Source organism: Polypterus senegalus, chromosome 3 (assembly GCF_016835505.1).
Source record: "Polypterus senegalus isolate Bchr_013 chromosome 3, ASM1683550v1, whole genome shotgun sequence".
In the NCBI taxonomy this organism is placed as follows: Eukaryota; Metazoa; Chordata; class Cladistia; order Polypteriformes; family Polypteridae; genus Polypterus; species Polypterus senegalus.
The window spans coordinates 89,974,391-90,118,569 of record NC_053156.1 but is presented as its reverse complement, the minus strand read 5'-3'; the positions used below and the strand labels follow the sequence as shown (position 1 = coordinate 90,118,569).

Below are 144,179 nucleotides of genomic sequence, written 5' to 3'. Positions count from 1 at the left end.
TTGCCAAGTAAATTGCCATGAACCCACACCACAGAGCACCTCAGTTTGAAGATTTCCGCTGTGGTGAACTCCCAGTGGTCAGTCACAAGCCCACAAGATCTAGCTTTCTTTGTAATGTGAGCTAAAGGAATAACTTCATTAGTCCATTGCATAGAGACTGTATCTGAACATTCCAAGAAGAGAACTTCTTGGGGGAGTCAGTTGATATCTCTCGGTGTCAGCACTCCACTAATTCTGCGCAGCACTGCCACTGCATAAGCATACTCTGCAAAAGGCCGGCACCTAATCCAGGTTTGAGTTCTGAGATGATAAGCTAGCAAATTTACTTAAGTGGTTTAAGTGAATAAATGAAGCAAAAGGAGACACAACAGTGTGAAAGTATGGGACACCACCCTGGTGAATCTGTATAATTAGAAGCAAAAATAAACAAAGAAAAAATGCAATAAATACAGAGCACTCTTTTCAGATTGGAGTTCAGAATAAAACTAACTCCAAGATGGAGGAACTGCCAGTCATATGACTTCCAGAGAGGAAGGGGCAGGTCCAGGAGGGCGAACAACTGAAATGATATCAGGGGTGGAATGGCCGTCATTATTCTGCTCTGCAGTGGGAGGAAGAGAGAAGGCATTAACAAAAGAACACCAACCCCTGGTTCGGCGGGTAACTACCATCACCAGAGTCCTTCAGCTGTCTCCCAAGCAAACGTGCGTGACAACGGATTACTAGATACAATGTGAAAATGTTTAGAAAGAGTTTGGTTTCTCTAATATTGAGTTTAAATATTAAGTCAAAATAGAAAAACTTGTTTATTTTTGCTGTTTGCCACTTCAAGACGCATAATAATCCAACTGATCGCTTGGAAGCTCTGTGTCCCAGCTGATCTACAGTATACTATATAAGTTCAAAAAAAGCAAATGGCATGCAATCAGATGACCAAAGAGGCAAACAGCACACACCTTACCAGAGACTAAATGAATGAAAGAGAAGTGCAAAGAGAGGGAAAAAAGCTGAGAAAACTGAGTAAAGAAAAATCAATGAGTATGGACCCTGGAACGCTGTTGATGATATTTCCAGCCAATGAAAAAAGTCATAAAGAAAACAGATAAACTGGGCACTAAGAGCCCGACCCTTAAACTGTGGAAGTTCATATAATGCAGATTTTTTTTTAAATGTTTTAATTTATTACTAATTGAATTTTTTTCCATGTCAGTTTGTATTCATTTGTGTTTCATTTTACATTGTTTTGTAAAAGACTTTGTGATGATCATCTCTGTGAAAGGTTCAGTATAAAAATACTGCTATCTTATTTTTATTTAGGTTATCTGCATTTGGTGTCTTGTAGTGAGTATGCTCATATTACTGAATCTCCTTTCTTTTTATTCACCTCTAGATATTCATGCATTCTCATGTTTTCTGTTTTATCTCTTGAACCTGATTATGCTTTAACTTCTTGTTTGTGTTCTTTCTATGCTGGTTAGCAGAAAGGTAGCTGTTATAGGTCACATTTAAGGTGTTATAGTTGTAATATACTGTAGAATAAAACCAATGAAAAAAAATGTAATTATGGGGAAATGATCATAAAACAACACCAACTCTTATCAGGTCAGTGTTATGGGAGCCATTCAATCTCTAATTATTAATGAATACAAAACTGTCTAACTGTTGCATAATTCTGTGTTTTTACCTCATTTGATCTTCTTTTCTAGCTCGGTACCAAAACTGATCACAAAGATCTCAGAAAAGACCTGCAGCGACTTGCACAGGCGCCCATGCCTTGTTATTATATGAGCCTTTCAAAATCCCTTAGAGATGCCAAGTCACTTGAAATGCTAAATATCAGTATTCCTATTTGCTGTTAATAGGAGCATGTCACCACGTATAAAAGCCTGTGTTTCTGCTCGCAAACCGCTAAATAATTGGGCCAAATTCAAATTTATATCAGTCCCACAATGGTAAGAAAGAAATTGTGACAAGGAATAGCATGACAGATGGTCCTGTAAAGATAGACTAAACCCCTGCCCTTGGGCTTGGTCTAGAGAAAAAGCTTTCAATTATTGTCCCAAAAGTGGGTTGTTGTTTGTCTTTATGTGATTATTCCGTAAAGAGCTTATGTTTATGGTGTCCATGTGCTTGTGCCATTGTCTTTGTGTTTTTAATTTCTAAAAGCAATCAAGTGTGACATGAACTATTTACCTTCAATGATGGATAGAGCTAAAAATATGCAGCATCCCAACACAATAATCCGTAATAATACCATTCGGTGAAAGCGGCTTTACTAATATCACCCTGCCAAAAAGTAATGTTAAATTTGTCCAATCTCTTTGGGATTGCTAATTATTGTTCTTGTGCGTAACAATTAACAGTATAAAGCCTAAGAAGCCTAAGATAACATCCCTAAATATTCAAAGTGAAAAGCATGCTTAGTGAGATAATTTGAAGGGTGCACTAATAAATCCACTCTTACTAAGTCCTCTCACTTGTATTCAGACATTTAGCTATTAGCAACTTTTCTCTTTTAACAATCAGTAATTAAAAGAAAGCCCGTACATAACATGATTTACATTTGACAAAGAATTTTAGGAATATTGGCAAAAACATCCAGGGGCCTATTTCAAGTTGTGTCATACATCAGAATTAATTTATGTCTCGTATACAAAATCTTTTTTGGCTTTTTAAATGATTACTTGAACTGTGTTGTCATGTAGCTAACTAATGTAGGCTAAGAATAATAATTCTTATAATTCCTATTTTATTTTGAACTTCTGCCACATGTTTACATTTTTTACAGTTTTTTGTGGCCGTTGTCCTGTTTATTCTCTAAAATGGAAAAATTAAAAAAAAGTTATAGAAATCTCAAGGCTTGAACTACATTATCCAGCAATTACAGAATAACCTGAAAACAAATGTGCAGTAGTGGGGTCAAGTCTCTATTGCATTTCCAGCAAATTCTAACTCCACGTCAGTCTTCTCATGTAGTAAGGCATCCTCCAAAGTACAATTCATATACGCTTTAATTGGATCTATTTGCATAGAGAATGTTGATTTAGCATTCTTGCACAGTAGGAGGCACGCAGAGCATGGAGCAAGTCACCCAGGAGTCAGTTCTGTAACTGAAATGCAGTCAGTTGTAAAAACAAAATATTTTTAGCCTGTTCATGAACAATCATGCTCCAGGTTTTCCAAAACAACAACAAATCAAACAAATAAAATAACACCAGACACTCACAACAAGTGATATGTATACAAAATGGTTGAAATCAAAAATACAGTATTGACATTTAGACTATATTACAAAGCATCATACCCTGATAATCAGTTTTAAATAACAACAGCACCAAGTCACAAAAACACTCTCCATCAGAATGTTTTATAAATTAATGAATTTATACTTATATATAATTATATATAAATATAGTAATTTATAGCTATGTATATATATATATATATACAGTATATATATATATATATATATATATATATATATATATATATATATATATATATAGCTTTACATGTAGATATATATATATGTTTATATATATGTATGTATATATAAAACTGAGAGCTGGTCTCGGTATGACAGGCTGGTGTAAGAAATGCAGGTGAGATAAAGTCCAAACGACTGTAGACACTATCAGATGTCTGGTCACGGTGAGGTGCCGCTATTGACTCCACGGTGATACAACTTTGTTTGTAAACTCCCCTTTCCAATATCGAGATAAGGATTAATCTCAAACACAATCTGAACTCTGAAAGTACTTTAATTCCTGTTGCTGTGGTCTGTAAACAAATCAAATACATACACTAAGTTACAATGTTACGTACAAGTACACATTTTAAATACTCTGAACGTGTAAGATTAACAAACATTTGAACCTCTTTATATAAAATTATCTATGATAAACTTACATTTCCGCAAGGACGCACAGCATTAATGGCTCAAATGATAAGAGAAAAGGACAAACTATTCTCACAACGTGCAGCAAGTAAACAAAGGAACAAAAGACGTGCGAAGCCTGAACTTTCACCCGGAAATATGTAAGAAAAGTTTTACAAGTGTTTCTAATATATTGCCATTAGAGGTCTCAATTCAACCTGACAATGGACTTTCTGACAATATATATATATATATTTCCCATCATCTAATACATTCCAATGTATATATATATATATATATATATATATATATATATATATATATATACACACACAATTAATTAATTAATAGCTGTCTTCCATAATAAACAAGAAAGATATTGTCAGACACAGGCAAGTAGTGGTCAACTACAAGGCTATGATAAGGAGTGCAGTGCCAGTCCTGAGCATGAGAGGGTGCTGTTGGTAACACAGTTTCCTTTTTTTGCCCCCAGAACAGACCGGCCACAAGGCTACTGACATCATATCCTCTTCTATCAGACTGGTTGTTCCACCCCTTCTACCTCAGACGAGATATTAGGAGAATCATAGACGGAAGTCTGCACTCACTTTGGAGCCCCACCAGCAGCATCATCTTACTGTTTAAAACAATTTGATTTATAGTGACCTGTATGGTCATCATTTCTTCTTTGAATTTTCTTGCTTTGTTTTCCTCTTCATTATACGGGGCTTACCCTAGCAATACTCCAACTCCCTCTGTGTTTGTACACTTTTTTACATTATATAAATCTTTTTATTTTCACATACTTGCCAGGAACTGTCTGATGTTTCAAGAACAATGCAAAATGACTCAAACAGTGCCGCCATAGTCCCTCAGGAGGATTTATTATTACACAATGTGCTCCCTGTCTGCCTAAAAAACTTTTCAGCATGTCTGAGCTCGATCCTAACCACATTGATTTCTTCTCATTAAGTTGATGTCACATTACACGACTACAAGATTTTCCAACCACAGTTGCTGATCTCATCACCAGACTATGTCCATTTAAACTTTACAAACTGAGTGGCGACTTTTTAGCACAGCCATACTCACTTTTGTGACAATCAATAAAATGCTACCTAAAAAAGCCTGCATTGTATAAAGGGTTAATCATCTATTTTTATTTTTGTTTTACTACTTAAATATGAGAGATGAGAAAGATGAATCTTTCTTCTGTTTGCGAAGTTAAAAAGACACATGTTCCTTTATCTTCTTTGCGACATACTATGCATTACGCTTCCGGATGAGCATTCGGAGATTGTCAGTTTTCACACACAGAGAGCCCATCCAACAACATAAGACAAAATCAAATTAGTCTGATTTTACTGGGGCAAGTCAAAGACAAGTTAGAGCAATTTGCTGAGCATTTCACAATATGCGATTTGTTTCATAGGAGTTCATTGCCAACGGACTCAACATTAAGATTATGTAAATGAAGACTACAATTGAAAATCACTGGTAAAGTCACGTAATATGACAGCATTCAGTGTTCTTTTACAGAGTTTCAAAGATTCCTTTCCAGGAAAAACAAATGAACCTAAGCTTGGTTTCAAACTTGATTCACACTTTTTCCAGAACTGATTAACTTTTTAATTTCTTCCTTCATCTTCTAATGACTCATGTTACAAAGATATTTAATATGAGAAAATGTCTGCCAATGTTCACTTTCTTCATTCAGACAGGTAATTAAGAAGGCTCATAGGATGTTTGACCCTACAGTACATGTTGAGTACAAGTCAATGGAGGCTGTAGTTAAGCTTTATAACTTACCACTGAGGTCCCTATCTGGAGTACTGTATGCAGATGTGGTCCATTAAGACATTGCAGTGCTAAGAAAGTTCAGAGAAGAGTGACTAGGCTAATTTCACAACTTTGAGGTATGAGGTGGGAAGAAAGCTGGAGGCTGAAACTGTAAAATTCTTTGACCTCTTTAGATAATTTTTGGACTTTTTCCTTATTATATCATTTAGCATATACAAGTTTTGTTTATTTGGGTCTGGGGTTTTGGTGGTTCCCCTTGCCCTTTGGAGATTTTGCACTTTTTTGAATGTGTAAGCTTTTGCAGTTTTTTAAAGATTTCAGGCCTGAATCAGAAACAGACTGTCTCAATAAAGAAAATAAACTGAGGGAGAGAAAGACATCCAACACTACATTCAGGTCACTGGCAGTAGTCAAATATGAGGAGATAAAATTGTCAAGAAGATCTGCAGTTGGAGATGTGAGCTGAAACCTAAATACCAAAAAGAGAAATAGAAGAAAGATCTGGGTATTGTGTCCAGCAGGGGCACTTGCTCCATGGAAATGAGTGTGTTACTGATTGAGGCATGCTACTTAACCTGAATCTATAGAGATATAACATAAACGATGATAACCTTCCCTAGTGATACAGTAGTAAGAAATCACGTAGGAGAAACAACTTAACTTTGTTTAATGTAGGCTTACACTGCAAATCATAATTCAAATAAAGCTCCTAATGCCCGGGCTTGGAGGGGAAGCCCAAGAATTGAATGTCAAATTAGGCAGTAGAGAAGGCTTTTGGAGAAACAGGCAACAGTGACATCATCCATCCATTCTTTTTTATACAGTTTCTATAGGTCAAAAGTTCCAAAAGTCGAGCTTATCAGAGCCAAATACAGACACAATCTTTTTTAAACAGCACATAACTGACATAACACATCAAAAGATGAACATGCATCAACCAAACATGGCAACAAGTGTGCTGACAGAGTGTGAATAATAAGGTGCACCCAGTTGCTGCAAAACTTATAGTGACTGTTTTAGATTACACCTGCTCTCCTATTGTAGCCAGCTCTAGGAATCCCCACTTGTCCTTCTTTATCTCTTTGTTAAGTTGTTTTAGGGTAAGCACAGTAGCATTTTTGTTGTTAACCCTTGGTTGTCTACTGCCGATAGGTATTGACTGTGAACAGGTTGTACAAGAAAACAATAAAATATGTGCATACATAGATAATGGATTTAGAGTCCAGAGAAGAATACTGATCTCTGAGCAATGGCTTCTGGGAATCCTTTGAGGAGAAGATAATAAATTATACCATTTCACGCAGAATGATGAGTCAGAAAGGTAAGAAGTAAGTCAGTATTGGGACAAAACTGGATTCTGAGTTAAAGGGGAGAAGACACAAGCAAGGTGCAATTAAACAGATCTAGAATATAAAGAGGGATAAGGATAGAGGAGAAGTAAATGGCACAAGAGCAGAGCTTTTATAGTTAAAGTGTAGTCTGGAGGGGACTGGGCGGTCTCATGGTCTGGAATCCCTACAGATTTTATTTTTTCTCCAGCCGTCTGGAGTTTTTGTTTTTCTGTCCCCCCTGGCCATTGAACCTTACTCTTATTCGATGTTAATGTTGATTTATTTTGTTTTATAATTGTGTCTTTCATTTTTCTGTTCTTTAATATGTAAAGCACTTTGAGCTACTGTTTGTATGAAAATGTGCTATATAAATAAATGTTGTTGTTGTTGTTGTAGTCAGTGGACTACAGGAAATTCCAAGAACCTGTGACAGACAGGGGTCCTTAAAATATTGTAAGGATAAGTTTTTCTTAGTCAATTTTTGAAATTACATTTAAATAAATAATTTACTTACAATTTACAAACTAGGTTAAAATTTTTTTGCCAAAAGTAGCAATCCAGGCAGTCTCTACATTGTATTTCCCCCTCTTTTTTAGCCAGAATGGGTCAGCCTGGTCCTTACACACTTGAATTGTAGAGCAGTAAAAATCTGTAGACATGCCAGCCACTTAGATATGTTTCTCTTTCCTTAAATTGAAATGCTGAAGCCAGATTCCTGGCTCTAGAAAACAAAGGCAAGAATAGCTTGAACGAGAAAAAAGGGCAAAAGTTGGACATCAAATTTTTCTCAAAGAATAGTCAGTTTATTAACGTTAGTCTATTTTCCACATGTGGTGGAAATTAATCAGTTTACAGGATTGTTCAATCGAATAATCCAATCCAAAAACTAAAAAGTTGTACTTGGAAGCCTGTTCAAATGAGAAGAGCAAGCATATTCTTATTATTAAGTAATCAACAAGAAACTGCCTGTATTGCAGTAAATAAAGAATGACATGCTCCTGTTGCTAATAATTTTAACATTTGTTAATTTAGTACTTTCCAGGTAAATGCTCAAACTTGTTTTATAGGATTTAAGTTGCTTTGAAAACCTCTGCTAAATAAAACTTATCATTGGGACTAAACTAAACATTTACAATGCAACATTTTGTATATTCAGTTACTTCATTTGGGAGACACGCACACAGACATCATCATATTCAATGTCACAGTGCCTCAATTTCTTTAAAAGAAATATCCTCTGGCTTTAAGGAGCAAAAAGTCACTTAGCTTGGGAAAAATAAAATAATGCCAACATTTTGTTTAAGTAATCCTGAACAATTTAGTGTGGGCTTTATGGGACCAGTAATGAACATATGTACTTTTCATTTTGATCACGCCAATACATACAGAGAAAAGTGTTTTCATGTGCCTTACATTTGAAGAGTACAGTATCAGTGCAACATAGGCATTAGGGTTTTATGCTTTGCAAATGTACTGTGAGTAATAAAATTCAAAATGTGAATAATAATGTAAAGAACTACAAAGCCAGTGGACATGGCTCATAAGGATTTAAGCTCCTTTTCTTGGCTCACAAGCCGTACATACTAGGCTGAAAATGAGACAGCTGTGTGGATGCTTCAGTTTTATAGAGGGCACCTGCATGGGATTTTGGTGGCTTTTATATTTAAATAACAGTCGCCTGAGTATTGCTATTATTTTTTTCTGCTGGCTTTTGTTCTTGATGTTGCCATTACTATAATAATAATATATTAAAAAAGCACATACAAACAAGTAACAATGAGAATCATTAATCATTACAGTTTTGGATTACTGTATATTTAACCTGCCAGACTGCAAGGTGGCTTACAATAATGATGACAGTACTATTATAAGTCTTTTTATTTTTTTAACTTTACAGACCCCTAAACTGTAACCACATAAATTATACTTATGCCTTTGAACTAAAGTTACCCACCTAATATTATCAAAACTTCAATAATATCAAAGTATTACGATTATCTCTTATTTACCCATGATTCCCGTGAGCATGGGAATGATGCTATATAAATAAAATACTGTATATTATTTTACATCATTATCTTTTAATTGCTAATGTATGCAAATCATGCAGTATTATTATCTAATTAATGCAGCTATGTAGATATATGTTACCATGGCAAAAGGAGCAAATGTGAAGAGAGCAGTCATCAAGAGATTGATGCTGCTCAACAACAGGCAACAGGATTTGCAAAGTTTTTACACAAGTGTTAATGTAAGAACACTTGAGAGGTGTCTTGAATTAAATCCATTTTTAGTGGTACATTTACAGTCTACAGTTGCAGTCCTTTTTACTTAGCTATGTCTGTGTCACCTATTCTATGACAGTGTAAGGATTATTATTTGTATTATTAGTGGTGAATTATTATCCACTCATTGTAGCATATTTGCCTCCTTTAATTTGGACAGTATCTCAATCAGATCTTCAAATGCAGTCATGACAATCACATAAACTTTCAGTGTCTCTCCTGTTTAGCCATCCATTGTCAAATCTACCTAATGCAATTTAGTGTTTTAGGGGTCTGACAGGGTGCACTCCTACATTCATTCATATGGGGACACAAGAGTCACCAATTAACATTAAAGTGTAAAAGCAAAACATTACAAAAATGCATTCAAACAAAATGTAATGCTCTTCTAAATGTATCAGGCACCCTATATATGCTTATTATTATTTGAAGGAAGAAAAAGTGCTGTGTGAATTAATACGGTCCCAAATTTTTAGCGCTTGTTTCATTGCATTCATGTTTATAAAACGTAATCTTCATTGATTCCTACATTTATTTGACCCCTCTTCAAGGAAATCTCTGTTTCAGAGATACAAAATAAGATGGGACAGGTTTGTTATTATTATTGCATGTCTTACAAATCAAACAATATACTACCATCACCTTCTCTCTGTATGCATTCTCTTTAAGAGCATTATTCATTAACTGTCATAGCTATGGCAAAAATGGATTTATTTAGAACTCTTTGAGAATGTGGCATCATTTAAAAGGCAGCACATTAATTTGCTTTCATTAATTTGAACTTTGCACCCCCAAATACAAATCAACTTCATTTAATCTCTGCCACAGCAAATTTATCATTAAATTAATTAAATACTTTCATTATTCATTCATCTTGAAGAGAACATGAAACTACAAAACTTTAACAGATACACTTAGAGAGATGGACATGTGCATTGGATGGTGCACTACAAACATTAAATGCTAGGTTAACATTAATGAAGCAAGTGTTAGGTCTATCAGCCAATTTACTTACTTTTTTGTTTTTAATTAGCACAGAATAAGTACACTATCATCAATACAGAAGTTCTACCATGTATAGGTTTTTGGTAGCTAACAGACTACAGAGAATAATGTTTGAGTGACTTATAGTTGCTTTAGATCTAATTCAAATACTTCATAGACGCACATACTCTGAAATATCCCCCATTATTTGATTAGTTTTAGTCAGTTGATTATCCTGGATGAGTGGCATTAAAGAATCACAACCTCAATTAAACATTAAAGCTTGAGCAGGCTTACAGCAGAAACAAACATTTGAGGAGAGGCCATATCAATTGAAGATGGGCCATTCTGTTCAATTTCATTTAGAGAATCTTCCAGAGGAAATAATGAAGTTAACATGAGGTATGACCTAATTACAAGTCTTAGTTTTATTATCATGAAATTGATAGTAAAAGGTATTTGCTTTAGTATTTTTAGTAAATGGTTTATATGAAATACCAGAGTTAAATCAACTAAAAATGTAAGTAAGTTTACATTTACAATTAAATTTTTACTTAAATATTTCCTCAGAACATTAACAAAGTTACAGTAAAATATATATATAAGACAAATAACAGTATTTGCATGACAAAGATTTGGGGATCAGCTGGGACCTCATTTAATGCACAAGAAAATCCAAATGAAAGATTATTTAGGATAGTGGGCATCCTTCAGTGACTCTCTCACAGGCTAAAAGTGCAAAGTGGCTCTCTGCTGCAGTGCTCCATTCTCTTCTGTGTCAGGTTCAGAAATGAACATCAGCTTTCAGTGGCATTATTCTTAAAATAGTCAAAGCAAAACCTTTAAACCAGAAGTGATGACAAAGGTCATTGTGGGACTCATCCATTGGTGCAGATGACAGAAAATACAGTATCTACCAAATAATACAAAGAGTACACATCATTTGTTTCGCCCTTCTTGGGGCTTGTCAGGTGTACACACTTTTGCATCTCCTTGTAGAGATTGAACTTCGGATGTCAGTGCCTGAGGCACACCCTCTGGCATTACGTCACGTAGGTTGTTTCACTTAACTGACAAGGTGAAGATCTGAGTACAGTATTACATTCCTAGTTTTGAATCTCAGTCTGATTATTTAGGTGGTTACCTGCCAGTTAACACTTGTGGGGTTGGTCGGATAGTCGGCAAACATCCACATTGTTGTACAATGTTTACAGCATTTAATACTGGGAACACTGATCTTCCTGAAACTCTCTTGATTGCTCTTCCTGAGATCGCATCTGCCACAGCAGTGATTCAGAGCCACTGGTGTTCGTCAAATCTGAACTTGGGAGCTAAAGCAGGACTCTTGTGCATGTTGTGGCTTCTAACAGCTAGTATTTTGAATGAAGTCTTGAGACTGTACCTGTTTTTTCTATACAGTAATAAAGCACCTGTATTTTCCTTGGAAACCTGCAATCACCTTCCTGTCTCTCGTTTATCTCTGTAACCCAAGCTTGACAATACCTGTACAAAAAACTACAAAAAATATGTTATTAGAAAATGAGGCTTTAGATGTAATTTTTTATAGAAATACATTTATGAATATGCAGAATGAGATCAAGACATTAGATGTAACTTTTTTTTATAGAAATACAAGTTTGAATACAGAATAAAAACAATCCCTTATATGTAACATTTTGTTTAACAGAAATATTGGTATGAAAACACAAAATGAAAATGAGATGTTCGATGAAGATGAGGCACGATTCTGAATACTTTCACCACATCATTTTTCTTCATTCCAGAATCAGCTTTTTCCAGGATTCTTCATTTTTTTTGAGAACTGCTATGAAACTCGAACAGGACAGTACCCCGCACACTCCACAACTACCCATGCAGATGATAGGTAGAGCACTGATTCAGAATTTGGCTATGTGTATCATGTCGCACCTACACTCTTGCTGAGACTGTCCAAGACCAGAAATTTTGTAACAGATTGTCTCTTTTTTTGTGACATTAAGCATTTTTTGTATTGCGTTATTGTCTTCTGTGGCCAAGTTTGTTCAAAAAAACATTTGTTATACTGAAACCTACATTTCGTTAAAACAAAATTTGTTTAGTATGATGTATAAATGGTTGTTCCGGCCAACAAATAGTATTTGTTATTCTGAATATTTTGTTACTTCAGTATTCACTTTAACAGGGTTCGAACTATATACTGTGTATGCAGTATATATATATATATATATATATATATATATATATATATATATATATATATATATATATATATATATATATATATAATATGTATTCACTGTATAGTCACTGTTATGTTACAGTACTTGTTTATATCACTGATTTTTCACCAACCTTACAACTGAAACTGTCTTTGAATCTACTTAGTGCAAGTGGCAATAGCCCTGTACCATTTCCCAGAAGGGAGGAGAGAAAAAGGCAACTGTGCAGGATGGCTAAGCTTTTTAGTTATTCTGTTTGCTTTTTTAGGGCAGCAACTGATGTATATGCCCTAAATAAATGGAAGTTGGATTCTTCAGTAGCCTCTGCAGTGCTTTGCATTCTTGAACCAAACAGGTTCTCTAGCAGGATGTGAAGTCAGTTTTCTTCTTCATGAAGTCTATGATCATGTCCTTGGTTTTGTTGATATTAAGGTTAAGATTGTTGACTTGGCAACACTGCACTACAATAAAGTTAAATTCTGTGGTCTGTCAACTGTTATATGTTATAATGGGAGGTTTTCTTTAAGTTTAATAGGAATTCCAGACCTTTATCTGATGAAGTAAGCATTTAATTGAGAATTTATTAACCCAAGGAATCCAAATATGACATCTGTTTTTCCTTCAGAATGTGTTCTTTTTAAGTTGAAATATTTTTGTGTTTTGCCATCACCAGTATTATGTTGTTATGGCTGCAGTTGTCCAGGTTTTCATTGAGATCTTACCCAAAGATATGCACTGCTTTAGATGTCATTTAAAGCAACTGTATAAAGTTCAACCTGTCTTCTTAATGCACTGTCGGGCAACAGTGCGCCGCGGAATTTTCTAGGGGCGCCGTGAAAACTTTTGTAAAATATTTTAAATTGCTTGTGTTTTTGAACTTTTGGTTGATTAAAAAGATAATGTTTAAAAAATATATTTTATGTTGAAAAAACAGATAACAGAACACTTACAGAAATGAAGTCTAAGAAACACGAGAGACTTCAAATGATCGACAAGGAAATGTACGTCTGTCTTTCGAAAACTGATCCTCGCATCAATCTCATATGTGCTGAAAAACAATCTCAACGTTCACATTAATTCAATTTAAGATTTATCCTTTGATTCCTTTATTAATAAAATGTCTTTCAAACTTGTAAAATTAACTGTTTTTATTGGTGATTGTCCATAGATTGTGTCGTCACGACTTTTTTTATGGGCATCAGGTGCGCCGCGAAAGAAAATTTTTGGACTTAGTGCGCCGTAACTCGAAAAAGGTTGCCTTTCACTGTTAATGCATCATTTGAGATTAGGATTCTGCAAGCTATAGCAAACAAACTTTGTTTTTTTTTTTTGAACCTGCAACTTTTTGGTCTTTGAACTGTGCTTTTTGATTTGTATTTTGGGCTCTGACAATCAATTATCCTATATACTCACGTTTAAGTTCTCCATTGGCTTGATTTTACCATATAATTTCTGGTATTTTATAATGTCGGTCATATAAGTCAAATGCGGAAAAGATTATGATATGCTAGCGCCCACCTGAGAAGGTAACCACGGAGCACACTGCCTTTTTTTTTCTGTGCATTGTGCTTACGTAACCACACACACGGTAATACCCGAACTATTCCAAAGCAATGTTTGCACTGATTTGTGTTTTTTGTATCCTACACCCTCATACACCTTTATCGTAAGAGCATCCCTTATCTACGATGGAGCGTTCTATCAGAAGAAAATATGAAGCTGGTTTTATTTTTAAAGTAGTTAAAGTAGCGAAAGAAATTGGTAACTGCACTGCTGCAACCAAATTCTGTGTCTGAGAAACTGGTGTAAGATTGGAGGAAGCAAGAAGATGTAAAAAAAAAAAAATAACTCGTATTTTTGAACGGGCATACAAGTTGGGGTCTGATTTTAACAAGGATTTATAAAATGTATTTAAAAAAAAATTCTAAAACTTAAACAAGAGAAAAGAGCCTAGTAAGAGTAGCCTACAAGGGGAACTTAAAAGGAAAAAGGGAACAAATCCATGAACCAAATCGCAAACACCAGTAACACGAGCAAGAGTTCAAAAGCCAGATAATCAAAACAAGCGCACTTACAAAGTTAGGAATCAAAAATGAGCAAAGCAACATAAGTATGAAAACAAATGCCTAAGCAAAGGTACTGGGCTTCTTAAATATAAACTTCTACTCATAGAAGAGTGTATGTTTGTCCGTCCCGGAAGTGAGAGGTGGAGTCGGGGTAAGGGCTCCACCTCCGAGGAAACAGAAAACTTGCTTAGCCGCTAATAACACAAGTTGGGCCAGCACGTCTGCAAAACAAAATCTCAGAAGAAAGACAACGTCGCTTAGCCACTAACATCAGCAAAACGATTCCTCCAAGTAGTTTATTTCAGTTACCTGACATCTCTACATTTCAGGTTTTTTTTCTGACGATTTCAATAGTTTCTACGACCACTGGCTTTTTACAGAATGGGCTTTACACAGCTAGTACTGTATATAGGGCTGATGACAGTCCCTAGAGCTGCAATGTTAGTGGGCCCCACTCGCTTAGATTACACATACAAATGACAGATGACAAGACAAATAGGAGAGCACACAAACTAACTATAATGAATATGCTTATGGGATTCATAAAAACAGAAAACAAACAATAAAATACCACATTACAAATTTAACACTAAAATAGAAAAATAAATAAATAAATAACAGAAAACAACAAACAAATGTTCTGCTAAAGGTGGTGTAACAAATCAGACAAAACCAGAAAGCTAAACTCAGGGAAAGATGCAGGAATATTCCAAGTCTTTAAACCATATTTGAACATTACCTAATTGCTACACAACATTTTTTTCTGAATATCCAGAATATTGAACAACCAGAAAGTGTGCAGTGCTGATATTTATACTACTGCAAAAGTGATGGCATATGCACCAACTTCCCATTGCCACACTGTTGAACGAGCCTGGCCACTGTACATAATTGTTCACTCAAAATGGTGGTGGCCTGCAAGAAAAACTAAATGGTGATGAAAGATATAAAAAAATATAAGTACCCCAATATATCATCAAAATTACAAAATAACAACAGAATAAAATTCCTCGTATTTCAAAGTAAAGTAAAAGAAAATGAAGAAACCACATGGAACCAAACCAAAGAAATATTAAAAAGTAGATAAACAGACAGATAGACTGAGTGAGACAGAGAGAGAGAGATAAATAGATCTTTATTTATCCCTATGAGGAAATATGACTTTTTACAGAAGTTCTTTAAATAAATAAATGCATAAATACTGTGACAGATAGGGGGTGCTATTGCTCTCTTGAACCCCTGTCCAAGACTCCAGACACCAAATAAAAGTCCAAATGTTGACTTTATTTTTATGCCACAGTGCACAAAGCACCCTCTCCTCCACTATACTCGTATAACAATCACAAATCACTAACAATACTACTCTCCACCACTCCCAGACGTGTTGCCACCCTTCTACCCAGCTCAGCTCGCCGTCTGGGAGCTCCCACAGTCCTTTTATACACCCTGACCCGAAAGTGTTCCCAATCCCCAGTCCATGTGATTCTTTATCACTTCCGGGTCAGGTACAAGTCCTTTTCTTCACCCCAGAAGTACGTTACTTCTGTTGTTGCTCTTCCTATGACGCACTTCCAGGTTATAGGGTACATATGATTCTTCAGTCCTCCCTGCAGCTCCCTCTTGCAGCCCCTGTGGTATCCAGCAGGGCCGTGTATAAAAACTACATAGTCCATGATTCCCTGCTGATCTTCGGGGCACCTCCATACTGCAGGAAGGGTTCCATCTGGCGGCCTGGGGGTATTGGCTGGGATGACAAGCCGACAATATACCACAATACATACATAAATAAATAAAAATGCACACATACTATAGTCTGAACAAACACCAGAATGACTAAAAAGCAAGAAAATTAAAAAGAAAATGTTTGACTTTGCTAACACAGTCACAGTGATGCACACTTCTTCTGAATAATAAGTCCTCAGTGTTAGTGTGTCAGAGAGAAGATGTGCAGCATTGTTCATTTTGGCACTCAGTTTTGTTTTCATTCTCTCCTTTGCTGCTCCTGCAGGGGGTCCAGAGAGCATCATATCACTGTATACTTATTTTAATGACAACAAAAAGAAAGAACAAAAAGAACACAAATCAAAAGCATGAGAAGTGTGGGACTTGAGTGACTTACTTTTTCCAGCATGTTTCCTTTTTTCTAATGCAGGTTTAATTGCCAATAACTGCACTTTTCTACAACAGAATTGCACTACGCATGTTAATAGTTGATCCAGCAGAAGCTTTAAGGATGGAATATTTATACGACTTGAAAACACTGATGCAGAATAGCTTATACTCTAATATTTGATGTTACGTCCTCTATCTCTGCTTCTAAAGGGAGAGCCGTTTAATTTAAATGGACAAAATGAAACAACCTTTACATTCTTTAAGTTCTCTTGAAGGGTCCAGATAATTCCGATGTCAGTTTTAATGCTGTAAGAGTGAAATGATTGAGCTGAAATATTTAATAAATCACCTGTAATGTGAAAGTTATGGTTTATTGGTATTTTATGTTCCTCCATGACAGTCATCACCATCCGACCCACAGTGTGACTTATATCAATCTGCTCAGTTCTGTTGTTTGTTTTAAAAACCCACACTTAGAATTTGGCTTTGTTTTTTGGATAGCATTTAGAACAATTTTATGCAGTAAATTAGCGCACCCGAACATCTCCATTGGGCTCTGATTTAATTTCCTTAATTAACAAAGAATGTTTTCAAGATGGTAGATTGACACTGCCTAAATAAGTCCAAAAGATCTTTGTTTTTTATTGATATTTGTATGAAAGGGTCTAAATCAGCCTATGGACATAGCTTACTTATTTTTTCTGGTAATTCATAATTCTCTTCTTTTGCATTGTTCCATTATTTCACATTAGGAAACAACCACACATATTTCCCAAACATGTAAAACTATTCAAGACTTTTTTAGTTCCTAAAATTAACAAATCAACACTTTTGTCAAAGATTCAAAAATAATCTCTGAATATGTTTTATATATTATTTATATTATTTCAAAGTTTTAGAATATCACCTCCGATAACAAAAACACTTAATCCTAGTAAACTTTTAAAAGACTGCAATGCATCAAAGTGATAGAAAGGCAAAAGGGCATTAGTAAACATGCATAATGTGCTATGGTAGTGTTGAACACTGGTCACCACTAAACATACTTCCAAATGAATTTTAAAATATTTTTAAGATTTATGTTTGTATTCTTATGAAATTGCTAGCAGAAGGGGAGCAAGAGTAACTGAAACAAATTAATGTGAAAAATTCTTATTTACTTCAGGACAATAGTTTCACAAATGCCTTGTGTTTCCAGAAAGCAAACAAAAGCTTTAACGTGTGTTCTCCCTCACTGGTCTGATGAAGATTCCCAGTCTGCTTCACCAAATGTTGATTTGTGACCGACAGTGAAACAAAATTAAAATCTGTCTAAATTCTTCCAGCATTCTGTGCTTTTGCTCCTATACTTTGAACTTCACATTTGCAGCTTTACACATTAAGCTCTCTCCTCTCAATGCTCGATTAACAATTTAGTCTTAGATCTCCTCAGATCAACTGAAAACTTAAATATATGTCTTAGAATATCACCCATTGTCTGCACCTAATTTTATTACACCATCTAGGGTTGCAGAGAGCTGAATCTGTTTCTCTTTTGCATATTGAATAAACAGTACAAACTGGAGACATATGAAAGTTACATCAAAGACAGGGCTAAAGTTATTAATTTAAGTGTTATGATACTGCCAAATCACAGAATTCAACATAAGGCCTACCCTTCAAAATCTAGCCTAAGGGTTAAAATGAGACCTTAGAAATTAAAACAAGATTCACTTACACACACTAGAAGAAGGTGCCTGGCTTACACAGGCCCTACAAAAAGGGGGTACGCCTCTCAAATATGCAAAAAAAGTCACAAAAGCACCAAAGGGAGAGGGGAAACCAAAAAAATCTCTGGCCCAAAATAACTAAAATCAATGTTAATTACTGATTAGAGGTTTTATTAAGAAAAGGGTGTCTGAAAAACCAGAAGACAGCAAAAGAGCAACAGGTAATGACTAAAAAGGCAAAAACAGAAGCAAAAGGAGTCAAAAACAGAAAAATACCAAAAATACTTACATAGGCACTTAACAATCCACAATACTACTCCAATGCTGCTATCTTATGGACTGTTGGCTGTTAAGCAGCACTATGGGTAGTCCTCCAGTTGCATATATGGGACAAGGAACAAAACTCAAGGTGGAAACATCATCTGACTGGAAAGGTATAAAGAATATATGAACACACATACACAAAATACTTTCCAAAAAGTAATTAGCTTCGAAAGGGAGGAAGACAATGACATTTTCAAAAACATAATTTACTAAAGAAGCTGCAAAGAATGGTAATCTAAAGAAATACAAAGAAAAGAGTCTGTATAATAACACTTAGCAAATAAACTGTTTTAAATGCTACCCACCAGATGGCCATGTCCTAAGCTAAATAACTTTTAAAAAACAAAAACAAAATGGAAATTATGAATGTATACTTTGTACAGAAGGAAAACGATTGAAAGTTGAAAACAATTCTTACCAATGTAAGAAAAACTGGGTAAGTTTCTAAATTTCCATCAAATGTCCATAAGAAAGAATGATGGTCTTATCATGAACTTTTATTTTGCCTAGGCTAATAAAGTTAGGCTCTTTTCTTTACCTTTCATCTCATTTTTAGGTGCATTTGCACATAATGTGAAAAAACATGTCCATATGTCTGCTTTAAAAAACCCGGCCCCGCAGTCAACCAGTTAATTAGGCACACATATTCTTCAAAGAAATTTGTCAGGACAGTTCAACTTTTGTAGCACTATCTCAAACAGATGATACTCTGGGAGGCAATGGGAGGTAGCTAAAAGGACAAAAAGAAATTAATTCACACCAAGGCAGGAGGTGGTGAAGTGCAGTAAACCAGTAAACACAGGAACTTCTGCCTGGACTCGATGAAATCGCTCCCTATTCTGGTCACGATGATATCACTTCAAGTTTCTGGCCCCCCGATAATATCACTTTTTCCTGTTCCGGCCATGATGATGTCACTTCCGTTCTCCGTCCCCGATGATATTGCTTCCTGTTCCGACCACGATGACGTCACTTCCTCTAACCTGCCTTAAATACCAGTCAACTTCCACTTGTGAACTCAGTTCTGTTTTGGACTCAACCTGTACTCAACTGTACTACCAATTTTTGCTTCTTTGCAGCCTTATTGAAGTATACTGGTGGCCCCAAACCTTTTCCTGCTTCGAGGCGTTTCCTTTCACAAAAATTTTGAAATTTCAGTATGTCTCATTGAAAAGCATTGGCAAATTCCTCCATCTTAAAATAGAGAAACATTCTATACAACATCAACTTGTGTTTTGTAAAGTATATTTTCCTCTTCTATGCTTCCAACAGCTACTTGGATCCCCAATTCAACATCAGGTAAAGACATAATCCTCATGTCTTTTATACAGTCCTCAGTTCAAAATGTTCAAAATGAATGCCTGTTTACTACAATGTTGTTAAAAAGTTAGTTCCCGAATTATCAGGGGCTATGTTAACAGTAGACTCAAAGACTCATGGGAAAAACTTTTTAACTTGAAGGCCCGCTTCTCTCCATCATTTATTGGTCAAGAGTTCTGTCCTCATTTCAAAAAATCCCTATTGTAAGTCTTTGAGTTTCTTTTTGACATACTTCCTGAATTATCAGCCTGTAAGTATTCAACAACATTTTTGCATTCATTTCGTACACTTTGAGTTAGCAGCTATAAAAGATATGTGGATTATATGACATGAGTAACGTGACATTTTTTTTTTCTTTTTTAAATGGACTTTTTCACAATGTTTGCCACCATCTGTCATTGGTTTCCTATCGATCCCATTTATAAAAACCTCTCTTTTGTACTTTCTCCAAGACAACACGAGATTAAAATTTTTTCTTGGCAACCAGTACAAAGTACAGAAGGTAAACGGTAAATAACATATACTAGAAATAAATGGATGGGAAGGAATTAGTTAAGCACATATAAAACTAATTAATTCAACTAATATTATCTGCAAAACATTATTGTAAAGAACTGATGTTATCAACTTGCATCTAAACTGTGTGTGAACGAATTATTTATATTGGGAAGGAGCAGCTCCCCTAAGTGATATAAACATAGTACATGTTTAGAAATGGCACTGCAATTGCCTCCATGCAGAAGATCGGCACCACTGGGCATGCAGCAAGGACCACACTTGCATTTTACAGCAAGGACAGGGCAGTTTTACACTTTGCAGCATGATGACTACTTAGTGGTATAAAGTACAACAGACTGACTGTGCATTACAGTTTATCTGTACCCAAAGAGCTGCTTTTACTTCCACGTATCTTTCATGGGTGAAGCTATGCCTTCTAGCCACACACTTCTATTTGATTTATGTTAATTGTCAGTTGACAATCATTTTAGTCGATCACCTCCAACCCTACCCCTAACCCACCCCCATTAACCTTAACTCTTTCAGGGCGGATGTCAACTTTTGTCGAAATTCAGGGGTAGAGGACGGTAATCAGCTGTAAATTGCAACAAAATACGCCATTATATTTTGCCAGGTGGAAAGTTAGCTTCGTTGATTTGACCTCGATTGCCTATGCATGCCATGAGTAGTGAAGAGTAAAAAAAAGAACTCTGAAATGGCACTAACATCTTGCAGGAGACCAAAGTGAATGCTCAAAGCAAAAATTGCGTATTACCATTAAATCAGACTTTGAGTTCTCGGACTCCCAATTTTGAGGCAAGTTAACTGGAGATGGACATCAATGACAAAAGTGAGGTACCAGCCTCAGCTGATCGGTCCCCACCAACACTACATTCAGCAACGTTCACCTGGGAGGATCGCCACTTATGAAGACATGAGGTACAAAGCAGGCTGCATTGCACTGCCACCGCTGTCCACCTGCAGTGCAAGAAAAGCCAGTCAGCCAGCCTGCTGCTCATTCCTGCTAGCTATTGTGCAGAGCACAACCGCTGCTGTGTCCAATGGCATACAGGTACCGACACCATCCACAGCATGCCATAATGGATGTTTTATGTTGATTTCTGTGTAAAACATCGTTTTGTGTGGTTCTCAGAAAACAGAGTTTTTTGGAATAAATATTCAGCCCTCAAAGAGTTAAATTGATCATGACACCGAGCCATGCTAAACTTCAAGAAGGTTCTCTCTGATCAATCATTAATGAATCAAGCCACTCTAAACCCCTCAGAATGGCTTATGTCTTTCCCACCCACTCTGTGATTTCTGACTTCGCTGCAGATATTAAAATCTTTAAGATAATTGTCATCCTTTACAGTCCTGTTAAATATTATAGCAGTCCCTTTCCATCTTCTTACGTCTTTATATACTTTTAATGAATTACTATTTTAACTAATATCATTAGCCTCTGCACTGCATATGGGGAAGTTATTTCAGTTGACTTTCTCCTTTTTATATTAATTTTATGCTAGTTATTAGTAATTTTGTATTTGTTATTTTTCATTTGCTAGTTATTGGGTATCATTTCAAAGATGTTATGTTTAAAATTGATCAACACTCAGTCCCAGACCCTCCACCACTAACACGTATCAAAAATGCCATTTTCATATCCCTTGAATTGGAATCTGCTGTGTATGAAAGCTACTGAACCACCACAAACATATCTGTGCTCCATTTTTAACTCCATTGTTAAAAAGCACATATTTAAAGTAGGCCACTAACACATGTAATTGTATTCTGTTATCGCTATTATTTTTATATATGACTCATTGTTACAAAACTATTTAGTAAACAAAAATGTGTCAAACATATGAGAGAGGGCGCTTTCGCTAACAATATTGTCTCTTTCTGTTCCTGCAGCCAGGAGAAGATGCCCAGTGATGGCAATTGACTCTGCCCTTCCAGTTGGAGGAGTATATAGGCGAGACACTAATAAAAGGTGTTGTTTCTTTCTGGACTGACGCTCAAGAAAAAGAGAGAGAGAAGAAACTTCAAACCAGACCTGATTAATTTCAATTTCCCATATTGGGCATTTTATGTTTTGTTATGGTGCCATTGTGCACTTTTTGTTTAAAAATTTTATTAAACAGGGTGACCTGGTTGGCACCTCCAAAATGTCTCCAGTATAGTTGCTGTACCTCAAATGACGACAAACTTGATAACTAACTCATAGCAAACATACCTGAATGTTACGTCAGACATGTATTTTCTAACCTGTTTTAGTCTGACATTTAGCAGCTCCTCCTATTGATTTAGTTTTGGCTCTGATGTTGGTGTTTTTGTCTTCTAGTGACAGACCCCAGCCTATTTTTCTGCCTACTATTTAGCTTGCTCACTTTTGGTTTTTTTTTCTCCTGGCCTTTTTTGCTTTTTAATTGCCTTTTAAGATGTTTCACTACTGATTTGAGCACATAGTTTATCCAAGTAAACCTCTGAAGTCAGTCAAGGAATCCACTCTTGAGTGATCTGGGTCCAAAAGTTAAGCATGAGAATAGGTAACTGCTCTACATTGTCTGTTAAATTATTTATATGTGTTTTTTAGGCAACCTAAGCACACAATTCATACAGTTTCGGCATATAATATTTTTAATTCACAGTGTATCACAATTTCTGCTTTGTTTTTCTACAGTATTTCGTAAACTGCTTCTGCTTAAGAATATTAGTTTATGTATCTGGTATTTTGGTATACTGGGTATGCTATTCATGCTCCCTGTTTGAACAGGTAGGTATAAAACTAGAGAATTAAATTCCAATCATGTAATAAAAGAAGCCACAGATTCCTTGTCACTCTCAATTAAGTTTCAATGCAAACCGCCTGGAATGTAGAAGAAGAAGAACAAATACTAATGAACCCACTGGAGAGTAACTTACTCTTGCAACCAACTTGTAGCAACATTAATGCACAGTTTGCTAAGTTGCACACTTGTGGTTAGTTTGAAACTCTTAATGCTGACACAAAGGTACCCAATTAAAATTGTAGTTTAGATTTTGATTAGATTAGTTAAAATGAAAACCTATATTTTTTTACAACCCTTCATGGATTAAGGGAGTAATCTGTGTAAACCTGGTCTGTTCAAATCTCACTTTGTCAAGTTCTGATCATAGTCCAAACAACTCTCCGTTTTCTTACTACTGCCTAAATTAAATAAAGATAAAGCAGCCATTAATGTTGGCAAGGAGCATTATGCTAAAAATGCATGAACCCTCAGAAGACTTAGTTAAAGGTCCAATATATTCAGTCAGTAATCCATCAGGAGCAAAACAGTTGCAAGAGTTGTACCACAGGGCTAGTGTGCGTTCTTCATTAGCAGGAGCTCAAGAGGGTATCTGGCGGTCCCTTTGCCCAGCTGGCAGCTTGTGTAGGAGTCAACATTGTACAACAAACACAACACACAGAGGAGTGAAAAGAAAATGTGAGTTCACACGTGATTTATACAGCAACTGGTTTCTTTGCTTTACTTTTGCAGACCATTAAAGCACTCCCCACATGGTGGGCAACTATAATCTGGTTATTCTAGACAATTATACATAAAATGTAGTAAAATGAAATGTAAATTCATTCAGACTAACCTTATTAAAACCTGATTTTTCTTACTCTCACAACAGCAAGTTCTCTGATAAACTCAGACAAAAGTGTAGTTGTCTTGTGAAATAAGAGTTGAAAATGCAGGTACAGTTTGGATTTTATATAACCTTTGGTGAATGGTAGCTTGTTACTGCTCTAGCAACTGAAACCAGTATGGACAAAAGAACAAGCCAGTAATGTGACCAGTGTTTTTAGGAGAGCACGTTTTACTTTTCTCTAAATACTAAAGAAAGTATTAGATGGTAAATGAACCAGAAGTCATTGTCACCTATGGTCTGAGCTTTTTGCAGGGTAGCTTTTTTAGTTTCTGACATCAAAGAAATAATTCTATAATTTGCTTACCAGTCTGCATTTTGATAGTAGATAGTTACTGTATCTTCTCTCCAGTTAAAAATTAATCCTTTGAAATTTCCCCTACAAGGCAATCTACATTATTAACCATATATGATAATCTTTTGTCTCATCATTTCATTAACTGTTCTTTTACTAAAGATATATTGTCACTTGCATTTGACAAACTTGTTAATAACACAAACCTCCTCGTATGAGTCTGACCACTTTAAAGTGATATATGTGTGGAGTTATGGGTGTTAACAATCAATTTTGGCTGCGCTTTAGTCTATGTTCAGCCTTAGTCAATGGGTGGGCCTCTCTGGTAATGTCTTAAATTGGTTTGAGTCTTACTTAACAGGTAGAAAAATTCTTTGTTAGTTGGGGTAATTATACTTTGAAGACACATGATATTCTATATGGTGTTCCACAAGGATCTATCCTGGGTCCACTTCTTTTTTCTATCTACATGCTTCCGTTAGGTCAGATTATCTCAAGGCATAATGTGAGCTACCATAGCTATGCTGATGACACACAACTGTATTAATCAATAGCGCCTGATGACCCCGACTCTCTCGATTCACTGACACAATGTCTTTCTTGTGTTTCTGAATGGATGAATAGTAATTTTCTCAAACTAAATAAGGAGAAAACAGAAATCTTAGCGATTGGCAAAAATGGATATAATGAGAGTATTAGAAATAATCTTGATACATTAGACTTAAAAGTAAAGACAGAGGTAAAGAATTGAGGGGAATTAATTGACTCTGATCTAAATTTTAAATCACATATTAATCAGATCACTAGGACAGCATTTTTTCACTTAAGAAACATAGCAAAAGTTAGATCTCTTATATCATTGAAAGATGCTGAGAAATTAGTTCACGCTTTTCTTTTTTGTAACTCACTCCTCTCAGGTCTACCCAAAAAGAGACATCAATCGACTGCAACAAGTGCAGAATGCAGCTGCTAGAATCCTAACTAGGAAAAGAAAATCTGAGCACATCTCACCAGTTCCGATGTTACTACACTGGTTAACTGTGTCATTCAGAATTGACTTTAAAATACTGCTTATGGTTTATAAAGCCTTAAATAATCTCGCTCCATCTTATATATCAGAATGTCTGACGCTTTATATTCCAAATCGTAACCTTAGATCTTCAAATGAGTGTCTTCTTAGAATTCCAAGTGATAAACTTAAAAGAAGTGGTGAGGCGACCTTCTGCTGTTATGCACCTAAATTCATGAAAAGCTTACCAATAGAAATTTGCCAGGCTAATATGGTTGAGCACTTTAAAAAACTGCTGAAAACACAATGCTTTAACATAGCCTTCTCATAGCTTCATTTTAGTGTAACCCTGATATTCTGTATATGCATTTAATTATCATTTTTTTTCATGGTCCCACGATCCATACTAACTCCTACTTTTTCTGCTATTCTATTTCGAGTTTTCTGTGGTGCCGATCAACACCACCACCACCCAATCAAGGACCATGCAGTCTCTACATTGATGGATTGAAGGCTATTGGGGGGCAGCACAGTGGCACAGTGGGTAGCACTGCTGCCTCGCAGTTAGGAGACCCGGGTTTGCTTCCCGGGTCCTCCCTGCGTGGAGTCTGCATGTTCTTCCCATGTCTGCGTGGGTCCAGTCCAAAGACATGCAGGTTAGGTGCATTGGCGATTCTAAATTGTCCCTTTAAAAAAAAAAAACAAAAAAAAAAAGTATAAACTATTGGGTGGAACTATCTTTGTAAAAACAACAAAGATTGAAGGATGACTGAACAACTGATTGGGAAAAATTGCAGAGTGTCTGAGCGATGTCAAGAAATTCTGTTTATTTTGTAGTTGATGCTTATTGACACTTTGTTAAATGAGGAAAAAAATAGATCCCTCTCAATAATCCTTTAAGGGTTCCACTTCGAATGTTTTTCCACCTTACAGAATTTGCCATCAATAGAATGTTGGAGAATATATTTTAAATTTGAACATTTTTGATAAGAGATGTCTCTCTGTTCCAAACAGTTTGCTACAGAAACAAAATAAAACCTCTTTATGCTTACAGATACTTTGTGTGCCCAACTTGTAGAAATGAAACATCAGAAACTAGAAACAAGCCAATTAAAGTCTCCATGCAAGCTATCCATCCATTATCCAACCCACTATATCCTAACTACAGGGTCATGGGGGTCTGCTGGAGCCAATCCCAGCCAACACAGGGCGCAAGGCAGGAAACAAACCCTGGGCAGGATGCCAGCCCATCGCAGGGCACACACACACCAGGGACAATTTAGGATTGCCAATGCACCTAACCTGCATGTCTTTGGACTGTGAGAGGAAACAGAAGCACCTGGAGAAAACCCACGCAGACACGGGGAGAACATGCAAACTCCACGCAGGGAGGACCCGGGAAGTGAACCCAGGTCTCCTAACTGTGAGGCAGCATCGCTACCCACTGCGCCACTGTGCTGCCCCTATGCAAGCTATTAGTAGAAAATATTATTTTTCAGATCATTTGACATCATGTCTTGCCATTGGTACTGGGTTAATGTAATCTGTACCAATCCCTGACTCTAGTGAAGCGCGGTGCTTACTGTACACTGTAGAGCAGTGGGACTCAGCAGTGTCAATGTTTGGAGTTACGGATCACTCTGGTACATCTCTACCTGCCTTTATTATTATCAGTCACAGTGAGAATTACCTGTTATTTGGGGATGTGCATGATTTTAATCACAATATATGCATCATTTTACCACTAACTAACTCCTTCTTGACTTTTTCCTATTCTTCTCTTTCATTAAAAAAACTAGAAAAAATTTTAAAAATGTAGCCTGCCTCAGATGATTCTCTAAGGTGTTTTGCTGTTATAATAACAACTAAATTAGCTACTGCAGAAACTTGTGCAAAAGATAGCGTTATATGATAGACTTTTTGCCATAAATTTGAACAAAGGTGTGTAAAGGACATCAACTGACATTTCAGGCTTTACCTGTGATGCTTACAAAAACAATAAGGCAAGTGAACTCACTTTTATTTCTATAGCACTTGGTTGTGCATTTACAAGAAAATCATCTACTATAAACAAATAAACACAAACTAACATAAAGCCTACAAGACAGAGAAAACACATACTGAAAATCATACTAACCATGCTAAGAACCAACAAACCATATTTAAATAAAAATACGTTTTCAGCCTTCTCATAAAACACTCTAAACTAGGAGAAGACCAGATGTGCAGCAGAAGACAGCCTGGGTATTCCATAGCTTGGGGTCAGTGGCAGAAAAGGCTTGGTCACCCTTCATTTTATGCTTCATCCTTGGAACAACTAAAAGCAGGATCTCAGTGACCTTAGGGAGACATAAACAGTAAGGTGGTCTGAGATATATTGCGGAGTAAGACCATTCAGTGCCTTAAAAACAAATAATGCAATTTTAAAATCAATTCACTGTTTAACAGATAGCCAACAGAGATCACCCAAGATAGGTGTGATGTGCTCGTACCTTTTGGTCCCAGTTAAAAGACAAGCTGCAGCATTTTGGACCATCCAGAGTCTGGATAGGAAGGTCTGGCTAACTCTGGTATAAAGTACATTGCAGTAATCTTGTCCAAAGTCCAAAGGAGGCATCAAATTGGACACTTTTCAGATCATTTTTAACTGACAGAAAGAAGCGCTAATGACAGGATTTGTTTGTCAAATTTTAAACACAAGTCAAACACAACCCTAAGATTTTTAACAACAGGTTTACAGCGAGAAAAGAGTGAACTAAAAACAACTGTGTTCTACCATGGAATTCACAACTCCAAAAACAATAACTTTGGTCTTGTCTTTGTTTAACTTTAGGAAACTGGATTCTAACCAGGCTTTGATGTCTCTCAGGCATTCATATAGTTAATTGATTTTAAAGGCATGTAAAGCTGAGTGTCATCAGTAGCACAATGATATGAGAAACCACACTTCTTTATTATGGGGCTCAAAGGACGCATACATAGACAAACAGGGAGGATCCAAAATGGACCCTTATGGAACTCCTGTGGAATGAGGTTCAGTCCTTGTTGGAACTCCATTCATCAGCACAAATAGGACTTAAGCACACTTATGCTAGGTAGAATGTCCATTGAGGACTGCATGACCTTTTTATTGTTATTCTGTCCTCCTCTACTATCTAACCATAGCAACAGACTAATCTTTAAAGAATTAAACTGAATTTATTTGCTTAGCAGATGCTTTTATCCCCAGTGACTTACAAAAGAAGTCAACATGATTGAGTAAACATCAGTCTGTGGAACTGTTTGGGAACAAGGGGACAAGGGCACAAAATTGATCCCCACAAGTGAAGACCTTAGAACCAAATACAAATGAATTCCAAGGTTACAAAAACCTTCTTTTAGGCAGAGATCCATCAAACAAGAGAGTCTTCAATCACTTCTCAGACACGTTGAGGGAGTGAAATTTTAGAATTAAGGTGGGCAACTTGTTCCACCACCCAAGAGCTACACATGAAAAGAGGCTGGACTGAGATTTGATACTATGCAGAGTTGGCATCACCTAATATATATATAAAATATAATATAATATATATTAGGGTAGGGAATCATATTAAAAAATTAACTAATCACATAAATTAATCGTGATTAATCGCATCTAACATTTACACATGTAATTATAAATCATGGAAATCATTAAGGAAATAAACACAATCACAAACTTAATGTAGAACACAAAGGGATTTAAAAGAATCACAGGCATAGTTTAAACTTAAACAATGAGCTTAGATCTGAACCTTTAACAAAATACTACTTGAGCAACTACAACTTGAATTTGAATACCTTCCTAAAAGGCAAGTTGAAAAGAAGGCAATAACAAAATGAGGGTAGTGGTTTAATTCTCAAATTGGCATAGCATTTGAGACACAGACGATCGAAACGATTGTTGACTTTGAATGCACTACTGAAGACATTAAAACTTCGTAAATGCTATCCTCAATTGTTCATCACCATCAACGACTTGATAATTATACTCTACACAAGTGTTTTTCAACTGGTGCACCATTAAAAGGACAGTGTAGTGCCCCTGGGTCCTGACCTGAGAGAGACACGCTCTTCAGGTAGTCAAAACCTGTCTGAGGAGGACAGGATTACCTGCAGAAAATGACATAAAAGCAGCTCCGTGATTGCTGTTTTGCAGACACAGCACTTAGAGAGCACTTTAGCAGCTAGGAGACGTGTCAGGGTCCATCTGTCAGGATGCATGTTTGGCAGTGACTCTCAAAGAGCTGAGGGACAGTGGTCATACAAGTTGCCTCTGACCCCGGGTCAGTAGAGTGAGGCAGAGAGATGACTGCCTGTATGAGCGGGAAAAGGGACAAAGTAGCTGGAAAATGCGTCCAAGTGATCACTAAGTATTGTGACTGCGAAAGGCAATCTCTAAGCGTGCTCTTTTTGCCGCCCCCTGTCCTGCCCCTTCGGATAGTCTAGCATGTGTAAAAGATTTTATGATTTTGTGTTTGGTAGAATCGTGGTGAACCTTGGGGATTTATTTTGTTACAAAAAGTGTGCCACCACAGAAAAATGGTTGGAAAACACTGCTCTACCTACACCTTTGCTCTTGGCACACTAAAAAAGATCTCTGTTTTCTTTACATAAATTAGCAAAGGGATGATTATTACACTTCTATTTTGTAGAATTTTATCGTTACATTAGGGCAATCAGTACTGTAACATACCTGGCAGACTGGCAACATAAATATAGAGGTACTCGTGACCTATTTTCATTTTAATGTCACTCAAAGATAACTTATTTAGCCCTTATGTGATATGACATTGATTCAATCTTCTTACAGAAATATAAAATGAAAAAAAAGACATTTTTACCTTTGCAACTTTTCTCAGTTGCACCAGGACTGCCATAAACTCCCCCTCCCCACCTCCTTTCCTCCCACTCCTCTGCACCTATGTCAGTATGTATAAGTGAAGAAAATGAACACCAGTACTATGTATTAACATGTGGCTTATCGTTGCGAACCGCTTAATACAAAATGGTAAACCTTTAAATGAAAATTTTATTTCAAAAAAATTTTGAAGGTAGTATATAAATATGGCACTGGATGTGTATGTAATAAGTTAGGTATACACATAACTAATTTATATTGTAACACCCACAACACCAGTATATGTTTCAGGATTTGAATTGCTGTTCAGCCTTTATTAATTATCTTCTAACTGTTCTAGCCGTGGGAGACACCTTAACTTTAATCACACTCGCACTTGTCTAACCCCTCGTCTTCCCCTTCAGTGTTATGGCCCAAAAGCATGGCACCCTCTCAGTCTTGCTCCCCTCTAATTTACTCATTCACTCTGTGTTGTTTGCACATACCATGCTGCTCCTTCTTGTCCGCACCACTGCTGCAGCTGCCCCATGTGACTATCATCAATGCTGAGCAAAAGCGCTTCCATTCCAGCACCTTTCACACTCAAACCAGACTTTCTACCCCTTTTCCTAGGACTTCCTTCTCTTGCATTAAACAGACCACATTAATCGCAAAACTCAACATGTTAACCTTATCAGAGCTAATATATATATATATATATATATATATATATTTATTGTGGCAGTAGGGGGCAGTAGTGCACCCTTGAACCCTCAGGTATGACTCCAAACACCAGGTAAAAGTCCACAACCTTTTTATTTTTTCCCACAGTGCACCAAGCACCTTCCACACTACTCATAAACTCTTTAAACAAACCACTACTATTAAACTCTCCTCCTCGCCCAGACACTTTGCTCCTCCACCTCCCAGCACAGCTCAGTGTCTGGACTGAGGCACCGTCCTTTTATAGCCCCTGACCCAGAGGTATTCCTGTCCCAGCAGTCCACAGTTCCTTATTCCTTCCGGGTCAGGGCAATCAGTCTTTTACTTCACCCGGGAGCACGCCATTCCTTCCCGTCACGTGACTGTGATGTACTCCCGGGTCATAGGGCACAACAGATCCCACAAGTCCCCCCACAGTGACTCCTGGTGGTCCCCAAGGTATCCAGCAGGGCTGTGTATAAACACTACAGAGTCCATAAGGCCCTGCTGGACCTCGGGCACGATCCTGCTGTCGGGAGAGCTCCTCCTGTCGGCCTGGGGGTGCGGACCGGCCTGGGAAGCCGGCAGTCTTCCACAATATATATATATATATATATATATATATACAGTCACACACATGCGAGTAGGAGAAAACTGTAAGGACCAAGTGAGGGTAATTCCATTAATTAATTGTTGTCTCTGCAGACCCAAAATGGGAAAACCTCTCTGATTCATCCCTGAAGGCGTCACTTCTGGTTCCGGCATCCAGCAGCATGTCACTTCCAGTTCTGTTACATCACTTACCAGTCTTGGCATATAAAGCCACCATCTTAACAACTGTTCTTCAGTTCTTGTTTGGACTCCATTGAAGACACATCTGTGTTAATTTTCAAACCCATTACAGCCAGGGATATTATAAGGGTGGCCCCAAACCTAATTTAAGTGTGTTGAGTCTAATCATTTCACTATATATTATATATATAGAGAGAGGTACTGATTCATTGACTACTCAGTAGGTAAATTTCAAAGATTTGAAAACCAGACTTCCTGCTGTGTTTTGCATCATCTGTAGTGCCTTGGTGACACATGTTGGTATTCCTGCCAGCAGAAAGTTGCTGTAGTCCAGACTTGACAAGAGCAAATCCTGGACCAGTCTGAAACAGTCTGATCTTGCAGAAATTGTATAAAGTGGATCTGTAAGACTGAGAGACCATAGCAGCATGGTCTGAAGATCAGCTGGTCATTGATAACTACCCCAAGGTTGTGATGAGGCTTGGGGGGATGTTAGCAATAATGAGACAAACTGAGCAGAAATGGGCTACTAAATAGATGGATGGGCAAGGATAACAAGAAGGTTAGAAATTGGCAGGCTAAGTTGGAGATGATGTTCCTTCATCCAGGTTGCAATATCAATGAGAGATGCAGAGATAAGCACTCTATCTTGTAATCTATTACTTGTATGTCCATGTTATATAAATGTGTTTTGATTATTCTTATTTGTCTAATTTATTCATTCATTTTCTTATCTATTTCTAAAGTGTTTTTGCAACTTTTTCTTTGACCTCTTTGCATGAAATACTACTGCTATGCTATAATTAGTACACTATGCTATAGAAACAAATTTTGCTGTTGTTACGGTTGTTTCTCCTACTTTCACACGTTCATAATTCACTGTGATTTATTTATTGCAGGTCAGGGTCACAGAGTCTTCCAATAAGGTCATAACAAGAGCAACAATTCGATTGTAAAAACAGTTAATCAACTCTAAAGCATGTCTTTGGACTGTATGAAGAAAACTGGAATCCCTGTAGAAAAGCTTTTTGAACATGGAGAGAATATACAAATTACAGACAGATGGCTACCCAGCAGACAATTGAACTTGGGACAGTAACGCTCCACTGTGCTACCTACCAAATCATCAAAAGAAAGGCAAATAACATTTAAGTGTGTAATACACCAACCGCAAAATTTTGGTTTCTTTAGATTATATGAGTTCAACACTCATTGAAATCTTTGATGGTTCCGTGAATTCAATAATTTGGAGCAAGCAACAAAAAAATCACCTTGGCTCTTATTGTCTTAATACTTTTTACAAGCAAAAAATTCAGGACTCCAATGAAGAATTCCTATTTCTATATGATTATGATCTACACAACTTTTTCCCTTACTAAAAGCAATTGAGATTGTAAAGTGCTGTACTTGTTGAAGTGCCTTGCTCAAATGTAAGCTTTTTTTTTCTGAATCTGAAACTGCCTTTTTCTGAGGAGGGAACAACTGCTCCACAGCCAAGAAAGATATTCACAGATGCTCCGGTGTTTATTTGTTGACTCTGTGTAATTTGTTTGCTCTAATTTGTTTTTCTGTATCATGGGAGTTCCCTTTTTAATTTCCCTTTCTCTATTTACCACTCTTTGTGGAGCAGTGATCTGTTAAGCAGGGGGGTGGGGGCTAGAGGGTGAAGCGAAACCCAAATTAAAAAAAAAAAAAAGAAAGAAAGAAATGGAAAAAAAAAAGAAATGCTTTGCAGATTGTTTTAAGCTTTGGCTGCCCCATCGGGCCTAAAGGCCTTGCTCGAAGCCTGCACCTGCTCCTCCTCCTGAGACCCAGGGTTCCTGATCTGTATCCCCTGCCTTCAGCTGTCTGATTCCCATTATCCTAAGTCAAACAGCATTTTCTACATTCACGCCTCCAGCACTTGGCATGAAATTAATAAGGCTGGCTGATATATTTCACTGGAAGCATGCCACTCTTTAGCAGTGGTGTTAGATTAAAAATGTTGGCATGCTTAATGAACAGAAAATCAGTACATCCACATTCTTAGCATGGTGAAGCAGAGACTTGAGGTTTATCAAAAACATTCCAACCATTTCTTTTCTTCATCATAATGCATACTTTCTTCAAGAGGAAAAAAAAAACAAAGAAAAGAAGTTTCTGAAAGAGACTTTTAAGGACATTTTTCCCCGCTAAAGAAATAGCCGTGTAATTTGTGCTCCGCGGACCTTTTGATCTGGTTGACCTTATAGTGTTGTATACTGCGTGGTAACCGGGCTGGTTTTGGGAGAGGTGTCAGAGTGTAGCATCCTAGATGGCAGTTAGAGCATCGTGGGGAGTGGGGCACGACGAAAGATGCATTTCATGCACTGAGAACAAACTGTCAGGTCAACAAAATTTGTAAAGCACCTTTTACAGCATCGCCACACAAAGAGGATCATAGGAAGAAAGAAATACATTTGCAAATGAACTCACAGTGAAATGATGAGATCCTAAAAAAATCACTTTAGGTCCTGCAAAAATGCATCTATTGCTCGTTATGTAACAAGACCTTAACAAAGGCTTCTTTTGGTCTTCATAACACTTACAGTATCACTAGATAGGTTATTGGTCTCTGTGCAGTGTGGCCTATTGACATGATGGTTAAACTACTTGTTAATATCAAGGATTTACAGGCCTTATATTAAATATGTAATGTCGAGAGAAATGTGTCACAGTTGAGCCACCTCAGACCACTCCAAAATGAAGTTTAATTAGTAGGTCACATTGCCAAGAGAAATAAACACTGAACTGATACGTTGTAATTGTGATGAAGACCCAAAAAAGAGTTTGTTAGGGTTGTAAATGAGAAACAGATTCATGTTAGCAGTACCTAATCTAAAGTGTTACCAAATCATCTTAACATTAACAGGATATTAAGAGTTAATAGTAGAGCAAACTTAGCATTATTGTGGTGTGTATATATGAATCAATTTTATACAATTTTTATAAAACTAGAATTGCAAATCTTAACTCAAAGACAGGGTGGAAGAGACAAAAGACCAGTTTTTTCAAGTTTGGTATGGCAATCTTTCTACTGAGGAAAAGAAGAAGCTAAAGAAAGGTGTGTATTGTGTGTGGGTTGCCACCATCCTATAATGTATTCAAGTTAATTTTGCAGGCTAATTCTAACCGGCAAAAGGCTGTATACCCTCTACTCTTTCTCCTGTCATTTGACAAAATGACTTGGACCAATTGTGACTAGGACTACCAAATGACATAATAGCCCTTGAGCTAGGAGATGTTTAAAATTAATGTCCAAATAAAGACTGATCAGTCGATACAGTGTAAATATTACACCATAATCCTCTGTGTTGCAGAAAATGTCAAAATCCATTCTACCAACCCATGAAGAGTGTAAAGCCTTGAGCGAAGGAGAGCTCAGACTGAATAAGTAGAGGCAAAAATCCAGAAATGCCACCACCACCCTCAAAAAACCTTGAGACAGTGTGGCCGCAGCAATACACCGGACCCCCTTTGGCTTCAGACAATTGAGGCAGAAGAAGATTGCAGAGCCGACCTTATTATTTTTACAGGGTTTCTGCTTTCAAAGAGCATGGTAACAGGTAAAATGATGTGATTATATCCACTGTGCCAGCAAACAAGCAAGTGGGATCCTATCCTATCCTCTAACCATATCTTTGAATGAACTAATTAGTGTTCTTCTGCATATCTTCACAAATACTTGCCTGGTCATTTTCTCACTCATATATCAAGTAACCACATTTGTCAAGAAATGTATTTTTAATTGTATTCTTGGATATGTGCATCCAGGTCACTCAGGAGAGTTTACCATTTTCCTGACAACTTGTGCATAGCACTGGAAGTATTGATCTTTAATATTTTACAGTTTTCTGTTGTGGCTATGAAGACATTGCATAACACAATATCACCAGGAAAAAAAATGTACAGCAGATTAAGCAGTTCACAGTTATGGCAGCAATAAAACTCAATCCTTCCACTTTTTACCCCAGCATTATCCATAATAGGCCTATTTGGCAGAGGTAAGGCGGGAATTAATCTTGGATAAGATGCCAGTCTATTTTTGGGAATATTCACAGGCTTACTCACTGGACTGGGGTCCAAGAACGGCAGGAGAGTTTTAAAAGGGAAGAATACCTCATGAATTAGTACAGAGCCAAAAAAAAGAATATATACTTAGGGGTAGAACAGAAACTTAGAACTATCAGGTATTAACATTCCCAATGTTTGTATGTATTCACTCCGCTTGTGTTCCAGCACTGCTCAAAATAAACTCTGTTCTTCTAAAGGCTGCATGAAATCATGCATAAATAAAGTGCCCAAGTGGTACAAAAGTGAATAACCTTTTAATCGTCCACTTTTTCCATTACAGTGATAACAAGAGCAGGAATCAAGTGCAAGGTATGAAATAACCCTGGAATGGACACTGGTCATTTGGCGGGGACACACAAGTGTACACCCACACTCAATCAATGGATGTGGGATGAATTTGACTGGTATTTTTGGCCATTTTGCATGATGTTCCTGTTTATGTCACAACAGTGAGGTTTGCTGTTTTTGCTGCTTTTCATTATTTATATTTGCAATTACTTTATAGCATGTTGGGCTTATACGAGAAGTTGTGTTTGACAGGAATGGTGTGAATTAGCCTTTAATGAACCAGAAGAAAAAAACATGTCGACAAAGTACAAACTAGATACACACAGATAGTGGGGTAAAAGTCAAACTCGGCAAAATGGCCCTCTGTAAATCAGCAGTACTGATTACCATGCCACTTCTCTGCCCTTGTTGTGATGTGGAGTCCTAAACATGGCAGAAATGTGTGTGAGGCCTCCAAAAATAAGCCAAGAATCAAGCCAGAACATCACTAGTCAGCCCATGACAGGATACCCAGTACTATGAACTGTAGACTTATCAGGCCCCAAACTGGAGGAGAGCTGGCAAAATAACACTAAAATGACCCAAAATAAAGCAAACGCTCCACATGGAGAAGGATTTTCATAAACCTTTGGCTTGTGCACAAAAGGGCAGCCAAAGAATCTTTATAAATGACTTTTAATTAAATAAAAATTAGAAAATTACAAGAAGATGCTCAAAAGATCAGAAAGGACAAAAAGGAGTTGCTCACAAGGCAATCCCAAAAAAGCAAGTCACGGTATACAATGCTGAGGTTGTAAGCATAAAGTCGGCAAAATCAAAACAATTATAAGACAATATCAACACTTACAACACTCCAAATACAAAATGAAATAATCTCCTGATGTGAAGTCTCTGCTCTGGCCTAAATAGCCAGAGGGTGGGCTCAGGAGTGATGAAGTCAGGTTGGCCCGCCTCCTTCGGCTTCATCGATGATGCACGGGGAATTGAGGGGCATTTAAAATAGCAGAACATAATTACAAATGTAACAGAAAATACATATAATATGAAAAATAATAATTAAAAAATGACAAAAACTAAATAAAACTCCATACACAGCAGCCTTGCAGTAAAAATATATCAATCAGTCCATTTCTTGAACCTCTGTGGTTCACCAGTATAGTTTTGGGATTGTACAAACAATCCCAGTGTCATTGTGTGAAAGGTAAGAGTCAGCCTTAGATCAAGAGTCCATGCAATAAAAATGGTCACTAAAAATAGTCAACATAATTAAATGTGACCTCTACTCAAAATCAAACCAATGCTTTACAGTCGTGCAAGCATAAATCTGATGGAATCAGAGGAACACTATGACCACTTGATCGCCATGTGACACTCCCACTGAATACTTTTCTGCATTTTTCAAATGGTACATTTCTCAGGTTTTCGAGAATTTTTTGTTGTTGCCTGTTTTTTCTACATATTTTTTTAAGATTTTGGCCTTGTTTCTCTTGTTGGCTGATTGTTCTACAAACCTGACTTTAGACACTGGGCTCCATCCTCTGTTCTTTCCAAAAGCCAATTGTGACAAAACAAAGCAAGAGTTTATCCTATTTAAAGAAATAATTTAATTAATTAAACAAAGAAAAGAAATAACTACCAACCAGTGGTATCATGAAGACCTTTGGGATACTGGTCCTTGACTATATGAGTTCTCTTGTGGTAGACCACCTGGACCCACTGCAGTTTGCCTATCAGACAAAGAGTGCAGTGGAGGATACAATTATCTACCTGCTCCTAAATGCTTAATCTCACTTAGACAAAGCTGGCAGCACGTGGGGGTTATGTTTTTTGACTTCTCAAGCACCTTCAGTTCCATCCAGCTATCTCTGTTAAGGGGTAAACTCAGAGATGTGCAGGTAGATGAGCCTGTCATGTCCTGGATAATGGACTGTCTGTCAGGCAGAGCGCAGTTTGTGAGACTCAAGGACTGTGTTTCTGATATGAATGTGAGCAACAGTGGAGCACCACAAGGAACTGCCCTGTCTGCTTTTCTCTGCACTCTGTACACCTCAGACTATAAATATAACACCTGGTCATGTCACTTGAAGAAATATTTAGATGATTCTGCACTTATCGGATGAATTGATTAAAGGGAAATAAAGGAGTGTGGGAGTCACGTGGAGAAGTTTGTTTCTTGATGAATAAGGAATTGTCTGCACCTCAAAAATCAGCAAAACCAAGGACCTACTTATTGACTTTGGCCACATCAAAGAGCCTCTATGTCCGGTCACTATTCAAGGAGTGGATGTAGAGCTGGCCCACTCCTACAAGTACTTAGGGGTCCATGTTAATGACAGTTTGGAGTGGTCTAAGAACACAGAGGAAGTATAAAAGAAAGGACAGAGCAGGCTCTTTTTCTTTAGGAGAATGGCCAGTGTGATGTTCTATGCTGTAGGTTCCTTGGCTGGTAACATCACATTAAGGGAGGCTTACTGAATCATCAAGCTAATTAAAAGGGCAGACTCAGTTATGGGAACCACTCTAGACCCCCTGGAGGTAGTAGTAAAGAAAAAGATTAAAACAAAACTGTCTGCCATTATGAACAAAGCTGCTCATACTTTCTTTGACACTGAGGACTATCAGTCAATGAATTACTGTATTCAGCAGAAGTGTGTCAAGAAATGTTACTGGGGCTCCTTTATACCAACAGCAATATGCCTGCATAATGCCTCACTGTGACTGTGACAGCCATGTCAGAAGTTTTCTTTTTACTTTCTTGTATACAAAGTATAGGGAAAGTATTGTAATCATCCAAAGATTTAATGTCGAGATTTTGATGAATCTCATTGTTTTAGACCTCCCTGAGTCCAGAAACACCATTTCTGGAATTACGTCTTTGTGTCTGTCTGTGTTTGTGTGTGTAAACACGATAACTTCAGTATGCTTTCACTTAGGTCAACCTAATTTTGTATTAGGTACAAAATGTAGATTTCTATCAACTTTTGGGCTAGTTCCATTAACCAGAAGTGGTACTTTACCTTTTATTCAGTCTGATATATTCAACTTTATTTTTATAATAACTGTTCAGTATATTTTTAATTTGATTTGATTTGTTTTTGATGGTTCTTTAATGTACATAATATAAAATATATTCATTGTCTTGCGGTTTACTCCTCAAATATCCATCCCCATATCTGAGTATACAGGAAAGTCTAGGGGAGACCACTCCTGGTTTTTAATTTTCTTGCTCCATAGTCATACTGGTGTGTGTTAAGACAACGTGTGTGTGTGCATTTATTTATTTAGTTAGGTATTTAGTTACTTATTTACTTATTTATTTACCTATTTAATATTTATTTATTCGAAGAGCTTCTATAAAAAGTCAAATTACCCCCTGGGGACAATTATAGTTCTGTCTATTTAAAAGGCAAAAAGTTATACCTAGACAGGCAACCCAGGACAACCAATTTCAATCTACATTTCCAGAGCATAAATGCAAAGCAATAATTCACAGAACTAGAAAATCCAAACAGTTGTTACGAAACACTTTTGAATATTCAAACCACAACCCATAGTAATGGTCTGAGGGACCAGCATCCCCACTCTCCTTTAGCAATGGCGTCAGTTGGACCTGCACCTCTAAGGATCATCCCAAAAAACACAATGAACATTGTTAAAGAATATACAGTATAAAAGCAATACTTATAAATAAAATATTTTAATAATGCACCATCAAAGAAAAACACAAAGACAAAGCAAACCCCAATTAATAACAAAGAATTAAAGCTTATTTTTAAACAATTGTAAGGAATAAATTTATTTAAGCCTGGACAATAAGCCTGGATGAACTACAATAGCTTCCTTCTGCTGTTCTTATTTTGGAGTGTAAGTCAGCTTTAATTAGCAAGCTAAGTACAAACTTTCTTCTAGTGCTTTACTTCGTTTTCTGCTGTTGCCATCATGAATAAGATTATGGTTTCAGTAGGAGCTACCATTTCAAAAGAACACAATTCACATAGCATATTTGGGCACCACACAAGAGTCTCATCTGAGAGGGTGGGCAGACTAAAAACAATTTGGTGCCACAAAACCTGTCCCATTATGAACTGAAAAGATATGCAGTTTGGTTTGGTTCGTTTTTATTTTGAAATCAGGTTATGCACTTTTAGGATAGGAAATGTAACAGGCAGTGATTATCATCAAGAGAGATGATTTGATGGTTCACCTATAGAAAATAAGGAGTCCTCCATTCACTGTATCTTAACTTGGGCGATTTTTGCTGGGATGACTCCTCATTTAGTTCAGACATTATACATATATATTTGTCTAGTTATGAATTTTTTTAACCTACATATGTTACCCTACCCTAACCCTAACCCTAATTTCATCATAGTACTGTGGAGTTCTAAAGGCAACAATACTGAGTACAAGGCAGGAATTTAATTCTGTTTGTACATCCGTCCATTACAGCACATACCTACTCAAGCCCAGTCATTGTAAGATGCATTTTTGGGTTATGAGAGGAACATTGAAGTACCTGGAGAAGATCCATGCAAACTCTGCACCAACAGGGACTGAGTAACTGAGTCTCTGTTCCTCTGAGGTGGCAACTGTAGTTACTGTGCCAAGATGCCAGCCTATTTAAATATAATAAAATAAATATGTCTAACAGTTTGCTTAATGTTGCTTCACTAAGCATTCTTCCACGGTTAGGCATTGCTTATGATTTCCATGAAGTTACCTTAATTTTTGATTCATTCCAAGGATTTTCCACAAGAAAGAGGCTTTTGTTTTCTCAGCCTCTTCAGGCATGATAAACAGCATTGTTTACTAAAAACAGACTAAACTCAGAATAGGCATGACATCCACCACACGTTATTGATGCCAAGATAACCTACTCCTCTGCAGAAAAATCAAAACATAAAGAAAGCCCTTCAGATCATGAGCCTAGTGCAGTGCTAACCCTATGTTGCCAGGCATTTACAACATTTCTTTCTAGTGTGAGAGAACATCTATCTGATAAGAGGTGGCAAAGACCAAGAGTTCACCTCATACTAGTTGCTATATTATTCACGATCGCATTGTATGTCTCACTGACATTCTAATTTGAGTCTTTACGTAAATCTCCATAACTGACCATCCCAGTCACTCTGATCTTCAAATCTCCTTTAAAAACACCTCTTGGTCCATCACTGTCTTTGCTCAGATTTTAACTCAGGATGAAACCCCTCAGCTGCTCATCCTCAGTGAGATGGCAGATTACAAGACAGCCTTTTGTGTCACTCTACCAAAGGAGTCCCCTATAGTGCTGCTGGCAAAGTAGGTTGTTCTGTAATCTCAGGACCCCAAGTTTATGTCCTGCTGCTGCTGCTTCTGTCTCTAAGAGGATGAGTGGACGAGAGCGGCGTGTTGCCCTGGGTGAATATTCATTGATGACACTTAATTTGAACACTTGGAGGCAGGGCAAGCAAGGCTCTTAGAGAAAGAGAGAGAGAGAGACGACCACTGAGTAATATGACAAACGTGTTGTAAAGAAGGGGAAATGATACCGAAACGTCGCAGCTTGTGTCAGTCAATCTGAAGCATAGCGAGTCGAATCACTGTGTCGGAGCTTGTGTCAAAACACCACTGTCACTGATCCGTGACGTTTGAAGTTTCAAACGTCATCAGTGCTTCATAGCGCGCTTTATTGGTTTGACAGCGTTTCATTGGTTTGACAGCTTTGACGCTAGATTAACAGGTAGCCTATACAAAATGCATCATTCTCATTCAGCAATGTTGGGTTATGAATAAAGACAGATTTGGAGAGCTTTGGTGACAGATGGCGACTAACAGCGGAAAACAGAGTTCAAAAGTTAAATAGTATAAATGGACAAGGACCTTAGTAGAATAAAATGAACACAGACTTTTCTGACCTTTTACTGGTGACTGAAACAGTGAGTGCCGCTTCACTTGCGCTCTTGACAGCTTGCCTTGATCTCAGTTAACCACCAGATGTCGCTGTTCATACTCGGGCTGAGGCTTCAAAGCTTAAAATCTTTTTTGGTACAGCTAGAAAGAAAGCCTCAAAGCTTCATAAGGCTTCATTTTTCCATCACTACTGTGTTGTTTCAGTAGACGTCAGCAGCTCCTTCCACACTTGGGGAAGGGCATGAAATGGAGGGGGATGAGATCCTGAGTGATTTCTCATTGGTGATATGTAAAAAGAAGACCTATGTTCCCCAGTTCAGTTTTGCTCTAATCCACAAAGGATCATCAGGCTGCAGAAAATTGTAAAATATTTAATTTAACCATGTAAGATGCATTTTAGGAGAACAGCATGTTAACATATCTAGTTAATGCAAAAAAAAACGAAAATATGGAAAAGGCTCTTTGTTAGGCACAGGCTTTTTAGAGTATTCAGATTACACAGATGCTTGATTTACATATACCGGATAAGCAAGCAGAAATCACGGGGGCCGACGTATGGAATGGGTGTGTATGGAATTCTAAGACAGCCCGCAGCTTTGTTAGTTGATAGATTTTTGGAGCTTATTCAAGGTCAGGGGCTTCATTCCACAAAAGTACCAGACAGGCAAAAGACAGTATTAACGTAAAAGCTGAAAATGCTAAACTATTTATGAACAACACTGCACATCCTCTCTCTGACACACTAACACTGAGGACTTTCAGCCATCGAATCATTCAGCAGAAGTGTGTCAAGAAACGCTGCTGGGGCTCCTTTATACCGACAGCACTACACCTGCCTCACTGGGACCATGACGGACAAGTCAGACATTTCCTTTGTTAATAGTCATTCTGGTGTATATCTGAGAGGAGTTTTTATTTGTCATAATAATAATAATATTTACTTATTATTGAGCTTCATTAAAATGTCAAATTTTTCTCTGGAAAAAATAATGTTCTATCTATCTATCTATCTATCTATCTATCTATCTATCTATCTATCTATCTATCTATCTATCTATCACAAAACAGACTTCACTTCTTAGGCTAAAACTTGACACATAAGTCAATAGAAGCTATAAGTAGTAAATAACATAATTTTCAAAGGAAAAGTTTTGATCAGATGTGTTTGAAGCTTAAAGAAGTAAAGCAGTATTGTTATATTAATGGATTACACGTATATGTTTTTGCATTTTGTATTTTTTCTCACCCTGGCATTCTGTTTTTGTGGTTTATTTCTTATTTTGATTTGATTTGACAAAGTTTTTTTTTGCTCCCATCTTGGTTTTTTTCTTTCTATCCATGTGACACCTGTGTAGGCATTATGTGATCACGACCATCATTCTGATGACATCACAGATGCAACAGTATTTACACCTGATGGCCTCACTATGCTTCAATCTTTGATGGATTCACATCACAGAAATCAATTCTCTTTAGTTAGTTTTAATTTCAAGTAGGCCCTCCAGGTAAGTTTGTACTTCTGGTTTAAACTGTGTTTTGCTCCCAACTTCTAATTCTTGCCTTGCTCCTTGGTTTCTGTTTCCAGTTTTTGATCTCTTGGTTTGGATCCCTTGCTTTGTTTTGACTATGTCTCTGTCTTTTACCATTTCCTGGTCCTGTTTTCCTTTTTTATCCTTGGACACATCTTTGTTATGAGCTTGAAATCTCATAAACACTCAAGTCCCGAACAGTTCCAACTAGAGGGAGAAATACCATCAAAAACCCTGTATAGTTACAAAAATGGCCACAATGAATATGCATAAAAATATTGCACATATGTTTTTTGTTTTTTTTCAAAGACTTGGTTAAACAGGAAAGCTCTGTAGAGCACAAAAATGAGAAAGAATTTACCATCAAGACAATCCAAGGTGAACAAAAGTCCTAATAATTGAAATATAAAGCGTATGGTAAAAAAATCCAGTAAATCATTAAGCACACAACAAATCACAAAAAAGAAGTCACCACTCCTCAGCAGTAACTGTGGGAGACCCTTTGGATATATAGGAGACCACCCTCAAAACACATAGATCATAAAACAGACAGCTTAAATATCCATCCATTTTCCAAACCGCTGAATCTGAACACAGGGTCACGGGGGTCTGCTGGAGCCAATCCCAGCCAACACAGGGCACAAGGCAGGAACCAATCACTCGCAGGGTGCCAACCCACTGCACAGCTTAAATATGTTTACAAAAATCAAAGAATAATGTACATAATCAACCAAAGTAACATTAACATAAATAAAAGAATTAAAAATGAACAAAGCAGATGTACAACATGAATCTGAACCCTAGCCAGGTGGGGAAACCTAGCTGTATATATATATATATATATATATTGTGGTGGATTGCCGGCATTTTACTCCGGCCCTCACCCCCAGGCCGCCAGGAGGAGCTCTCCCGAGAGCATATACGGGCCCCAAATTCCAGCAGGGCCTCATGGACTATGTAGTTTTTATACACAGCCCTGCTGGATACCTTGGGGGCCACTGGGAGTCACTGTCGGAGGCCAATGGACTCATTTGGCACCATGACCCGGAAGTTCGTCACAGGAAGAGCGACGGGCTTCCGGGGTGAAGAAAAGTACTGTTTACCCTGACCCGGAAGGAATAAGGACTTGTGGAACTGTTGGGCAGAAAGACTTCCGGGTCAGGAGGAATAAAAGGACTCTGGGAACTCCCAGACAATGAGCTGAGCTGGGTGGTAGGAGGGCAACGCGTCTGGGAGTGGAGGATTGTGATTATTATTGATTATTGTGATTTATGAATATAGTGGAGTGGAGGGTGCTTGGTGCAAATTATTATAATAAATATAATTATTGTGGCAATTTTACCAGGTGTTTTGCGTGGTACCTGAGGGTTCAAGGGAGCACTACTGCCCCCTACTGCGACAATATATAAAATCCAATGTCTGTCTGTATGTCTGTCCGCTTTTCACAACAAAACTACTTGACGGATTTATATCTACTTTTTTTCTATGATTTGCTTGAACATTCCAGTTGATCATGCTAAGTATCATAGTTCGTTTGCAGGAGCGATTTATTCTCGCTAATCTGAGACAGAGGCTGCAGGCCTGATGGCAGGAGTGGAGAGCCAGACGGGGTCCTCCTTACTCACGTGCCAGCCACCGGTCAAATCGTTTACCTCTGGCTATGTTTTGGAGCATACATTGCCTTCGCTTAGCTAGCAATACCTTTATGTTTATTGATTTTTAAAGTTTGTCCTGTTTCACTACTACGCGGGCAGAGCCACTTGGGACAGCTAGTAAAATACAGCATAAAGGCAATCAGGATAACTAATAGATCTCCTCAAAGGATGAGTAATGTGTAAAGACAAGTGCAAAAAATATTACTGAGTAACTCTGCACCCCCCATATTACTTGGATAATTGATATGCATGATAATTGACAGAATTAAAAGCAACACTAATAGGAATGGGTGCATTCTCTAAAGGCAAGGTAGGGTCCTGCCTTGCACCAAAACCTGAAGTGTTTCCACCAAGTTTTTATTTGATTAATCCTCTATTTTAATCTATTTTAAAATCTTATTGTATCAGTTTTCTAAAGTCTGATCTTGTGCTCTTATCTTGTTTTCATGGCTGTGGATTTCTAATTAGCACATTTGTGTTATAATATCAATTTGGGGAGACTGATGCATCTCTAGTCAGACTGACTGTGCTACTTGCTGCTCTCCTACTGTGCATTGCTATCTTTTATGGTCATTTTCTTTGAAAGTTGGTTCAGAACAATCGCAGCTCCGTATATGACTTTTACCTTTTTATCTCTATTTTTCTCTATTTCACTGATCACTTCTACCACTTTCTTTTATGTGGAATTGCTCCCTGGAACATTTTTTTCATTTTTATAACTATTTAATTTAATATTGTTTCTTTGTATCAGTATACTGCTGCTGGATTATGTGAATTTCCCCTTGGGATTAATAAAGTATCTATCTATCTATCTATCTATCTATCTATCTATCTATCTATCTATCTATCTATCTATCTATCATCTATCTAGATCTACCAAATATGATGATTTTATTTCTGAATAAAGCCATTCTTTGCATGATTTTGGGCTATGTAAAAATAAATTGTTGTTTAGAGATACTGAAAATGTGGCTGCTCCGTCTCAGCCCATTCTAAAGTGTTGTGTGTTACAGGCAAGCAGACAGAAAAAGCAAGCACAAAAATAATAGTTTTTGATCAGCTGAAAGCACTTAATCCAACTCAGAATGGTAGAGAGAAAGACACCTTTAAAACGCATTAAGGAAAGGTTATTCATTAACATTTTGAAACAAGTGTTAGCTGTGAGCCTTATGAATCTACAACATCAGAATGTAACAGTGGAAACAGCAGAAGCAGCAAAACTTGTAATAGTAAATCGTCACCTTCTTTGGAATTTGTCTTGAGCATTTTTGGTCACACTTTTCTATTTCTCCCTTTTATGTGGGTTCTTTTACTGACCAGAACTTGACACGTATCTGTTTAAAGTATGTCCTGTCCTTAGATGGTCCCAAGGTTCACACCACTGAAGTATTTCAGCCAGCCTTGCACATAAAGATGAGGCTGACCATGAGCAACAAGACAAAATCCAAGATGTTGGTTTAACTAAGTGTGTTCTGACCTGAGCCACACAGTTTCAGATTCATGTCCTGTTTGTGGAACTGGGAATAGCAATCTGAGTTAGCTGAGCGACAACGAGTGGCCATATGAGTGCTCGGCAATGTTGTCTTCAGGAAGAATTACGACTAGTCCTCCCCTGAGCATCTGCTTCAATTTCAACGTGATGGCTTATTAATATAAATGCAGACATTTCATTTAATACTACATCAGTATCCTGAAATCTGTCACTTTTTCATCAGATTTATGCATTTCTGTATGCGCTGCGAAGGGTGTTGCGCTTAAACGGGCCTGGACTGATGTGAAGGTGTACAACAGCTGCATGGTGCTATTCTAGAGAAGTTTCATCCTGGCAGTTATTTGGTAAAGATGTGTAATTCTGCTTATACAAAAACTCTGTCATGAATCTCAGGAACTGCCGAAGAGGCTTTTTAAAGGTGGGCAACAGACAGAGGGCTTTTTTTTTATTAAATATGAATATCCCGTTTATGGTGTTTGTTTGTTTGTTTTTGCTTTTAATATGTAATATTCATTTGACTTTAATATTCAAGTATTTATGTGAAAAATTGCAGATTGAGATAAGTAAAGTGTTTACAGATCCTGAAAGTGATAAAATATACCCTTCCACTCTTTATTATTTAATCAAGTTCTGAGTTTAACAATTTAAAGTGGGGCAGAAGATCTATTGAGAATTATTGTTGTTTTTTCTTGTTTGCCAGCTGAAGCCTCTTCTTCTCAAATATGTGAAAAATCAGAGACCATGATCAAACTTGCAGATTGTCAAGGGAAAGTGCCAAATTTTCTTCACGAAATGTACATATGGAGGTAGATTACTGTCAAAAATCTGTGTGAAAAAAACTGGGCGAAGAGAAATGTGTAGGCCTAGGTGGAAAATACTAAGCATAAAAAAAAAGTTTGGACCAAAGGGAACGGATCTGAAAAGATGTTTTGTCCAAAGGACTGCTGATTGCACACAAATTTAGTTAGCTCCTCAGAGCTCCCGTGTGCCGGCCTTGTTGCTTTCCTGCTATTGTCTTCTATTGTTAGGGCTCAGGACACTGCTGACTCAAGGACTGCACCTTTTGCCTTTGACACATCAAACCATAGACTGATCTAAACGAGTCCCTCGGGATCTTCAGTGATTGCTACACATGCCTTTCCTTACTTGCTGCATTTCCACTCACACAAATACTAAAATCAGTTATGTGTATATGGTGTCCATGGAACAGATGGTTAAGGCAATGTATTAAAGTATTTTGTAGCTGAGATCAGCTAAAACTTCAATTGAAGGTCACAAAAAGAATCCATTTTTGGTTCTTATTTCTGCATATTGCTCTACAGATTGTTTAATAGATAGTACTCTATTACTCTTTGGCCCTGACTAAAGACGGAACTCAATCTCTAAACATACCATAAAATTGCAGTCTTTCACAGATGCTGAAGCAGCAGGTGTGGAGGACAAGCCCACTTCAAAATGCCTTGGAGAAAATTAAAGGAGGGAAGGGAGTGACAGCATTTAATGTGCAACCCTGTTATAGTCAGGAACGGTCCCACCAGGATAGACAAAAATGATACTAACCACCCGCATGGCAGAAGGTCTTACTTATTTCATTAGGGTAAGGCTCTTGTGTGTCATCTGTGCCCATTTGGACCTGACTAAGCACATCTTGAATCAGGGGATTGGATCACCCAGTTGACCACCACAAGACGTGCCACCTCAGAACACCCCCTTTGTCTTTTTTCTCAAGCCTAGTTGACTGTTTATCCCAGTCCGTCCTCCTGACTGCATTCAACTGCCCTCTGGCAATGTGGCCATTTTTCACGTCCTCCCAGGATAACTTTCAACCAAACCCTGGAATAATGTCTGATAGAAATTCCTTTACTCTAGGAATATGAGATTAGAACTTTATCTAGTGGCTCCTGATGGCCTTACATCCCTTGAACCCTTGAATCTCCCATTTCTTTTAAGGCATCTCTGCAATGTCTGGTACTATTTGAGTCACTGCAAGGTCTCTCAGACCACGTGTCCTCTAGAGGACAAGAGGCGTTGTCACATCTAGCATTTCCTTCTTGGCCTTACTATCTTTGGATGTTTTGCTCAAAATTTACCTGTACTGATATGATGATGTACAACAGATGTGTAAAATGATTTCACCAGTTCACTTATTTGGCAAGATACATAATCCTGCTGAAACCTGCGGGTGTCTCTTGACCCCAGTGTCCTAAAGGGAGTATCACATGCATTACATTCTTCTTTTCATCCTGCTTCTGTCTTTCTCATATACTTGATTTTCCTAAATGCTGCCATTCAGAGGCAGTACAGTTATCAGAGAATACCCCCCAATGAACTCTTTGTTCCCTCACCGGCATAGATAGAATCTCAGCTGTTTCATGGGTAATTGGACATCTCTTATAGACAAAGTCTATGAAATTTGACTCTGGCTGGTGTCCCAGCATCCTCTTGACAACAGGATACAGCATTTTTATTGGCTCACATGTATCGATTTTACTGCAAGAACTGGCATGTAACTTTTCTAGCCGTGGCAGTGTAGCATGAAATAAACTGACAAAGCATCAGAAACCATTTCTCCCCTCATTTTCATTTTATCCAAAAATGCCCCCTTTCTTCCACAGTTGTTCAGCCTTTTGAAAATTGTCGTGAGAATGAAAGCAACCTGTGCTCTAAATAAATTCGCACAAGTCATGGGCATGTCATCATATTCTCTGAAGACCCAATTAGGGTCTCACATCATGATTCAATACATCTCAGATTTGAGGTTTAGCTGCACTGATAGTCTAATACTAAAGAGTAGCAATGGCTCTGTGCCCAGATCATCGACAGTGTCCATCACACTTATAACATACTAGCTACGTAAGCCCATGCTGTAAAAAGCCCGGGGTCCTAGAAACTATTGAAATCGTCAGAAAAAAAAGTGAAATGTAGAGGTGTCAGGCAAGTGAAAGGAACTAATCTGTGCATTTCTCTCTTAGGAGGATTTGTTTTGCCGACGTGCTCGCATCGCTTGTGTATTACCAGCGGGAGGAAAAGTAAAAGAGATACAGTTTTGCCGAAGTTAGCGGCTAAGCGACTTTGTCTTTCTTCGGAAGTTTCGTTTTGCTTGTGTTATTAGTGGCTAAGCTAGTTTTCTGTTTCCTCGTAGGCAGAGCTCTCACCCCGACTCCACCTCTCACTTCCTGGCCGAACAGACACACACAGAGACCTCCACGCATAGATGTTTATATATAAGACTGTGTGTGGCAAGAGCTGAAAGTGAGTAAAACCAAAATCTGAAAAATGTTAGGAACGGAAAGCCCACAAATCCATCGCCACAATATTTTCTCCAATGTTTATGGATTAATTCTTCAATTTATTAAACCAGCTTACTACAGTTTGATGGTTACGGGGAGCCAGAAGCTCCAGGTACAAGGCAAGCATTAACACTGGATCCACTTGCACCAGGCCATGGGTTTTTGCAATCCCACATGTTGGGTGTTTGTAATTTAGTCCTCCATAAGTCATAGGTCAGTTGCACTTTTTCCTCCTTGCTTTTGGGTCTCAATGTCTTTTCTAATTGTGGGATGCCCACATGCCTACGATGACCAAAGCGAGCACCTTTTCAGATGGTTGGAATAAAAACGTTTCAAAAATGGTTGAGCTTTGTCTTTTCTTTTTTTTAATTTAAAAAGTACAGTCAAAACATTATTTAAAGAAAAATGCTATCAAAAGCCGAAGAGAAGATGAAATATATAGAAGGAATACATGTTGATTGTAAACAGCAGGATTAGCTCAACATTCGATATAATCAGCATAGAAAAACAGACGTACTTATTAGGATTTTGTCCTATTTATACACAGCATACAGTGACTTTGGTTCCGCCTGTTCAAGAAGAGGTGGAAGCCATGTTAGTGTGTAATTATTTTGTTGCTTTGTTTCCAAGTGGAGCTGTCTAACCTTGATAATGTGAGCAGTGTCAGTGGGAGTAGGCAGAAGCTTTTGTCGCTTGATTTTGCACATGGTCCTTTTGTAATCGGCAGAGGGCCCGTACAGAAGATTAGCTCGTTTCTCAGTGATATGTATATTCATGAAGCAAATGCTGGTTGAAGTACTCAGGTTGGAGGTTGATATTTTAACACCTCCTTCTGAGCAGTGTGCTTCAGACAATATGGAAAGTAGAAAGCAGCTTAGCAAACAAGCACACGTTGTGAAGTGGGAGTTTAGAGATTCTCAGTGGAGCACGGAAAATCATACGAAATGATTTAGAGTTCTTCAAAAATATCATCTCAACTTCCTTAATGCAATCCACATGAATAGCCCAGAAAATAGTAACAATGGGGAGGGCCCACCTGGTTCTCTTTTCACCCAGGATAATGCCAAGATGCATCAAACAGAATTTGCGTATTATGAGCAATGAACCAAACAGAGGAGGACCTCAAAGTACAAAAGAAAAGGCAAAAGAGATGCAAAACCCTAAAACCTCAGTAAGCCTTCTATCAGAGACTGTTGTCTTGTCTCTAAAGTGGGGTGGCTCACAAAAACACACACACACACACACACACACTCACACATGCATATCCTTTTCTCTTTCGGCAATCTCTCTTCTTGTTTGTTAGGAGTATACTGGGACATACACTGACATACACACACACACACTGAAGACGGAGAGAGTTAAAAGAGCAAAACAAAAAAGGCAAACTAGGCAGATTAGAAAAACCAAAGAATGTGAGTCCAAAAACAAAAAGGTAGTTCAGGTACATAACATATACCAAAAAACAAGAGAATCGCTCTCATCACTCCACAGACTAGGAACTTGGCTGCTGCTGGTTTTAGGTTACGCTAATGGGGTTGCTTCTGCCACTTCACAATCTTTTGTTAAGGAGTCATTCAGCAAAATCTTATTAAACAACGGAAGCCAAAACAGTAAGACAAGAACTTAGAGAGCAATAGCATGGGTGACCAGAGTACTGGAAAGGAGATTGCCTTATCGCCTTATTCACTTATTTAATCCGTATCTTGGACAAAGAAGCTCATGCTGTTGCATTGTGTGAGGGAAGCTGTCCCTATCAACCAGAAAAGATCTCTTAGTATCCCCATTGTCTGCTGGGTGTGATTTTCACAATGGTGATGTGATCCAGTTAAAATTTAAATGAAAAAAAAATTAAAACTTTCTCAAGCAAAGAAATAATATTCAAACTCACGCACAAAAGTAAGGCTCAGAAATTTAAATTCTCATTTCCTCAAAAAATTCACCCAAAGTAGAAAAGTTATAGCAGCTAACAGTTGACTGCCATTGATAGAAGAACCATATGTTCTGGGCTTGCTGCACTGCTTGGCATGTCTGAGGACTGGAACTATGAAGAGTCTAAAGTGCTAGGGATCGACATCAGTCAAAAAGGATTGTTGAAATGTTTCACTCCACCCATAAGAAGAAAACTCAAGACGAGGGAATCTTGATATACAGGGAAATCTCTTATGTTGAGACAATAGCAGGCCTGGAAGGGCACAGCATTATGGGAAAGCTAAACAATCCTGAAATAGGTTTGGTGAACATATATACACAGAGTTCAGAAGATAAAGAATTTTCGACTAGAGTTGTTGCACCAGTTCCTAATGTGACCTCTCATCAGCTCATATTGGCAGTGGACTTTAATTGTGTACTAGACGCTGTTTTAGGTCAACAACTTCTGCCAATGCATTATCCAAACCTGCTGTAATGATGTTATATCTTTATATCTTTCAGACCCATGCAGGATCCTTTCTTGTAAATTGTTGTTATAATTAACTAAAGAGATTGCGTATTTTATTTTTTCTTCGACATTTTTAAATATTTATTTTAACATCTTGTCAGTGACATCCCTTCAGCCCCATTTTGGAATGCAGTATTGCCTCTGGCTTTACCATTTTATAAAGTGTGGTATGGCTGTCGCCACATTGTTTATAACTGCGATACCCACTGTTAATCCTTGTGACCCAAGAATCACGTCGTCTTTCCAAGGTGATATAAGATGACAGAGCACTGAATTACTTTATCCATTGTCACACACGTGCGCATGGGAGGCAGCTAAAGGGCTTGAGTGAAGGCAGTTCTGAGGCATGCCGGGATGTGGCAGAGTGCATTGACTCTTTTTCTCCCTTTCCTGTAGACCATTCCCAGGAGACTCCACCTGGATCTCTTGACGTCACTTCCGGGACCGAGCCAATGGAAGTAGACCATACCAGCTCCGGCCCCTGTGATATCACGTCCAGGTGTGATCCAATGAATGAAGACCACATGCTCGATCCTTATGACCTCACTTCCTGTCTTCCCCTTTAAAAGCCTGCCCTTTTTCCCTTTTCCTTCAGTCTTGTTTTGGACTCATTTGTATGCACATCAGTGCTGTTTATTGTGATAAAAACGACTTTGCAGCCAGGATACCAGAATATACGGGTGGCTGCCCCAAACCTTTATCAGAGTATGTCTCATTATTGTGACACCATACATTGTGATGGATGGCTGGCTTCATATTCCAGCCCTCACCCCCAGGCCGCCAGGAGGAGCTCTCCCGACAGCGTGGACGGGCCCCGAATTCCAGCAGGGCCTCATGGACTATGTAGTTTTTATGCACAGCCCTGCTGGATACCTTGGAGACCACTGGGAGTCGCTGTCGGGAGGCCAGTGGACTCATTTATGCCCTATGACCCGGAAGTTCATTACAGGAGGAGTGACGGGCTTCCGGGGTGAAGAAAAATACTATTTACCCTGACCCGGAAGAAATAAGGACTTGTGGACTGTTGGGCAGGAACACTTCCGGGTCAGGGAGTGTAAAAGGACTGTGGGAGCTCCCAGACGACGAGCTGAGCTGGGTGATAGGAGGGCAACGTGTCTGGGAGTGGAGGATTGATTATTGTGATTATTTGTGTTTGGTTAATGAATAGTGTAGAGTGGAGGGTGCTTGGTGTTTGGCATGGTACCTGAGGGTTCAAGGGAGCGATACTGCCCCCTACTGTCACACATAGAATAAAACTCAATAAAAATAACAAATGTGGTGTTACTTGGGGGAAGAATCCAAGCTTGAATTACAAGATTTGCAACAACATTTTAACTGTGATTTTGTTTTTGATTCTTTGGCTCTGACATTTTGGTTTTGCTTTCGCTTTTAGTAGTTCTTGAAGTTTTGACCTTTTGTCCGTCACTGATCATGATGTCACTTGTGTCTTTTTGGTACTTCTGTTTCCTGGTTATACCATTTTGCATCACTGAAAATTTTTTACTGCCATTCACAACATACTCATATTAGTATTCAGTACATAAACACCATAATAGTAATACTACAGTACTTCTTTGTTGATAACAATCTTTTGCCTTTCCTTAACTTTTCTTAAGACTTGTAAATATGATGTAGTGATTATCTAAGATCATGCTTTTCTAATTTTGAACTTAAATCCATATGTTCTAATGACACAAAACACTGGGTCCTTTAGTTTCACAGAATGATGACTTCATTAAATTCACTACTATGTCTGCAGGAACAGTATGAAAAATATTGAAAGCAATATCTAATGAGACAAATTATTTTAAGTGGCCGTCAAAAAATAAGCCGTATACTAGATGGACATCAGAATTACCTACTGAGATTTCAAAGACTAATAAAGATTATGCAAACTCACCAAATGAGGTAAGAGAAATGAGAAGATAAGATATTTGACAAACAAGAGGAGACTGTTCAGTCCATCAAGCCCGTTTGTTTATCTGATAGCAAAACTGTCCCAATAGCTCATCCAGATTCTTCTTAAAGGTTGTCAAGGTTTCTACTTCAACTACATGCCTCAATAGCTTGTTCCAGAATCCCACAACTCTTTGCGTAAAATGCTTCCTGGCTTCAGTCCTAAATGCACTTCTCTTTTAATTTCCATCATCTTTTGTTTGCTTGCAATTCGGAGAGAATTTCTTCAGTTAGACACACAGGCAGACACTGCCCTTCCGCCATCAGAGCCGCTGTCCATTGTGATGGATGGCCGGGGCCCATGCCTGGCTGGGACACCCCTGCACTACATCTGCCAGGGGGACAAGGGTGTGAAGCCCAGTATCTCCCCTTGGGCAATAGATGGCAGCCTCCCTGGTTTGCAGCGGTGCCTCGGACTCCCCCAGGGCTGCATGGGTGTTGGAGTTCTGTGCAGCTCTGTGGGGTTCCTCAGGCGCTGCCAAGGGGTGCTGGAACAGGAGCTGCTGGCCCCTTTTGGGCACTGGTTTCGCCTTACCCGGAAGATACCCAATAAAAGGGAGCCAGCGACCACCACTTGGGAGCCAGAGTCGGGTGGAGGAGGACAAGGTTGCCTGGGAGGAGTGGTGGTGAAGAAAGAAGAAAGCGCTTACTGTGATTTAGTGTGCTTGGGACTGTGTATTGCCTGTGGGACACGGGGAAGACGTGCGCCCACAGGGGAAGAAAATAAATAGTTTGTTTATTTTACACGTGCCTCCCGTGTCCAATCTGTGTCAGGTCGGGCGCTATATAGCGTCATTCTTACACCATAAAAATACTTACTGTTATTGAGGTCTTCCCTACTGGGGTAGAAGATTTACCACCACTGTTTTTAGTTTCCTAGAAGCTACTAAATAGAGCATCTCTTGGTTATTTAGGCTTAAACATTCAATTCCCACCATGTGACAGTGGATGCTGTCGGGTTGTAACTTCAGGAGAGACTGTGTAATTAATTATTAATGTATGCCACTCATATTATGAGATTGTAAGTCTGGTTGCATGTTAATTAGCACATGTAAGTAAGAATTTCACCGTACTCTGTACATGTGGCAGTAGTGAACCCATAAACCAGTAAATACAGTAGATCCAATATTCTATTCAATACTAGTTACAATATTTTTGAGTGTAAATGGTAATGGTGTATTGGGAAGGTTAGGCATATTCTTTTCTCCAGTTTGGCTAGGCGCGTCACTGAGTGGAAAGATACAAGAAGACCACCAGCCTGCAGAGAGGCTGCATGGGGAATTGATACAACTGTTAAGTTCCTCTGTTCACAACTACTGCTATTAAATGGTAAGTTGCCTTTGTTTTTTGGTTCAGTTATGTTACTGATTTTGGGATGTATACATTCACTTTAAAATGGATTCAAGTTTTGTTCTTGCAAAATATATTTTTAAGCATAGACAATTTTTGCATTTGAGGTTTAACTTGTTGTATGGACAATTCAAGTGTCACTCACCAGCATGTATTCCCAGCATTCAGGCAAACAGCTCTTCTTCCCAACCGCCTCCTTCATTTTCATGTTATTTTCTTCTCCAGTTGGAATGAAATCTGAAAATCTCTACCCCGTTCACTGTTTCCTATAAAATATTTTTAAGCCAGAGATTTCGATCATTATAGATAAGGTGAACTGAAAATGTATTTTATTATGTTCAAGGACGGACAATTCACAAAAGGTGAAGGCAGCATTATGATGTGACACACAAAACTGGAGGGATGACCACATTAGTAGACAATTTGTGCCAAATCAGAATGGTGACAGCATTAGGAAGTGAACTTTGTGGAAAAGTGAGTGGGATTTCAATATGAAAGAATAATGCTGGTAGGCGGAAAGCCTGTGTGTCACTCCTGATGGACATTTACTGACTGCAGTGGCATGTCCAGATCTGAAGAGTTAACGTAATTTTTTCTATTTTACAACACCCCCATTTTTCAAGTTTTATATTGAAATTTACAAAGATTAATGTGCCAATGTAGTCTGAAATTAAAGCAAAGAACAAACAAGAATTGAAGATAAGTAAGAAGTCATGGAATCATTTTCCTTAAGAAAATGTAATATACATTTCTGAATCATCAAAGTAGACATCTCTTGCAGATATAACAGCGGAATATACTTATGGCTTTCTTTCTGCAATGGCAATTAAATATTGTTCAGGAATTTCTTCCCAAAACTGTTGCTGAACTTCCCACAAACATATTGCACTTGTAAGTTGCTTTGGGATTTAGGACTGGCGACTGTGCCAGCCATTCCATGATTTGAAGAGCCTACCATCTTGGACCTTTTTTTCTAAGGTAGTTCTGCCATCTGGATGTATGTTTTGGGTCATTGTTTTATTGTTTGGATGAACCCTTGACCAACCAGACACAGAGAGTAGTGTGTGGTGCTGAAAATTGCTGTGGTAGACCTTCTTGGTTCAGGGTGCTAGTCAATTTGTAAAAGTTGTCAACTCAAGATCCAGCAAAAGAGCCCTCAACCATCCTGCTTCCTCTGCAACGTTTGACTGTTGGTATCACACACTGAAGAACCATCATTTCACTTACTTGATGGTTTACAAAAACTGTGCATGATAACCAAACATTTCAAACTTTGATTCGTCATTCCATAACACCCTCTTCTACTCTTCAGCTGTCCCCTGTCCATGGCTTATTCAAGCCTCTTTTTCTTAGTTGGCAGTTTTAGCAATGACTTTTTTTTACTGCCAGTCGACCTGTCAAACCTGCAGCTCAAAGTGTCCTCTTACCAGTTGAAAGTGTGACTCTCAGAAACTTATCTTGTGATTCATAACGTATCAGATGTGCCCCAAACATTTCACTCCTAAATATTTTATTCAGTTGTTTCACTCAGCTTATGGCTGGCCTCATTAAAAATGAATATACAGGAAAGGAACAAATCATGCAGTCTCTTGTTGGCTTAAAGAAGATGACCTCGACCTTATTAATTATGTGGTGCATTAGTGATTTTAGCAAATGCATTTTCCTTTTCTACAGATATGAATTTCAAGGAAGCACAGACATTATCCAATAAATATTTGACCATTCCATGTGCTTTTTGTAATTCAGGGTTGCGGATTGCTATGGAATATCCTACCATCATTGAGGACAGGCTGGGAACACCTCTCAGTGGGATGAAAGTCTGTCAAATGGAGCACTTATTGTACATTTATTGATATCAGGCCAATTTAGATTCATCAGCTAATCTAGTATGCATGTATTTTGAGAAAACTGAAGTATTAGAGGAGAAAATCACACTTACAGTGAACAGTCCTAGAACTGAGACTGTGAGGCAGGAGTATAAGCTTATGGATAAGTTAATGATATAAAATGTAATATTAATGAATGTTAGTGTTTCTGTAGGAAACCATATAATTTACATATCATTTTTAAAAATCAAGGATTGAAAAATGAAGATTCATATATATACATATTGTGATAAATTAGATGACTCCAACACAACAAAAATAGTTGGGGAGCGTCCCCGTATAATGTCTAAAGGACAATAATGAGAAAAAAAAACAGAATTTGTGATCAAAATGCTGTATAGCAATTGACAGTTTTACAAATGTGAGAAGAGTTTTTATACAAGAAAATATGGCCGACACAAGTGAGCTGGCAGGCAATGACGTCATGGCTGTCAGACAGAACTGACGTCATCTTTGGAAGCCGGAAGCGATGCCATCGGGGTGGAACTGGAAGTAACGTCTTCTGGGGTGGAACCGGAAGTGGCGTCATAGGGCCCAGGCATAATTTCCCACATTTGGTCTGCAGAGAAGAAAGAGAAAGGATCAGTGCATTATTTACAAACACCGACTATTTTATTGGCTTGTAGACCACTCTAATATACAGTATATATTTATGCGTGTGCATTCATAGGAGACAGGGGTTAGCATTGTGTCCCAATGTTTTTTCTCTTAAGACCTCTGCAGACCGGAAGATTGACAGCTATAACACCACTAACATCACTTCCAATGTCTGTTCTTCTGGACCCACCACCTCCTGCTGGAAGGAGTTAAGACCATAAGATCCACCATCTTAAAATCAGTTCAATTGCAAACTTGAGTCTGAGAAGATGTGTCCACAATTATTGCATGTGTTTTTTTTTTTTTGCTGTTCAAACATCAATTAAATGCGTCCCAATTCCATAACCATGGTCTATCTGATCTCTTACAATATATATGTGGCTAGTAATCCACAAAGGGAGATGAGTCGCGTATCTTAAAATAGTTTTTCATTTCTAAGTTGTCGTCATCAGAGGACAATTATTAGACGTACAGAAATCAAAGGGAAGATATAGCAAATTGGATAAATAAGGTGGGGTTTGGAGGGTGTTGTTCATAAAGCCTTTTTATTATTTAGGTATGCTTCTTTTTAACCCTCCCCTATGCAGGATTCATATCTGATACACCACTGTGACAGGGAAGGGTGTACCACATAGAACGTGCAATCAGGTTGGAGTCGATTGCTTGTTGAGGTCTGTGGCACTTCATATGTAAGCATTGTTTGGTAAATGTCTTGGGGTCGCTGTTTGATATGAACAGATGGAACAGATAACGTCTTTCGTTGTTTTTAGTATTCACTGTAGTACAGTGGGTGTGATGTTCTCGCCAGAGGTTTGAAGTTCAATCACAAAGATGCATCTGACATGAAATTCCTGGGCCCCCTGGAGCACATCATACAAACCACAAGAAATAAGGCCAACCATTTACATATGAGACATCTGACTGAGCATATTTCTAAAAAGAACAGAGGGCTTTACAGAATAACAACAGCATTGTTATTCCACCAGCTAACAAAGCAGGCATGATAGTCGCAGTGGACAAAAAGCAGTATGTCACAGCAATAGAGGAAATGCTCTCTAACACCATTGCTTACGAGCAATTAGCCAGTGACCCAACAAACACCACAGCTATGAGTAAACTCCATAATAACAACCGTTTAAACTTACAGGATTATTATGAAATGAAATCGAATGATGTGATCTACCCAAAATTCTATTGCCTCCCAAAAATCCACAAAAACATTTTGAAATTCAGATCTGTGGTTAAGCCTAACTGGTGGGCCAGCATATAACTTATCTAAAAGACTTTTTCAAATGGTCAAACATTTCACATATGATTCAGATTGTTCTGTTAATAGTGCTGAAATGGCATTGCAGCGCCTGAAGAATGTATCCATCGCTGATGATGAAATCATCTTCTCGTTTGATGTCATGTCGCTATATACCATGATTCCAAATCATCTGGCCACAAAGACTTTACTGACAAAACTAAACAATGACCCCACCATAACGACACGAATGAAACTGACCACAAATACATAATGTATTTGCCAGAAAACCCATCTCCCTTTTAATGGTTAATACAATGTACAGAAACAAACATACATGTTTCAAAATTTGGGGAGTAAACACAAACAGTAAATGAACACATCATGTGTCTTTTATGATAGTTTTTATCCATTTTTATAACAGCATGCATCGAAAAAGGAATGTGCCACTTGGTTGCAGCTCCAGTGCTGCTATTCTAGTTTAATACAAGAGTTTCAAAGTCCTACTCTCATGTGCACACTCCCAATATCCATATTCGTGTACATTAAGATTCAGTCCTAACGTTGGCACAGCTGTCTGTATTCATTTGTCTGAGTGTGGAAGCTGAAGGAAAGTAGAAACCAGCCCTGGATGAACTTCCACCACCCCAAAGACATAACCCTTCTCACTGGCGCTCTACTGATCTGGAGGCACTAGACACGTTTTTGAAGGGGGATCCAGCATAACAGATGCTGCTGAAATTCTAACATCCTGTCAACATTCTCCTTACCTTCCAAAGCAGCAGTATGCCTGGTCTTACCCAGTTGATAGATGTAATCATTCATTCATCTCACCTACACAAAACCATCTATAAGAAACCATTTGTGAGTTATCAAATCCAGCATAAAGTAAAGCAATCCCATTTCAATGGTGGAAATGTCTGCCGTCTTTCAACAGGCATGTTGTGTAAGTTGCCTGTAAATTCAGTACTAGGGAGGAGAAGAGGGCAAAGCACACATTGAAGAGGAGGACATGTTTAATGAAATGCAGAGTAGGAGACCATGTTTGTGCTGGAAAGTGGCACAGAGCAAAGCAGCCATTCAGCATTAGAAGGAGGAGGAAAAGAAAAAAGTAAGGAAGAGATGAAGGCCTCAAGTCACTTTGCTAGACAGAATCCCACAGCAGGTAGGCCATTGTGTCAGCAACAGCAGGTTAAGGCAAAATATGTGAAACCAACATTAGCAAGTAATGCTGGCACTTAGGTTCATTAGATGTAAAACAATTACTATGCTTGCTTTAAACACATTTATTTTAAACAGCATCACCCAAAGAAATTACGGAAATGAGATTGTCCTTCCTTGGATGAATGTCCACATGCTCCTCAGGGGAGAAAGAAGTACAGTACCAGGCATGATGATGGCTATTTATCACCCACTAGGCAGCCGCGTTTAACAATATTGTCATGCAGATGCACACTCTGACTGCCAGTGTCTTCTCTCTCTGCCCCCTTGGTGGTAGCTGTGTCTATTCCAATCCCTTACTATAAGAGTGTCCTCACATAGCTCTATTTCCATCACCCATAATGCTACAAATTCATTTAAAAGGATATTGAAATTTATTTTCAGTAAATTCAAATTAAAAGAACACACACACATTAGCCACAACATTAAAATTAGCAACAGGGGAAGTGACTAACATTGATTATCATGTTGCAATGGCACATGTAAAATGGATGGGATATATTAGGCAGCAGGTGAACAGTCAGTTCTTGAATGTGATGTGTTGGCAGCATAAAGAATTGTCATTATTAAGGATCTGAGGGACTTTGAGAATGGCCAGATAGTGATTGCTAGATGATTGGGTCAGAGTATCTCCAAAATAGTGGATCTTGTGGGGTGGTACCAGTATGTAGTAATTAGTACCTATCAGAAGTGTTCCAAGGAAGGACAACGAGTGAACTGGCAACAGGGTCATGGGAGCCCAAGGCTCATTGATGCACATGGGGAGCGAAGGCTAGCCCATGTGGTCCAAGCCCACAGAAGAGCTACTGAACGCAGAAACTTAGTGCTGGCCATGAGAGAAAGGTGTACTCGGGCATCTCAGCTTGCTGTATAACCACAGACTGGATAGAGTGCTTTTGCTGACCCCTATTCACTGCCGAAAGAGCCTACAATTGGCATGTGAGTGTCACAACTAGACCGTCAAGCAACAGAAGACGGTGGCCTGGTCTGAAGATTCATATTTTCTTTCCAATCATTTGGATGCTTTGGTGCATGTTCATCATTTTTCTTGGGAAGAGATGGCAACAGGATGCACTGTAGGAATAAGGCAAGCCAGCTGATGCAATGTGATGTCATGGGTGATGTTCTGCTGGGAAACCTTGGGTCCTGGCATTCATGTGGATGTTACTTTGACATGTACCACCTGCCGTGTACACCCCTTCATGGCAGCGATATTCGCTGATGGCAGTGCTCTCTTTCAGCAGGATAATGCAACCTGCCACACTGCAAAAATTGTTCAAGAATTTGAAGAACATGTCAAAAGAATTCAAAGAGCTGACTCAGCTACCAAATTCCTCACATCTCAGTCCAATTGAGCATCTGTGGGATATGCTGGAAAAACAATTCCAATAAATTGAGGCCCCACCGCCCAATTTAGAGGACTTAAAGCAGGGGTTGGCAATGTCAGTTCTAGAGGGGCACAGTGGCTGCAAGTTCCAACTCAATTACTTCATTAGAAACCAATCCTTGACAATCTTGAACATTATTTAATTTTACGGCTTGTTAGTCTGCCATGCTAAGTAGATTTTGTTCCTTTCCAAGGAAATCATCCAAATGAGTTGAAGCCTAAAAAGGATAATATTCAGTCTGTCACATGTTTCTATTAAGTCTTTTACTAAACCAAATAGTGCATTATGAATCCTCACAGGTGTAACTGGAAATAAGTTAGACGGAGAACTGCTGGCTCCTATGTCATTTGTATCTTATTGCTAATGAGGAGTCATTATAAGCAGTCAATGCAGCTGTTTAAGACTGAAATACAGTGGTGTGAAAAACTATTTGCCCCCTTCCTGATTTCTTATTCTTTTGCATGTTTGTCACACAAAATGTTTCTGATCATCAAACACATTTAACCATTAGTCAAATATAACACAAGTAAACACAAAATGCAGTTTTTAAATGATGGATTTTATTATTTAGGGAGAAAAAAAATCCAAACCTACATTGCCCCCTTGTTAAAAAATAACCTAACTGTGGTGTATCACACCTGAGTTCAATTTCCGTAGCCACCCCCAGGCCTGATTACTGCCACAGCTGTTTCAATCAAAAAATCACTTAAATAGGAGCTGCCTGACACAGAGAAGTAGACCAAAAGCACCTCAAAAGCTACACATCATGCCAAGATCCAAAGAAATTCAGGAACAAATGAAAACAGAAGTAATTGAGATCTATCAGTCTGGTAAAGGTCATAAAGCCATTTCTAAAGCTTTGGGACTCCAGCGAACCACAGTGAGAGCCATTATCCACAAATGGCAAAAACATGGAACAGTGGTGAACCTTCCCAGGAGTGGCCGGCCGACCAAAATTACCCCAAGAGTGCAGAGACGACTCATCCAAGAGGTCACAAAAGACCCCAGGACAACGTCTAAAGAACTGCAGGCCTCACTTGCCTCAATGTTCACGTGTTCACGACTCCACCATAAGAAAGAGACTGGGCAAAAACGGCCTGCATGGCAGATTTCCAAGACGCAAACCACTGTTAAGCAAAAAGATCATTAGGGCTCGTCTCAATTTTGCTAAGAAACATCTCCATGATTGCCAAGACTTTTGGGAAAATACCTTGTGGACTGATGAGACAAAAGTTGAACTTTTTGGAAGGCAAATGTCCGTTACATCTGGCGTAAAAGGAACACAGCATTTCAGAAAAAGAACATCATATCAACAGTAAAATATGGTGGTTGGTAGTGTGATGGTCTGGGGTTGTTTTGCTGCTTCAGGACCTGGAAGGCTTGCTGTGATAGATGGAACCATGAATTCTACTGTCTACCAAAAAATCCTGAAGGAGAATGTCCGGCCCTCTGTTCGTCAACTCAAGCTGAAGCGATCTTGGGTGCTGCAACAGGACAATGACCCAAAACACACCAGCAAATCCACCTCTGAATGGCTGAAGAAAAACAAAATGAAGACTTTGGAGTGGCCTAGTCAAAGTCCTGACCTGAATCCAATTGAGATGATATGGCATGACCTTAAAAAGGCGGTTCATGCTAGAAAACCCTCAAATAAAGCTGAATTACAACAATTCTGCAAAGATGAGTGGGCCAAAATTCCTCCAGAGCGCTGTAAAAGACTCATTGCAAGTTATCACAAACGCTTGATTGCAGTTATTGCTGCTAAGGGTGGCCCAACCAGTTATTAGGTTCAGGGGGCAATTACATTTTCACACAGGGCCATGTAGGTTTGGATTTTTTTTTCTCCCTAAATAATAAAAACCATCATTTAAAAACTGCATTTTGTGTTTACTTGTGTTATATTTGACTAATGGTTAAATGTGTTTGATGATCAGAAACATTTTGTGTGACAAACATGCAAAAGAATAAGAAATCAGGAAGGGGGCAAATAGTTTTTCACACTACTGTAACTATTTAAAGGTGGGGAACCTTTACAAGCGAGACCACTAAAATAAGGCATCAAAATGTCACTTGAGCAATAAGTGCTTTATCAGTCATAATTGACTTCTCATTAAGTATCTGGGTTGGAAAAAAAACTGCAGCCACAGCAACTCTCCAGGACCGATGCTGCCTAACGTCTTGGTGCCAGATACCACAGGACACCTTCGGAGGACTTGTAGATTCCATGCCTCTACAGTCAGAGTTGTTTTGGCACCACAGGTATTAGGCAGGTTGCTTTAATGTTGTGGAATAGTTAAAGTGATTTGAATTTGATTGGTTTCATATGTAACACAGCTACAGTAGTCATTAATGTTCTTTTATGGCCTGTTACTCTATGCAAATGGTATTTTGTTGGTTTAGAAGATTCCCTATGTAGGTTAAAAATTCTTTTAATTACTGGGTTTTGAAGTAGCATGGAGAATTGATTTTTGCATTTTAAAGCAAGAAACTTATCAAGCCAACATTTATTTCCTTGCATTATTGCGGAAGATTTGAAAAACACCTTTAGGCTCTATCACATGCAGCAATAGCCTCATTACATTACCAAAAAAAGTCACAAATAAACATGTTTATTTGTACACCTAATATTAATAAAAAAGATTCATGATTAAGACATGTCAATCAAACTTTATATTTAAGGTCCCATGTGTCATGATTTGGCTAATGATCTTCTTTAATTTTTGTCTGTTCTTTGGTTAATTTTTTTTTTTAATATTGTTTTCAGGGTTTCAGAATGCAAAGAATCCATTGGTTATATCTATTGTATCTATTTTATTATTGGTTATATCAATTGTATATATTATATCTATGTCAAAGTGTTTTTAACAATGCTAAAATGAATTTAGTCTTCCTGTGCCTGTATATTGTTTTCTTATGGGTGCCGTCATTTTTGTTGAGAGTTGCTACGCATTTACCAGGCGAGATGACTGAGAATGTGTGACGTCACACCAACAATGTGACTATATAAAGATTAGCCTGTGCATTCCCCAATCGTCTGAGATTTCAGATTCCTCTTAAGAAAAAAACTTAAGTAAACGTTCTTATTAATTTACATCAGTTACAAATTCTTGTGTAATATAGTGTCTGCAGAATTTGGGTCTGGGTCATTTTTGGCTACTGCCACGTACAAGCACTTATGGGACTTCTTCAAGGCTCCTGTAAGATAATCAACTCCACCCCAGATCAAAACAGGGTTCTCTTGCTGTTTCTTTATTCTTTTCTGTTTGCAGTCCCGACAGACAAGCCCCTAAAGACTCCAGACCCCTCAAGCTCCAGAAGACCTGCCCTTTTTAGGAGAATTGCTATATATACCAGCCACTCACTGGAAGTAACTACAAGGTGAGACACAAAAATAACCAGACTGGTCTTGGGGCTTCAATGGAAGATACGTATGGTGCGGTGTAGTGATCGGGAGGGGGAGTATATAGAAGGTGTCAATGTTTAGAATGCTGTAATTCATCAATAAATATATATATTTTTTTACCAATCCAGATATTTTTGTGTCTCACCTCTTATACACTTTGAGACCTGTGTCTATGAGAGATTGTGTTCCTGCTCAGTAAATGATCCAGGCACATTTTGATCCACAGCTGAGGCTGTTTGTTTTGCGTTTCTACCATTAATTCTTGGAACTTTAAACAGGCTTTACCAGGATGGTACGCCTACTCATAATACCTCTTTTCTCTTATCCTTATACTACCAACTCTCGTACTGTATCCCAACTTCAATCTTTGACTCATTGCCTGACCTTATTTATTTGACTTCTTCACAATTTTGAACTTAGGCTGGTTATTTTGGAATCTTGTGAAGTAAATCGAAGTATCAAGTCACTAGTTTACCTTCATATACTTAATGAGGATAGCAAAGACAAACTTTGATTACTGACTCCAACATAAAGACATTTAACACTAACATCTTTGTACCTAATGACAGAGTCCACTGGAATGGCCAACATTTATTTATTTAGTTACTTAGTTATTTTGACTTAGGAGATTTCTTTCTATTCACACAATCCAAAGAACTCCAAAAAGATTTTTCACAGTTGGTGCTCTTTTATATTCAAACTGAGATATCCTACTTTAGCATTATCTAACATTCACATAAAATTTGAAATTTGGCAGGAGTTTATTTTTGTCAATTTAAAACAAGGAAACAGTGTTGAAAGTTCTGGTTGTCCAATTGCATGTAACCATTCGATTTAAGGCAATGACCAGAAAATAGACTTACCATAAAGCTCCTACATGGACAAAAAAAAGATTCAGGAAATGCCTGCTGGAACATCCTATTAACAAAAAACATGTACTTTTCAAATGTCAACTACCTCAAAAAACAGTCTTATGTTCGACTGATTAAGAGACAGGAACAAAGACAGAAAGAGGGATCGTGTTAAATTTAAGGAAGGAAATGGACCCAAGAGGCCAACAGGTCTTAAATGTGAGTCTTTTAAAGAGTGAAAAGCCCAAAAGAAATAAGGCAGTCCAAGCAAACAAAGTCCCAAAAACAGTACATTCAAAGCAAAGTTAAAAAACAGCACAGGACCAAAAATCCATTAATTACAATAAGCACAGAGGAATCACTGGACTCACCAAAAACTCCCTTGTGCAGGAACAGCGAGAGAATCTTTGGATTGATAGGGCGAAGGGCGGTTCCTGGTGGTAACTGGCAGGTGGCCCCACCCCTTAGGGGGTGCTAGTGTTATTTCAGCCTCCCTTCTTCTCCGTAGTTTAGAGGGAAACAAGACAGAGGATAACTAACATCATTTTTGCTTCAGCCCAGTAATTCACTCCACTTTTGGGAATGCACTGTAAAACCAAGAGGGCAACCAGAAGGGAGCATTCATTTCGGACCCATATCTGGTAGAAACAGAGCTCCTGGCCAGAAGTATTTTTTTTGACCTATTTGTATAATTGGCAGTGAACGATACTCAGGTACTTTGCAGTGTATCATTTTTAACCTTTTGTCTCTTTCCACCATTAAATGAGATTTTGCTATTGTGGAACCCCAAATCTTTGCTCTGTCTAAATTTCCTTATTTTTACACCATATGTCACTGAGCTTGTTTAATCCAGTTCAGGGGTGAAGTCATTGTATTATTCTTATTGAGATCTCATTCCTACTACCTGCATACTTTTGTCTTTGGGTCACCCCTACTCCACTTCTTCTTAAACTCATTGCTGACTTTGATATTGTTGATAATAACAATAGTCTACTGTAATATACTACATCTTATTAGATTTTTTTTGTTTCAAATAAGAAGCATTAAGCTTCACTTTATAACCTCAGGCTGCACTTAGTACAGTGTCTAAAATGACAGTTTTAAACCTTGATAGGTCTCAGTCTTGTGCTCCTAGTATTTAAAGCTTTTTTTATTAATGACTCATAGCATTCCATTTCTCAGTTCAGTTTAAGGTTTTAGTGGCTTGGTTCTGGTGACAACTTGTCCTTTGGTTAACAACTTTTCACAATTCTTGTTCAGACTTTGCTATCTGGTTTCATTTCAGCATTCAGATACTGATTCTCAAATGCATCTCCCTGTACTTTTAGCACGATTCCCTCAGTTGCTCACTAACTCTGTCATCAGCAGGCAATTCAGAGTGGTTAGCTGAAACTAAAGAAACAGTTGGCCTGAGACTGTGATGCAGTTCAGCGAAGCCATTTATGATACCTGAAACTGGAATGGCTTCAAATTCTGGATGGAGCGGTGCTAACCAGTATACCACTATGTCAGCTATACCTCACTTGTCAAAAATGTACTGTGTTGCACTTTTTTTTTTTAATTGAATTCTTATTTATGTTCTTTTTAGAGTGCCTTCTCATTGTGTGATCAGCGATATCCTGTATGATGTACAAAATAAAAGTTCTTTATCCAATTTATCAACACAGTTGTGCAAGTCCCATTCAGACCCTCAAATATTTCTTGAATTGTAGTTACTTAAATGTTCAGTATTTGTGCCTGAATCTTGAATGTTAATATATCTGCATTAACTTTCATTGGACAGGTGTGATGTCAATTTCTTTTATCTCCACTAACTATGCTTGTAAAGACATGATAGATGTTACAATCTATCTGCCTTTCCATCCATTTTCTAAACCTGCTTTATGTATAATAGGTTTACTTAAAAGTGCAGCCCAGTTAGGCCTCCGGACTCTGAATCTATTAGGTCGCCAGATCGATCTCCACAATTTGACCCACTGTGTGACCCTCACATTTCTAAATTGGCTCACATTGTACAAGTAGAAAGAGTTGGACTGTACACTTTTGAGTAAGTAAGTATAAGATATATATCTGGCTAAGATTTGCAGCAAGAAAAAAACTTACATCCACCTTGCATTGAACAACCCCCATATGTACAACACAACGCACAGCAGTGCACAGTCAGTGCACGTTGCATTCCAAAAGTGGTTCAGTGGGACTGACTTAGTTCTGTGCAACATGGGATGTCATTTTAATGCTGGAGATAGGCTAGACACACAAAGAATAAAATAATTCCCAATTTTTAAAAAAATTGCTATATGTTTATGGTACAGCAACTTGTTTTAGGTGCCTTCGTGATAAACGGCTAATGAGATTACAAATCACCCTTAAAAATGGTGAATTGTAATGTCAGTTATCTTTCATTTTCATTGGTTAGGAAAAAAACTGATATATTTTGTTGTGAAATATATTTGAAGGTTTTAGCATACAACTGCAATAAGTCAGGGGCTTCAGATCCTGGGCAGCACACATGAACCATTATTAATGGACAAACTAAGCTCATTGCACGACAAACACAGAAGTGATACCAGACTCAGATCTACTTATTTGGTCAAAATCTGCCCCCAGACTCCTTTACCTTTTTCATCCTAGCAACAAATTCTTAGGATTTAAATTTCGAGCTTAGTGCAGAAAATAATCATCTCCAGTTAATGCTGGGTCTTTAAGTACATTACCTTGCCTGGACCGATATTCACTATATTTCAGCTTCCTGGGTCCTCCCTGCGTGGAGTTTGCATGTTCTTCCCGTGTCTGTGTGGGTTTCCTCCTACAGTCCAATTACATGCAGGTTAGGTGGATTAGCAATTCTAAATTGGCCCTAGTGTGTGTTTGTGTGTGTCCTGTGGTGGGTTGGCACCCTGCCTGGGACTGGTTCCTGCCTTGTGTCCTGTGTTGGCTGGGATTGGCTCCAGCAGACCCCCGTGACCCTGTGTTTGGATTCAGCGGGTTGGAAAATGGGTGGATGGATGGATTTTGTTATCTAAATCCACCCAAACCACCAATGTCACAATGCCAGGTGGGCTGAAATCCCACTTTCCTTGAAACAGTCTGTGACAGGTCAGATGAGAGTGTCTCTTCCAGACTGAATTATATCATTGGGCCTATGCCTCCAGTCTTGCCTGGGGCTGTTAATCCTCTATCTTGGCTTTAAATTGCACACAGGCTAGTTCTGACTCAGTTCTCTTACTTACTCTTCCTTTCACCTCCTCAAGTAATTATCTATCTATCTATCTATCTATCTATCTATCTATCTATCTATCTATCTATCTATCTATCTATCTATCCCCAGGTCTGTATCGATTATAATAAATACAAAGTTTTTTTTCACAAAAAAGAAAGCAGGTTGGAGTGGAATTACACAAACAGTCCTACATAGTCATTCCGCTGCCAGATCAGTAGTTTCCCAGAATGAACTTGAGCAATAGACAAAACCTGCCATTGCTCCACTGTACAAATCCATATACTGTACAGTATGTGAACAATTGTAGTAATGGACTGAAAAGCATCTTGGGACAATGTTTACTGCAAAAAGGAACTGTATAAAATAAAATGTGTACTCAAAGATTAGCATGGAAAGGAAGGAGTCAAAATAAAAACTGATGCCAGTATGTCCTCACTCACTTTATTGTTGCCATGTCACTTAACAGCATGTCTTTAGACTGAGGGAATAAACTTGAGTTCCAGGGAGAGAACATGAGACTCCATATAGAAGGCCCCGCAGTCAGGATCTGAACCTGGGTCCAAACACTCTTGTATAACATTTTTATGCACATAGATTAATTCATTATTTGAAAAAAAAAGAAATGAATAAAAATGCAGCATGAAAGGGTTTAGAAGTGCAGTTTTTCATTGCACAATGTACATACTCATGTTTTCTAGCTTTGATCTTTTCTAATAAAAGAGGCATTGTGTAATTCTTTCTAGACGATTACTAAAATGCTTGAGAAACAAAAATGCCTAAAAATATGTGCATGATCAAATTTAATTTCTTGAACAATAGTTTAATTGTTTATATTCTCATGTGTGGTTTCAAAATAAGCAAATGACAGGCACTCAGAGGAAACTTTCCATTAAGACTGTGTGGTTTTCCTAACCATAAGCTTGATGTTCTCAGAAATGCATTAAAGTATTAGGTTGATGCCACTCATAACAATATGAATATCTCTGATGTATAGTAAAAAATATTTGAAAATTCCCTTCTTAGTAAATTGATCAACTCATTAATTCTTGCATTTTACTATGCATAGGCATAGAAAAATCCTTTAGTTCAGCCCTCTGTAATTCACCCTACCACCCATTTTTGTTTCTAAAGGTTTTATAAAACATTAAAGAAAACCTTGGATAGAAGAGTTGTTTTTTTTAAACAGAAACATTTATCTCCTACACAAAAATGTGAAGCATCACAGCTGATTTTCCTAGTATTATGACTCAGTTTGTTCAAATTTTTTATAAAAGGCAGAACTAAGTGGAACTTGAACATACAAGGAGGATTACTTGACAAAATTCAACATGCACATTTAATTCCAAGATAGGATGCCTTGTAAGAGTAGAGTATATATGCTCTCCATGTGTGCACACCGGTTTTGTTTCAGGGACTTGGATGTCCTCCTTCATTTCAGATCGTGTCAATTACAAATTCCAAATTGCTGCGGGGTAAGTATGTAACTTGGCAGATTTTACAATTGCACATACTAATACTGGAAAAATCATTCTGTGTGCCTGTACCGGAAAACACTGCATAAAAATGGATGGATAATGGATAATCACACTTATTAGAAAAGTACTAGAAGGGATTTAAATTTCATGTTAGTTATTATTAGGAGACAATATAAATTGAAATGTTTTACCAATATTTTTAGTTATCTAGCTAGTCTTTGCTTAACCAGCTTACCTGTCTTAAAATTAACCACAGAAAGATGTTAGTTCATTAGTCCTTTGATAGCCAGCAGTCATACTTCCCAGAATATATACAGTATTGTACCCTCCTTCTGCTCCCAGAATCCCCTTTGTACAGCTACTTTTAAATGCCGTTTGGAATAGCTCAGGTGACAGCTAGAGACATGACATAACTGAAGCAAGGCAGTGAGTTAATTTAAACAATACATAAATAAATACATAAATTACCTCAGAAATAGTAAAGCCGTTCATGCACTCATTACACCATCTATTGTTTGAAAAAGTGAATACATATTCATATATGTACATTAATACAACCTGCTGTATCAACAATCAAGTTCACTGTATTCCATAGTGAATGAGTTCCCTTCACTACATAATGGAAGATTTTACACAGTTCACCTGTTAATTATAATAAATCCTATACATACTGTAATTATAGTAATTCATCTGCTAACAATAAAACTGAAGAGGCACTGTAAATGATAATTCACACAAATACCATAACGTAATTGTCACAGCTATATTTATTCAAGTTGGCTTTGATTCAAGAGTAACATTGCGCACATGATCACAGGTCTCATACTGTATATATTCATTGTCTCTTAACTCCTCCTGAGAGCAGTTGGTTTTTAGAGCAGTAATGTTCTGTATGGTCCTCAGCAGGTGGCAGAACTCCACACCAAAAGTCCAAATTCATATTTTGTCCTTTAAAATATGGCTTTAACAAGGATAGCACTACTTTATATATATATATATATATATATATATATATATATATATATATATATATATATATATATATATTTCAACTGTTCATATCCAGGAGAAATATAACAACATATTTTGAAATTTATAAAAGAACTGGGCCCTCCACATTCAATATACAGTATTTCAACATAATTTGTTTTTATACTGATCATGCACATTTTGGAATTTTAAGTACAATAAAATAATTGGCTATTGAATATACATCAAAATCCAGTAGCCTTTATAACTTTAGAACTAAAGTGAAAGCTTCATATAATTTAAATTAATTCAACCAGCTGTACATCTCCTAGTCACACAGTGACAAATTTAAAATTCTGAACATAAAAAGTTATATTTTTTTCCTGTGCCTCCACTTACTGAATGTACTGTATGTCAATAAAATTATTTTGGTAAAGTTTATGCAATCTTGCCACATAACAAGAAATAATTCCAAACAGGTTTTGATGAAGTGTACATAAAACCACAGATATCTCATTCACCATACGTCAGATGGTGTAAAACATTGTGTAAAAATGTCATAGACCATGTCTGAACAAATAAAAGGCATTAAACAAGACATTAACCATTTTACAGAATGGGCAATGAAAGAACAACAAAAGTTGCACACAGAGGTGGTTACTGAGGTGGAGAATATCAACTTGTATTCCAAAGCACAACTTTTATAAAACAAAAGACTAACAGTACGCTGAACAAAGACTGTCAATGACACTGAAAGGGTATTTAAAAAATCTTTTTTTCTTATTTTTCAAGTATTTTGTTATGAATATGATACATTCAAAATCCAAAGTTTTTAGTAGTCAAAATTTCTATACTTTTGTATGCTGCACCATGCATGCACTTCTTTGTAATAAAAAAGATCAAATGTTTGATTTTTGAATAACTGATTTCTTAGCAAACAAGCAATAGGTTTTGCTTTCTTTCTGATATGCAGACTAATGAAAAACATACATCGTACATACTTTAATAAAGATGCTCTTTTTGGTAAAGATTAAATGTTATTATGGTAAATTGTATATATTTTTTATATATTTCCATTTTAAGAATTTCTTATGCCTTTTTTGCTTTTTAACTGATTTTTAGATGGCGTTTTATATTAGAGGACTTAATTCTTATAAAAATACGAAATAACTCACTGAGTTCACTGTATGTTATCATACTAAAGCATAGCATGAACAGCTTTCAATTTATACTCACAATATTTCAAACAAAAATCTCTTTTCTCCATTTTAGACAACAAAGAACCATAACTGATCTTTTGTTTTATTTTATCTCAATTTTCCCTTTTTTCCCCTGAATTTGGATAGCATCCCTACAAATTAAAGGTGTTGTGAATATAATAATTCTTTAGTTTTCCCCTTTGTATTTCTGGTTTTCCTTTGTTTTTTTCTATATGAATTTTTAAGTAATTGGTTGTATTTGTTATGTTATTATGATTTGTTTGATTGTGTTGCATGCCACTATAATATTATGGATTTAGGAAATAAATGAAAAAATAAATATAATTAAATATAAATGAAGAAGAGTTTATACACTTTGGAACTTTTTAAGTTAGACTAGCAGTGCTCTTTTTCCTTTGTGATATTTCACATTATTCCTTTTATCTCCCGCATCCCAAAAACATATGTTCAAATACAGACTTTAAACTGACCTTGTATGAGTGAAAGGTTTCTCACATCCAGTGCTGCTTGGATAAGCTCTAGTCCTCTGGATCCCAGCTGGAGAACGTTACATTTATGTCTCACATCCAGGCTAATCAACTGCTCTTTATACATAAAAGGCTATGGTTGTCTGTGTTACTTGGCAATTTTCTTAACCAATTTTTATTTTTCTATCAGATTCAAACAAATTAATGAAACAAATATCCATAATTTAATGATTGTAGTGTGGTGTATTTTAGACTATATTTTGCATTATGCTTTAGATGTATTTTCAGCTTATAATGGGAATATATGCACTAAAATGTCTTGTCACTTACACTTTTTAATATTTAACAAATTCTGAATTTCTGTCACTACATGTGAATATTGTTCTTTATAGTGACATAGTTCGTTTATGTCCTGAAACCTGAAACTATTGTTGAATTTATGTGGGAAAGTATGAAATATTCTTATTTGCTTTATGGATAGTGGCAGATTTCACTAATTGTGTCAATAATAAGGATAACATTTTCTATATAATGTATACTACTTCACAAAACTGTTCAATAGCCCTCATAGCTTATATTTTGTTCTAAATTAAATCCTGAAAAAATGCACAATTGAAGCGCTTAAAAAAGAACAAAAACCCTGTTCTGAAACATGATTGATTGATATTTCATACAACTTTACACTTCCTTTAGCTTTCCAAGATCATGAATTGGAGTAAGCCAAAATTGAAAATATATGAAATATCATTCCCGAATATATATTAGTGCCGTTTCAGTTAAACAAGGTTAATTAATCAAAGGCTAGGTATTTTTACATTAGGGTTTTTAACTGGATGCTCCATTCAAAGAGTAGTGCTTATTATGATGCGCTCACACTCTCTGAGAGTGAATTGAAATAGGTAGTTACAGATGGATGGTGCTCATTTGCAAGACAGAAAATGCATTTTTCCATTCATTTACAAAGAACTACTAACCCTCCCGTCTCTTAGATTTTTTTAGTTTTGTATATGAAGCATGATTTCAACTGTGCAGGAGTCTTCGATAGGATTAGCAATACTAAAATGCTACATTGCCAGGTGATCCTACACAACCGGCATTTTTCAAGCATAAATGCTGTTTAATTTAACAAAACTTCAGGTTAGACAACACACCGACTGTATATGAGAATATTACTTAAATTATTCTTCGCTGATTAAAAGCCATGTCCTGTATGCAAGAGAGGCTACCTGAGCTAACTTAGTTCTGACAACATCTGAAGATGCACACGAATTTCAATTCATATATTGCCAATTAATATGAAGCAATTTGCAGTCAAAAATGTACCTTAAATCAATAACAGCATTTTCCTTCAGTATTAATTTCCCACACTCTGTGTCCATGCTTTTTCCACTTCTAAATGACTTTCAAGTCTTACAACATATCAACTGATCTGTAAGTAACCAACCACTTACATAGAAATATGGCCTACATATTGTAATATACAAAGGAAGGACCACTTAAATGCTTCCTTTATTATCTTTGCTTTATTTTCTGTTTCTAAAATTTCACTAATTCCATCCTCAAGTTTTATATAATGGAGATACAGATGTGTCTCTAAAAAGTATTGGCTATTAAATAGTTAAAGATTTTACACACAAACATTACTTTAAGTACATAGCCAAAAAAAGTTTGCTTCTTTTTCATAAGAATCACTTGAAGTCATATTCAGAAGTACATACAATACTCTAGGTGCACCATGGGTTTCTCCCACAAACCTTTATATTACTTACAAATTTCAGAGGCTTGTGTAAGGAATGCTGAAAACAAGCACATTTGGCAGCACTGTCATAAATGCAAAACAAGAAGGTCAAAAAGATATTTTTTAACAACGCAGAATCACCACCATCCCCATACCAGATTGATGAAATTGGTCCTGTATAAAGCATAATTGAACCTGATTGTGCACACAATATATAAAAATGGTGCTAAGTGAATTTAGGAGGTAAAATGGAAGGATTGCATTGGCTACTCTTTATCTTGAATTCTTTGTTATACCTTTAAAATTCTTTGAATAAGAGAAAAACATCCATTTACAATAATGATCCAATTTCACATCTTCAGAGAGTGAGCACCAACATTTGGAAAACATATCTTCTGAACTGTAGATGAAGGAGCATTAAGAAATTGATTTACTGTAGTGAAGTTTGTTTTATTATTTTTCAGTCAGCATTTGCATTGCTCATGATCTGTAAACTCTTCCATTTCCACATCAGAGTCAAAGAGTGAATGGCCAGTGTAGTCTGTATCAGGGGTCTGCGAACAGGAAAAACTGTTTTCAGTTACTTCTTCTTCAAACGTCTCTGTTCGAGAATACAACCCATACTGATGTAGTTGTGTTGGTGTCAGGCTGTCTTCACTTGTTTCATCGTACTCAAATATGAGGTCATCAAAATCTTCACACCATTCAGGCCAGAATTTCCGTCTTATTCTCTCACAGTACATAGCAAGATTGATCAGCTCACCTATAATGAGAAATCAAATTAAATCCTAAAGGAAAAGATTAGATCTATACAGCCAGAAAAAAAAGCACAAATTCTCAACTACAACTAAACAATTGCCTTGCAAAGGCAAGTACGAGTATGTTATCAGAAATGAATTTTAATTGTAGAGTATGTAATCCTAATGGACAATTTTGGTCCAGAGTTAGTAAGATAAATAGAAAATTTCTGATTTACACAGATTTTATGATAAATATATCATAATGTTGGAATAAAATGAATTAGGAATACATGTATAAGTATTAGTCAAAACACATTTGCAATGACCTTCCATTGTAACATCTTGTTTAACTAGTTCAGGGTCACAAAAGGCCAATGCCTATCTTAACTAAGCAGGGAACCAGCCTATACTCCCACACATACTGTAGTTATAGGGTTAAGTTTAGAGCTGTCAGTTTATTTAGCATACATTTTTGTAGAAGGAAAACCAAAGTACCCAGGGAATAAGAAACAGAGACATAAAGGGAATATGCAAACTCTGCTTCGCCAGTCACTGAGCCAGGACTCCAACCCAAGACATTACAGTTTTAAGATACCAGCACTAACCACTGTTCTACCATGCCACCCTATATTTCCAATTTCTTTATTTAAATAAAGATAAAATTATTAAATAAAATTAGCAATACAGCGTGCACAAGATTTCATCTCTCAAAATAACCCTCCTATTTTAAAATGCAGCATTTCTAGCATTCTATCATATTTTTTATATGTTCCTTGAGACACATAAAACCTGCTTACATTAGCTCCTGTTTTAATGGCAAAAAAATCTGCAAGCAAAGGTTTAAACAAATAAAAATCTGATTAGGTCTTAATTCAGGCAAAATCTTTACTATCAGTTCTTTCAATGGATAGAATCACTGCTTGTGAAAGCCACAAACATAAGACAATAGGTCCCATGCAACCTACTGGAAGATTTAACTGGTTCTTTATCAGAGATTAAATAACTGCTATGAATATTTAAGCATCTATAGGATTGTGAAAGACACTTATTTTTACAGTGAGATATTTAACAAGTATACATTTATGGACTAAACTAGATTATGTGTTAAGAAAAAGCCATTGACTACAACTAGCTGTCAGGCAGATTAACTTCGTACCTAAACCATTCAACTTGAAACAACTAGATCATCAGTTCAATCACTGTTATTAATTCACTATGTCAGCTTAGATAAGTCACTCCCCTCACCCCAGTGCTTCAAAAGTAAAGTGAAGTGTTTTACCTTGAAAATGAGCTATATATAATATTTAAAAAATTTCACATTACTATAAATTAAAACAGCAATGAAAGCTTTTAATAGTGATGTAAATGAGCACCATTATGACTCATTAATCACTTATAACAATGCTTCTAAAGCCTCCTGTAGGCTTATTTGCTAACAGTACACTGATAAAATCTAATAAATATTTTATAAAAAAAAGTCTGGGTGCTCCAAGAATAGCTGTTTTAGTTTTGTGGGTTGGCACTGTCAGGAATAGTTATTCTCACTTGGGATCCTTTTAAAGTTTCTTTAAAATGCACTTTCTTCATCAGAACTTTAATTAGGAGTTGGATCATTGAAGGCTTGCTATCTGCTCAAAAAAAAAACTTTCCTGAAGGTAAGTAAAAACCTGTGTGGCACCAGATCAAGTATGCTGAAAAGCTGGAGTACTATGTTAATTGACAGAAAACTTATGAGTTTGGAATTGCTGCTGTGTAATTTGTAAAAAAAAAAATACCCTGTAGAGATATATAAACATTCATAACTCATTTGTCATAAAATTAATTTCAGTGAAGGATAAGACAGAAACAAATAATAGCCTAAACATTGTAGTGACTAATGGTAATGTTACACTGTTATTTTAAAAAAGACTATTGTTAGTATAACTGCATTTTTCTATTGCTATTACGCACCAGTAGCAGATTTTTCACAGGAGTCTCCTCTCTAGCTGAAAATATGTAGAGTAATAAATTGCATTAAAAAGCCCACTAGCACCATCTTGTGGTGTAGACACGTTTAGCAAGAATTTTACATTTTCAAATCAACCCCATAATAAATAATACATCCATCCATCCATTATCCAACCCGCTATATTCTAACACAGGGTCACGGGGGTCTGCTGGAGCCAATCCTAGCCAACAGAGGGCACAAGGCAGGAACAAATCCTGGGCAAGGTGCCAGTCCACCGCAGGAATCACACACACAATTTAGGATCACCAATGCACCTAACCAGCATGTCTTTGAACTTGGGGAGGAAACCGGAGCACCCAGAGGAAACCCACGCAGACACGGGGAGAACATGCAAACTCCACGCAGGGAGGACCCAGGAAGCGAACCCAGGTCTCCTTACTGCGAGGCAGCAGCGCTACCACTGTGCCACCATAATAAACAATACAATAATACATAATACATTTTATTTATATATCACCTTCCCAAGCTCAAAAGAAAGCAATGCTTCATTATCCAAATACCAGAAGCATTTTCTTGCAACTTTCGGTATATTGGTTTTGTTGAGGTATATTGAAGTGCCCTTTCCAGTCCAAGAAATGAAAATAAAATGCATTGATTTTTTTCAAAGCTTGCAGGAATTATTACAAAACTGTAGATAAATGTGCACTAAAATAGTTAAATGTACATATCTTGTACCTTGGGGTAGGAATGGTATTAACCAGTGGCTGGAAGTGAGAAAATAAAGGAAGGGATGTTAGAAAATATCCTCATGCCCAGTTAACACAGGGACAAAAATAATATTTAAAAAAATTGCCTCCTACCTTAATTATACATGGGATTGAAACAATTGGCACAGTGTAATGAATAAGATGAATATATATTGTAGAATGGTCCTTTCTATGCCATTCAACATGATAATCTCAATAAATCTGAGCATCTAAAGCCTAACTGTGTTTTTCTTTTTGACTCCAGGCCCTCCTGTGTATCTGTTTACAGATCATGACTGTGGCACATTATTATTAGAAGCCTAGTTGGACACTCCACCCAATTAATATAGCACACCCTTCTTAACTTTAAACAGACACCCAATCTGTAATTTACATTGTGCCTGTGTATAGGAAACAATATCAAAACATACTTTAAAATGCAGAATCAAATTAAAACATTTTTGGCGTTAGTGAAGTGAATTGCTAGTGAGTAAGAGGTACTACAAAGATCAAGATCACACTGTCACTCAACATCAAGAAAAGGTAGCCTCCTGACAGATTCCCACTAGGTTACTGTAGCCTCAGGTCAGTTAGTGGAGCTTTCCCTTTCACAGCCCAAGCTACCTTTCTTCTTGAAACAATAAACATACTCTCTAAGCACTGATCACACTTACTAGGCAGGTCACAAAGGAATCTGATTGCCCCAGGTTAGAACACCATAAAGAGAAGGTCAATATCAAAGCCACATTCAAAGCCAATTTGTTCAGCTATGTAAAGGCAGCTTACCACTAAGCAGCATTTCTTTTGCTAATTTGACCACAACTTTATATTATGAAATAAGCCTTCAATTTTAAAAAAGGAAAAGCTAAGAGCATAGCTATGCCTCTGCAAATTATATCACCTTTCATGGGAAGACTAAATGACCATAGGGGCCATTATAGCAAATCAAAATAACACACGTATTATCTGGTAGCATGCTTGTGAAACTGTTTCTTCCTTCACCCATGTTTAAATAAAGTTTTTAATTCTTTGCTTCAAGGCATAATTGTTCTTCAGACTCTTTTGGTTTAGACAGTTTGTTTTGTTGTTTGGCTTTGTGTATCCTTGAGCTAAAAACTTTCAAGCAGTAACCCCCAATGTAACTGACCCTTCCTCTCTGCACCCAGATAACTCTTTTGTTTCCACATAAAATTGAGGTTTCACCAAAACTGAAGTATGTGTGTCAAAGAAAAATATCAAGGTTTGGCACAGAAAGTTTTGTTAAGATTATCCAGTTTATTCTTGGTAGGAAAATGAGCACTGCATTTTTTTCATTCTATACTCTTCTAGCTTTAGCTTTTCCCAGTCAAGAGTAAACGGTACGACCAGTGATGAGCTCTGAAAGGTAGAGCACTATATGACTTGTGACAGGCTGGTAATTTGAAAAAGGAGATCTTGAACCAGGAGCTCTTCTTCCAAAAATGATCGAATAAACAAGAAAAAGCAGATTAGACAATGGATGGGTGGAAATGTTTTCATACACTTATGAAAAATGTGTCATTGAATGGCCTGGATAGAGATTCTGTTGGTCATTCTGCATAACCATTGAAATGCATAAAAAGAGACTTACAGTATGCCGCTAAACAATCCCAGCCTTAATATAAACCTCGTTGCTCCTCACTGAAAGATTTTTTGAAATATGAAAACAATTCAGAAGTTTAGAACTATTGATACTGTAAGATTAATTATCTGTATCAGAGAACGGTGTATCACTTAAACATGTTAAAGTGAAATCTACTGTAATACATACCTGCATACTCATATATACGAATATCATAAAATCTGTGGTTCCAAAAATTAAATAAATTTGGAACTCTCTACCTCATCATATTAAGGATTTGTCTACAATTGAACTGTTCAAAACAAGATTAAAAACTCACTTCTTTTCACTTGCATTTAGTGACCTTCAGTAATACTGATGGTTTCCTCTTTGTGATCATATAACATTATTTCTATTTGTTATCTATCTTATTTTATGTTCATATATTTTATTACTATTTATGTTTTATTGTTTATTGTTTTTTCTTTTTTCTATTATTGTAAAGCACTTTGGCCGCAGCATTACTATGTTGTTTTAAATGTGCTATATAAATAAATTGACATTGACATTGACTGGCACAGCTAAACCTAGGGTGGCATGTTGCTTTAGTGGTTAATGGCTCCTAGGCCATTTTATTCTGTTTTGATTTTGCACATTCTAACCATGTCTGTGTAGGTTTTCTCTATTTACTCTGGAACCACATTCCAAATGTGTGCATGTAGGGTTAAAGGGCAATTTGGTCTCCCACGCTTGATTGTTGTTTTGCACCTGACTGCATTCTACTCTTCAGATTCAATAGCAAATAAATAAACCATAAGATCAGTAAACACTCATGAAATTGTCAGTTGTCATTCTTGTTTGATTTTGCAAATATCCACCATCATTCATCAACTGTTGTGGCTCAGAACAAACTTCATAAACTTACCAGTTCAATTAAGACTCAGGAAATCCTAAATACAGTATGCCTATATAACCATACTTCAGCTGGTTAGAAGTGGGGTTGTTTCCATAATGCACACTGAACACTGAGTGTCATTTAGGTATAGTTTCATATCAGCATGTAAATGATCATTTAATTTTTCACATTATAAGAATAATGACAAAAATTGGCATTTTGAATTCTACTTTTAAATGCTCTCATAGATGTTCTGTCTCAAAACTTGATTATGCAGAATTTTCGCACTATACTATTATTTTGAATTAGTAACAAGATTTAATATTGTGGGTCTGTAAGACTGTTGTGATGTGTTACACATTGGTCATATGTGTGAGTAAGAATTTCAGTGCACTGGGGACACAACAATAAACGTGAACTTTATATTGAATGAAAATAGCTAAAACAAAAAGTTGCATACACAAATAATAAAGAAAAATAATAAACAAAAACAAACTAAAATGTACCTAAAAGGTTGAATGATGCGAAAATTGCAAAAAGCTACAAAAGCTACAAATTAAAAAGTAAATTGAAAATTCTAACTTAGTAAGAAAACTGCATGTGTTCTGCTGTAATGCACCACAGCCTCACTGAGTTCTGATAGATACCATTTGATTACTCTACTATTATTAAAAATGTTTCTTAGTTACATAAAATCAAACTTGTTGTGACCTCCTAATTTTCAAAGATGTGCTCATTAGGTTGAAAGGGAAGTCTAAATTAATCCTACTGTATATGAATGTCAGTACTTGCATCAGCATGTCTTGCTATGGACTGGCATGTAATCTGATGTTGGCCCTTTCCTTGAATCTGAAGTTACCAATATGAGCTTAACTCACTGAGACTCTGGATGGACAGAATGAATGAAAAACAAAAACATTACTTCCAAAACACTTGATGAACAATGGTTTGTTATATTTTACTCAACTGTCCACTAATACAGCAATTACAAGCTCTCCTTATTTTTGTTATTTTTAATTCCTCTCTGATTCTTTGTGACCATGTTCTTCTTCTTCTTCTTTCGGCTGCTCCCGTTAGGGGTCGCCACAGCGGATCATCTTCTTCCATATCTTTCTGTCCTTTGCATCTTGTTCTTAACACATCTTCTTCTATAATACGCTACCGTGGCTGTTCGTTTGTCTGTCCAGGATTTTAAATCACCTGCAGCTCGCAAACTGTTTGACCGATTTACCTAAAATTTGGTACACGTATACTATGTTACATCTACTGTCCGATTTCAGGGTGATGATTCACCTCCAAGGATATACCTCTTTTAATTTTTATTTTTTTTTATTGTAGAATCAACTCTCGGCAGTACGGTTCATTTGTACGGGTGCCGTTCTCATCCCTACCACCTTCGCTGTCTCTTCTCCTACCTCTTCATATCTTCAATTATTCTTGAGGCAGACTGTAGAAAGAGGATGAAAACCATGAATGCTCAAGTCAAGTGTATTCCCTGCACATTATCGTGCAGTGCGCCGTTATTGGTATTCTATAATTTAGATTGTGTTTGGGTATAAACCTTTTAAGTACAAATTCCACATATATTTCCTTAAACGATTTAGTTTATTTATTTTGTCATGTAATTCCTATTATCAAAATATTGATGCACTGTACAATTCATATATGCATTTGTTTCTGTATACATATTTTCTTTGTATGTGCATACATTAACAATATTTACACCTCTGTCTGATACATTTCTCTGACAAATGTGTTTTTCATTATGTTGGTCAACACTCCCTTAGAGGGCATGATTGGGTTCACTATACTTCTTTAGGTTTCTCATGTGGTTGCCATTTTTCTTAAAAAGCTACAGAAAAGATGTGAAAAGGCTTGGCGAGAAACTAGTAGGGAGAGTTTGCGTACCTACTTCTTTTAGTGGTATATGCCACAGGATTGTGAGAAATTAATTCATGCATTTATCTCTAGTAGGATTGACTACTGCAATGCGGTGTTCACTGGCTGTTCAAACTGTTCTCTATACAGCCTCCAGTTAATCCAAAATGCGGCTGCAAGAATTATTACAAGAACAAGAAAATATGAACACATAACTCCAGTTCTTAAATCTTTACACTGGCTCCCAGTTAAGTTTAGGGCAGATTTCAAAATCCTCCTTTTAACATATAAAGCATTAAATGGCCAAGGTCCGGCTTACTTGTCTGAACTTATCATGACTTACAAACCTGAGTGCACATTAAGATCTCAAGATCCCGGGCTGCTTAGGATTCCAAGGATTAATAAAATAACAGTGGGAGGTCAAGCTTTTAGTTACAGGGCCCCTAAACTATGGAATGGTCTTCCTGCTTCCATAAGAGATGCCCCTTCAGTCTCAGCCTTTAAATCCCGGCTGAAGACTCACTACTTCAGTTTAGCATATCCTGACTAGAGCTGCTGATTAACTGTACATACTGCATCTCTGTTGTTAGTCATTAGCACCAAAACATAAGTAACATGATAATTATATTTGAATACTAACCCTCACCTATTCTGTTTCTTTTCTCGGTACCCAAATGTGGCAATTGGTGCCACGGCCCACCTGCCAAGTTGTTTGCCTGCCTATGGTAAAGTCATCCCTGATGGAGGATCACAGGAATCATGGGAAAGAGGGGTCCTTTCATCGGAGCAATGTTTCAGCCGTGGCATGGCCAAATGGGGAGGCAGCTAGATGGATGAGGTCTCCAGGACTCTAAAAATATCCAAACCTAATTATGTCATATCATCTACTGTTTAACCGTACTTCTAAAATTTTTATTATGCTGTATTAAGGAATTGTTCTGTTCTGTGTATTGTATTGTATTGACCCCCTACTTTTGACACCCACTGCACACCCAACCTACCTGGAAAGGGGTCTCTCTTTGAACTGCCTTTCCCAAGGTTTCTTTCATTTTTCCCTACAAGGTTTTTATTGGGAGTTTTTCCTTGTCTTCTCAGAGAGTCAAGGCTGGGGGGCTGTCAAAAGGCAGGGCCTGTTAAAGCCCATTGCGGCACTTCCTGTGTGATTTTGGGCTATACAAAAATAAACTGTATTGTATTGTATTGTATTGTATATGGAAAACCTACCTGTTATCTTTCAAATTTTGAAGAACCTTTGCACTGTTCCTTGCAGGGAAAATCAGATATTTTTCAAGTTTTAGATGAATTATCTATCTATCTATCTATCTATCTAATACAAGACATTTATTCACAACTTAGTTACAAAAGATGTGTTTGTTTTCTTCCTGTTGATCAAGATCAGCATATGCATTAGAAGTAGTATAGGGAATTATAACAGAGATTTATCTTTCTCCATCAGTTTTCGCCTCAATTTTTTTTTTTTGATGACATAAGCTTGTCCTTCAAAATGCATAAAGACATAATATTCCTTACATAAGTTACTTATTTCTTTATGTTCACCAAATTCTGCTTGTAATGACAGCTATTTTTGTACAGCATATTATTTGGCAAATTTCAATATGCTTAACACATCCTAAAAATTTTAGTAATAACTACTAATGACCTAATATACTAATTTGATTTGTAATTTTTTATGTGAAATGTATGAATTAATTTGTCCCCTGAGATATATTTTGAGTGTAGAAATATATTTAATAAAGTTTTCATTTGCTAGCATTAATGTGGTTTAATGGCCACTGGCAAGTTTATTACAGAATGAAAAAAGTACGGTCTGAAATAACAACAGCATGAGTTTACAAGAGTTATTCTAAATCAAAATAGTCAATCTATGAGTAGCTACAATGTACTGGTAAAAAAGGAACACGGTTTTGAATATAGATAGAAAATATGTATTGATCTGAGAGATTATGACCGTTAATAAAAGCTGAGATTATTGCAACATTTTTAGATTTTGTAGTCACAGTTCTTGAAAACCTATTCTAAATCAGGCTTAACATACAACTAAATTCTCATGCTATTATGCTTATTAGAAACTAACGCATACATTTTAACTAAGAATTCTTTATCATACACATTATCCACCTTAACAAAATGTCAAGTGTCTGTGTATGTATGTGTCCATCCAGTTATGTCTCTGTTATATGCTAATTGGTATGAGATTCGGACTGGAATTATATTTGTCTAATATGTGAAAAAGAGCGGTTCAGAAAACCTCCTATGATGCATGCAAACATTGGATGGCATTTTCCCTCGCCTGGACACAGGCCACTGGGGCCCCACTCTGGAGCCAGGCCTGGAGGTCGGGCTCGATTGTGAGTGCCTGGTGGCCGGGCACAGCCCGAAGAGGCAACGTGGGTCCCCCTTCCCATGGGCTCACCAGCTGTAGGAGGGGCCAAGGAGGTTTGGTGCAGTTTGAGTTGGGTGGTGGCCAAAGGCGGGGACCTTGGTGGTCCGATGCTTGGCTACAGAAGCTTGCTCTTGGGACGTGGAATGTCACTAATCTGAAGGGGAAGGAGTCTGAGCTAGTGAGCGAGGTTGAGAGGTTCTGGCTAGATATAGTTGGGTTTACCTCGACGCACAGCGTGGACTCTGGAACCAGTCTCCTTGAGAGGGGCTGTACTCTCTACCACTCTGGAGTTGCCCCTGGTGAGAGGTGCCGAGCAGGTGTGGGCATACTTATTGCCCCCAGACTTGGAGCCTGTTCATTGGGGTTCACCCCGGTAGACGAGAGGGTAGCCTCCCTCTGCCTTCAGGTGGGGGGACGGGTCCTAACTGTTGTTTGTGTGTATGCGCCGAACAGCAGTCTGGAGTACCCACCCTTTATGGAGTCCCTGGAGGGGGTGCTAGAGGGCGCACCTGCTGGGGACTCCCTCGTTGTGCTGGGAGACTTCAATGCTCACATGGACAATGACAGAGAGACCTTGAAAGGCATGATTGGGAGGAATAGCCCCCCCGATCTGAACCCAAGTAGTGTTTTATTGGACTTCTGTGCTCACCACAGATTGCCCATAATGAACACCATGTTCAGGCATAGGGGTGTCCATATGTACACCTGGCACCAGGACATCCTAGGCCTGAGTTCGATGATCGACTTCATTGTTGTTTCATCGGACTTACGGCCACATGTCTTGGACACTCGAGTGAAGAGAGGGGCGGAGCTGTCAACTGATCACCACCTGGTGGTGAGTTGGCTTCGATGGTGGGGAAGGATGCCGGTCAGGCCTGGTAGGCTCAAACGTATTGTGAGGGTCTGCTGGGAATTTCTGGCAGAGTCCCTTGTCAGAAGTAGCTTCAACTCCCACCTCCAGCAGAACTTCGACCACGTCCCAGGGAGGTAGGGGACATTGAGTCTGAATGGGCCATGTTCCGTGTCTCTATTGTTGATGTGGCTGACTGGAGCTGTGGCTGTAAGGTGGCCGGTGCCTGTCGTGGCGGCAATCCCCAAACCCATTGGTGGACACCAGCGGTGAGGGATGCCGTCAAGCTGAAGAAGGAGTCTTACAGGACCCTTTTGTCCTGTGGGACTACAGAAGAGGCTAACAGGTACCGGCAGGCCAAGCGGAATGCGGCTTCGGTGGTTGCTGAGGCAAAAGCTCGGGTGCGGGAGGAGTTTGGGGAGGCCATGGAGAACGACTTTCGGATGGCTTTGAGGAGATTATGGTCCACCATCCGGCATCTCAGGAGGGGGAAGCAGTGCAGTGTCAGCACTGCATATGGTGGGCATGCTAACCTCGACTCGGGACGTTGTAGGTCAGTAGGGGGAGTACTTTGAAGACCTCCTCAATCCCACTAACATATCTTCCAATGAGGAAGCAGAGCCTGAGGACTTGGAGGTGGGCTCTCCCATCTCTGAGACTGAGGTCACCGAGGTAGTCAAAAAACCCTTTGGTGGCAGGGCGCCGGGGGTGGATGATATACGACTGGAGTTCCTCAAGGCTCTGGATGTTGTTGGACTGTCTTGGTTGGCACGTCTCTGCAAAATTGCATGGACATTGGGGACAGTGCCTCTGGATTGACAGACTGAGGTGCTGGTCCCCCTCTTTAAGAAGGGGGGACTGGAGGGTGTGTTCCAACTACAGAGGGATCACACTCCTCAGCCTCCCTGGAAAAGTCTATTCGGGTGTCCTGGAGAGGAGTGTTCGTCAGATATCCGAACCTCGGATTCAGGAAGAACAGTGTGGTTTTCGTCCTAGTCGCGGAACAGTGGACTAGTTCTACACCCTTGGCAGAGTCCTGGAGGGTGCATGGGAGTTTGCCCAACCAGTCTACATGTGTTTTGTGGACTTGGAAAAGGCGTTCAACCGTGTCCCTCGGGGAATCCTGTGGGGGGTGCTCCGGGAGTATGGGGTACCGGACGCCCTGATAAGGGCTGTTCGGTCCCTGTACAACCGGTGTCAGAGCTTGGTCCGCATTGCTGGCAGTAAGTCGAATCCATTTCCGTTGAGAGTTGGACTCTGCCAGGGCAGCCCTTTGTCAACGATTTTGTTCATAACTTTTATGGCCAGAATTTCTAAGCGCAGCCAGGACGTTGAGGGGGCCCTGTTTGGTGGGCTCAGGATTGGGTCTCTGCTTTTTGCAGATGATGTTGTCCTGTTTGCTTCATCAGGCTGTGATCTTCAGCTCTCTCTGGATCGGTTCGCAGCCGAGTGTGAAGTGGCTGGGATGGGAATCAGCACCTCCAAATCCGAGACCATGGTTCTCAGCCGGAAATGGCTGCAGTGCCCTCTCAGGATGGACAGCAAGATCCTGCCCCAAGTGGAGGAGTTCAAGTATCTCTCGGTCTTGTTCACGAGTGAGGGAAGAATAGTGCAGGAGATTGACAGGCGGATCGGTGCGGTGTCCGCAGTGATGCGGGCTCTGCATCACTCTGTTGTGGTGAAAAAGGAGCATGAGCCAATAGGCAAAGCTCTCAATTTACTAGTCAATCTACGTTCCTACCCTCACCTATGGTCATGAGCTATGGTTAGTGACCGAAAGAACGAGATTGCGAATACAAGCGGCTGAAATGAGTTTCCTCCGCAGGGTGTCTGGGCTTTCCCTTAAAGATAGGGTGAGAAGCCCATTCAGCTGGGAAGAGCTCAGAGTAGAGCCACTGCTCCTCCACATCGAGAGGAGTCAGATGAGGTGACTTGGGGATCTGATCAGGATGCCTCCTGGACACCTCCCTGGGGAGGTGTTCCGGGCACATCTAACTGGGAGGAGGCTCCAGGGAAGACCCAGGACACGCTGGAGAGACTATGGAATTCCCCCGGAAGAGTTAGTAGAAGTGGTCAGGGAGAGGGAAGTCTGGGCATCTCTGCTCAAGCTGCTGCCCCCGCGACCCGATCTCTGTATTTTAAAATTCTCCTTGTGAGGTAGGGGAAGAAAAATAACACCTGCCACCAATGATGAATTCAGCAAAATCTCACAATGACAATGTGGACACAATGTGGAAAAAGATATGCTGTATATGCATTACTCTCTCCATTACCCCCTTCCATTCCCCCATATTACCTTTCCAAAGGAGGCTTAGATCAAACACTACAAAGTCGCAGTTCTTTGACATGCCATGCAACATGACATACCTGAATAAATACAGTTTCCCCACCTGACAACAGTGATGAGTAGGAGACTAAAATTAAAAATACATATTAATTTTCATAAATACCCTTAGCAAGACACAGTACAAAAGTAAGCAATAAAGAAAAACAATAAGAAAAAAATAATATAAGCAACTGATGAAGATAGTGGAGTGTTATTTGGAGTAAAACTAAGATACAGTATACTTTACTCTTAAACATTAATATTTTAAAAAGAGGACTAGATAGTAACTAATTTTGTAAATTTAATGAGACCAAAAAAGAAAAGGGAAGTGTCTAGTTAAGCACGTAAAGCATGTGTTACTGTATGTAAATTGGACACTAAAAGGAATGTGCTTGGAGGTCAATGTGATAATATAAAATACATGTCAAAAACATGCATTGAAGACAAGTGGTCAACGTGAGGGTAAATGTCTTAGGAAATGAACAAAGATACAGCAAGGAGGAAGAATGGTGAAATTTGTGGAGTATTGGAGGGTTTGGAATGTGGAAATGTTAAGGAATTTTCACAAAAGTTCCTGGAAATATCATTAAAAGAAACTTAGATTGTGAAAGAGCATTATGTCTTTCTGGAAAATACTTTCAAAAGACATTCGCTGTTAAATTTGATAAACTTTGGGAAAAAGAAAATGTGTTATTCCAAGCCGGGTATTCTTTAAGAACAATCAATGTATATTTTTCAGACTTTTTTGAAAAGACATATATGATTCAATTAAGCAAATGTTTCAGGCATAATATATGGCCTTTTTCCAGCTAAGTTATGGGTCTAGATTGAAGGTTACAACCACATACAGTATGAAATACATCCCAATAGGAAGAAAAGTCAAATTGACAATTGGGATAAAATCACACCAACAAAAATGGAGATGAACATGTACAAAAAAATGTGTACAGCTAATAAAACCCTCTTGCAGTTAGTTTAAGTTGCAGGAAAGATAGTATTTATGTTTCTAAAAATATTATAAACCCTTTTATGGTGGCTCTGAGGCTAGGGATCTGCACCAGCAATTAAAAGGTTGCCGATTCAAATCCTGCAAATGGCAGAAGTGGCTCTACTCCATTGGGCCCATAAGTAAGGTCCTTTAACGTGCAATTGCTTTTCCTGCATATAACATTAACCTGTAGGTCCTCCAACTGCAGGGAAAACTTGGGGGTTGGTGACAAGATTGACACTCCAGCTACTGTTAAAAAAACTTACACTGTTCCATTCGCACTAGTGTGGTGCTGAGGTGTCACCCGTTTCATGGCTGCATTCGGGTCCTAATCTGAGATTCTGAGGTGGTTTGTCATGTGGTGGGTGCGGCAATGTGCTGTATCAGCGCGTGCTCTCAGTCTCTTTTGTTCTTTGCCCTTTTGTTCTGCCAGGAAAATTTAAAAATACTCTTCCTGTTATAAAGTTGATGTAAAAAATAGCATTGCTAAAGCCTTGCAAGTTTAATAAGGCTAAAATGGAAATATAGGCAACATGCCAAGTAAGTGTCCTTAAAACTTCATTTAATTTACTTCTTTACTCAAAATGTTAAAATATTTAGAAAGTAAAAAGGAAGTAAGATAACAGTGGTCCAAAGGGGAGAATAAATTATTTTTCCTAAAAAATTAAATTCCTGTGTTTCAGATGTCATAGTAATCTTTGAGTGCTCTTTGAGAAAAGGGTTGATTGTTGCCTATAATTATAAGTTGAGCAGCTAACCCATATGGAGGAGTTCAAGTACCATAGTAATAAGACTGACAGACAAATTAGTGCAGTTTTAATGATGTTGTACCAGATCTTGGTGAAAAAATAGGAGCCATCTCTTAGGATAAAGCTTTTGATTTACCAGTCAATCTAACTTCCCATCCACATTTATAATTAAAAGTGAATTGGAAAGATAACACACCTTTAAAGAAGGACACTGTAATGTAGATTTTCTTTACATAACGAGATCAATGACTTATGATGGGCTGATAAAGCTGGAAATTAAATTAAAAATGTACCAAAATAACTTATAGCTGCATATATCTTAATTCAAAGGTTGGATAAATTGTAAAGCACTTACAGCACCTTGGAAAATTAGTACTAAACTCTTATTAAATTAATGAATTTAGAAGATATAACAAAGAGTAATAACATTGTTGAAATTCTGGATGCCTGGGAATAAAGTATTTCTACAAAGTTTTTATTTCACTAAAATCCTTTCAGTTGTGGTTTTTTGTGTAGACTTGATGATGGTTGCAATATCTCTCTATTATATTAAAAAATCCTGAGACGAGACAAGACTTTTTTCAAGAAACGAGAAGACTTTTTTCAAGAGATCTTTTCAAGTCCCACGAGACGAGACTTTGGCTATGAGATCTTTTCAAGTAACACCCTCCTATCAACCATATTCTACCACACGCACAGTCTTCTCACCTCTCATTTGTGTGAATGCTTTTGACAGACACAGTTCCTGCTCTCTCAGCTCTTATAAATTTTAACGTTTTCCTCACTTGAAGTTCCCAATTTAAGAAGACGTATTATGTCCAAATCTTATTGAAGAATTTCATGACGAAGGGTTATCAATAAAAAAAATGAGCACACGAGCAATCGTAGCACCGAGAAATGATGAAGTCAAACAAATTAACGGCAAATTGTTAATTGGTTACATGGCAAATTGGTTAAATACAAATCAATAGACTATGCTGAAACAGTTACTGGTGATTGTGCGGAAGATGAAAACATTAACTTACAATATCCCGAAGAATATCTACAACCGTTAATACCATCTGGTCTTCCACCGCACAAATTACTGTAGAAAGAAGAATGTATCCAAGAAAGGTAATGTAGTACATCTTCCGCAGATAACATTAGACAACAAAGGAGATCTTGATATGCCATTTGTATTAAAACGTTAACAGGTCCCCGTTAGAATAGCTTTTGCAAAGACAATTAACAAATCTCAGAGCCAAACATTCGAAAAAGTCACTTTATTTAATAGAGTGAAAGAAACGAAATTCAATCACGGGCAGTTATATGTTGTGTTGTCATGATGAAAGTCCAAACACAGAATCAAAATTCAATGCGATATTGATGAAAAATATTATTCAAAAAATTGTTTTTACTGTAGTTTTACAGTAAATGTGTAAATTTAAAAAGTATTCGCGTGTTAATCTCAAAGCCAAACAGAACGAAATCGTATTATGCAATGAATAACTTTAACACAACATGAAATATTATTTATTTTCAAATTATTACGTTTTACTATTTTTTAATATAGTTAATTACTCACTGTAATGTAAAATAGTTATTTCTATTATACATATATAACAATTCCCATGACAATAACAATCTGTTTACATTGCACATCCGCATCCCCATGCATGAGCGGCAGAACCGCAAAGAAGCTAGCACGTAGCGCAGGCCCAGGGGTTGGCGAGCAAAGAGTGCAGGGGGCACAGCTCCCTAGTAAATATAAAATGTACACATACACCTGTCAAAATGAAAATGACATCACAATGAAAACATTATCTGACTTTCATGAAATTTCTCATGTATAATTTTATATATCTACCTTAGCAAGTGATTATGCAGAAGGTTAAGAATAGTATCTGTAGAGATGAGTTGTGGCATAAGTAATGGCCAGGAACTGTTTTTGACTATCTGAAAAAAGAATCTTTCATTCAAACTTCCCTCAGTTAAAAATGGGTTGAAGCAAGTATTGATAAATGTCTCTATATCAGGAGAAAAACAGTCAAGATGCCTTGATAAAAAGTGCAAGAAAAGTGCAACTGGCTGTTTGAAATCTAAGAGTACAGCAATGCAAGTCCACGCACATTACATCTCATTTTATTATCTTTTCTAGGATCTTAACAGGATACTGGGCTCCAATTTTCTCTTTATCTGATTGTATTAATGGGTGAGACCACCCAAATGCTTTCTTCCACCTTTACAATTCAATAACTGAACAATTCGGTAACCAAGAAATCAATGGTGCTATTTTTAGTATTTCCAAATTCTCAAACTTAACAGCTTATATTCACATTTATAAACAGACACACACATATATACATATATATATTTTATAACCTGCTTACCCACAGTATTTAAATAATATAAATACTTCAATGAATGGGTGTATATACTGTATATATATTGTATACATACTGTAGTTTAAACAACTATACAGAACCTATTCACATTAACAGCTGCAGTATTTACTTCAGAAGTGATTTTTTTGCTTAAAAATAAGCTAGACTAGATATTGTTAATTTGGTTCTTACAGAGCAAAGCATCAGTACAAAATATACAGTTTCATTTGATATGCAACTCTTTTAATGTAATAAAATTGTACCTGTGGAGTTTTTAAAGTAATTCTTGTTTGGAATTAAGCCACCTCCTTTATTACTGACATACAGTTAGCAAATAAAATATAATCTTGAAAGTGGAACTTTTGTATGGAGAGAATATAAAATTTGAAAAAAGCCTTCTATAATACTTCTGTTGTAACTTGTTTTTTTATATGAATGACACAAAAAATGGTAATTACCTTTAATGAGCTGCTCTGGCCTTGTCCCAGGCAGAGTCCACATAGCCTGAGCTAGGTGCCCAAAAACAGTGGCATCTACACTGGATAGCTTTGGTCCCATTATATACTTTTTGTCTCCTAAGGAATAACAAAAATGTTAATATATAATGCTTTGAAAGTCATCATTTAAGTTAAATAGGCAATACTAACTTCTATGACTATGCCAAGAGCTCTATAAATAAAGAATAATAAACTATTATATCCACAGTTCTCATATTTTTAGTTTTAATATAATTAAGAAGAAAAAGAAGGTACAAATGCAGGGTTTAATACAGATACGAAAAAGAACAGTACATTTTGTAGAAAACTAATTCTTGCATACAAAACATTTATTATATTAAGCTTACAGTGATCTGTATTGCAACTTCTGATGAATATTTTAATGAGACTTAAATATTCATACAATACCTCATCTTCATTAAAAGTGAGAGATGAAAATAAGATTTAATTCATTAAGCTTCCTAACCTGTAAATTTTGCCTGAGGTCACAAGGGAGCTAAAGCATATCCTAGGAGCATGCCGCACAAGGCAGAGTCATGTCTCAAATGATTCATCAGTCTGCTGCAGTTTAACATTTAACAGCAGTCACCATATGAACATTTTTTGTTGTTTTTTATTTACTTGTAGGAGTAAATCAGAATCTTGAGAGCCAAACGTTCAAACTCTGCACAGAAGGTATGATAGCCAACAATACAGCCTGTGATCGAAGGCTGCAAGCCTGTTACACTATCAACCATGGCACCATGGAATACTTTGAATATTTTGAATATTCATTCTTACTCAATATTTACATTTAAATATAAACTACTAGATTTTCTTGGAATGGTGTATTAAATATTTCTAGATTAAAGGGTGGCAACATTTTAAAATATCACACTGTATTTAACTGTGCTTTTCTCTAGTTTTTTGTTGGCTGTTAACTTACCAAAGCAGTGGTATGATACTGCATGCTGGTGTACTGTATATGCTAAAAGAAGGATCTCCCTTCAAAATATCATGGTATTATTGCTTAAAAAAAACAACAACTTTTTTTGAATTTGAATAAACAGTGGAAATTAAATTGAATAAAGCAACAGCCAGGTACAAACTGTTCCAGTTTGCATTTTTTTTAAATGTATCATCACTAAAGTATGCAGGGGAAAGGGAAATTATGAAATTCTTTTGAGACCAAACCCTTGCTGTGAAAGTGGAAGCACAGAGGCAGTGGGAGAGTACATTTACACAACAACAATGGCAACAGGGGGGAGGCACTGGTGGAAATAAATACCATCTGTTATGTTCCCAATGGATCAAAAACAAGAAGGCTTCTGCCAGAATCATCCCAGTAGTTTTAGCTGAGCTTTACCAATCATCACAATTAGTAGGCTAACAGTTTCTAAAGTATCTTACTATCTGTAAAAAAATGAAATTCCACAACAGTACAGATTAACCTAAAAATAAAGTAAACGAAGTAGTATCAGTGACTAACTCTTTAGTTTGTAAAGGGCTTTACTTTGTAACAGAAGAAATACTGCCTGGCCACACACTTAAACAACAGGACTCAGTCTCTGGTTTTAAAAGATTAGATTAGATTAGATTAGATTAGATAAACTTTATTAATCCCATGGGGAAATTCACATGCATACAGCAGAAAATACTTAAAAACAAGTATACAGACTGACAGGACAAATAATACAGCCAATCAAACAGCCAATCAATCAATATACGTATATTGTTTATATATTTCAAAATGGTATTTCAAAATAAACTTAACGAGTGTCCCAGGAGGACGCATTGAAATGCCTGATAGCAGTGGGCAGAAAAGACCCCCAGAGGCACTTCTTAGCACACTGTGGTGGAATGAGCTAAAAGTGCTCCAAAATAGCACCTCCTGGAGGGGACTGAGGGTATTTTTCATGATGACATCCAATTTTGCCATCACCCTCTTCTCTACTACAGCTTACAGTGTGTCTAGAGTTTGTCTTGTGATGGCACTGCCTTTCCTGATAGATTTATTCAGGCATTGTGCTTCTTTTGAGCTGAAGTTGCTTCCCCAGGAGACTACAGCATAGAACACTACACTGGCTACTATGGACTGAAAGAACATTTCCAGTAGCTTGCTGCACAAATCAAAATACCTGAATCTCCTTTGTCTGTTCTGGCCCTTCTTATACAGCAGCACTGTGTTGTCAGACAGTCAAGTTTGTTGTTTATATGGACCCCTAGGTACTTGCAGCTCTGCACCACTTCCACATCCTCCCCCTGGTTGGTGACTGGTCTCAGAGGCTCCACCACCACCTCTTTTATCTTGCTGATGTTCAGTTGCAAGATGTCACTACACCACAAGATGAAATCCTCCACAACCTTCCTGTAGTCTCACTTGTCTCCATTATTAATGTAGCCTTTGATGGACAAATAATCTGGAAATTTTGGTAAATGACAAGTGCTGGTATTATGCAGGAAATCAGAAAGGGAGTCAGGACAATTCCCCGAGGTGTTCCAGTATTACACACTACCATTTCTAATACACAGTCCCTCAGCCTCACAAACCTCCGTCTTTAGGTCAGATAGTCCATAATCCAAGAGACTATGGGGATTCAAGACACAAAGCCTCAAGCTTTTCCCCCAGTAAGTGGGGCAGAATGGTGTTAAAAGCACTGGAAACGTCAAAGAACATTATCCTGACTGTGGTGCCGACTTTGACCAAGTGGGAATAGGTTCTGTGGAGAAAATAGAAGACAGCATCTTCCACATCTATACAGTATGTGTCTAATAGGCAAACTGCAAAGGATCCAGATGTTCTGAAACCAGGGGTCATAGCTGTTTTAGGACCAGCCTCTCAAAGGTTTCCATGAAGTATGAAGTTAAAGTAATTAGTCTGAAGTCCTTGTGATTACTGGAATGACCTTTCATTGGCACTGGGACCACACAGGATGTTTCCACAGCTAGGAAACCTTGTGTAAATTCAGGGAAAGGGAGAACAGGTGTTGTAGAACCACTGAGAGCTGGCTAGCCCATATTTTGTAGCACCCTGAGGCTGGTTCTGTCTGGCCCTGAAGCCTTGTTTATGAAGAGTTTTCCCAACTCTCCCCTCACTTCATCTGAAGAGACACAAAATCCAGAGTAGAAAGGAGCTGGAGACCACAGGTGTGATGTCATTGTGGGGGAAGGTTATGTAATCTTATAAGGAAAATTAAATGGCTGCAATGAAAACTTCCAGCTACTGTTAAAATCACAACTGTTTGATATGTAATGCTCTTAAATATAGATGAAAATGTAAGAATGGACCAGAAATCCTACAAAATTAAACATTTCCATTATGATTTGCACTTTAGTAATAACAAAATGACGTATACCTGTATTACTCTATAATGTGCACAGATGAACTAAATTTACTCTTTCTCTACCACTGCACTTCAAATGTTAACATGAGACATTCAAAAGCGTATATAGGCATGGCTTTATCAAACCTATCAATGAGGAGACTAATTAAGAAACAGCAGTGCTTTCCAAAAGAAATATTTCATTTAAGTTTGAAGAAGAGGATAAACATAAAGAGAAATATCAGCATTCTCTTAAGTTATCTGCACAGTCTCTAATGTCTCCAAGCATCTCTGTTTTTGGTCCTCCCTTATACAAGGAGTGCAGAATTATTAGGCAAGTTGTATTTTTGAGGATTAATTTTAATATGGAACAAACACAGTGCTATCAGTCAATCCAAAATGTTAATAAACCTGAAACCTGAATGTTTCACAACGGAAATGTGAGTGTGAACATCATCAGGAGAATACATATGTGCGCACAATTATTAGGCAACTATTAGTGTGCAGATTTATTATGCAACTAAAGGAAAAATGAAAATTTTCCCATCTCACTTGTTTATTTTCATCTGTTATAGTGAGAATAATAAACAAACACCTCAAAATTTACAAATAAACATCTCTGACATTTCAAAAAAAATAAATCAATCAATCAATGACCAATATAGCCACCCTTCTTTCCAATAACAGTCATAAGCCTTTCCATTCATGGAGTCTGTCAGTTTCTTGATCTGTTGACGATCAGCTTTTTGTGGAGCAGTGACTACAGCCTCCCAGACACTCTTCAGAGAGGTGTATTGTTTTTCTCCCCCGTAAATCTAGCGTTTAAGAAGTGCCCACAAGTTCTCGATAGGGTTTAGGTCAGATGAGGAAGGGGGGCCATGTCATTATTCCTTCATCTTTAAGGCCTTTACTGGCTGGCCACGCAGTGGAGAACTTCGATGCAAGTGATGGAGCATTGGCCTGCATAAAAATCATGGTCTTTTTCCTGTATCACTGTTTGAAGAAAGTGTCTTCGAAAAACTGGCAGTAGGTTTGGGAGTTGATTTTGAGTTCATCTTCAATGCAAAAGGTCCAACTAGCTCATCTTTAAAAATACCAGCTCATACCAGTACCCCACCTCCACGTTGGAGTGGAGCTCTGTGCCCATTACTGATCCACAGGTCCATCCATCTGGTCCATCAAGAGTCACTCTCATCTCATCTGTCCATAAGACCTTTGAAAAAAATCTGTCTTCAGATATTTCTTGGCCCAGTTTTGACGTTTCAACTTATGTTTCTTGTTCAGTGGTGGTTGGGTTTCAGCCCTCCTTACCTTGGCCATGTCTTTGAGCACTGAACACCTTGTACTTCTGGGCACTCCAGGTAGGTTGCAGCTCTGGAATATGAAAGTACTGGAGGATAATGGGTTCCTGGTAGCTTCACATTTGATTCTTCTCAAATCTTTGGCAGCTAATTTGCGTCTTTTGTTCTCAACACGTTTCTTGCGACCCTGTTGACTATTTGCAACAAAATGTTTGATGGTTCTGTGATCACACACCAATATCTTAGCAATTCCAAAAGTGCTGCATCCCTCTGAAAGACTTTTTACAATTTTTGACTTTTCAGAGTCAGTTAAATCTCTTTTTTGGCCCATTTTGCCTGAGGAAAACTAGCTGCCTAATAATTCTGCACACCTTGATATAGGGTGTTGATCTCCTTAGGCCACACCCTCCCTCATTACACAAATACACATCACCTGACGTGCTTAAATCCAATAAGCATTCAAGTTAATATAGCTTGGAGTTGGAATATACGCATTAAAAATGATGATATGGTCAAAATACTCACTTGCCTAATAATTGTGCACACAGTGTATTTCAGGCGTCTACCCCTGTAAATCACCCACCCAGTCAATCATCACTGTTACATACACTTTCCAGGTGGTTTTCTATAGTGCTTTTAAAAGGAGAACCTTCATGCAGAATATGTCGGATCCATGTCTTTTCCTTGTCCTGATTGTATTGATAAGAAATAACTCTTCTCAACAATTTTCCAGTATTTCCTTGTCATATGATCTTCTGACCACCTAGTTTTCCCCATTCATTTTCACACCCATATTTAAAATATTTCAACTTGTTTGATATCTTCCACAATCATTGGCCAATGTTTCCAACTCATACTACACTGTGTGCCACATCAGCATCTTATCCATTTCTTTGGATTCATACTGTGCTTACCTTACAAGTGTTTCTTTCTCTTTAACTATTCTTTTACTCATTTGTGGCATTTACATTATTCCATGTCTTGGCAGCCAGTGTATATTTTGCCCATTAACCTTTATTCGTGCGTTAATTTTTCCTGTTTTCCTTAGTACCAGAAAGTGTTTTGTTGATATAATTTTTCTTGCCATAGTAGGTTGATGTTTGTCAATGATTCCCAAAGTGCATTTACCAATGTTTCTCCTGCTCAGTCTTCATCCATTGATCTTGTCAATATCACACTAATAGTATATGAGACAAATATGACAAATTTGAGATAGGAGGCTATATGAAAAGGGCTGCAATTGTCTGTCTGTAGCTTATGCAAAGAAACACCTCAGCACAAAAGAAATACATACAAACTAAGAAACAGTTTCTGAAATTAGTGTGGGCCTGTAAACTATTTTCCCAACATGCAGATAACTTGAGTTGGTTTAGTAAGCTGACTGAGCACAAACCAATGTTACTGCTTATGAATACCAAATATTTGGATGAATGTCCTTATATTGCAGGGCTATTCAATTACAAATTCAGTTGGGCCAGATTTTCAAACCAAGAAATTTAGCTGGGCAGACATTTTAAGTGGCCAGAAAGCAGCAGGTTATGACAACTTAAGTCAAGAGAAATTAATTTATTTAAAAACAAGTAATGTTTAATCATTGTTTCCCTTTTAGGTTTTGTCACAAGTGACACAGGCACATCACAAAATGTATAAAAAAACAGAATCTGAGGTAGTGGCAATACTTTTTTACCACTTTTGAAATAAAAAAACAAAACATTTTCCTCATATCTGACCCATGTACATCTCAAAGTGCATAAAAACCAAAAAAGTGCACAGTATTAGCAATAACATTTCTTTCCCTTTTGAAATATGAGATCCTCCCCAATTTAAAGCGGTGGTCATGACAGAAAAGAGAGATTTTTATTCAGAGAACTTATACTATTTCATTCACATGGTTTTAATCACTCATATGAAAGAGGTTAAATCTGAGTTCCACAACAATGCCTTTCCTGTGGATTTTTTTTTCCCCCAGAAAAAAAACTACTTGAGTAAATTTTTATGAGCAAGGCTGCACATTATGGTGTGAAAGTGGATTAGTACATTTATTTTAAAATGTCATTATACAGAGTTCTTGGGTTTCAAGTAATTAATTATTAATTATAATTGTTACTATTATTATTTTTATTAAATCATCCTCCAGATTTCTGTGTTGAAGAGCTCCAAATGAAGAATGCATTGGTAACAGAACATATTGTGCGCATGCCAAAACGACTGAATTAAGAACTAACGAAGTGTCATTTTTTCATACTATTTTAACAAAGTTTACTGTCTGTCGTCAATCACAGAGCAGCCTGGTAATACACCTTCAACCTTAAAATGCAGACTTCATCACATCGCTGTGCATGACAAAACAGCAGGCAGGTGACTGCTCGTACATGTTTACTGAGGGACAGGCTGGCATTTTGTATGAGGTATACGTTAAATCAAAAGAGAAATGGCATGCAAAGATGCGCAAACACTATGAGATTGGTGAGAGTCACACCTTATTGTGCCACGCCATAGCAGAAGGGACGCAGGACACAGATACCTTCATAACAGGGGACCTATATGATGGACAGAAGAATTTCAAATGTTTTCCATGCCTATCTTTTGCTTTAATGACCAGTTGCGTCATATTCAGCCCTTCATTCATTATTCCGGCACACAGGGTCGGATTTGACATAAGGCCAACCTAGGCCATGGCCTAGGGTGCAGCAGTCAGGGGGGGCGTGTATACAGAAGAAATAAATAAATATTTACAAATTTTTCAGTATTATTTTGAAAAGGCCATATAAAATGCTGTTTTTTAAATTTACATCCATATACATTAAATAAATTGAACGGTACATTTACGTTGCCCATCTCTACAGCTTGTGCTGTCTTGCTCAGTCACAGGTAATAAACATTTGCTATTTCTATCTCACACACTCAGCATAAACCACGTGTTAATGGAAAATTCCAGATTTGGCGTTACAATAGTGATTCCAAGTGATTCATTACGCTCATATCGCGTGACTTCTACATATTTACTGATAGTAGGTACGTAAAATATATCGTGACTACTTTTATATACTGTTTAGTTTACTCAGGGCCATAAGCCTGAAAACTGTAAGCAGGAAAAGTTGAAAGGGGTGTTCGGCAAATTATAAAGAGGGGCTGAGATTTTTATTACAAAACATGAAACATACACAATTTATGGCTTGTTTATGCAGCATCATTTAATGTGGTGTAATGTAAGTTTGACACAAAATGCAAAAGATTTCAATAAAATTCTATAATGTCAGATGTGAATCAATTTAAATCTTTTGCATTTTTGACTAGCATTTTATGTCAATTTTATCATATTGAATATGCCAACTGGGTGAATAATTTGAACTAACCAAAAAAGTAATCGTCAAAGTGGCTACGAGAAAAAGGACTATAAACAGTTTATCCAAACGTTAAGGTTTTATTAAGAATGTTTGTCTGCATGCCAGTGACGAATTCCTTGGCTGAATGGTCTTTTTTTTTTCTGAAAAGAATCAAGGATCATTTAAGATCTACACTCACCTAAAGGATTATTAGGAACACCACACTAATACAGTGTTTGACCCCCTTTCGCCTTCAGAACTGCCTTAATTCTATGTGGCATTGATTCAACAAGATGCTGAAAGCATTCTTTAGAAATGTTGGCCCATATTGATAGGATAGCATCTTGCAGTTGATGGAGATTTGTGGGATGCACCTCTAGGGCACGAAGCTCCCGTTCCACCACATCCCAAATATGCTCTATTGGGTTGAGATCTGGTGACTGTGGGGGCCATTTTAGTACAGTGAACTCATTGTCATGTTCAAGAAACCAATTTGAAATTATTCGAGCTTTGTGACATGGTGCATTATCCTGCTGGAAGTAGCCATCAGAGGATGGGTACATGGTGGTCATGAAGGGATGGACATGGTCAGAAACAATGCTCAGGTAGCCCGTGGCATTTAAACGATGCCCAATTGGCACTAAGGGGCCTAAAGTGTGCCAAGAAAACATCCCCCACACCATTACACCACCACCACCAGCCTGCACATTGGTAACAAGGCATGATGGATCCATGTTCTCATTCTGTTTACGCCAAATTCTGACTCTACCATTTAAATGTCTCAACAGAAATCGAGACTCATCAGACCAGGCAACATTTTTCCAGTTTTCAACTGTCCAATTTTAGTGAGCTCATGCAAATTGTAGCCTCTTTTTCCTATTTTGTAGTGGAGATGAGTGGTACCCGGTGGGGTCTTCTGCTGTTGTAGCCCATCCGGCTCAAGGTTGTGCGTGTTGTGGCTTCACAAATTCTTTGTTGCATACCTTGGTTGTAACGAGTGGTTATTTCAGTCAAAGTTGCTCTTCTATCAGCTTGAATCAGTCGGCCCATTCTCCTCTGACCTCTAGCATCAACAAGGCATTTTCGCCCACAGGACTGCCACATACTGGATGTTTTTCCCTTTTCACACCATTCTTTGTAAACCCTAGAAATGGTTGTGCGTGAAAATCCCAGTAACTGAGCAGATTGTGAAATACTCAGACCGGCCCGTCTGGCACCAACAACCATGCCACACTCAAAATTGCTTAAATCACCTTTCTTTCCCATTCTGACATTCAGTTTGGAGTTCAGGAGATTGTCTTGACCAGGACCACACCCCTAAATGCATTGAAGCAAATGCCATGTGATTGGTTGATTAGATAATTGCATTAATGAGAAATTGAACAGGTGTTCCTAATAATCCTTTAGGTGAGTGTACAATGCAGCAAAATAAGTTGAATGCAAGGGCACTTCTTTGCATTGAAGCAGTTTTAACAAGATCTGTCGACTTTAATGAAACAATTAAAGATTGTATTAAGTGCTTATATGTTTCAAAAATAAACTATTACATATTAAATTGAAAATTATAAATCAACTTTTTAAGGGGCACAAAATTATGTGCTTTGGCCTATGGCGTAGAAATGTGTAAATTCTGCCCTGTCGGAACAAGTGTAACCAGCCTCTTGTTGAAATTCACGGCTGTCCCCTTAGCAGTGCTGTGTGCTTAGAAATATTTTCCCACACTTGTCTTCACCTCAGACATCATTTTCAATTCAACTCCTTCGCACCCAGCTCGGGATATAAACCAGCCTTTATGCGGCTCAGGGATAAACAAGGGGAGCCTGTACCGACACATATGTTAACGGCACAAACTCTCAACAATAAAAAAATGGCCCTTTGCATCTGTTAGAATATAATAGTTTAAAGTTTCAATGATTTCATTCGCCACTGGCGAACTAGGTAGAAATGATAATCGCCAAACCTATTTTGGTCGCTTCTGCGATCATTTCAGTTGCAGTCTGGAGTCTTCACAGGACACTGTGAGGTTGCTTCTGCATTTCTTATATTGCTAATGATTATTAATGAGGAAGGCAATTTTCTGCTCCAAAACCATGTACATGCTTTTTCATGGACCCTGAATCTATGCATTATTCTAAATGTAGAGCACTACATAAACTATCACCGGTTTACCAGCAATATACTCGTCCACCAATTACTTAAAATAAGGAACCAATGCTGGATACATTTGAAGGTAGAGAAGCTCTTATCTGTTGCTCCTGTACATGACAATGACCTTACCAATACTTCAGACTTACTCAGTGTTTAACTTATTGAAAATGCTACAGATTCAGAAACCTGCTCAACTTTCTACACCTCTACCCTGCTACCCTACAAAAGGATAACTCTTTGTGGGCAAAGATAATTTGATAAGAACAAAGCATGGACCACAAAACTATGGACATTTATATATGGGGGCACATTTTCATTTGATTAAATAATTGCTTAGTTTAGATTTTCCTATCAAAAGCTAGTAAACAGATAATTTTCAAAAATCATGCAATGACAGTTTTCTAACTTAACACAAACTGATGAACAACCATTACATCATAAACATAAATTACCCAATATTAAGTAAGAATTTTAGTGTACTCTGTACATATAACAGTAGTAACCATATAAACCTATAATCTGTCTAACTCTAAGCAGCCTTTTGATATTAGAAACAAAGCATGACATTCCAAAGTGCAGAATCCAGTACTGTGGAAATCTTGACTCAAAAATTAATGGACCTGAATAGCTACTAAGAATCAGTTTCTTAGATAATTCAATAATGTTCCATACAAAAACCTGTCATGATATATTTATTATTAAGAGAGAATGCCAAGTAGGCATATTCAAAATAATTTTGCTGTTAATTACATAAATGTCAATCATTTAATTATGTATTACTGGATGTGTTTTCATCCATGAACAACAAACACAACACTTAAAACTGAAAGATCATCAGATTTACTACTGGTCATAAAGCATTTGATAAGTTTTCTAAATGAGTGACACATTCAGTAACAAGCACACAAACTGTAATTTGTGCCAAGTAATTTTCATACAAAAAGTACAGCACTCAATGAAACCAAAGTTCAACCAAGTACCGTTTAAATGATTTATTAGGAACCTTAAATTGAATAAGTGAATAATTGATTGAGTGTGTGGATTTGAGTGTATCATATGATACACTGACATCCTGTCCAGGTCTGGTTTATGTTGAAGACCTCGAAAATGGTTTGAGAGCATAGTATATTTAAAATTCAATATATATTAATATTCCATCTTATTAAACTGATGTATGATATAATGATGGCTCATTAACATTAAATAAGTTAGCAGTAAGCAGTACAAATAATGAAATTATTACTTTTTTTTCTTTTAGCTATAGCACTTTCACATATGTCAAAGTCAATAAAGATAAACTGTTCATTAAGAATTTATTGATTTTAATTCTTGAATTTTTGCTACTGAAATATATAAACGAGAACACATTTAAGTACTGTATTCTGTTAAATGAATGCCAGCAAAAGAAAACTGATTGAAAAATTTACAGTTGTTTATTACATGATAGTATCCATACATAGGCAATACTTGCATATAAAAATGTACCTTTTACTTTTAAACATTTGAAAAACCTTGATTATTATCTATACTAATAAAAGGCAAAGCCCTCACTGACTGACTGACTCATCACTAATTCTCCAAGTTCCCGTGTAGGTAGAAGGCTGAAATTTGGCAGGCTTGTTCCTTACAGCTTACTTACAAAAGTTAGGCGGGTTTCATTTCGAAATTCTACGCGTAACAGTCATAACTGGAACCTACTTACGTACATATATACGGCCATAGCCTGCAGCTCTGAAGCTGAACAAGCCTTTGTAGACATATCAATAGGAAAGCAAAGTGTAAAGCCTAAGTTTAAATTAAGTTCATAGACACGCTGCCGCTAAATATTCACAGGCAAATCCACAACTTAATACCGGGAATGCCTGTTAAACATCTTAGATTGACAAGTACCGATTCGGGTAGTGAACACTTCGATGAATGAAACCTGTTATCTTTACAACGGTTGACAAACACGGAATATAAATTGAACACAACACATCCTCCAAATACGAACCTGATTGAAAGAAATAATGATAATCAAATCCTTGATGACAGCAACACTCATAACAGTGACAAAACAATTACATTGACAGTCATGTTACGTTATTTTTAAAATGTTTCCTTTTCTTTTTCATAACTTCTTTAACACACTACTTCTCCGCTGAAGCGCGGGTATTTTGTTAGTATATATATATATATATATATATATATATCCCAATCTACATACTGTCAAATAAACAAACCACACGCCGTGGTGCAACGTTGGAGGCTTCGCCGCTGACGCCTGAGGTTTGATTCCCGAGAGGGAGTGCAGTGAGTGTGTACGCCTGATGAGCCCATTTGCATTTTGAGTGTATATAATTCAATTATCTTATTTATTTAGATGAATGATTAATAATGCAATGCACAATGGCCCTTTCAGCAATTAATCTTCAATATCCAACAATACAAGATTATCAAAAATATAAAAACAACTTAATACCTGAAAAAGAGAACTCTAACATCAATACAGTAACTGCATTTAAAAACAAACTTTCTAGTTCAGAAATGTTACTTCCTATTATTGAATTACATATACTGTAAAAAATATCCTAAACTCCATCAATCTCTACTGATACATAATATCTGGTGTTAGCTGTTTATTCTGTTTAACAGTATATTACTTTGGATTTTTATTATTTTATTATTTTTTTTATTAATAGCATGATTTCTACTGATTTTATAAAGGTATTTCTCTTGATAATTGACGTTGTTTCTCAAAATCACTTGAAAATAATAGGAAATTTCATGACGGGCTTTATTCTTTCAAGCTGTATGGATAAGACACAGTCAAAAATATACTGAGCTTTGCATGCTGATTGGCAAGCACAGTACTGTGCCAATGCAATAAGCTGTAGTAAGTTGGAGGAAATGTCTAGATGTGTTCACCAAGCAGAAGTTTGTTTTAGATATATAGTTTATATTCAGCTTAAAGGAGTGATGATATCACAAAGCAAAAATCAATACCAGATGGGAAGTCCATCCAGTCAATCTTCACTCACACACACACACACACACACACACACACAATTACTCATACTAGACCTGTTCATAATCACAAACCAAACTAAAAAATACTATCTTCAGGAGGAAAACAAAAACAGAAACAAGGGGAATGCGAAAGCTCCACACAGACAATATGCCATGAAGAAGTCAAATCCTGATCATTGCAGCTGTAAGATAATACTGTAACCACTATCACACCTTCTCCCTCTCGCTCTATCTCTCACATCCTTTCTGATTTATTTTAGATTTCCCAAGCTAGAACAAAGGCTACTGCAACTCTGCTGCTATGTATTTCTGATATGCAGATGAAAACAGAGGATGGCATATCGGGGACAGAAGTGAAACAGCTCCTTCTACTGAACTTTAGAATGTGGCTGGTAAAGTGTAATTAATTAGAAATGAGTACTGTGACATTTGCAAAAATACAATAAAATCTAGGTAAATTAACTATGAGTCTTCACCACTGTGCAAATGCAGTAGAAAATTAACTTAAAATCTGAAAAAACAATTATATGATGCATACTAAACCTTTCAATATTGCTTAATGGGACACAACATCAAGTTAATACTTTCCACCAAAATGTGAACCAGCATTTATTCCTAAATTTTCCCATTTTATAATACCTATTCTAATAGAGGCTTTGTCTGTTCTGCTAGCAATCCCTGTTCTCCCACATTATCAAACAAAGGATCTGTCCTTCTGTCAGTGTGGATTTCACTCTTTTCTCCTGGAAGCTTGTTTATGAGGGACTTTTTCACACCGAGTGCCAAAATGTTGGTGACCTTGCTCCTGGTAACTTCTTGCTGCCAGGCACTACTTCATAACAGCCTTCAGCAAGTGGAAAGTTTAATACATCATTTTGCAATTAATCAATCATTTACCAAAACATTTTCTCCTAATTGGAAAAAAATCATTCACTAAAGTTTCTAGACATTGTGGTGGAGAAGTTATCTCTAATTGATATTGTGATTTTTCCCTGTCTTGCACAAAATATTAAGTTACAGCTATTATAATAAATTAGAATAAAATTTGATATGTTGCACTTAGAGAAAATTAACATCACAAACGAAACTAAATAAATTCTATTAACCTTACCTAACAGAGTTGCTAGAGTTCGCATATCTTTTTCCATCAGTGCATAGATTTCATCCTGGGAAAAACGACCTATTCCATGACCATACATTTCTCTTTTCACAATACCTCTGGTGAGGTGACTGAGAATCCACTTCAGAACATCACTAAGAGGGCCGGTCAAGGACAGCATCTTCTGTGTCTGATGAAGATTGTCAACCCATTGGCAGTAGGCAATGGTCCTGAAAATTGAAAGATAGCAAAAAAGTTGACAATATTAACTTCATTCTAATGTATTATATCCAGCTTCAGTATAAAAGTTCACTTAAAAGTTAAAGTCACCAGTGGCAGAGCACATTGAAAGTTCTGAAAGTTCACTTCAGTAGGAAAAATCTAAAACTGAATTCAAACCTAGCCTCTCGTGTTTCCACAGTTTAGTCTTGCCAAAATTTTGGACTTCTTTACCTGAAAAATGTGCCATATAAATATACTTGTTTAAGCAACAGACAATTTAACCTAATAGAGCCCTGTCAATTCCTATGAAAGTATTGTATCCAAAAACTTGTTAAAAATTCCCAGTATTCCAAATATAATTACAGATCACCTGTCTTATGTATCTAATGTTCACTGTATGAACCAATATTTACATTTTTTCAGGAATTAATATTCATTCCATCAATAATCTTGACTCCTCTGCTTTTAAAAATTTTAGACCTATTTCTAACATGCCTTTCTTAAGTAAAATTCTAGAGAAGACAGTCATTATGCAGCTTAATGATCACCTGAATAAACATGCCATTCTTGATAAGTTTCAGTCGGGTTTCAGAACAAATCACAGTACAGAAACTGCACTCGTTAAAGTAGTAAATGACTTGCGGGTAAATGCAGACAGATGCCATTTATCTGTTCTCATCCTCTTAGATCTGAGTGCTGTATTTGATACCATTGATCACAATATTCTTAGAAATCGCCTTAGTCAATGGGTGGGCCTCTCTTACAATGTCTTAAGTTGGTTTGAATCCTACCTGGTAGGTAGAAAATTCTTTGTTAGTTGTGGTAATTATACTTCAAAGACAAATGATATTTTATATGGTGTTCAACAAGGCTCTATCCTGGGTTCGCTTCTCTTTTCGATTTACATGCTTCCATTACGTCAAATTATCTCCGGGCATAACGTGAGCTACCACAACTATGCCGATGACACACAGCTGTATTTATTAATAGCACCTGACGACCCCAACACTCTTGATTCACTGACACAATGTCTGACTTGTGTTTCCGAATGGATGAGTAGTAATTTTCTGAAACTAAATAAAAAGAAAACAGAAATTTTAGTGATTGGCAATAATGGATATAATGAGGTAATTAGAAATAAACTTGATGCATTAGGATTAATAGTCAAGACAGAGGTAAAGAATTTAGTGGTAACTATTGATTCTGACCTGAATTTTAAATCACAGCATTTATCCACTTAAGAAATATAGCAAGAGTTAGACCTCTTATAATATTGCAAGATGCTGAAAAATTAGTTCACGCTTTTGTTTTCAGTCGGCTAGATTACTGTAATGCACTCCTCTCAGGACTACCCAAAAAAGACATCAATCGATTGCAACTAGTGCAGAATGCAGCTGCTAGAATCTCAACTCGGAAACAAAAATCCAATCACATCACCCGAGTTTTGATGTCACTACACTGGTTACCTGTGTTATTTAGAATTGACTTTAAAATACTGCTTATGGTTTACAAATCTTGCTCCATCTTATATTTCGGAATGTCTTACACCTTACACTCCAAATCATAACCTTTAGATATTCAATTGAGTGTCTACTTAGAATTCCAAGAGCTAAACTTAAAAGAAGTGGTGAGGCGGCCTTCTGCTGTTATGCACCTAAAATCTTGAATAGCTTGCCAATAGGAATTTGCCAGGCTAATACAGTGGAGCACTTTAAAACACTGCTGAAAACACATTACTTTAACATAGCTTTTCATAGCTTCATCTTAGTTAAATCCTGATGCTATGTATATTCAATTAATTATCATTATTATTCATGGTGGCTCCAAAATCTGTACTAACTCCTACTTTCTCTTCTGTTCTGTTTCTGGTTTTCTGAGGTGGCGATCTGCGCCACCAACACCTAATCAAAGCACCATGATGTCCTTACATTGATGGATTAAAGATCAGAATTCCACATGACCATCATCATCAAATTCTTCCATGAAAACCCTGAATACAATGAGGACTGATTGGGTAACTATGTTAGGTAGAATGCCTAGAAGGGGCTGGGCGGTCTCGTGGCCTGGAACCCCTGCAGATTTTTTTTTTTCTCCAGCCATCTGGAGTTTTTTTGTTTTTTTTCTGTCCTCCCTGCCCATCGGACCTTACTTTTATTCTATGTTAATTAGAGTTCCCTAATTTTAATTATTTATTTTGTCTTTTTTCTCTTTCTTCAACATGTAAAGCACTTAGAGCTACATTATATGTATGAAAATGTGTTATATAAATAAATGTTGTTGTTATCTGTAACTCTGTGTGTTTGCTGTTTACTCAGGCATACCTATGGCAATGGACTCATGCAGATTTCTCTGATCCTGACAACTGCATTAATCTACATTACTACTCATTTAAATTCCACTTAAATGTTAGTAATCAAGAGAAACTGTCCCTATGCAAATTGTGGCCAGTAGGGGGCAGCTCCCCAAATATGCAACAAAGACAGGCTCAGGACACGAGCGTAAAAGTAGAAAGAGTTTTTATTGTGGGAAACTCTTCTTTGTAAGCATTTTCCATTTTACCAAACACAATACAAATAAAAGCACAAGCAGCACACATCAATACTCTTGTCTTCTTCTCTTTCTCTCACTCTCTGTCTTTGTCACTACCTTCTCTGCTCCTCCAGCAAACACTGTCCTCCATCACCTGACTCTTTCTCCCTGGTTGAAGGCAGCAGGCTTCTTTTACATTGCACCAGGGAGTACTTCTGATGGCCCTCCCTATAATGACTAATGGTTTTCCATGTTTATTTGATGGCTGTATTTATAAATATGTCTGCAATTACTACATAAATTTCACAGAGGATGTGATTATCTGTTTTCGGTGGGCCTGATTAATCAATGGCATTACACTAAGAACAGGGCCAGTGCTTGAAATAATGCCAGCTGAGGCAAAGCACATTTTTGCAGTCCTTTAACCGCCTATCCCAGCATCTATGATTTATCCTTTCTAGGCATGAGACAATACTCTTAATTTATACACTATACAGGTGCTGGTCATAAAATTAGAATATCATGACAAAGTTGATTTATTTCAGTAATTCCATTCAAAAAGTGAAACTTGTATATTAGATTCATTCATTACACACAGACTGATGTATTTCAAATGTTTATTTCTTTGAATTTGATGATTATAACTGACAACTAATGAAAGTCCCAAATTCAGTATCTCGGAAAATTAGAATATTGTGAAAAGGTTCAATATTGAAGACACCTGGTACCTCACTCTAATCAGCTAATTAACTCAAAACACCTGCAAAAGCCTTTAAATGGACTCTCAGTCTAGTTCTGTAGGCTACACAATCATGACTTGACTTGTCATGTTGACTTGACAGTTGTCCAAAAGATAACCATTGACACCTTGCACAAGGAGGGCAAGACACAAAAGGTCATTGCTAAAGAGGCTGGCTGTTCACAGAGCTCTGTGTCCAAGCACATCAATAGAGAGGCAAAGGGAAGGACAAGATGTGGTAGAAAAAAGTGTACAAGCAATAGGGATAACCTCACCCTGGAGAGGATTGTGAAACAAAACTCAATCAAAACTGTGGGGGAGATTCACAAAGAGTGGACTGCAGCTGGAGTCAGTGCTTCAAGAACCACCACGCACAGACGTATGCAAGACATGGGTTTCAGCTGTCGCATTCCTTGTGTCAAGCCACTCTTGAACAAGAGACAGCGTCAGAAGCGTCTCGACTGGACTCCTGCTGTGTGGTCCAAAGTTATGTTCTCTGATGAAAGTAAATTTTGCATTTCCTTTAGAAATCAAGGTCCCAGAGTCTGGAGGAAGAGAGGAGAGGCACAGAATCCACGTTGCTTGAGGTCCAGTGTAAAGTTTCCACAGTCAGTGATGGTTTGGGGTGCCATGTCATCTGCTGGTGTTGGTCCATTGTGTTTTCTGAGGTCCAAGGTCAACGCAGTCGTCTACCAGGAAGTTTTAGAGCACTTCATGCTTCCTGCTGATGACGAACTTTATGGAGATGCAGATTTCATTTTCCAACAGGACCTGGCACCTGCACAAAGTACCAAAACTACCAGTACCTAGTTTAAGGACCATGGTGTCCCTGTTCTTGATTGGCCAGCAAAGTTGCCTGACCTTAACCCCATAGAAAATCTATGGGGTATTGTGAAGAGGAAGATGCAATACACCAGACCCAACAATTCAGAAGAGCTGAAGGCCGCTATCAGAGCAACATGGGCTCTCATAACACCTGAGCAGTGCCACAGACTGATCGACTCCATGCCACGCCGCATTGCTGCAGTAATCAAGGCCAAAGGAGCCCCAACTAAATATTGAGTGCTGTACATGCTCATACTTTTCATGTTCAGACCTTTCAGTTGGCCAACATTTCTAAAAATCCTTTTTTTGCATTGGTCTTAAATTATATTCTAATTTTCTGAGATTGAATTTGGGACTTTCATTAGTTTTCAGTTATAATCATCAAAATTAAAAGAAATAAACATTTGAAATACATCAGTCTGTGTGTAATGAATGAATCTAATATACAAGTTTCACTTTTTGAATGGAATTACTGAAATAAATCAACTTTGTCATGATATTCTAATTTTATGACCGGCACCTGTATATAACATATTGTTATACGGGATTCATGGTACAGTGCATTCTCTATGTTTTTACAGAAATGTGAAATACAAAAAAGTTCCTATGAGTTTTCTGAAATGTCATGCCTCAGACATGTAATTTTCTGAGAGAGACATTCGGCAGTGATGATACCACTGAAAGCATCTTTGAACACAGTTCTGATCCACAGTACCAATTCCCTTCATAAATTTAAACACTTCAATCATGTCTCCTCTTAATCTTTTTTTGCTTAAATGGAAAAGGTTCTCTCTTCTCTTCTCTGAACTCCTTTTTGTAGCCTGGATACCAAAGCTATACACAGTACTCCAGATGAGGCCTCATCAGTGAGTTATAAAGCCTGAGCATAACTTCCTTGGACTTATACTCTACTGTACACATTTTGCTATACAACCTAACATTCTGTTAGCCTTCTTAAAGGGGTCTCTCTTTGAACTGCCTTTCCCAAGGTTTCTTCCATTTTTTCCCTACAAGGATTTTTGGGAGTTTTTTCTTGTCTTCTTAGAGAGTTAAGGCTGGGAGGCTGTCAAGAGGCAAGGTCTGTTAAAGCCCATTGAGGCACTTCTTGTGTAATTTTGGGCTATACAAAAATAAATTGTAATGTATTGTATTAATGGCTCCTCCCTGCGTGGAGTTTGCATGTTCTCCCCGTGTCTGCGCGGATTTCCTCCAGGTGCTCCGGTTTCCTCCCACAGTCCAAAGACATGCAGGTTAGGTGCATTGGCAATCCTAAATTGTCCCTAGTGTGTTCTTGGTGTGTGGGTGTGTGGGTGTGTGTGTGTGCGTCGGGGGGGTGGGCTGGCGCCCTGCCCAGGGTTTGTTTCCTGCCTTGCGCCCTGTGTTGGCTGGAATTGGCTCCAGCAGACCTCTGTAACCCTGTAGTTAGGATATAGAGGTTTGTATAATGGATGGATGGATTGTATTAATGGCTTCTTAACACTGTCTGGAATTTGATAGTGTAGAGTACACCAGGACTCCTAAATCTTTCTCATAAGGTGTACTTTCGATTTTCAGACCTTCCATTGTGTATTCCAACCTGACATTTGTACTTCCTACATGTAATACTTTACATTTACTGGCACTAAATTTCATCTGCCACAAATCTGCCCAAGCCTGTATGCTGTTCAAATCCCTCTGTAATGATTCAACGGATTCCAGATTATCTGCCAATCTACCTATCTTGGTATCATCTGCAAACTTAACCAGCTTGTTACTTATATTCCTAGGCAAATCATTTATGCATATTAAAAATAGCAGCAGCCCTAGCACTGACCCCTGTGGAACACCACTCTTAACATCAGCCAATTCTGATGAGGTTCCTCACACCATAACCCTCTGCTTCCTGTGTTTCAGCCAATTTTGCACCTATCTACAAACATCACCCTGAACTTCCACATCTTTTAGTTTAATGCCAAACCTCTCATGTGGAACCTTATCAAATGCTTTCTAAAAGTCAAGATAAATAATATCATAGGCTCCAATTTGATCATACCCTTTAGTTGCTTCATCATGGAATTCCAGCATGTTAGTAAAACATGACCTCCCTCTTCTGAATCCATGCTGACTGTTCAGTAAAATGTCAATCTTACCCTTAATAATTCCTTCCATTTATTTTCCTGTGATGCACATTAACCTTACTGGCCTATAGTTGCTTGGATCTACCTGATTACTCCTATTACCTGTACAGTATATAATGAGATATTTGCCATTTTCCAGTCCTTCACTATTTCCCAAGTACACAGTGACTTTCTTAAAGTATACGTCAAGGGTTTATATACAGTATGTACTCGCAAATCTCCTTAAGAACTCAAGGGTAAATATTATCTGGTGCCTGAGATTTGTTTGATTCCAGCCTATATAATTCTGTATTAATATCTGTATTTTTTCATTCCCTTTTACTATTCCTGATGAATTTCACCTCCTTCTTGATTGTTCTTTAACTACTAAAATACTGAAAGAATTTCTTTGGGACGTCTTTCGCCTTGTCTATTATATTTCTCTCTGTCTTTTAGCCTCCCTAACATCCTTCTTAATGGTTGCCTTCATGTTCTCATACACCCTACAATTTGCATTGGAGTTATTTGTCTTACACAGCTGTTTTTTTCCCTTTGCAGCTTCTTTTTAAACTCTTTATTAACTCACTGTGGAGTTTTTTTACTTCTTTCTAATTCCAAATTTAGGTATAAACCTGTCCTACATTACATGTAAAACATTTTTTAAACCTGTTTCACAGCTCCTTGACAGTTTCCACATTTAAAAGTTTATCCCAGTCTATCCTACTTAGACTTTGCTACATCTACTCAAAATTTGCCCAACCAAAGTTAAACTTAACAGATTTAGTTTTTGCATCCGCACTCTTCCAAAACACTGAGAATTTTATTATATTATGGTCACTTGACCCTAGTGGTTTAATTACCACTAAGATGGGGCTTATCGTCCAAATGAATAGGGCTTGGCTTTAAATTCTACTTGACATAAACAGCAACCCCAACTCCTTTTCTGTTCTGTCTTTCCCTCCTAAAAATGTGTATCCCTCTACTCATCCCTATCTTGGTTATTTAGTCAGGTTTTCATTATTACTATATTATAATTATGCTCCTCAACATACAACTCCAACTGACTTGTTTCATTTTTGATACTTCTGGCATTAAGGCAAGCTATTTGTAACGTGTTACTTGCTTTACATTTAAACATTGGGTTTGAATTTACATTACTATGCATTTTTATTTTTACACTATTGTTTGTTTCTCCATGTATAGTTCTAAACCTGGCCTGTTCTAAACTCCTTGCCCCCCTCCCCAATAACCTAGTTTAAACAATCCTCAATGGGACAGGTCCTATATGTTCCAAAAGGAGTCCCAATGCCCCATAAACCTATGCCTTACCCTATTCTACCTTATACCAAGATTTAAGACACGTGTTAAGCCTTCTAATCTCTACATATTATGTTGACTGGGGTGTGGCACAGGTAGAACTTCAGAGAAGCTCACCTTGTCAATTCTGCTCCTCAGCCTGGCACCTAACTCTTTAAATATGGATTATAGAACTGACAGACTACCCTTATGCATGTTTTTTATGTATTTGTTCCAACATAGATAATGACAACTGGCAATGAAAATGGTTTGACACTTCCATTTCTGGGGTTTATGCCCCTGGACAGTGTGCACCCTTTACCTTATGCCTTATGACCTTGACCCACCTTAGAGGTACACACTATCTCTCTCTACAGGACACCACCGCCAGGTTGGCCAATTCTCTTGTACAACACATGCCAGCCAACTCCTCATCCAGTTCAGTGACCTTGTGCTCAAGGTGCTGGATCAGCTGGCATCTCCTGCATAGAAGACAGGCACCTCCAAACAGTCACCTAAAAAGTCCAACATCCAACAGGACTTGCTTTGCACTAGCCTCATTATTAAAATTTGAGTTACAGTCATTATCGGCACCCCTGGAATTTTCCCAGAAAATCCACCATTTCTCACAGAAAATTGTTGCAATTACAAATGTTTTGGTATACACATGTTTATTTCCTTTATGTGCATTGGGACAACACAAAAAACAGAGAAAAGAAGCCAAATCTGGCATTATGTCACACAGAACTCTAAAAATGGGCAGGACAAAATTATTGGCACCTTTTCAAAATTGTGGGTAAATCGTTTTATTTCAAGCATATGATGCTCGTTTGAACTCACCTGTGGCAAGAAACAGGTTCTGGAAATATAGCAATCACACCTGAAGCCAGTTAAAATGGAGAAAAGTTGATTCAACCTTTCTGTTGTGTGTCTGAGTGTGCCACACTAAGCACGGCGAACAGAAAGAAGAGCAGAGAATTGTCTGAGGACTTCAGAACAAAAATTGTGGAAAAATATCAACAATCTCAAGGCTACAAGTCCATCTTCAGAGATCTTCATGTTTCTTTGTCAACTGTGCGCAACATAATCAAGAAGTTCACAACACATGGCACTGTAGCTAATCTCCATGGAAGTGGACGGAAGAGCAAAATTGATAAAAGACTGCAATGAAGGATAGTCCGAATGGTGGAAAAACAGCCCCAATCAACTTCAAAACATACTCAAGATCTTCTGCAGACTCAGGGTGCAACAGTGTCAGCTCGAACTATCCATTGACATCTGAACGAAATGAAACGCTATGGACGGAGAGCCAGGAGGACCCCACTGCTGACACAGAAACATTAAAAAGCCAGACTGGAGTTTACCAAAATGTACTTGAGGAACCCAAAATCCTTGTGGGCGAACGTCTTGTGGACAGATGAGACCAAGGTAGAGCTTTTTGGTAAAGCTCATCATTGTACTGTTTATAGAAAATGGAATGAGGCCTATGAAGAAAAGAACAACACAGTACCTACAGTCAAACATGGTGGAGGTTCTAAGATGTTTTGGGGATGGTTTGCTGCCTCTGGCACTGGATGCTTTGACTGTGTGCAAGGCATCATGAAATCTGAAGACTACCAAAAGATATTGGGGTGCAATGTAGAGCCCAGTGTCAGAAAGCTGGGTCTGCGTCAGAGGTCATAGTTATTCCAACAGGACAATGACCCCAAACATACCTCTAAAAGCACCCAGAAATGGTTGAAGACAAAGCGCTGGACAGTTCTGACGTGGCCAGCAATGAGTCCAGATATAAATCCGATTGAACACTTATGGAGAGATCTCAAAATTGCTGTTGGAAGAAGGTACCCTTCAAATCTGAGAGACCTTGAGCAGTTTGCAAAAGAAGAACGGTCAGAAATTCCAGTTGAGAGATGTAACAAGCTTGTTGATGGTTATAGGAAGCGCTTGATTACAGTTATTTTTTCCAAAGGGTGTGCAACCAAATATAAGTTGAGGGTGCCAATAGTTTTATCCAGACCGGTTTTTGAGTTTTGTGTGAAATTATGTCAGATTTGGCTTCTTTTCTCTGTTTTTTTGTGTTGTTCCAATGCACATAAAGGAAATAAACAAGTATATACCAAAACATTTGTAATTGCAACAATTTTCTGGAAGAAATGGTGCATTTTCTGGGAAAATTCCAGGGGTGCTGATAATTTCGGCCATGACTGTAGGATTACTAAAACTGCCTTATCTTTTTTTTATTTTATTAAAATTAAATGACTCAACTTAAATGGTAAAAATAAAAAAAATTAAGACTTAGGCAAATTAAGCCAAAGCCTGAATAATTATCTTTTATTAATTTTGCATAATCAGGATAGATATAAGGAAAATTAATGGCAACACCATGGAGTAGCATGTGACTTCGAAATGCACATGTGCAATTTTGATTCTCCGACACTTGAGATATAGTAAGGCCCTACGAACTATGTAATTCCAAATTTGAATCTTTTAAAATTAAAATATTTCTCACCATTTTGAAAGGGAGCATATAAATAAAACACTGAATGTGTTTGTGTAATTCTTAAGGATCGTACTTAAATTTTTTGTATTATTTCGTACTGTTAGAAAAAAAAATGTTACATGAAAATGCCACCCTGACTAAAGTGCCGCTTAACATAATTGCCTCATCACCTCATCCCCTACACCATCCCCAACTACAGTATGAACCTCTTGAAGGAGTAACAGTAAGAATCAATCTTTGTCTTTGAATCAGTCTTTTCATGATTGTAAATACCTGAGGAATGTTTCCTCTTATTTTGCCCTTAATTTGGCTTAAATGAGTCAACCGAGTCTTTACTCCTTACTTTGCAGATCATCATTAAACCATGAAGCTCTTACCTGAACTTTCTCTGGTGCCATTATAATAATTGTTCTGACCTTTGAGTATAAAAAGCATTCCAAGTGAGCCCTTATGGTATCAGTATAACCACTCCTGACCTGTATGCCGTATAATGTATACTGCTCAAAAGAATTAAAGGAACACTTTTTAATCAGAGTACTGTATAGCATAAAGTCAATGAAACTTATGGGATATTAATCTGGTCAGTTAAGTAGTAGAGGGGGTTGTTAATCAGTTTCAGCTGCTGTGGTGTTAATGAAATTAACAACAGATGCACTAGAGGGGCAACAATGAGATGACCCCCAAAACAGGAATGGTTTAACAGGTGGAGGCCACTGACATTTTTCCCTCCTCATCTTTTCTGACTGCTTCTTCACTAGTTTTGCATTTGGCTACAGTCAGTGTCACTACTGGTAGCATGAGGCGATACCTGGACCCTACAGAGGTTGCACAGGTAGTCCAACTTCTCCAGGATGGCACATCAATATGTGTCATTGCCAGAAGGTTTGCTGTGTCTCCCTGCACAGTCTCAAGGGCATGGAGGAGATTCTAGGAGACAAGCAGTTACTCTAGGAGAGCTGGAGAGGGCAATAGAAGGTCCATAACCCATCAGCAGGACCAGTATCTGCTCCTTTGGGCAAGGAGGAACAGGATGAGCACTGCCAGAGCCCTACAAAATGACCTCCAGCAGGCCACTGGTGTGAATGTCTCTGACCAAACAACCAGAAAGACTTCATGAGGGTGACACAAGGGCCCCATGTTCTCTAATGGGCCCTGAGCTCACTGCCCAGCAGCATGCAGCTCGATTGGCATTCGCCATAGAATACCAGAATTGGCAGATGCACCACTGGTGCCCTGTGCTTTACAGATGAGAGCAGGTTCACCCTGAGCACGTGACAGAAGTGAAAGGGTCTGGAGAAGCCATGGAGAACATTATGCTGCCTGTAACATCATTCAGCATGAGCAGTTTGATGGTGGGTTAATGATTGTCTGGGGAGGCATATCCATGGAGGGTCACACAGACCGCTACAGGCTTGACAAAGGCACCTTGGCTGCCATTAGGTATCAGGATGAAATCCTTAGGCCCATTGTCAGACCCTATGCTGGTACAGTGGCTCCTGGTGCACGACAATTCCTGGCCTCATGTGGTGAGAGTATGCAGGCAATTCCTGGAGGATGAAGGAATTGATACCATTGACTGGCCACCACACTTTCCTGACCTAAATCCAATAGAACACCTCTGGGACATTATGTTTTGGTCCATCCAATGCCACCAGGTTGCACCTCAGACTGTCCAGGAGCTCAGTGATGCCCTGGTCCAGATCTGGGAGGAGATCCCCCACAACACCATCTGTCATCTCATTAGAAGCATGCAACGATGTTGTCAGGCATGTACTGTATATAAGAACACAGGGGCCATACAAAGTGTTGCGTATAATTTTGAGTTGCTGCAATTAAATTTTGGCAAAATGGACTAGCCTGCCACATAATTTTTTCACTCTGATATTTGGGGCGTCTTTGAATTCAGGGCTCTGTAGGTTGATCATTTTCATTTCCATCAAACGATGTGGCATCCTTTCGTTCCTAACACATTAGCCAGTCTATATCAGTATAGATATCCAGGAGGATTTCTTTTTCCCATTGAGATCTGATGTGTTTTCAAAGTGTTCCTTTAATTTTTTTGAGCAGTTTATTATATAAGTCGGCTTCCTATTTGCAGTTTGTTTACTTTTTAACAACTTTTGGGTGCAGGTATTATTGATAATTTTGTTCAGGGATCAATGAGCTTTATTACTAGTTTTGATCTCTTAGCTATGAAAAGTTTAGGCCTGAAACAACTTTAAAAGGACACCATTAGTTTTGTTAAAGAGTCCTCTTGCCTGCCTGTCCTTTGTACTTGCTTTGTTTTTGAGTTTCTGCAAGGCAAGCTGTGAGATGAGGTCATCATGCCCTCTGAGGAAGCAAGCAGGCAAACTTTGTTTTGAAAAATGCAGGAACAGAGCTTTTTCTAAGACTAAACAAACTGCATGTAAGGCCTTTGCCTGTGTGAGTAAGGGGTAAGCTCTTAAGCTAGCTTTTAAAATATATTAGTAATTAAATTGCATTTAGAAGAGAAGCATTAGAGTTCATTTATATTTTAGGCAATAATATTAAACAGAATGTATTATGAAATTAGTTAGTTTTAAACATTATAGGGACTTAAGAGTTGAGTATTGAAAGCTAGTGGACTTTTTCCTGAACATGTGCCATGACGTAAACAGCAAGTTGGCCTCTGTCAGACCACTATGCAGCTGTGTGCCATGACTTAACAGTGCTGCTGTCTGCGTTCATGGGCTTTTTATATTAGTACGCACAGATACATATATTTTACAGTAGCATTTGCAATATTTCTTTATATAGCTTAGTGGTAAAATATAATAATAATAAGATATAGTAGCACATATGAGTGAACTTAAAGAAGCAATATTTAAAGGCTTGTGTTTTCCCTTTTCTCTCAATCGTGAAGCACTGTGTCATGTTAAGGTTGTTTTGCAGCTTAGCTCTTATCAGTGCAGCTGTGTGCTACTGCTCACTGGCACAGCGTAGCACAGCCGCTTACTATGGTACTCTTAGCCTTGCAGGATGCTAGTGCAACAAATAATCATTAATTGAATTATTAATTAGACAGTCCTGTCCAGTTAGTTTTTATCTATGGGTCCCCCTCATCTCAATTTAGTTGTTCCTCAACTTAATTGTTAAGTTGGGAGTTGATTAACAACTGAAAGGCCATTGACCTTAACAGCCCAGGATTAGGCCTTAAAAATAGAGGAAGGGGATGAGGTGATGTTTTTCGCCAGATGGCAAATATGTCCTGCCAGCAAAAATATTGTTATGAAAAGAAGACTGTTATGGGGATGTCTCCAGGGGCAAGAATATTGTTATGAGAAGGTTTGGGACACCAGGTGAATGTTATGGGTAAAGGTACTGAGTGGGGAAAACATCATGGGAACCTCCATAGAGTAGATGCTGGGAACCTAGTCTGGAAGGGGGGCAAAGATAATAACTGTAATATATTCAGGGTGCTATGGACATTCGGGGCTCACTTCATGAATTGAGACAGGCATTATGCGCTCTGCAATTATTTTCAATGCTGTGCAATAAAGTCTTAAATTCTGACTGCCTTTCTCAAGACTATGCTTGTTTTTTCTAAGATTTCTCCACAACAGTATCAATACAATCACAAGAGCTCCAAAGTCTTTTTAATAAAGTCAATACAGTTTGTGTAATTATCTATATAATATAAGTCAATTTCTGTCTGTTAGACAGTTGCACTATGTTGGGAGTATTCAGCATTAATGTTTGCAACACACCATCTGTAGAAATGAATTTTGTAATCCATATAGAAATAAAATTCATTATTTTTTTATTGCAACAGATGCAACATTGCCAACAGCCCTGCTGTTAAGAATCCTATAGCAAATGCCATATAATTGAGGCAACAAACTGACACTGTAACATAATAAATTAAAATTTAAAGAATGACAGTGGAAGTACAAATCTCATTCAAATCCATTCAACATTCTGTAATCTGCCCCGATTAATGGAGCAAAAGGAAATCAGGAATAAAATGTTTAAATAAATAACAATTTCCTTTAATAGCTGGCATCCGCAGGTTCAGAGTATGAGACCCTATAGTGTCAGTTACTTCCCTGTGCGTGACAGTCAGTGGGCTCCAGATTGATTAGTACTTCTTGTATCAGTCTTTATATTTTTTCTCTTTAAATGTTCCTTTATTACATTATACTGTTTGTTGGAATTAAAAATGCAATGCATTCTAATAGTATACATGACAAACACCTGAATGGGTGTGTCGAGAATAATGTCCTAGGTATTGTGGAGTTACTCCCTACTGAAATGATTTCAATTAGATGGTGCATTTGCACTTATATTGAAGCACTAGACCAAGAGACCACAATTTATCATGGACTGGGCCAGCTAGTATGTAATATGTTTTGCATTTTCTGCAGTAAACTGACTAACTCAGTGTTTCAGTACCTCAAAACACTAGAGTCTTAGGTTAGAATTGCAGCTCAGGTATTGCCTCTATAGAGGCTGAACGTGTCTACAAAAGGCTTGGACAACCATATGCCAAAGATGTACCATTTATGTCAATTCCTAAATTTAATGCAAAACCATAACTGATAAAGCATTATTATTGTTGGCATTGCTGCCCCACAGCTTGATTTAGCACTTGATCTGGGCACTATTGCACACTATGTAGTGGGGATATGTTTGGTTACCTGTTACTATATACTGGAATTCACAGGTTTGTTAAGTGAATGGATGAATGTGTAAAACATGTAGTTTACTTACATTACTCTATTTACCCTTATCCCTTGCCTAATGATTAAAGTGACCAATACTGTAATGTACTATGCCTTATTAGAAAATGAACAAAGAAAAGGGTGCAACCAAGATATAGGGCTGATCATGGCAATGAGCCAGCCCTTGAATGCATTGAGAATGATACCTTGCTTTATATGAAGGTTTATTTTGATCTACTGTATATGAATGCTAGTCCTGGATGCACATCAAACATAACTAAGCTCACTGTCTGCCTCAATATAAACAAAACTGAACTTTGGTGTAATCTCAGGCAAAATTGGAAAACATGAATTCCTTGCAAACTTTAATTATCATTCAATAACAGTAAGATTTTTGGTATTCTTGACAACATTCCGAGTTCTAAAATCTACATCTTTGTGACAGGGAAGACATCTTTTTACTACCTGCTTAATGTGGCTAGATTCTAAAAATGACTCCTCTTCTCTTACATCTTGCCTTCATCAGATCTTGATTAGATTTCTTTAATTTACTCTTCAATCGAATTTTTGTTCAATATATCAAAACATGATGCTAAGTTCAAAATCCTCCTGTCAAAGCTGTGACACTTACTGAATGAACAAATCACTTTTCATTTGGCTCAAATGTACTGGCCTCTTACACAATATATTAGCTTCAAAAATCTAAAACAGTGGTTTAAGTTCTTGGTACTTTCAGCATTCAAACTAACATGTGATAGCATCTTGCCTAATACTAATCTGTCAGACAAATGGCCCTTCTGGCCATCTGTGATACCCCATACCCACAGCCAGTGGGCAGCAACCACTATTGGAACATCTGATATTCATGAACTGAGATGGATCATGGCAAGTAAGGAAACAGATAAGACTTCCAGTTCATATATGTGCAAAAGTGTATTAAGAATTAAAGTGTCAAAAGTGCAACGGTGCATTCATAGTTAAAAGATTCATCTTCTTAAAATTAAACTGTGTACACAGTGTAATGGATGGCCGGCCATTTATCCTGGCCAATACCCCCAAGCCGCCAGGAGGAGCCCTCCTTGCAGCGAGGAGGTCCCCAGAAGACCAGCAGGGCATCATGGACATTGGAGTTTTTATGCAAAGCCCTGCTGGATGCCGTGGGGGCCACAGGAGGGAGCTGCAGGGAGGACCGAGGGCTTCTTCGTACCCTGTGACCCGGAGGTTCGTCACAGGAAGAGCGACGGACTTCCGGGTTGAAGAAAGGGACTATTTACCCTGACCCGGAAGGGAAAAGGACTTGTGGACTATTGGGCAGAAACACTTCCGGGTCAGTTATTATAAAAGGACTATGGGAACTCCCAGCCAACGAGCTGAGCTGGGTGGAAGGGTGGCAACGCGTCTGGGAGCTGGAGGATTGGTTTACTGTGATTTATTGGTGATTTATGAGTATTGTGGAGAAGAGTGTGCTTTGTACACTGTGGCAAGAAAATAAAGTCAACTTGAGGACTTTTACCTGGTGTCTGGAGTCGTGGACAGGGGTTCAAGGGAGCGAGAGCGCCCCCTATCGTTCACAACAGATAAAAAAACAGTGTCTTTGAGTGTGCACCATAAATATATCCAGAACATAAATACTTTACAATCCAAAGAAATCCTTCATGATATATTCCTTTTTTCCTCTCATCAGGACTTCACAACGTATTCCTGTTTTGCAGCCAACCATATCCCATTCTACCACTTCAGTCAGCACCCTGCAGACCTGAACTGCCACCTCAGTCGGTGTCCTGCACCTCTCTTGTTTTTTTGCACTCAAAACTGATATCACTATGATATGGATCCTCCTGTCTTCTTATTGTTCCTGTGTCCTCCATTCGCATCTACTCACAGAAACACAGCTGATTTGAATACAGCCACACCACAAAACCTCTACAGCTGTCATCAGTCCTGTACTCTTTTATAGCTCAAAATAGCTGATGCTGCCCATCCTACCCTCCTTACAAGGAAAACCACTTTTGAAACCAGTCTTCTGACAAGCAATTGCTCTTTTGTTTCTTGTCTTTCTCATTCTTTTCTTGTTCTCTTTTTCATTCTCCTTTTTGTTCTCTTTTTTCCTAGGGCACTTCACTATATACTGTAGATGTTTCCTAAGCACACCCTTAAACTTGGTGCACTGCATGGATTTAATCAAAGAGGTCAAGGAAAATGCTTGTGTAAATAATTGAATCTACTGCTGACAACTTTCAGCTATAAATTTAAAGCTACTTTGGCATAATTGTGCATCACCATTTCCATCCAACTAAAGTAAATATATTAGCAACAAGATCATGCTGGAGATGCATGAATTGCTAGCTGATCCCTGATACAATGCACTTTGTATTTCAGAATGATCAGCGTAAAATGTTTACTTTAATCACTAACAGGAAGTGATTTTAATATAAATGCTAGATGGTACACTGTGCTTAGGATAATGTTTTGTACGGAGCAATAAAAGATAGGCTACACAAAAATATACATTCTTTACGAAGTCTAAGGCATAAAAATTTACAACATTACTTACCAATAGAAGTGTTCCTCTACCATTTTAGTAACAGCTCTACACACTGCTTTTTCATGAGCATTGAGGTTTTTATTTAAGTTAACTCCAAGTTTCTCTTCTAAAAAATCAATAATGAATTCAGTGCCTGATACTTTTTCATGATTGTATTCAATCCAAGGCATCTTTCCTTGTGGAGAAAGTTTTCCATCAAAATAATTCTGCAAGAATAATGAATATTAGTCTGAAATTAATGCAAGGACCAGTGGCATTGGTTGTGAAAACAGTTTCAATGAAATGACAAAAAGTATAATACTTGAAAATACTGTGCTTAATAAAGATGGGAGAAGAAAGACTTTATTTGTTTGATATATTATTTGTTTCACTGTCCCCCCGCAACACACACACTTTTTATAGGTGTTCTACATAATATATCCATCTTATTGACTTCTGCACCACCAAAGAGCCTTTATGTCCGGTCACTATCCAGGGAATGAATGTAGAGGTGGTGCGCTCTCACAAGTACCTAGAGGTCCACATCAATAACAGGTTGGACTGGTGTCAGTACATAGAAGAACTATAAAAGAAAGGGCAGAGCAGGCTCTTTTTCCTTAAGAGAATGTGTTCCTTTCATTTGAAAAGTGACAACTTTCACATCTTCTACAACTCTGTGATGACCAGTGCAATTTTCTGTGCTATGGTGTGCTGTGCCAGTAACATCAATTGAACTCTTTGAGGGCTGAATATTTTTTCCAAAAAACTCTGTTTTCTGAAAAGCACACAAAGCAATGGTTTCACACATTAATCAACATAAAACGTCTGTTGCTATGTGCTGTGGTTGTTGTTGGTGCATGTTCGGCATCTCTGGAGGCAGTGGCTATGTGGGGGCACCTTGATGGCCAGCAGGAATGCACATTGGGATTGGCTGCCTTCGCACAGCAGGTGGCGGTGTTGGCAGTCGCAGTATGACGCCATATGGTTTGAAACTCTAGTCATCATAAGTAGTGGTGGTCCTCCCAGGTGAACACTGCTGTAGGCGTATCAGCTACACAAACATGCTCAACACCATGATCAACTTGGGCCAACCGAATTAACAAGATTAGAAGGGTAGGGTCAATTATTAACGCACTCTGGACCCATTGGAGGTAGTAGCGAAACAAAGAATTACAACAAAACTGAGTGCCATTATGAACAATGACGCACATCCGCTCTCTGACACACTAACACTGAGTATCTATCTATCTATCTATCTATCTATCTATCTATCTATCTATCTATCTATCTATCTATCTATCTATCTATCTATCTATCTATCTAATATGTAACTATTTTCAACTCATCTAAATATTGCTGAAGCCAACAAGATACACAGAGTAACAAATATATCTCCTAGGACTCTTAGGACATCTTGAATTCTTTGAGGCATCAATTCAACAAGGTGCTGGAAATATTTCTTAGGGATTTTGGTCCATGCTAACAAGCATCACACAGTTCCTGTTTATTTTAGATAGACAGATGTTCAACTGGTAATAAAAGACTTTTGACATAAGGCAGAATTGATTAATACATTTGTACTGTTTATGCTACTTTCTGACCCCACTATCTGTATGACTCAAAATAAAAAAGTTTTGGTGACCATATGCCCACTGTAACTTCAACTGGGACATAGGAAGAAATTCATTGAAGACTAGGAAAGAACTTGCAAACTGTGCAAACAGTGACAGTTTCAGTGAAATGTATGTCTTCACAATGACTCAATCAACTCCTATCCTTTTCCTTCAAAAGATATTGTGATACTGATGTCGGAACTGAAAAATAGACTTCTCACCAATGAAAGGGGGGAAGAGGCAAATTATCCACTTAAAAGCATAATCCTTTTTAACTCACTTACATTTGTGCACTGCTCTAAATTTCCAGGAGCAGTTGAAAGAAAATGCATGTGATTTCGATATTGTGGGCTTTACGATTGGATAAATGCCAGGTGAGTACTGCGACACAAGTAACTTGATATTTTTTAATAGATGTTTTAATATTGTTTACTTTTATTCAAAATTGGCACCCACTCAGCCTCCATTAAACACTGCTGTATCATTAACTTTATGATCTCCGTTCTCCAAGATTAAAGATTTTTTCAGCAATCATTACAAACAAAAATGTGTAAGTGACAGATATAAAAATAATAATTTTCACATAGAATATTACTTTAACAATATAAATAAGCCACTGCATTAAGCTGAATTAGACTCATAGCCTGGTTTCCGAAATATAATATATGCTAAACAATAACCTCTTCAAAGTGAGTTAATCTATTAACAGTTTTTGGAATCTGAAATATGTGGAACAAAGAAAACGGTGTAAATTAATTAGGTAAAAATTATGTTTAGGAGTAAACATCTCTGAACACTGATGGGTGGAAAAAGCAACAAACTTAACAGTGTACTCCTGACTGATATTAAAGCAGACATGTTTGTATAAGCGTGGAAAGAATATTGTGCGGCTCTTGGATCAGCTGTAATTCATAAAGCAGAATCTAAGGCAAAACAAACAATGGAAGGTCACACATTAAAGACATGTTGAAGATTTTACAGGCAATTTTTTTTGTATGTTTTACATAAATACATTTATACATCCTCAATTCTCAAAGAGAGTGCCAAAAAATTTTAAAATTAATTAATGTTTATGTAAATTTTGATGGAATTTTTTAATCTTATAGTCATAGTAAAGTCAAAACTCTTTCAGGCATACCTGGTAAGGTAAATCCACCATTCTTAAATACGTTTCCATCTTCAGACAAAATGGTGACAAGCTGGGAACTCCATTTTTCGGTCTTGAGAACTGGTGAAGAATAATTGCATCTTGTGAGTCCACCTCTTGCTCCTTTCTGCATACAAATACAATAAATGAATTATAGAATTACTGAAACTATTTAAAAAATGAATTAAAAACAGGATACCTTTGTATTTTTTCAACATGTCCATTTTACAGATCTACTTACCTCACTCTTAAATGGCCACTTACTTGGACTATTAATGCAATTTGTGTAAGTGAAGGAATAAAAAAGAACGAGAAAACCTTGCCTCAAATAATTGACATGGCAGAATACAATACTTGCATTTTTCTATCGAGCAAGTTTCACATAATTTAACTTATATTAAAAAATATTTTAGTCATTGTTTAATCATGTCAAGAAACACAAATGGGGCTCTTTCAGAATTTCATATGTCTTATCATTTTCCAAGTGAGACATTTTTCTTATTTTTTGTAATTCTTGTGTGCATTTGGGGGGTCACTGCTGTTGTTTGTTATAACATTTCTATATTTCTTTCTATAAAAGTACTATCTATCTATCTATCTATCTATCTATCTATCTATCGTGGCAAGGCGCTATATAGGCGTCGACCAGACACTGACTGACAACGGAGGCACGTGTAAAATAAACAAAAAGAACTTTTAATTTTTCTTCTTCACCTGTGGGGCACGTCTTCCCCGTGAACCCCACAGGCAAAACACAGTCCCAAAACACCCAAAAGCAAAAACACCCCAAACCACACTCTTCTTCTTCCTCCTCCACTCCTCCTCCCAGGCAGCTTTGTCCTCCTCCTCCCAACTCTGGCGTGCCCGGAGTGGTGACTGTCGGCCTCTTTTTTAGCCCACCCCGAAGTGCTGCAGGTGCTTTTTGACCTACTTCCGGCTGCACCTACGGGTATGGCTCGTTAGGCCATGTAGCTCCCCCTGGCAGAATGGAGCTCCAGAATGAGCTCCGGTATTCCAAACTATTGACCCCGATGCAACCCAGGGGGGCTGCCAACAAGTCTTCCAGGGGATGTAGTGTGCATCCCATAACTGCTCCCCCGGATCCAGTTTCAAAGGGGCATCCTGCCAGAGCATGGGTCCCGGCCATTTGTCACAATGCCCTTCCCTCAGCTGAGGCCCGTGGGGCACAGCGGCTGGTCCTGCGAGGGCTAGTCTCCTCCAGGATGGGGAGTCGGCATCCTTGGGTCCACGGTTCTGTCATGTAACAATATAAGAAAAAGGCCGATAGGTGCTGCCCCGATGCCCGCTTTCTCTAGGCGTCCTCCACAGACAACACTTCCAGCCGTGGCCCCAGCGGATGCATTCAAAGCAACGCTGCTCCCCTCTGGTGCGTTCCCTGCTGGACCGGAAACAGGATGGGAAGTCCTGCCCCGACGTCCGCCCAGCTGAGGATGGCTGGTGGTTCCCTTTATTGGTATCCGGAAGTGCTCCAGGTGCTTGATTGCCGACATTCGGCTGCACTTTAGGGTATGGCGAAACCAATGCCCAAAAGGGGCCAGCAGCTCCTGCTGCAACATCCCCTAGCGGCGCCTGTGGAACCCAACAGGGCTGCACAGAACTCCAACCCCCATGAAGCCCTGGGGGAGTCCGAAGCACTGCTGCAACTCAGGAATGCTGCCATCTAGCGTCCAGAGGGAGATACCCTTGCCCCTCCAGTATACATGGTACATGGCCATCCGTCACACTGTCTATCTATCTATCTATCTATAACATTAGCTGATGAAAATAATTTACACATATCGTCATATTAATAGCGAGGATTCATCATTGCTTTGATACAGGGAAACATTTTAAGGGTCTATGAAATGGGGATGAGGTCACTAACTGGAGGTCTTAATGACATGTCTGTCCAACCATTAATAAAGAAGTACAACCTTAATTAGAGCTCTAAAAATATAACTAAAGGGGCACACATATTTTTGCAAATAATCTGGTACATGTCCCAGAAAAAGGTAAAAACAGCCCACAAAAGAATGGAAGGGCTGAGAAGAGGAAATAGAATAGAAGAGGTATGTCGATGGGACTTCATACCAGCACAGATCAGTCATGTTTTAATTATTGGCTCTCTTTCCTTTTGCAGCTAAGAAACAAATCGTGAGAGTGTTTTTTTCTCCAACACTTTTATGATCTCCAGGTACATTTATTCGATAATATATACTACCCTACTCACTGCAAGATCAGTGAATGAGTATAAGTACAGTATGTGTTATTATTGTGTGCAGAAAAAATTGACCATTATTAAGATCCCTGCCTCATGTCCACAAAAAGTACAAGAAAGCACTCAAGATTCAATCAAATTGAGATAAAAGGATTAAAAGAAGACTCATGAATAAATCTCATTGTCTTCCAAAATAATTATAAATGTCAAAATGTAAGCATAATACATAGCCATGCTTGCCCTTTGAACCCCACATGGATATCAGCATACTACTGTATAATGTCTAAGAATCATTCTTGGCAAGAGTTTCAGTACTCAGTATAGTACTGAACCGAAAACACAAAAAGTTACTTTTCGTATTTAAAATGTTTATTCCTTAATGCAAGAAGCTGTGACAACATGTCCAGACACCAGGTAAAAGTATAAGAAATGAATTTAATTACTTCAATAATGTGCACAAAGCACCTCCACCTCCACAATACTCAATAATAATACAATAATCACAATAAATCACAATAATCAATCCTCCTCTCCACCCAGTAGCTCCGTCACACTTCCTCCCAACTCCGGCTCAGTCTGCTGGGTTTCCCACAGTCCTTTAAATAGTCCTTGACCCGGAAGTGCTTCTTTCCAACTGTCCATGTGATTTCATAGCACTTCCGGGTTAGATGAAAACTCTTCTTTTTCTTCAGCCCGGAAGTACTTCAGTTCTTCCGTCCCGTGACTAGGGAACACTTCCGGGCTACAGGGAAAATAGAAATCCATGTGCCTCCCTGCAGCATCACCCGATGGCACCCACGGGACCCAGTAGGGCTTTGAAGTAGAACTCAATTTCCCACTATGCCCTGTGGGAATCTGGGGCACCTCCATGCTGCAAGGAAAACTTCATCTAACGGCATGGGTTTGTCCCGGATAAACTGCCGGCCACCTCTCACAAAGCATTAGAAATAAAATGCATGAACTAGAAGCAATAGTACTGACTTGAGACTATGAAATTGTATAATACAAAATAATAATAATACATTTTATTTATATAGCTCCTTTCCCATGTTCAAGGCACTTAACAGAGTTTAAGAAAGAACATCAGGGTATACAGTATATAGCATTGTACTAAACCAGATAAATAAAGAAGAAAAGAAGAGTAGAATAGTAAATTCAGAGAACAGCCTAACAGACAACATAATTGATGGTCTAGCAGACACACACACAGGTTACATGAGCATCCTAACATACAGTAGAGGTAAACTGAAAGCCTCCCTGAACAGATGAGTTTTGAGTTGTTTTTTAAAAGAATTCATGGAGTCAGCTGATCTAATTAATTTCAGTAGGTCATTCCAGAGTCTGGGCGCTATACAGCTGAAGGCCCTGTCACCCATGGAGTGTAGATTAGTGTGGGGCACAACAAGATTGCCAGAATCAGAGGACCTTAGTGGGCGGACAGGCACATAGTGATGGAGAAGGTCACTGATGCAGTTTGGCAAAAGGTCATTTAAGGCTTTGTAGGTTATTAGTAGAATTTTATATTTAATTCTGCAAGACACAGGGAGCCAGTGAAGGTGAAGCAGGATGGGTGTTATGTGCTCACTGCTGCTGGTTTGAGTAAGGACTCTTGCAGCCGAGTTTTGAATAAGCTGGAGCTGTGATATAAGATAAGAAGGGGCACCTGCCAGTAGGGAATTACAATAATTGATGCGAGATGTGATAAAAGCATGGACAAGTTTCTCAGCATTAGAAAAGGAGAGGAAGGAGCAAACACGGGATATGTTATGGAGGTGAAAGTAAGAAATTTTCTTAATGTGATTTATGTGGGTGAAAAAAAAGGGAAGGAATCAAAAATGACACCAAGATTCTTTGCATTAGAGGCAGGTCTGATGAGATCACCCAAGATTGACTGGGAAGGAGCTCATTTTATTAAGTTGCATTTTAGTCCCAATTTGCAGGAGTTCAGTTTTGTTGCAATTTAATTTTAAAGAGTTCTGCTCCATCCAGGTTTTAATTTCACTGAGGCAGGTTGTGAGCTGAGAAAGCTCTGATGAAGTTCCACTTTTAACATTGAAATAGAGTTGAGTATCATCTGCAAAAAATGATAGCCCAGTCCATAGCTACAAATAATATGGCCAAGGGGAGCATATAAATACAGAAAAGAGAGGGCCAGGACAGAGCCCTGAGGAACTCCTTGTGTGACTGGCGAGCTGGATCTGCTGTTGCCAAGACTAACAAACTCTTGCCTATCAGTCAGATAGGACTTGAACCACTGGAGGGCAGTGCCAGAGATACCCAGCATGTTCTCCATTCTGGACAGTAGAATGTCATGTCTGACAGTGTCAAATGCTGCACTGAGGTCTAACAGAATTAATATGCTGGTTTGTCCAGAGTCTGCTGCCATAAGCAAATCATTGGTTACCCGTAGCAGAGCAGTTTCACAGCTGTGCTGCTCTGAAACCAGACTGAAAGGGTTCCATCAAATTATTAAGTTAAGTAATTGGTGAGCTGGGAAGCTACAACTCTCAAGAACTTTTGACAGAAAAGGTAAGTGGGAAATAGGCTGAAAATTGTTAAGATTGTGAGCATCAAGACCAGACTTTTTTAACATTGGGGTTACAGAAGCGATTTTAAAAGTGAGCGACACAGAGCCAGTGTCAAGGGATGAGTTTATTATTGTTGTAATAGTCGGGATTATGGCATAAAGGCAGGATTTAAGTAGTGTGCTGGGGATGGGGTCCAGTACACAAGTAGTCGGCCTCATCTTACAAAGCAGGTCATTAACAAAATCAGATGTGACTGGTGAGAACTTAGAGAAGGAGCTGGATGGAGTGGGAAAACAGGGAGAGATATAAACAGATGATGTATTTATGTTAGTTGAATTATTTAGATCTTTAATTTTGTTACGGAAAAAGTGGAGGAATTCCTCACAGACTTCAGTAGAAGAGGTAGTTGGGCCAGATGCGGTTGGAGTAGTTTATTAACTACAAAACAAAACCTTGGGTTATCATGGCCACTTTCTATTATTCTGCCATAATGGGTGTTCTTGGCAGCAGTTAGTGCTTCTCTGTAAATTCTTTGGTGGTCAGAGAAAGCCTGGATGTGCACAGTGAGGCCAGTCTTACGTGACATTCTCTCAAGGTGTCAGCCAGCTGCTTTCATAGATCGCAATTCTGAGTTATACCAAGGAGCTGAACGTTTAAAGGAAACCTCCTTATGTTTTAAAGGAGCTGTTTTATCTAATGCTGAATGAAGGGCTGAGTTATAGTGGTCAACAAGACTATCTAGTGTTGATGGAATAGGTGAAGACAGTAAAAGATCAGAAATGGATCCAGAAAGGATAGAGGGACAGATATTTTTAAGGTTTCTGTAAGAAATTTGTCATTTACAGGTAAGAGGAGGGAGAGGTAATGAGACAGTAAAAACTACTGCTTTATGGTCAGAGAGTCCCAAATCAGTGCTGTAAATGTTGGCAACAGATAGTCCAGATGTACAGATCAGATCCAATATATGACCATCAGAGTGAGTGGGAAAATCAACATGTTATGTTAAGTCAAGACATTCCAGTAAGGATAGGAATTCATTTCTCAGTTTAGATGTGGGGATGTCAATATGGATGTTGAAATCACCAAGAAGAATAATTCTCTGGGATAAGAGCTTAAGTGGGTTAATAGTTCAGTCAGATCAGATAAGAAGGATGCATTGTATTTTGGAGGACGATAAAGAACAATGAGTAAGACAGGACCTGATTCCATTATTAGTTTAAGAAAAAGACACTTCAAAAACAATGGGCAGTCAATTGGGATTCTTTTGATGTTTAACTCCACTCTGACAATTACTGCAAGTCCTCCGCCTTGTCTTGAGCTACGAGGCTCTGTGAGGAAAGTGTAACCAGGTGGTGTTGCCTCCGTGAGAGACGTAAATTCATTTGGTTTTTGCCAAGTCTCCATTAAGCATATCAAGTTTGGTGTCAATGATGAATTCTGACAGCACCAATGCTATGCCATTAAGAGATCTCAAAATTAGACAATGCAATATTAGTTGATGAGACTTCTTTTTGCACAGAGCCGTGACTGGAGTTTATTTTCACATACTGTAAATTTGGCACACTGACACTTCTATTTCCAGGGCCATGAGTAGGACGGCGTATTCCTGAGCAAATGCTGCCGGTGATCTTTTCATTCTTAGCCCGGCGGTGGCGGTGACCTGACCCGCGATGTACATATTTCGGGTGTCGCAAAATACGGGTGTCTTTAGTACTTTGAAGACTAATAAAACCCCTGAACCTGATGGGATCTTACTAATTGTATTGGAAGAAATTAAAGATGTTGTCTATAAAGTTATAATTCAGCAGTCACTTCAAAAAGAAGAAAGTTGCATATGTAACTCCAGTCTTCAAGAAGGAAGACAAAATGGATCCTAGTAATTATAGACCAATTAGTCTTACATCTGTGTGATGCAAAATTATAGAAACTATAATAAGAAATAAAGGTCCAGCCAAATCAATCTTTTAGATTTTTTTTGAAGAAGCAACCAGAATAGTTGACAAAAACAAACCATACAATATAATTTACCTAGACTTTCAAAAAACATTTGATACAGTCCCATACCAAAGATTAATTTGGAAACTAGAAGCAGTAGGTATCAAAGGTAACCTACAAAAATAGTTCTTTAGTTGGTTAACCAGCTGGGGACAAAGAATACAGATAAGAGGAGAATGCTCCACGTAGAGCAAGGTCATCAGTGGAGTCCCTCAAAGGTCTGCCTTTGGACCATTACTTTTTCTGATTTATATTAATGACACTGATTCTAGTATAGTTATTCAGCTTATGAAATTGATGGAATGAATGGTCTTCACTCGTTTGCCAAATTTCCTATGTTCATATTTTCTTATGAAAGGAGCACCCATGTTTTGAGCTGAAGCCTGAGTAATTCAATGTACCAGGTAGCGACAGCATACTGTACCTTTGGTCTGCTCATGCAGAACAACAACAGCTGGTCCATTTCACAATACTGCTGCTAGAGCTCCATTTCATCTTATAGCCATTAACCTGGTAGCCCTAGGGAATCCAACATATACTGCTGTGTCTTCTAACTAGTTACACCCTGCCCAATAACACTTACCCCTGGACATCTGCCCCCTATGTCTCCGATATGTCAGAAAAAGGTTAAATTGTAAAGAGCCAATAAAATAATTTAAAAAAATACTCAGGGGGCTGGCTTTTTACAAATTACTCTGGAACAAAACATTTCTTCTTTATTCCAGTGAGCTTTCATCTTTCTTGTATCATTAAACAATAAAATATAAAACAGCTAAGACAAACAGATGCAAAAAAATAAATAAATAGGACTGAGAGTTATGTGGAGGAGAGCAGAAGGATCCATTTATTTATTTATAAATTTACTAAACATATTTTATTCAGCTTCAGATTCAAAGGAGCCAGCAATGGATACACGATAGAAAACAATTTTGGAGTCAGTCCTTGCCAGGAAACAAAAAAGAGCTAGCCCATCACAAAACATTACTTATATGCCCACACTTATAAGAGGCCAGTTTAGAGATGTCAAGTGATTTGCCCACAAAGTCACAGGGAGACAAATACAATCTCCATGAACGGTATCTGACCTGGGATTTACTGTAAATCAAGCATCCTGGAGTTGTGAAGTAGCAACACCAGTCACTGTGTCACCAGCATCACCTGCTGAAAAATGATCGCTGCAATGCCCCCAAAAGGAATTTTACAAGTCAAATACTGTGTATTTATTATATAAAACTAAGAAGAATGGGACATTGTAAAAGTGAGGTAAAGTTATAGTACTGTATGTCCCAAGGAAAACAGAAAAATATGAGTATAGTTAGCAGTCCTTGTTTGTGTTCATTATATAGGTGTCACCCATGCCATAATGAACAACAGAAAATGTAAATGTGTACGGTAATGAGGATGAACTGTCTATGTGTGTTTATGTTAGACTACTTGTTGGCTACTGGGAATGATAATTATAAGTCCTGATGTTTGTATTCATGTTTTATTGGCACCAATATAAGTTTCACACAATGTTTTACTTTACTTTAAATGAAGGAATGATTCTTTCATTTTATTAAGGCATACTCATTTTGTACTGACAGCACAGCTGCTCACATGACATATTTTCCACTGATTTTTTGCCTAAATTATTATTATGATAATTACATCCACAAGACACTATTAACCGATAACTGTTTATGCTTCTCACCAGTGTCCTGAGTGTCTGTAGTGTTTTATGGACAAATGACTCAACTTAGCCATTAGCCACACTAGACAGGAGACTGGGTACCAACATAAACTGTGCCAGAGTAAAGACAGAAAGACAACTCTTACACAGTGCTGTCACCATTCTGAAACATCCATACATTCATGTATTACCATACCTGCTTAACTCTGCCTAGAGACACAGCCCTATCCTGACAGCAACATACACAAGACAGAAATGAACCCTAGACAGGATGCTAGACCATCATAAGATCCAGAATAAAAGTTTAAACAGTGCAATGGCACTGGTGAACTGAAAGCTTCCCACTGCCATATGTACAAGAATCCCATACTACAGTATATGCTCACAGTTTATTGCCAGCTGAACCTCAGGCAAGTGGGTAGCCTAGAAAGAAATGACATTTCAAAAGGGAAAAATACATACCATATATTACAGGTAAAATGAATATGCTAAGTTGAGACTGAATTTCACCTTCTAACAATTACTGTGAGGTCAAATGACATAACCTAATATTGTCGGACCCCCTTCAGGGTCTTGGGACAGTAGCACTAGTGATGTGACCAGTTAGTGTGGCATAGTGGTGCTGGAAACTAAAAGACTGCTATGTCAATTGCTCCTTCCAAACTGCAATGTTATGAGACCCTAAGCAAGCAGTTTAACCTATTAGTGACCAAAATGTAAAAAAATGCATGTGGTCACATGGTTGTCACGAGTCTTATGGAGATCAATAAAACACTCCCCCCAGTCACAACGTCAATAGTCCAGAAGAGCTCTAAGTAACTCACCTCTGAAACCAATGGAAATGTTTTCCTTTTTTTTCTACTCTGCAATTAAACAGGGATTTCCCTCAAACCCCTTTCATGTGTTGTATACAATCTTTTCACAATACAAACAGTTGTAATTATTGTTTTTTATAATTTGTAGAGCGTTTTTTGGGGTAGTGTTTTTTATAAAAAAAGTACTTTGGTCAACTTTATCAAACTAAAGAGGATGCAAACTAGGCTCACATCACATTTTAGAGTTTCACTCTACCATCCATCCATTTTCATATCCATTTAGTTGAATTTAGGGTTGCACAATGCCATAGTTAATTAAATCTAGCAACAGGAAGTAACAAACATGAAAATGATCTGCATGTGACAAATTATCAATTACATAAAGAGTCAAAAAAGCATAGCAGGTCAGTATAATGACTATAACAGTACACCTTGAAATAAGAAAAAAAAAACAATGCAATAATCTAGATAGCTGTATGCTGATCTTAATTCCACTTATAAAAAAGGAAAGAACAAAAGGTACATGCTAGAGGTGCATCATTCTCCCTACAGAAATAAGTAATTACTATTGTAAATTACAGGGGTGCTCTTGGCCAATCTCTCAACTCAAAAGTTTATGGCAAGGATGCCTAAGAACTAAAAAGGGTTTTTTTAAGCAACAACAATGATAAGATAATAAGGAGACTAAAACAATGTGGAATATGGTACTCTATGTAGAAGACAAAATAAAACATAACTATGCTGCCCGACTACATAGGATTTCTACCCCTTTCTGCCAGGTGGGGTGCCTACCCACCTCAGACATCACAAAACACCTTCCACTTACATACTGTACCTTTTGCTCCTGAATTCTCCATCAGGTGACATCTTGTCTCTCTACCTCCAAACTCTCAACCTCTTGCCACTAACAATCTTCCCCACTCAAAGTTAATCTAAGGATAGGTCAAAAGGGGCTTTTTCCAGGTAAACTACCATATCTTTTTCAGGGAACGGTCTGGCCTCTGGAACTCTTGGGATGTCCAACTAGAACTTCACTTAGTGGTCCAACGTACATCTGTAGTCCTGAGTGCCAACATTTATTTAAACAGCCAGGCAATCCACAGATCACTTGTTTGTTATAACAGGCAGCAGCAGTGCTTATATTGCATAAAGTACCTCCCTGTTGCTATCTACTAAACCGGGAGAACTCAGAAAACAACCAATCTGACCCCCACTGTACTTCTTCTAACTTAACATTCTGGCTGTGAGTAGTTCCACAGTATCTTAAATAATAATGAGATATACCACCCGCTAGTAGAAGGTAAGAATTTGTTTAGTGTGGCTAGCAATACTCAGGGGTGTGACCTGAATCAGAACAGCCATTTTTACTCTGATTTCCTTTTATTTTATCTATTTAATGGCATTCTTAGATCAGCAAACCCATAAAGGCTGCTAGTAAAGGGAATTCTATTAGAGCATCTTATACGACTCGACTGCTAACTGGCATTGTGCATGACACATTGTATCTCTGATCCCCTCTGAGTCCTCTGTCACACTGTATACAGGATATGTAATCAAAAATTAAACTCCAGCCAATTGCCAATGAAGTTAGGGGTCTGCAAGGTGAGGCACAGCCTAAGAAACCCACAAGTGGGCACAGTAGTAATGATAAATAAAGAAACGCCTTCCTCCTGCCTGTTCTGATCACTGGTTTTCAATTTATCCTTCTCAAAAGAAATGCACCTCTGTTACAAAGAAAATACTAGCACCGAATAAAGATCATGCATGCATGCTCTGCCTGTAATGAGAAAAACCACGTTAAAAAATCTTAGAAGAAAGTACTAAAAATACAGTAGTAAAAGTAGTAAAAGTAGTATAAGTGAGATACCATCTCATCTTGTCTATTTTAAATTTCAAAGTGGGATTGTGACTGATATTTTGTAATCATTTGGTTTAGCGATCTGAACCCCACACCATGAAAGTGGAGAACCTTTTCTTGTGCACATCAGCCACTGCTGTAAATAAAACAGGAAGCTGAAGCAGCTGTCCTTCCATTTAGCCAGACTGAGGTAATGTACACTCAACAGTGACTTCCGTGACAGCCTACAGTCAAGTGAAATGCAGGCATGGTTGGGCCAGGACCTCATGAAGGTAAACAAACCATGGCTGACCTTTGCTTCTGCCAATGCATTTCAAATGAATTACTGATGGAATCTTAATACAGTACATGTCATAGATAGATAGATAGATAGATAGATAGATAGATAGATAGATAGATAGATAGATAATGTGACTATAAATAGAGACATAGATGAGGTATTACATTAAAAAGACATGCCCATGGCACTCTTTGTTTTGAGACCTTAGGGATGTCAGGATGGGGACATGTTTAGTGTGGCTAACAACAATCGGTCATGTGACTTGTCTTATAATTACAGCATTTTGCTTAGATTTCTGTTATTTTGTCCATTTACTATTGACATGCATAAATAGGCAGATTAAGCAGCATAAAGGATTTGCAAGAAATTACTCTAATTCATGTTTTAGCAACACAGAGATGACATCATGGGAAGATGCTTGGTGTGGTTAATAACAATCAGTCATGTGACCTGAATTACAATAACAATCTTTTCTGCAGTGATTTCCTGTTTAGTTTGACTATTATTGCCAATTTACTATTATTATTATTATTATGATAGATAGATAGATAGATAGATAGATAGATAGATAGATAGATAGATAGATAGATAGATAGATAGATAGATAGATAGATAGATAGATAGATGTGTGGCCACAGCTCGCACCGTACCTGACCGCTAGCAGCTCATGCAGAAGGTAGGCAGCCGCAGCCAGCAGCGCTCCTCCCGTTAGATACAAGGTCTTCTTCCACCATGAATCCGACCCGAGGCCAGACATGATGCTGCTGCAGTCTTGCAAGGGGAAAGTGACGATGTAGCCGTAAAAGGAATAGTGCTCATCCGAGCCACTGCACAGCCCGAAGGAGAAGCTCTGATTCCTGCTCAGATCCACCACACAAGATCGGGAAGAGGCAAAGCCAACACCCCAGTACATTCTTTGTCCGTTTGGCCACCTGAGATCCGCAAGACTCGGCTTTTAGGCGTCATTAAAAGATACATCGATGTGTTCTTATTTAAAGCTAGCGCAGTTGCGGTCCAAGACGTGAAAAAGGGAAAGGCGGCGTGCTGCTCTCCGCTGCCGGTTTCTGTCCCATTTTCAGCATCCTTCGCAGCGTCACCCAGCCTCTTTTGTGTTTTCCAGCGCGAAGCAGTGATGTCATTCGGTGCTACTGTTTGTGTTCCACACCGGCAGCAGAAGAAGGGACGCGGTGTTCGCACAGCCGCACGGAGCGGAGTGCGACTGTTTGTGCACGAGCTCCCAAGGTGCCCAACGGCCACCCGACCGGCAGAACGCCTCTCGAGAGCAGGAGAAGGCGCGCGCCACTGATGCGCTTGCGTCACTCTTCACGAAAGGGGCTACGCCGCTCGATCGTATTACGCGCTGTTGATTTCAGTTTTTCAATGCAAATGTTGCGAATATTTATTTAGTTTTAAACATTCCTAACGAACTTTAAAACAGCTACCACCTGCAGTTGTATTTGTATTGACACATCTCGTCATCTTATTCAATAATGTTCAGTGTTTAATTATTCCATTGCAAGATAACATGGAAATGGAGCATAACAGGTATGAGGATGGGACCACCTTAGGTGGGATCACCAGTGTATTTGTATACGAATTTCTAGACTTTTCACGAAACTACGCCACTGACAGAAAAGCATAACGAGAACATGCACAACCCATAAAGAAAGTGACAACTGAGGATTGAAAGCAATACTGTATGTCGCAGCCTTGTCATGTCTTGTCTGAATTTTAACATGCAGTATATTGTCTTGGCAAGAACCAAAACTGGGCTTTTTTAACACGGTAAATCAGATTCTTAAAAAAGGTCAACATTAGTATACCAGAATGAGTTTTAAAAGAATTCAAAATTGAAATAAGGAGGTGCCGTGAATAGCATTGCTTTCCAGCTCGGGAGCGTTGAGTTCATGTGTAACACATTGAGTTTCCACGATTTCTCTGTGTACATTTTTTTCCAGTTTCTACCCATATGTCAAAAGATGTGCAGGTTAGGTTGACCAAGGTCTCTAAACTGGCCCTCCATGATAGATTCCCGCCGTTCACGTAATGCTGACAGAATTACCTCTGTTCTCTATGACAGCAAAAAGCAGACTAAGCAAATGGACGGACAGTAACAGTAACAGTAGAGCTTAAACAATCTGAGCAATGAAGCCTCCCTCAAAAAGCTTAGATAGCTACACAGCTTCAGTGTTACCAAGGGAAGCAAATCTTTTCCCTGTGCCATATGGGGAGGCTTTTGGACAGCACTAAAGTTGGTGTCATCCCAAATCACAAGATCTCTGGAGTCTCAAAGCTTATGCAGGGCAACCTATGATTTGCAGGTGTTGGCTTTTACAGGTTTCTGGATTAGCAGATGAAGATGACCCAGTGGAAGGTCAGTTTTTGGTTAATCAATCATTATTTTATATAGTGCCCTTGTTGCCACAAGATTACATCTTTCAAGGCAAGAAAGGCATTCATTACTGCCACTTTTATCCCATTATGGAATTAGTGCAGAAATAAAAGTACAAGTTTTATTAATGATTTGAGAATATAATGCTGTGTAATAATCTGTCATTTGCAATCTTGTAGTGGTGGCTCTGAGGCTAGGGATCTGCACTGGCAATTGGAAGGTTGCTGGTTCAAATCCTGTAAACATCAAAAGTGACTCTACTTTGTTGGGTCCTTGAGCATGGCCCTTAACCTGCTATTGCTCCGTCCTGGGTATGACATTAATCTGCATCCAGCTCTGCAGGTAGGCCCTCCAACCTGCAGGGAAAAACCTGGGGGTTGGTGGCAGAACTGGAACTCCATCCACCATAAAAAAACCTCACACTGTCCCATTCCATCTGAAGTAGTGTGGTGCTGAGGTGTCAGCTGTTGCATGGCTGTACTCAGGTCCTAATCTGGGATCCTAAATTGGTTTGTCATGTGGTAGGTGCAGCACTACGCTATATCAGTGTGTGCTCCTAACCTCTAACTTGTAGATTCACACATTTGAATGAGACAGTTAGAAAGAATGGGGGTACCAAACCCTTTTTAATACTGAACCATACACAGTCCCGGTAAAAGAACCAAGGCCTTGCATTCACCCTCTCACATGGTTACAGTTATCTGTCCAATCCATCCTTGCCTTTTCTAACTAGCTGATCCAGCTTAGCAGTGCAGGATGCATCCCTGGCTGCATCAACCAAGAGGTAGAAACAAATCCTGGACACATCCACATTTAGGGGCCAATGGAGGCTCATAATGTAATGTGCACATATTTGGCTTGTGAAAGAAAACTGGGGCGGCACGGTGGCGCAGTGGTAGCGCTGCTGCTACGCAGTTGGGAGACCCGGGTTCCCTTCCCGGGTCCTACCTGCGTGGAGTTTGCATGTTCTCCCCGTGTCTGCGTGGATTTCCTCCCACAGTCCAAAAACAAGCAGTTTAGGTGCATTGGCGATTCTAAATTGTCCCGGGTGTGTGTGTGTGTGCACACCCTGCAGTGGGCTGGCACCCTGCCCGGTGTTTGTTCCCTGCCTTGTGCCCTGGGATTGGCTCCAGCAGACCCCTGTGTTCGGATTCAGCGGGTTGGAAAATGGATGGATGGAAGAAAACTGGCATATCCAGTGGAAAACTCAACACAGGCAGTACCAGCTACAGATGTAGAAAGTTAAAATCAGGGTACTGAGAGTTTTGAAAGTCAAGTGCTCTCTCTCTTTGTACCCAAGGCTATTACACAACTGTGACCAAATCAGCTACTGCATATGCTCATTCCAACATAACATTTATCATTAGTTACCTGTATTTCAAAACTGTGACACTAGGCAAACACTGTGTAGCTCCGCAATAAGCAAATCTAAAACATGTAATCATTGACAGAAACACTAGATCATGGTGGCATGCAAAATACTTCAGAATACCATATTGCTGAAATGAAACAGTAAACATTAAATTTGTGTCATTTATCAGGTTTTTTAAGCTAAGCATAGCACCTATAATTTGACAAATGTAGAAAACACATATACAACACATCTGAATGTTTTGTAAATGAATGGAATACAACATCCATTTCTGAGTAAGTGTTGCAGCCACAGTTAGTCCAGCTCAATGAGGAATTCTAGATTATAATGCTAGCATAAGCAACAGCAACATCTGATTACTTGTGTGAGACACTTTGAAGAAGAAGGTTGATTTACTGTATTTATTTTACTGGAAATAAAATGTGAGTGAACAGACTATAAATCAGATACAAATATACAGAAATTCTGAATCCTCAACCACATATTTAGTATTATATTGGAGGAAATCTCCCCACACGTCAGAAATCAAACTCAGCCCCTAAAGTTCAGTTACATCTGCTGACTGATTATACTGCATGATGACTGGATTAAAGTTTGTTGGAATAGTGCCCCTGTGCTGGCAGGATGGTCAGTTAAGAGCGTGGGCCCATTTTCACAATCCTTTTCAAAAATCAATTCTCTGGTTACACCTTCTCCAAACACTCAATGTATTTCACTACAAATGTTTCGAGGTAAGATAGTTATACTTGTTAATCATGGCACCAGACGTGGCAACATGCTGCATGTTGATTAGGACACACAAGTAAAAATTTCATTGAAGTCTGTACATGTGACAATAATGACCCTATACACCTACACATACACTCCAAATTTATAGGCAAGGGCCACCATTCTGTTGTCACTGAGATAGTTTGCTTTTTGTTACTGTGCAGAAATGTCTTTTGGAAGCATGAGAGAACTGCAGATTCCCTCAAAGAGACATTCAAAACACCCATAAAAACACCAGGTAATTTGTCACTAGTTTTTTTTTTTTATTTTCTAATACTTCATTCAGACCAGCTGCTTTACGGAAATTGACTCACAGATAAATCTTTCCTGTCATCCACAGACACAGAGATGACTAAACCATACCATTCAACAGGAAATCAATCCAAACTACAGAAATTTGAAGATTTTCAGGGTGCCGCTTTTGACAGCGTTGTTTGGTAATTTG

General features: G+C 38.0%; 1 protein-coding gene across 2 annotated transcripts; it reads right to left on the bottom strand.

Annotated features, from left to right (window-relative positions):
* Positions 1-58,047: 58,047 nt before the first annotated feature.
* On the bottom strand, positions 58,048-140,485 carry faxcb (failed axon connections homolog, metaxin like GST domain containing b). 2 transcript variants are annotated; one of them, XM_039747596.1, is made up of 6 exons: positions 139,853-140,485; positions 127,828-127,963; positions 125,107-125,303; positions 107,676-107,893; positions 93,440-93,556; positions 58,048-58,279 (listed from the first exon to the last, which is right to left on the bottom strand). In XM_039747596.1, the coding sequence occupies exons 1-6, from the start codon at positions 140,113-140,115 to the stop codon at positions 58,152-58,154; spliced, it is 1,059 nt and encodes a 352-aa protein (XP_039603530.1). In that variant the 5' UTR covers positions 140,116-140,485; the 3' UTR covers positions 58,048-58,151. The 2 variants fall into 2 exon arrangements, with proteins under 2 accessions (XP_039603530.1, XP_039603529.1); XM_039747595.1 differs by lacking the exon at positions 58,048-58,279 and adding an exon at positions 72,202-76,278.
* Positions 140,486-144,179: the final 3,694 nt, after the last annotated feature.

Coding starts and splice junctions, on each gene's coding strand:
- faxcb (XM_039747595.1), bottom strand. CDS start 140,115: ATGTACTGGGGTGTTGGCTTTGCCTCTTCCCGATCTTGTGTGGTGGAT. Junction 125,304..127,827: donor TGGTGGATTTACCTTACCAG/GTATGCCTGAAA, acceptor TTATTCTTGCAG/AATTATTTTGATGGAAAACT. Junction 93,557..107,675: donor AACTCTAGCAACTCTGTTAG/GTAAGGTTAATA, acceptor GTTATTCCTTAG/GAGACAAAAAGTATATAATG.